The sequence below is a fragment of the Glycine max genome, chromosome 6, assembly GCF_000004515.6.
Source record: "Glycine max cultivar Williams 82 chromosome 6, Glycine_max_v4.0, whole genome shotgun sequence".
Taxonomy (NCBI): Eukaryota; Viridiplantae; Streptophyta; class Magnoliopsida; order Fabales; family Fabaceae; genus Glycine; species Glycine max.
In genome coordinates this window covers 45178254-45285002 of record NC_038242.2, presented here as the reverse complement: position 1 = coordinate 45285002, position 106749 = coordinate 45178254, and the positions used below count along the sequence as shown (strand labels likewise).

Sequence of the window (106749 nt, the reverse complement as noted above, 5' to 3'; positions counted from 1 at the left end):
TTTTTGTATCCTCACTCATTGTTAATGATAGTTTACATGACCGACCTTGTTGACATGAACAACATAAAATACACCACTGATTAAAAGACTCTAATTAAAGATTCAACATGAATAAACTATCTTTTCCCTTAACCAATTTAACACTTTCTTGGCATATAGCTACATACACCGAACAGATCATGCAAAATCCTTGTTGAGTTTAATTTCTATATACTATTGATGTAACCTTTCACTTTTCATAATCAATATGTATATGCCATGGATGATATATGATATATTGAAAGAAAAATATGAAAAATGAAGCATATACTAACCCCAAAACAGAAATTCTGGTAACTGGCATCAAAGACAGAAGAATTCTCTGCCTTCCCGAAATTCATCTCAGAGGAATTGCGTTTATTTGAACTAGAACTTTCACTATAAGTCATGTAAGCAGATGAAGTTGAGGAATCAGAAGAAGCAAGAGAAGGGCCTCCATCCAATCCAATATCCGCTTGAAACATGTCTTCAAAAAGCTGTTGCAACTCCTCAAAGCTCTCCTCTCCATTTTCCTGTTATTTTACACATAAATTTATCAATTGTCTATGCCCCCAATAAACTTTTTTAACAAACTGTTCAGCAAAATATCAGACCTAGGATGTTCCTTTCAAAACTAGCAAACTGTATGGAATTCTAAGACCTATAGTTACAAATATTCCTAGAAGAATATGTGAAGAGTTAATTTTAATCAACCAATATGGAAAGCACGTTGTTATTCAAAGTTTTTGTTGTTTTGGTATGGTATGGTTCAACAAGAAACTTCAATAATAGCCTTCCAACTTTTGTAGCATTTGGACCAACAACAAAATAGGTAATTCGGCCCCAAATCTAGAAAGAAAAAGGTGGATTCATGAGTCATGATCCTGGAATGGTCCATTCAGGACAACAGAAAAACTATAAACTATATACTACACACTTACATAGTATTTGACAAAAGTGGACACTATGTTATGTCTAGCATTATCCACTAAACTAAAATATATATAAAAAAACATTTTAATTGCATAGCTTTATCACCAAACACGCCTCTAACTAGATGACTCACATTTTTGGATCAAGAACACTCCTCCCTATGGTGGAAACAAGATCCAATTCCACCCCCCAACCAAACATGATTCCATGAATTATTCCCCTCTTTTTGAGTTCTTTAAGCAACATGCCCATGTAAATTTGTACACACAAATTGACTTGACTTATAAGAAAGCTTGTGCCTTTGTGGCAATCGCAATGAATAGAGCAAAGCATTTGTAGGACAGATCGGATTCTTATTAATCCCTAAGAAGATACCTCTTTTCACATGAACTAGGGAGAAAAAAAAAACATGGACAGTGCAGAAAACAGAAACGTGACAAGACTGCATGAAAAAAATACTACTTATCTTTAACTATTTAATCTGAAAAGATGGTATTTGTTCTGCAAAAATATTATTTGTTCTAAACATCATAGTGAAAACATACCAACTGAACTCTTGTTAAGAAATACATTTAACTGAAATTCAAATAGATAATAATTAGAGAAAAATCAAAATTGATATAGAACTCTCATTCTTCGCAATCAGTGAAGAGAAAGTGTGAAGATATAAGGTTGGTTGGGTGGTTAAGAAGGAAGGGAAGGAGGAAAAGGTCGCGGGTTCAATCCCTCCTGTTAACAAAAACTAGCTGCATCAAGAAGTATAATTGCCAACTGCATATTATTTGCAATTTAGCTGTCAGGGAGTATCATATAATGTGCATACCTGTCCCGTTGAAACAATGACAGGGTCGTTCATTAATTCTGTAGCTGCATCACTGCTGTTGTTGTAAACAGACAACATATCCTCATACAACCTGACAGCTGGTTCATCAACCCTCCCTTTAGCTCTTCTGAACTGGGCAAGAACCAACTCAACCTGAAATTTTGGGAGAATTAAACAAGATTGTGTAAATAGCAAAAGAATTAGAGATAAAGAAGTGCCACAGTGGTGGAGTATCCATTCTAATCCCATGGTAATTCAATGAAAATGGTAGAATAAATTAAATAAGGAGTTAACACTTAACTGCGAGCCTTGTCCAGAAATAACAATTTCAGTAATGGAATTGTTGATTACATGATCAGAAGTAATGGAATTATTAACCAAAAACTGCAGTCACAGATTTTTTAATTTATCCTCCTTGTCAAGTGTCTCTCTGCGCTTGTCCTTATCACCTCCCTACAAAGAAAAAATCCAAGTGAGGCTCACATTAAGTATTAGTACAACAAATTTAATAAGTAAAACTAAACTAGACTGAAAACATAGAGTCGTAAGGCTAACCAGCTTAATAAAGATGTCATCATTGTCTTTCTTGTTCGAGAGATGCTGCAAGGATTCGAAAACTTTAGTATCTACCTTTCTCTCCTCAGTCTTAAGTGCGTGGAAAGCCTTCCTTCTCTCTTCTAGTACTTTTTCATATTCCTCGAGAGTCATCTCCTATCTACCAGGAAAGAAATGCTATTAATTAAGCTATCAAATTTAAACAAACTAAAAGCATTAACTAAGAAATTCTACATACAACAATAGAAATAAAAGGCATGTTAAGAAATGCAAGAAGTATAAATACACCCAATATTGAGAAGGAAAATTGTCAAATTTTAATGATGGAAATGGAAATTAAGCCAACTGAGAATTTCTTCTGTGACTAACGATTGAATAATCACAGGAGTTCTCAAATTCACAGTTAAATTTCAAAAGTGCACAACATAAAAGTAGTACAAAAACAATAAAAAATAAAGATCCAAAGCAATGAGTGACAACTCATAGTAGAAAGGGCAAGCTAAACATTACCGGATTATCATTCATTCAACAGACTCCAGAATATTCCTGTAAATGTAAGTGACTTTACATCTGTGATCATATGCACAATTACAATTTCATAATGAGCTAGTTATAAGTGACAAATAAAAAATCTTCTGCTTGACTACTGGTAATGTTAACATTTTCAGAACCAGACAAAATCAGAACACTAGAAATAAACAAAGAACAATCACCTTATTCTCAGGCTCTTTTTGTTCAGCTTCATTAGTAGGATTTTCCTTGTTTCCATCTGCAGCAACATCATCCTCATCTGAAGGGTTTTGCTTTTCATCACCAAAATTCTTAGCAGTTTCATTCACTTCAGCAGTGGCCCCAAGTAAAATTGAAGAGAGAAAAGAAATACACAAGAATAAAATTTCATGGAAATAGTATAAAACAAAATACATGTGCAGACTAGAGGTGGAAATCAACATGTTTTTAACAAATATCTATTGTTATTGACACATAAAAGTCATTACAGCAGGTAAATTGTTTCTAACACTTAATCAAATACATGACAAACACGAAAGCGGTTGTTTGCATGTTAACTACAACTTTGTACATTGGATGCTTCTAAGTTTTACAAAATATTCTGCCCATTTTTTCGTAATGTTGTCATGATATTGATGTCTAGCGGCGTGCCATCACTGAACCACTACACAATATAAAATACAAGTAATTAGTTACACAGTGCTAAAAAATGAAGACAAAACTTACCAGTGTCCAATTAGTCTTCAATTGCCCGACGATTATGTTCCACATCCAATGCAAGACATAATAGCCACACTCATAGGCTCCGCTTTGAACGTGACTCCACATTGAATGGGAAAAATCATTCAACGTTACAATTAACATGTTTTCCAAATGGAAATCAATTGTATCCAAATTCAAAATGTACGACTAACCTTCACTTCAATCCACCGTGGTGTATTGTGACCAAATTTCCCATCACTCTTGGTTTCCAAAGTCTTAAATGCACTGTAAAGAAACATTAAAATTGTTAGCTAATGTGGGCAACACTATTACAGTACCGCGGGTTCTATAACCAAAATTCCACAACTTAAAATGAGTTACTTAACTTGTTAATTGCAGCTTTTATATGAACATCTGGCCTTCTACGCAAAGAACAAAACCATACGGCAGTATTTTTTTTAGGACACAAAACAATGAGCTGCCAATGTCCCCTACATTTGCGTGTACAACAATGATGTATCAATAACACAAACATCATTTAACTTATAACACAACATAGTCAACTTACTGATTCAAATAAGCGCCTAGATAGGCATCTCGGTTCGATTCCTTAAGCAATTTTTCAATGTATTCTTCACATTGTCCACGTCTATCATTTGCATTCAGTATAGCCTGCGGCTCAAGGAATCCATACACTGATCCTAGACCGTCGCTTTGACTGAATTGGTCCATATAACTATTTTTAACAGTTGAAAAATTCAGTTAACATCATGTATATAACGCAGTAGACATACATTATTAGTGAATGACATGAAATATATTTACATGGTCCACAATTGTAGTATAACTATGTTCAAACACTGTACGCCTGATATTATTTCATTCACATCAGCACAGGTTACGAACAATGATGCAACTGCATTTGGAATTCCAAATTTAGTTACATCCCACACTAACTCTACAGGCTTCTCATAAATGTCAACTAGGCTCTTAATCAACTCGCGCAAGGGGTCATCTACAACAACATCGTTGACCGCTTCAACAGCTTCAGTGTCTTTAGTTGGACTGCTGCCCTCATGCTAAATATTTAAGGAAACCAACAATTAAACTAATGTTAGGAAGTGTGTTATGATATAGGTACGTATGTATAGAATTGGAAAACATAAAAAGTAAAATACCTCAATAAAGATTTTTTTAACAAGTGGTGTTGTCCATGCAATGAATGTGTGAAGGGTCTGCCTGACACACTTAATCTCTGATGTTGGGAATGGGACCTCAACATCACTGTTAATAACTTGCTCAACACTAACCCTTACGACATCGTCTGTATAAGCCACATTGTGTATGGTCGAGCCTCCGTCATATGTTTTTCCCAAGGCCACTAACTCAATTGAATCTTGGCGCTGCACATACAACCCCATAGGGGGTTCGACAGGAGCAACATCATTAGGTAGACATGGGTTGACAACACTCTCTGCATTGCTCCCTTTTGTGCTCACTCGTGCTCCTAGCACATGTATATCTGGCTGAATATGTGTTGGGATCAACGATCCCCTCTACGACATCTCAAGTATGATTTGTTCCTTCAACTCATCTTTCAATACCTGTATTTCATTTTTCCACTGTTCCTGTAGGCCTCCAATTATTTCAGCCCATTGTACATGGCTGATCGACCCTGATGAGCAACTGGAGCCACGTGCTACCCTTCCAAAGTATTGACTTATTGTGACCCCAGACCCCACTGCCCGAACATGGCCTCCATGATCCGGTGGCCCGATGGCAGTGTTCAGTATGCCTTCACGACCATGGGGGACAAAGGTACCCTGTCTCGTTTGTTCTTCCAATGAGGCTTGCATCAAGCACATTATAAATGTACAATTAACTTACAATCTGAACAACCAAGTCATAAAATTATCAAAAACAAACAATTATTTCAAATTTCAGTAAATTGTATTAGAAATGGAACAAGCAACTCACAATTTTATCAGATATTTCTTGTGCCGAATGAGATGTCATCTGTCCATATTGCTTAGTGCGTGCCAACACCCACTTGGCATGTCTTTGAATGAGAGATGGGGGATCCCCAGAGTTTGGTGTATTCTCAGTTGTCATTGCGTCATGTTGTCTTTTCTTCATCTTCTCGTCCATCATCTTCTTTTCAAGCAAATCATACCCCCCACAAGAAAGTACATGGGGGTATTCATTGTATTTTTGAATCTCTTGCATTTTCTTCCTGATTCCCTGTGATATAGCAATTTATTTAATAATCATCAAAGATTAAGTTGGCTTTATATTCACCAATTTATTTTTTGAAACATTGAAAGATATTGACCTCTAACCTGCCAATTAGGAGTTTTGCGGCTTGCAGCAAATTGCTCCCAAGTTTCTTTATCTACGTCATATTTGACCGGAGGATCATGTTCATGTTGACCTTCAGAGTTACCATACACAAATCTAGTCATCAGGTTACATTTAAATTGCCTCCATCTACTGGCCACGGTGGACATGACCTTTTTCTTTGCATTCAATGCTTCTGGGATATCAAATTTTGCCTACATTACAAAGGGTTTTGTAAATGTTTGACAAATTGCATACCATTCAATTTTATGAGCAAATAAACCAACATGTACTCAATATTAAAATCACTTACCAAAATGTCATTCTATACTAGGTCCTTTAGCGTGTCTGGAACATCTTTCCAGCTATTATGTGCAATGGGAATTTTCTCTCTGGCCACGACCCCAAGATAATTGTGGAATTTCTCTTTGAATGGACCCGATCCTCGGCCAATTGCGGCATCCACGTAAACAGTTGGTTTTGGCTGATCCAATGCTCTTACAGTCAACCTCCGTAGCCGTGTTGATTTTCTAGTATTCCTAGACTTCGTTGGTGACTGAATATTTGACTTCGGAGGGGACGCTGGTGGGGTTGCCATGAACCTGTCAAAGAAAAAGAAGTATGTTATAAACAACAACGTACTAATTTTATAAACTTACTGAAAAGGAAATATATGAACATTAATATCATACAAAACACAAAAGGCATAAGGTTATTACATGTCATTGATAAGAATTAGTTATGTAACAATGTTCTCCCATAGTCCTTCATCATGATCATTACGATTTGTGTGTACATCGTCAACATAGTGTGAATCATTCATATTAGGCATAATTGTCGAAAAAGGTGGTGTCTCACAAATATCAAGCATCATTGGATCATGTGCGGCATTTAAACCACTAGATCTTCCTTGTAGAACCACTGAATATCTTGAATCGCAAGGGTCTTCGACATAAAATACTTGTCATGCTTGTTGTGCCATAATGAAAGGTTCGTCCATGTAACCCACCTTGTTGAAGTCCACTAAGGTAAATCCCATTTCATCTTGTCGGACACCGGTACGGGCATTGATCCACTTACACTTAAACACAGGCACTCTAAAACCAGTATAGTCAAGTTCCCAGATTTGTTCAATGACTCCAAAGTAATGCATAGATGCTCGAATAGGATTGTTGTCTGATGCACTGCAAAAGTGATCCGAATCAGCATCAACAGTCGCCCCACTATTTTGCATCGAGCTTTTCTCATCTTGGGACTTAGTATAGAAGGAATAATTGTTGATGTGATACCCTTGCCACGTCGAAACATTTAGATTTGGCCCAAGAGCTAACAATCGTAATGTTTTCGAAGTAGCCTCATCAGCAAATATTGTGTGTCTAAACCACTTCATGAAAGTTCTGTTGTGCTCTTGCAAAACCCTCATCATGTTGAATTTTGGGTTAAGTGCGGTGACTTCTTTTTTGTGGGCATCTATGTATGGAATGACCTCTGCTGCATTATTCAATATATATAGATGTGCTTGTGAGATCTCGTGGCGAGTCATTGTCACAACATTGTAGCCTTGTGTACCCTTGCCCCCTAGTGTCGCCACATGACGAGGTTTAGGTACCCCGACAGATTTAGCAGCTTCAATGTACTGCGAGCAATACTTAAGAGATTCTTCAGCAACATACCTTTCAACAATCGAAGCTTTTGGTCGGTGTTGATTCTTGGTATACCCCTTTAACACCTTCATGTACCGTTCAATTGGATACATCCACCATAAAAATACAGGACCACACAACCGGATCTCCCTGACTAGATGAACAATTAAGTGAACCATTATGTCGAAAAATGATGGAGGAAAGTACATCTCCATCTGACAAAGGACAATGGCAGCCTCGTTCTCCAATTCATCCAATCTTGCAGGGTCAATGAATTTGCTACATATAGCATTAAAAACAAAGCATAGACGAGTTATGGCAACCCGAACTTTGTCAGTCAAGATTCCCCGAATTGCTACAGGCAGTAGTTGTTGCATTAATACATGACAATCATGAGATTTCAAGCCAACCAATTTAAGATCATTAATGGATACAAGGCTGTTGATATTTGAAGAGTATCCTTCAGGGACTTTGACATTCCACAAACAATGAAAAAAACTCCTTTTTTCCTTTGTTGACATTGTGTGGCATGCTGGGGGTAGATATGTTCGCGAACCTTTTGCTATTGGATATGTAATTGCTCCCGTATACCCATGTCAACCAAGTCTTGACGATACTTCAAACCATCCTTTGTCTTGCCTTTAATGTTAAGAAGGGTTCCAATTAAACTATCACAGATATTTTTCTCCATATGCATGACGTCTATACAATGTCTAACATCAAGATCAGACCAATAAGGAAGCTCAAAGAAAATGGACCTTTTCTTCCAGATGTTTGTCTCACTACTGTTTTTTTTACGTCTTCCCAAAGATAGTTATGATGTCGTTCACACGATCATGTACTTCTTTACCTTGTAATGGTTTTGACACACTTTCATTTTCTTGAGATCCATTGAAAGCTTTCTTCAATCGTCGATATGGATGGAACTGGTTCAGAAATCTTCGATGTCTTGTGTATATTGTTTTCTTTCCATGTTTTAGTTGGACGAAACTTGTATTTTTCTCAGATATAGGACATGCATGATGGCCTTTCACACTGTAACCACTTAAATTTTCATATGCTGGAAAGTCATTTATGGTACAAAAAACCATTGCACGCAACCTAAAGGTCTCCTACAAATTCCCATCCCAAACACATACCCCGTGTTCCCACATTGTTCGTAGGTCTTCAATCAACGGAGTTAGATACACGTCAATATCATTACCGGGCTGTCTTGGTCCTGCTATCATCATACAAAGCATTATGTACTTCCGCTTCATGCACAACCAAGGAGGAAGGTTATAAATCATCAACAAAGTAGGCCATGAACTGTGACTGGTGCTTAAGTTACCAAAAGGGTTCATTCCATCAGAGGCAAGACCAAGCCTTAGATTTCTGGCCTCATTCCCAAAATCATGATACAAAGAATCGAATGCCTTCCATTGCGGACTATCAGCCGGATGTCGGAGCAATCCATCAATTTTTCTGCCTTCAACATGCCACATCAACTATTTTGTATCGTATCTATTAGCAAACAATCGCCTAAACCTTGGTATTATTGGAAGATACCAACAAACCTTTGCTGGATGACTGTTCTCTGCGGTTGCAACATCACTCTCTTCATGGTTGTTGACCTTGAAGTGGGATACACCACATGTTGGGCATGTGCGCATTTTTGCATACGCATTTCTATACAATATGCAATCATTTGGGCATGCATGGATTTTCTAGTACTCCATTCCCACTGGACATAAGATCTTCTTCGCCTCGTATTGACTTTTTGGCAATGTGTTATCTTCAGGAAGCAACTTTTTCAATAACACTAGCAATTCAGTAAAGCTCTTGTCACTCTAGCCAAATCGTGCCTTTAAGTTGACCAAAGCTAAGACCGCAGACAACCTTGTGAATGTTGTGCACCCAGAATACAAAGGAGTCTTTGAATCATTCTCTATTTTGTTATACAAAGGAGCATGTGCTTGCCGAAAACCATCCTGCCCTAGGTCGCGAATCATGTCTTCTATACGACAACCCGTATCTACATCGACTGCCTCGGTGTGAGACAATGTTGGATTGTCTGGCAATTCCCCATGCCATATCCAGTTTGTGTAATTTTGAATCATCCCGTGACATATTAGATGTGATCTTATTTCATTTAGCGTCTGGTGTCTACCATTTGCACATTTTACACATGGACAAAAATATTTGCCGCGTAAGGAGGGGGCATGCATTTCGGTAAATTGGAGAAACTGTTCCACCCCAGTCCCATACTCAGCAGTGATGCGTGATGCTCTCATCCAACTTCGATCCATGTTGTCTGTTTGCTGCACAACCTTATGAAGTTATGTAACATGCATGCGACATCTCACTTTTCTAAGTAAAGGTGTGGCCCTATCCCATTCAGGAAGTAATTTTTTTTATAGTAGATTGAATACTACAAGTTAATTGTCTTTTCTAAATTTGACAAAATTTTGGCAGCATTTCGCCTAAGTCCCCAAGTACACAAGATGAAAGCGGTGATGTATTGTTATCCACCACATTCAAGTATGCACTCAGAGAACAAAGGGAAATGAAGTATACCGAAATGTTGACAAATTTAAGAAAAGAAAATTAACCTATACATAATAATCTACTATAAAAAAGATTCTTCCCAAACTATCCAAACGGACAATTCAAGATTCAATACACCGATTAATACAAACTATCTGTATTAATCGATGTATAGAATCTCAAACGGGAAACTAAGGTTCACTCACAATGGTCATAATTTAGTTATATAATACATCACGCCATGTATAAAGAAGCATTCAATTATCATTGTTGTGAGTCAAAGAAATACAAACCTCAAAAATATGGTAAATAACAACTACGACTGTGACGACAGTAATGGCAAGGCAAAGACAGCAGTGTAGATTCAACTCCTCAGTACATGAGAAAATTCATTGGTTCTAGGTTATTTTTCAGAAGCAACTACCTACAAACAATAAACACATAATATCCAATATATCAGAGCTTATTTCTAGTTCTCAAGCACAAGGTATGAAGAATCGTGTAATTAAGGATGTAAATAGGAACTGTAACTGACTGACATAAAAGTTACAAATAAATTTGTATACTAAACTCCAACAAAATGTAATTAATAAAAATGAAGGTTGGTTAAACTTTCTTCTACCAATAGCATTTTGAATATGTATAAGAGTGTGAAACTAATAACTGTTAGAACAAAAATCAATTGTTCAGAATTTTCGTAATACAAATCCATAATAATTGACTGGCCTTTTACAAATATTAATGCTAACCTCGTCAGCAAGTACTCAACAAAAGAAAAAGGGTGCATAAGCATAAAGAAGGCTTTATTGTAAATGATACATCATGCGTGAAACTGTCTGTGGTTTTCATTTAGCTATTATGAAAAATTTGAGTTATTAAGTAGGCTATATATCAGGTCAAAGCTAAGGATCATTGTTTAGGTATGAGCAATATCAGTCACAAAATACCGGTATTTCTGGGGAGTATCAAGCTAACTGCATGCAGTTTCTGACATTCAAAGGCAAAATTGGATCATTTAGATCCAGCCAGATACATACTTAGCTTTCCAGTGAGCACATTCTTTATTCTCTAGTAGTTCAAGAAGTCCTTCCAGTATCTGCATATTTAATTTAAAGTAAATAATTAAGATATTTAATCAAACGATAAAAGGAAAAATGAAAGAAAAAAAAAAGTGTAGTGAGTTTCAATAAAGGAAACAGTCCAAACTTCATATGTTGAAAATAAAGGATTTCAAATATATACTGCCATAGTTTTCTGTCTAGGCTTTTAACTGTTTAGTGCAAGTTTGGGCACAACAGTGTATATTGGAATGCAAGAAGAGCTCATACCTGTCAATTAACCTCATATATTCTCAATTAAAAACAGTTATAGAAGAATAAAACATTTAAAATTAGTACCTCCAATCTTTCATAGCTGCAGCAGTGAGCTATATATTATCATATTCATGAGATGGACGATAATTTTACCAAAAAAGGGGTGGCGCCACCTATATCTGATCAAACCAGCAGCATTTATAGGAACCTGAAATTAAAACAAATACTCATTAGTGTTAATATCACCATCCTGAAATTAAAACTAGTGGTGCTGGTAACTTAGATACCAAGTCAACCAGAGGGTAAGGTAGCCACCTACTCAAGCCAAAAGGATATTGTTAATTGACCATTCCCAATTCCACATATTATATTTCTTTTAAAAATTTCCCAAGGTGCACAAATATCTTGCCAAAACTTGCTAAACTCTTGTGATTTGTCTAAAAGAAAGTTTATTCCCATAACCACATCTGTATTTCTCTCTAACATTTCTTGAACATAGGACATCTCATAAGAGGATAACTGCCAAATAGCCCTCATCATAAAGGCAAGATTAGCTTCCATCATCTTCCTCAATCCCAAACCTCCCTTACATTTTGGAGCACAAATAACAACCCAAGACATGTGATGGAGGACTATGAAGATAAAAAATGAGTTTAAAATGAAGTCAAATCTTAAAATAAGAATTTATGTAATTGGACTTAAGAATACAATTCATGCACACTAGCCACTAATAACACATGGTCCATGAGCCATCGAGAAGGTGAAAGTCAAATATTATCACATCTTTATATAAAAAGTAACTTAGGAATGGATAGGTAGACTTGTAAAACAATCTCTCTTTTTTTCTCCTTTTTTTATTTACTTTTCTTTTCTTGTTGTTGAGTTTAATCATTTGGTTTGGTTGTAGATTCTCCCCTTTAGAATTGGGTTTAGAACTTAGAAGAAGACAGAAATAAAAATATAAATATAAATTGCACTGTGTTTGTGATCAGTTCAAGAAAAAAGACAAAACTTAAATATAATTTTATATATATTTTTGGTGTTGTTTTTCCATCAAAATTGAAATTTCACCTCAATAATTCAAGTTAACATTTAATAGAAACTTAAACCTTTATTAAGCATATTATCAAAATCATACTTATATTAAATTCTGATTTAAAAAAAAAACACTAGAAATATTTGTGAAACTGCATCTTTATGTTGTCCAATAAATCTCAAGGCTTTTTTAAGTTTTATCATATATTCATTATATTTGTATCATTCACTACAAAAATTTCAATGTAGAAGTACAGTAAAGAATAAACTGCACAACTAGCTAGCAGCTATACTATAATATGATTAGGTTGAAAAGGTAGACAAGCACAACTAGGGTCCTGGTACTGATAGCAAGCACTATTCTTTTTACCTTTCAGGTGGGATAGTACTTCTGCAGAAGCTTTTAATTAAAAAACATAAGGGAGACAGTGAATAAACACGCATATACATGGATAAACAAACTGATGAAAACTACATTTTAACATTGAATCTCACCAACACAACCATATAATCAACTTTCAAATTAAACTCCAGGACAAAATGAACAACTGAAATCCTAAAGAGATATTTATGCTCACTCTTGAAGTAAGTCATATGCATACATATGGCTCCTCCGTAACGTCAAGAATTGAGTAAATATTAACTTTTAAAAACAATATTTACATAACTTTTTAAAAAATACACTATCAGTGCTATATTATTTATTTTTAAAATTACCTCTCCATGTTTCATTGAACATTATTAATTATTAATAATATAAACTTGTACTTTTATTCCTATATTAATGCGTATAGCATTGATATGTCGTCATGCTGATTGATTGTATAATTCATGTCAGTGGTATATATATTTATCCTTATGGATTTCGATTTTAATTATTACAGATAAAACTGTATACTTTTCAGCATTTTGTGTAGTGGGTGTGTGAGATTTTGCAATTTTGGTTCAGCTGGAAATGGATCTGATTGACTCTCAAGGAAGGGTTTTTTTTTTTTTTTTAATTTGGTTATACTTCATTCCACTCAAAAGTACTTCCTTCATTTGTTTATACTTCAAACTTCAAACCACAAGATCATAGGTGTAGCTACGTACCTAGCTAGGTTCTCTCTTTATTTTGAAGGATCTCTCTACACACACATGTCATGTGTGTGGTTGAGAACTTGAGATGTTTCCTTGCAAAGGTGAGGTTGAGAGGAATGTTGTCTGGCTCGAGGTCATGGAGGAGGAGAGTACTCAGATGAGTGAAAGTTTCCAATGGAAATTTACCCTCTTAACACCAAAAAAAAAAAAAAAATTGATTCTGGGACCAGGCTTCATTTCCCCCATCCAACTTTTGTTTTTTATTCCTTTCAGTTTCTTTCTCTCCATTTCATATCTTTCTTGCATGCCCTTATGGTAAGGCTTTCTCTTCCTTTCATCTTTCTCTTAATTTGCTGACACACACAATAACAGTTACTCACTTAGACCTGAAGGGATCAACTTTGTAACAAGAAATGAATCTTCTAGGCATCATGTAGGCAAAACTATCAAAGTTTAAGTGAAATCATGAAAAGAAACAATTTCTTTACAAAAATATAGGACCTCAAGAATAATTATAGTCCATTCAAACATTTATATCTACCATATTAAACTTCAGGATGAAGTTGAAGAATTGAATGAGGGTATAAAATAAACTAATAAATAAAACATATAAAAAAAAAAACACATACTCTTTGTTATCAAGCTTCACCTCAGTTCCCCCATATTCAGGCAAAAGAACAGTATCACCTTCCTTAACAGCCACAGGAATTAGCTTCCCATTCTTACTGTGAAAGCCAGGGCCAACAGCAATAACTTTTTCGGAATTTAGCTAAAGAAAAACATGTAAAAATACATCAACTCAGCAAATGCACTTCAACAAATCAAGAATTTAACACAATATGCATGATTTGCAATGATAAATTGTCAATTATCAGTCTAAAGAAACTGAAACATTAACTTGGTAAAGACTTTGACCATTTCAACCAACAAAACTCAAAATCATCAAATTTAATTGTTATTGGAAATACACTAAGACAACTACTCTACAATACAAAGAACCACAGGATCACAATCCAAAAGAAAAAAAATTGAACAGCAGGCATCGGCTTAATTAGTACCCACCTGGGTACGATATCATATCACAATATCACACACAGAAAATTGGAGAACTTAAATACCCCTAAAAAAAGGAGTGCAAATGGAATAAGTAAATTTGAACAAATCAAGCCAAGATGAAACTTTGAGATGAAAATCGAAGACCCAAAAGGAGGAATTCAAAAGGGTATGAATGAATTGGATTGGGAGAGTAAACCTTGGAGGATTTCTCGGGTAACAAAATGCCAGCGTTGGTCTTTGATGGAGGCACAATTTTCTCCACCAAAACCCGATTGAAAATTCTAGCTTTTTTTAAACAAACGGTTATCTTTTCAAAATGACTTCTAGCTTCTTTGTGTTTCCCTATTTTTGTCTCTCATACATTCACTCAACAGAGACAGAGAAGCATGTTCTCCGGCACAAAGCAAATCTGTCTAGTTTTCTGGTGTAGTATTAATTGAAGATTAAGATTTTAGGGAGATAAGATAGCTATGAAAATATATTAGTAACAAATAAGTTGGCTAATCACAGGCCCTCAGACCTGTGGGAATGTTTATTTCACGTGGACAAGAAAGCTGAATGAAAGCATCAATAGTGAAAACCTATCATATGTGAAATTCTTTTCTTTATCTACAACTAGCTGCTATGCCTCTTAGGTCTTTCTAACATCCCTCTTCTAAAGTCCATTCAGCTTTCAATAATGTTTCAGCTTTCTGTCAATTAACCTGTTTTCTACTTTAGTTTTGATTTCCATGAGAATATACTTAAACATCAGTTCAATTAAAAAGTTATGATCAACTAATGAAATGACAAGTAGTGCTAAAAAGGTGGGGTAACACCACCAGGCAATGACTTTGGTGTATATATGTAGCTTGATGTGTGTAATTGTTTATCACCTCAGAAGCAAATGATGAAAAGAACCATTCAGCAATAAAAGGTAGACATATATCATGAAGATGAGATAATCTTTTCTTTGTGGTGGGAAAGAAAAGAAGGTATAATTAATTGAATAGTGAATTGAGTATAAAAACAAATCCACTTCAATAAGAGCATAAACAGAATCTATGTGTAATATTCATGCACCCTGGACCAATTCTTTGTCATCCTCATTGTCGTCGGTGCCTTGTGAGGAACACTATTACTCAGCACCATGTGTTCTTTATTTCATCTTCTGTTATCACAATGAGGGGGATCTTGAAAAAGAAGGCATTGAAGGGAATCCAATCCGAATTTTAAAAGTAGCATATACAATGCATGAATTTAACTAAAAAACACTAGCTTTGTCCCTAGACAGGCTCTCATGTCTTGCTCATAATCTCTGGTGACACTTTGTCCTGGGGGAATGTATTGTACTTCATTCTATGCATGAGTGCCTCACATTAATATTGTTTCCTTATAACTACATAAATTATATATCAGCTTATCCTCATCCCTTTTGACTAATTTGGAAACTAATAAAATAATATATATATATATATATATATATATATATATATATATATATATATATATATATATATATATATATAGTTTGGGTAAATTATGTTTAGATTTTTTTAATTTCTGGTCAAAAAAAGATCCAGATCATACCTTTGGATGATTGCACAACTTTTTGAGAGCTGTTACGTAGGCCAAAATCTTTGATTGCTTCAGTTCTTCAGTAATTGCCCGCTTAACCTGTGATTGAGGACATGGATTTATCAATTCGGTTTTGATAATCTTGTTTCTATCAATTCCCAACAGAGTAAAACACCTTATATATGAAAAAAAAAATGGCTCAACAAAAAATGGACTTTACATTTTTGGATTGTATAAAATGTTTATATAGGTTTGACTGTAGTGGAGTCAACCTGCAGCAAACAACTTCAACTATCTGTGCCACAAAAGAAATAGGTCATGGATATAAGATTAAGAGCATAGATAATCAAACAATAAAGATACAGTCCATTCATCACTTATTTTTTTCCTATGAATAAATGAAAAGTGTTTTTTCCCTTGATGACATGAAAAATCAAGGCATGAAACCAGATTGAATTACTTTTATTGCAGCATTGTTAGCTCCTATTGCTTCTGTGGCATACTTTCTAAAACTTTGGAATATTTTAAAGTTGAGTTTTATAATTTGGAATGTTCACCCAAACAAATGTTTTAAGATATAAAAGCTCTGTTATGAATGACACCCAAACCAAGTTATATTATATAACCTTGATTTACTTACAAAGCCTTTTCAAAACACAGCAAACCTACAATTACTACCCCATATAGGTATATATACACTCAATTAACTATATGTTTGGTTATACAAGTAAAGCTACTAATTCGAGTCAACTTAAGCTAGCAACACAAAAACTACTATGTAGTTGGGCATATAACCAAAGAAGCTAAAAAATCTTGATAAAACTTACTTTAATTTTAAAAAGCATCATATTGAGATGCTTCAATCAAGATGGGCATATTATTATAGGAAAGACTGATGATGTCATATTATAATAGGAAAGGTCAAGGATCAAAAGAGAAGGAATGTTTGGGCAAAGAGGAGATGACAAAACAATGTTATTATGACGAAGATAAAGCTCCTGAAGATTAAAGGATTCTGATCCATTCAAATACAATATGATAAAAGCATGCCACACAATTTTATCCATGTCCAATTTCAAAAAGGGTGCATCCTTTATTCATAAAATTTCTCCCATTTCATCTTATATTTTCCATGATTTACCTAAGCTACACTATTAAGATGACAATTTTACGTGTGTCTAAGCTGAGTTTTTCGTTCAAGAATTCAATTGGACATACACAGCTTATACCAAAGACAACCTGAACTTTTTAAACCTATAAACATATTACAAACATGCAGAATAGGTATAATATCTGAAACCTAATAATCATGTGATTATTTATAAATAGAAAGTGGCTTCTGCAGAGTAAGCAGCCATATTTCTAAGCAAAGTACTATGCAATATATTGCTTATTGATTGGTGAATTATAAAGAATTCAAAAAACAAAAGTATAATTTAGGCCAAACAAAAAGAAAAGAATATTTTCCAAATGTTATTCTAAATTTGTTTTTCACTGTTATCTCAGCATTCATCGCTGCAGAAGAGAGGACTCGCTACAGGAACAAACTTAGAAAGGCAGAAATTCCAGCGCCGCCCTAATCTAACAACCTGCCTTCAAAGTTTAATTAACTAATAATCAGAATCCGAAAAACCACAAAAATGACAATAGAACCATCTTTACCCTAAATCCAGGATCAAATCCACAGAAATCCACCCTAGAGAAAGAGATGAAGAAACCAAAACCAGACCAGACCAGTCAAAGACATCTTTGGTGTGCTAACTGCTAAATCCATAAATCCTCATATGATAAAATTCACAAAAAAATTGAGACATTTGTTTTATCGTTTTTATTAATTTTTTTCTAAATAAAGAAAAGCAACAACAAACAGGAACAAGAGAAAGGAACTCTGTGGGATGATGCCCTATATCCTAGAGTACAGAGTAGCATACTGCAGCTCTTACACATATAGTACATTAGTAACTTTCATGCTAGATCCGTTTACTCTTTCTTGTGTGATTGGGTACTGAGATCCAAATTTTTTTATGCAGCAAATTAAAATAATATAAAAATCTCAAACCGAAAACAACCCCCAGATCTATATACCTATATCTGCAACTTCAGAAACTTATGAATGATGAAAATGTTATCTTCTTTACCAGAACACAGACATGGTGTCCACCTCCCAAAACTTGAAACCAGTTTTGGGCTTTAATTTCTATATATACTTTAGTTAGTTTTTATTTTTATCAGAAAGGAATAAATCTCATTGAAAGGGGGAATTACTAAGAGAAAAAGAACACATCATGACATAACCAAATTAAGGAAGAGGAAATATACCCGGATCCAGAAATCAGATATAATAGCAAATCCTAAAATATGCAGATATGGTTAGGCAGAAGATAGAGGTTGGATGTTCTGATAGAAATTGTGATAGAAGCCCTAGGTAGGTAAGGACGAAATTGAAGACATTGAGGCTTGAGAAACCCAAATGGCTATGGATAATGGAGCATAATCGCATGTCTTTGAATGATTACACAAAGGGAAAACACCAAACAAGGGCTCAAATAGAGCAACAGGCAGTGCCCGTCCTTGAGTGACAGAAAATGACATCTTCTTTTAGCCTTTATTTTTCTGCAGCTTATCTAACCCTCAATGTCTGTCATTTTATGGTTTGCACACTTCTCATTCAGAAGCTAAAACATAAGGTTCTACACATGCTCTTGTCCAAAAGCTAAAACTAACTTATGATAAAGCTAATAAGAAAGTAGAAAACGAAACACATAGAAAAATCAAAGAGAGGAAAAAAGAAACCTTACAAGATGAGAAGGCTAGGGTTCAGTTTGGCCTTCTTCGAGGATGATTATGGGGTTTATTGTAACTTCTCAAGCCTCTCACGAACAGCGGCCAAATACGTTTCACCTTTGAGTCACGGGGTGTGCTTGTCGGCGCGGAAGGGAGAGTACCGAAGAGGTGACTGAAGCAGTGATGAAAGTTGTGTAGGGCAATTGAGCGAAGAAGCTAGGTCATCGGTGAGGTCTGAAACGCGAGTGAGGTCCACAGTAACGCGAGTGAGGTCACTAAGTGTCACGTGACCATCTACATGTCGTGCACACCACATCGGTCTCCATGAAACAAACGTTGTGGAAGTTTCAGCTTTCTTATTCGAGTACGGGCATCTACAACACCGTTGTTGTTTTTTAACTGATAATTACGAAACTACCACCGCGTGTTATACTACAGCGGTTATTTTTGACCGATGTCGTTGCTGTGTTGTGAAAACTACTTTTTCTAGTAGTGGGATTAAATCTTTTTCCCTCTCGCACAATCGCACTATACCCTACCTCACTCATTTTGTGTCGTTTGTTTCTCGTCGGGAAGGCTTTCCAACGCTGTTGAGCTTGTCCTCGTGGAGGCTTTCTAGGTCGTCATGTGGATCCAGGTGGGAACTCTACTGCCTCGAACATGGCATCAAGCCCGACGACATGATGCCTTCTGACTCCACCTTCGATGTAGCCCACGACGCCTTCAAAACCTTCAGTGAAACTAGATCTGGCAAGCACGTCCCCCGTGCTGTCTTTGTCGACCTCGAACTCACCGTCATCGACGAGGTCCACTGCGGCACCTACCGTCAACTCTTCCACCCCGAAAAACTCATCTCCAGCAAGGAAGACGCCGCCAGCAACTTCGCCAGCGGCCACTACACCATTTCGTTCCTCCCTCCCTCAATTTCAATTTCAATTTCTCTAACCTAATTTTTATTTTCCCCTATTTCAGTTGGCAAAGAGATCATAGATCTGTGCTTGGATCACATCCGTAAGCTCGTCGACAACTGCACCGGCCTACAAGGCTTCCTCGTCTTCAACGCCGTCGATGGTGGCAAGTACCCTAGGATCCACTTCATGCTTTCATCCTATGCTCCGATTATCTCTGCCGCTAAGTTCTACCACGAGCAGTTGTGGGTGCCGAAGATCACCAATGCCGTGTTCAAGCCCGCCAGCATGATGGCCAAGTGTGATCCAAGGCACGGCAAGTACATGGCTTGCTGCTTGATGTACCGTGGTGATGTTGTCCCTAAGGATGTCAATACTGTTGTTGCCACCATCAAGACTAAGAGGACTGTCTAATTTGTTGATTGGTATAATTTTCTCTCATTCTCGTGTCAATTGTCATGTTTACTCACATTTACTAATATTCATCACTAGATTTGTGTTTGAAAACTTGTTTGAGTTGTGGAGGCTATAACCATCAGATTATCTGTGAACATGAACTAACATTTACTAATACTCACATTTGATCCCTACTCCTGCCTTTTTTATCAAATTGGAGTACCTGTCACTTGCCCCCATATTGGGAATCCTTGTGGAGTAAAATATGTTTTTGGCAATCAGGTTACTTTGACTAGAGACTTATTGTATATTGTTTGATCCAACCTGACTTAAAACTGATTTTAATGATCTGTCTTTTAGGCTGATCATATACTCAAAAAAGTATTGGACAGGACAATTTGCTACTCTGTGTTTGACGTCTATCAGATGTTTGATGTGTTGCATCAACTGAAAATTAATGTAAGATCCAGTTGTTTAATAATTTATCCTTATTGTAGAGGCCATTGGGTTGCCCTGTTTTTATCTAAGTCCAACTAGCTACACTGAATGGTGCAGAATTAGAGAGGCAAAACACTGGCAAATCCAAAGGCTATGGCTTTGTAAGTAATTAAATTAATTAATTCATGATTCATATATTGAAAGCTAGCTAGCTATAGTAATCATAAATGTTAATCAATTAATGTTGTAATCTTTGTGGTAAATATATATATAAAAGGTGACTTTCAAGGACGCTGAGGCTGTCAAGAAGGCTTGTGAGGATTCAACAACTCTCACTATCAATGGCCGTCGAGCGAATTGCAATCTTGCTTTCCTAGGTGCTCATCGCCCAAGGTCTTCTTCCAATGTTTCACCACCTCCACCGCAACCACAAGGTACACAAATTAATTCATCTTCGTTTTTAGCTACTTTAGTAGAAACTACATGTTTTCTTTTTTGTAAATTAAACCTCATGTCATTATATCTAAATCATTCTTACTATAAATCAATTGAGTAATGTATGTATATGGACTGTAACATTTTCAGTTTATGTGAAAAATCATTTTCAACTACACTACTTGAGTGATTAATTGAGTAGGCCTTTTTGGTGATTATGAACATCATGAAGGTCTAACATTGTGATGCTATCCGCAGGGAGATCCAATGGTGGAATAGTGAAGAATGTTAACAATGCATCAGGTCCACCACCAGCCATTAATCATGTGCAGCCATATCATTATCCAGTGAGGACAACTGCTCTGCCATTCCATAATCACACTCTTCCTTTCTATGGGTATGTCATGTGATGAATTCAAGCTGCTGTTTTTTGTTTACTCAATTATTAGACTAATAAAAGTAGCTTATATACTTCAATTTCTAATCTTTTTATTCAGGTATGCGCCTACCTACATTGTGACTGACGTAAACTTCAATTACAATCAGGTGAGGTAGTTTTAATTTGGCTGAATTGGTCTATTAGTTTATCATTTCTTTGATTCTATCATGTAACAAATTATTGGAACGAAGTATCATGAATTTTATTGATAATTAATTTTTGTTAAAAAATTTGAATGATTATTTTTAATAGGATTTTTTTAATTATTTTTTTTCCATTTACAAAATTTGAATTGAGATTTTATTAGCAGTTAATTTTGATTCAATCATTTGAGATTAAATTAAAAAATGTGTTTTTAGAAAGTAAATTATTACTATCTAAAACTAATAAAATACATGGTAATATATCCTTTTCTTTTTACTGTACACCAGTAACATAACACTGAAATTACAATCTAAGAACTTATATAAAATTAAATTAAGTTTAATTATTCTGCAAATTCATAATTTTTTTTAATTATTTTAACGAGTGATTTATCTTTTAAAGAAACAAATAAAATGAAAGAATAAGGTAAGATTCTATAATTCTTATTGAATAACACAACACTAAACAAGCATGTACTTTATTACTCATATATCATTTTATATTAATATACTTTTAACCATTTAGTTATATCTATTCTCATTTCAATTTTTCACTTGCAACTTGATTCTGCTGAATAATTCACACATAAGGTCATTTAATGTCATATGCTATTGGTTGGTACCTTCTCATCTGATCCTAGTTTGATTGCTTTTGCACAACTCTATTGTGACCCCTCTTGGTATAATGATGTTTTGGCATCCATGTTCTGTTTGATTATGTTTTTATTATTTCATTCTACTTTTTTGAGCAACCAAATATTATTTAATGATGTTGAAATAGATTCTTATTGCTTTGGAATTCTATTGTTAAACAATATTAAATATCAAACCAACCATTAAATAGATTTATATTTGGACTTTTGTGTTTGATTTTTGTATGTTTTGGGAAAAGCTACCTCTTTAACTCCTAATAAGACCCATCCTCAAGTGTTGTCTGTAGTAGCCTTTAGAAAGAGTGGGAGCACGAACACAGCACTGTCCGTGTCTGATATAAATGAGCATGCTGCAACCACCCTAGTTGCTGCCAACACCAAAAAGATACACACCTCAGAGCTTGTTTTGGTAGAGAGGGAGACACAGAATCTTGTAAGAAATTCCCAATCTTTACCTGCAACTTGCAAAGTTTTAACACAACGAGTACTAGTGTAGAATACAACAGAGGAAAAAATAAAAATAAAAAGTGCATGTCATTGTAAATTAGTATTTTTCTAAAAAAGTAATTTTTTCTTAAGAAAACACTAACAACTGGGCCTTCAATTAGTGCATGCTTAGCTTTCATTGTTTTTAAGGAGTTTAGAAAAAATATATTTTGATAAGCTTTTTCCTTTGTAATTTCTTTTAATAAAGTTTTAATTGTAAACTATTTTGGAAATGAAAAAAGTTGCAGGTGTAAACTGCAAAATTTCCAATTAATTTTAAAGATAAATGGTTATCAATTTTGATTATCTAAAACTATACTTACTAATATCATACTTGATTATTAAAAAAAAAATACCATACTTCTCTGATTTGATTGATGATGTTGGTTGTAGTTCTTTGGGACAAGGTCTTCTTACTAGCACTTTTGTTGGAGAAATAATGTTCGCCATTGTTGTTGCAACCCTTGGATTGGTTCTTTTCGGATTGCTGATTGGTAATATGCAGGTAAGTGCACTTAAATTTTCTCTCTTAATTAGCCTAGAGCTGCTTTGCATATGCCAGTTATTGACTTCTTTTATAATGTCTTTGAAAATTAGAAGATAATGCCTAAAGACAAGGACCACGATCTGCTTCCTATTTAGTCAAACTCATTGTTTATTGCTTGGAGGGTGTGACCAGGTTGTGCTTCATGCAGAAAATAGAAAAATTCTTTTTGCTCTCATTTGTTTCATTCAGAGAATTTTTATTTTAGAAAACTTTAATTTCTTAATTTCATGACTTAGTTCCAAGATAGCTTTGTCCTACAAGCTAGTACTACATGAAACATTTCGGTATACTTCATTTCTTAATTTCGGTATACTTCATTGTCTCAATTGAGCAAGTATATACTTAGTTTTATGAATGTTTATTTATATTTGTTGATTATTACTTAGATAATATTGTAATTATAAATACGCAACTTTTCATATTAAAATCAATATTTATAATTAGAAAACTATTTTATTTGTTACTAATAATCAATAAATATATTTATTGATTATTAGTAACATATAAAATAGTTTTCTAATTATAAATATTGATTTTAATATTATATAATAATACTTATTGATTATTAGCAATATTGATAATATCGTAATATTGATTTAATTTATCTAAAATTTATTTGCAGGTAATTCAACATTTAACATTGGTGCTGACGTCAGGAACGATGTACAAATATGGAGTTTCTAAGATGGTGCTGACGTTAGCACTGTCTTAGAAACTCCATATTTCTACATCATTTCTAACGTCAGCACCGATGTAGAAACAGACATATTCTACATCGTTTACCAAGGGACGACCGACTTAGAAGATGTAATTTCTACATCGGTGGCCTGGATAGCACCAATGTAAAAATACGACCTTCAACAACGTGCGCAAATTTGGCAACGATGTAGATTAAACACTTTCTAAGTCGTTTTGAATCCATCAACGTCTTCAATAAATACTTTTCAAAGACGGTGGTGGGCTTAGGACCGATGTAGAAAACGTAGTATTTCTACAACGGTGAATTTTGGAACGATGTTGAAAGATAACACTAAAAACGACATCGTATTCTACATTGGTTGACCACCGATGTAGAATGTCATTTTTGACCGATGTAAAAAGCACGCTTTGTAGTAGTGAGGAAGAAGGTGAAGAAAAAGCGGGTTCAACAGTATCTTCAAAGGTAGAACGGCTTTGTGCCTAAGGATGCAACCATTTATTATTTTTTCAAAAGGTTTCATGCAGTTTGTTCATGTGAAAGATTTAGACTGATTGATAATAATTTCAGAATTCATGAATGTATCAAAGAATTTCAATTTTTAAAGATGCGACTTGTTACGAGCATCTTTTGGAAATTAGAGGGAGTCAATCATACTGAAAACATTTATTGGCAAGAGACTGCATATCCTTGACTTCCTCATGTATTATGTATAAGCATGTTCCTAAATCAGTTTATGTCGTGTTCTTAATGCATTTGATTTAATAATATGTAGTGTACTTAACGTTGACAAGCTTATGAATTCCTTTATAACTAATTACAGGATCTGCATGAGGCTGGAAACACTCTATCATTTGCCAGGAGTAATATATAGTGGTTCAATCACCAAAGCAAAGGGACCTTCAAGTTCTTTTTGGTTTGGTACTAACTCCCCTGACAAAGTTCTTTTTCTTCTTATTGCACCTATGGATAATGGATCTGGATTTTTTTTTTCATCCCATGTTCATTAATGGCAATAAATGTTCCCTTGATTGTGTCATGTTCTTGATGGGATGGGATCATACGTATCTTCTAATCTACATGTGTATGAGGTGCTTTTTGAAAATGAATGGAACTATGTGGAAGTTACATGTGCAAGTTTAAATTGTGAATATACAGAAAATTTTCTTATTTGTTCTAATTAATTCATTTTAGGTTTGTTTTAGTAATTTAATGTCTACCCAGGAAATCGAACTCAATTGGTTGATACATCTTGTTCCTTTCGTCTGCTTCAATTCACTTATGTTCTCTTGTTCCTTTTCCTCACATACAAGACTAAGATAATGCTTAGCTTAACTTTTGATATCTTTGCATTTTTTTACCACATGGTTTTCTCAAATATTTAATTGATCAATAAGAAAAATGAGTTTTTTTTTTAATTGAGTATAATAATTGTTCAAAGAAGGTCGGTCCTATTAGTTATACATTCCATACACTTATGTTCAATGAATCTATAACTTATTCTAAGGACATTAGAATCTATAATTCCCTCATACAGTTTGAAAATAAGTAGAACTAACCTTGATCTATGAAATACATAAGTTTTTCAATCTTCTTTGTCCCAATCTATCTCTTTTCTTCTTTTACTTTTCTCTCACGTTCCTGATGATAATTAGAGGAAAACGCTTATGGCAGAGATAAAATCTTTTTCCTTTTATTAACCAACTTCCATCAAGTTAGTTATAAGAAGTTTATTAACTTCCCATAAGTTTATTAGAAGTTTTTAACTTCTCATATTTGCTAATAAGTCCCTTTATTTTATTAAATAAAGTTTAGGCCCTTAATTCACATGAATCACATTATTCTAACATTCTCTCACTTGACTCTTGTGATGCCATAACACTTCATGATTTAATAATTACATAAATCATAACGCACATTAAAATACTTTAAAAAAATTGGCTTCATCATTAATCATAATTAAAGATGAAAAATAATGAGTCATGGAGGTTACATGTCATTTAATCAACATATTATCTTCCCTGGACTACTATATTATCCTTCTCTTTAATATGACTGTAAAATCACAAGTTCATAATGGGTCCAAACAAAAGTCATTCTTTCATTAACAAAAACATAATATATTTTCTACATCATAATTTGCATGCATATACACATAAAGTAGAAAACATAAATTTCATAAACTTACACAATAATGAGCTCAAAGTGTCAAATAGACTTTATTAATAATAATAACATTCAACATTCACTAGCAGACATAATGTCTATATTTACTACATGGCCAGTAAATACTTTGGGCGGTATAAAGGGTCAGCAATCATTAGATTAGTGCTAATATGTTCTATTGACACTCTATGTTTCTAAAGTTCTTCTTTAACGACAAAGCATTTCAATTCCATATGCTTAGCACCTTTAGAATATCTGTCATTTTTTTTATAGAAAAGAAGACAACTACGGTATTATCAAAACAAATTTTCAGCGGCTTGGAAATACTATCAACTACTCCAAGTCTTGAAATAAAATTCCGCAACCAATTAGCATGAACTGTAGCCTTAAAGCATGCCACAAATTCAGCCTCCATGTTTGAATCTGTATATCCAATCACCTCAAGATGACTGAATCTCCTATAAGTAAGCATGATATCCTTTTTTCCTTGCAAGTACCTTAAGACTTTCTTTGCAGCTTTCCAATGATCCAATCCTGGATTACTTTGGTATCTACCAAGCATACCAACTACAAAGATAATATCTGGCCTTGTGCATGTTTGACCATATATCAGATTCCCAACAGCAAATGCATAAGGAATATTTTCCATCTATTTTCGTTCCATATCATTCTTTGGACATTGCATAAGACTAAATTTGTCTCCTTTCTGTGTTGGAATGGGAGATGCTGAACATTTATCCATTATGAATCTCTCTAAAACTTTATTAATATATGATTTCTGAGACAAGCCTAACAATTCTTGTGATCTATCATGGAATATTTCAATTCCTATCACATAGTCTGCCTCACCTATATCTTTCATTTCAAAGTTCTTAGAGAGAAACTTCTTAGTCTCACTTAATAGACCAAGATCATTAGTAGCAAGCAAGGTGTCATCAACATACAAAATAAGAAATATAAATTTGCTCCCACTGACCTTCAGATATATACACCGATCAACAGTGTTATCCTTAAATCCAAAGGACGTAATAGTATCATTGAAATTAAGATACCTGTTAGTCGCCATCTACGACTAACTTTTGTATAGAAAAGTTTTCCAAAATGTATATATTTTCCCCAATTTATGGTTCTTTTTGTAGGATTGTAAATATTTTCTTGTTTAGTTTAATCTTTGCTCGATAGATACTTTCCGCATGAAATTAATGTAAATCTCACTTCAATTTCAGATAAAAAGGAGAATAATGGGAAGGTGCAGCAGTTGTTGTCTCGCTAAGCCTAGACCATGCGCTTAGCGAGTATCATCTGCCACGCAAGCACGCGCTCAGCGCGTCATCGGCTCACCCAGCGAGTCATCTGTCTATTCTGGCGCTTAGAGCGCTTGGCTCACTGAGCCAAAATTCACTTACTCGCGCTAAGCGCCTTCGAGGTCAGAAAGTCCTTTTTAAGCCTGAAATGAGATCAGAGTGGAGAGCTTGGCGGATAGAGTGCGAAGAACAGAGAACAAAGGCGCAAAACAAAGCAAGGAAGCAAAAACCTTAGCTTTTGGGAGGATCTTAGGTTTAGGAGTGATTTCTAGGTTTCTAGAGGTGGAGGAGACATCCCCACCACCTCTGAAAACCCTCTTTCTGCTTGTGAAAGGTGATGCCTTGTGATGGAAGGCTAAACCCCTTTGTTGGGAAATTCTGCTGTGTATTTGATGTAAATTCTTACCCTATCTATTTGAAGTTGTTTTTATGTGTTCAATGTTTCTATTTGTTCTTAATCACTGCATGCTTGTGGCTTGATCACCCATTTGTATGTAAAGTTAGGAGCTTTAGCATTGGAAAATGTACTACATCCTTAGAAATGGATAGAACGGGCCAGGTTATCGTATGTCTGGACACGGAGTGCGGTGATTTAGTTTTATTATGTTGTGAGCCTAATGTTGTTCGGTTAAGCTAAGTTTGACGAGACATCCGAGAATGAGGATTAATTAGAATTAGTCCTTGCATGCGAGACATCGATGTTTGGGAGTGTTGTCCCCAGCATAGAACGCATGAACATCTTTAAATAGAGAAAAGCCCTTAATTGCATCAAGTAACTCAGTAGGAGGACCCAACGCTTTTAATTATCTATTTTAACACCCACTTGCTCATATTTGTTGTAATTAATCATTAGAATAGAATACACTCTTGCTTTGATTCATGATTATTGATTCTTTGTACAAATGCCTGTTTATTGAATGAAATTTCACCAAATGAAACTAATTCCCTGAGTTTGATACTCGATTCTTACCGTTTTATTATTACTTGCACGACTCGGTACACTTACCGGTTAGATTTCGCATCCAAAATAACAAGTAGTACAGGGATCCGAACAAGTTTTTGGTGCCATTGCCGGGGAGGTGAGGCCTCCGCAGCCCATGAGCCTCAGCCGGAGCCAAAGGCAGTTGCTCAGGAGGCTGATCCAGATGCTTATCCAGAGGCCACACCAGATATTCCAAAGGGTGATCCGGAGACCGATCTAGCTGCTCAGGAAAACACTATAGAGGCTACTCCAAAGATGACTCTACAGGCATCACCGGTGACTACACATGGGCTAGAGTTGTCTTCTCCGCAGGCATCACCGGTGGCTGCACATGTGCTGGAGCTGTCTGAGGAGGAGGATGAGGCCACATATATGGATTATGCAGCAGCCCAGGATGACCCCTCTCCAGGACCACAGGACCCATGACAGGACTTTTATTCTATTTTCCTATCTCTTGAACACTTTTATTATTATTCTGCTTTTAGCACATTTTATAATTTGGGTTTATATTTCTGTTTCAGTTTTTAATTTCCATTTTTAGTTTGCATGTTTAGCTTGTTTTAAAGCTTGTCGAACATTTTACATTTCCATATTTATGCAGTGGTTTGGTTATTTGATTTTAAAAATTCTGTGTTTGTTGAATGGTTTGAAATTATCAATTGCATGAATTGAGTGAAGTGTAATGCGTAGATCATATGCTTTGAATGAGCATGCAACGATTAGAAGAGAAAAAACATGGATTGGGATCATGACTAGAAATGTTAGTTAGTTTGACAGATTGATTGTGAAGGTGCTCATTAGCCATAACCCGGTGAGTGTGTGATCTTTAATTGTGAGGGAACGACTAGTATTGAGTAATGATTTTTGCATGAATATTTGATTATGGAATGAATGCATGAATGTGAAGAGGATGAAGGCCATGATTGATTGAAACTGCCACTTAGCCAAAAAGCTTACCTTGTGAATGAAATGATATATCCTTTGCACCCATGATTAAGCTAAAAATCTGATTGCTTGATTTGAACCTTGAGCCTATGAAATTATATCTCTACCTACCTTGTCTTAGGTTGTAGGAGAGCATTATGGTTCAAAGCAAATTTGTCTCAAATTTGGGGGAGTTTATTGGGTGACAACTTCTAATGGTAAGAAGATGACAACACACACAATAAAGTAAAAAGCTGCTGTTAAAAAAAACTGTAAGTATCAAAAATAAAACTGAGTGTGTGTTGTTATCTAATAAAGCTAAGTGCTGAAAGGCAAGTAATTGAAGCTGGAAATAATAATGAAAAGAGTTTATCTATGGATGAATGCTCTCCTATAACTTAAGCTTTTTCATCTTAGAAAAACCATAATTTGTTTGTAGCCCGACCTCATTACAAGCTTAGAAAAGTCCTTCAGATTCAGTTTGTGTGTTTATGACTGTATGGCAAGAGATGAATTGCAAAGATTGAGACTTGTGTTGGTTGTTGATTGATGAATAACCAAAACAGTTGTGCTTGAGTGAAACAGTGACCGTGAGACATTGGTTGATGATCCTTCCTTGATATCTGTCTTACTTATTAGCTTATTTTAGTTGTGTTGCTTAATAATCATGTTCATATCTTTTAAGAGCTGCATGCCTTGTGAGAAGCTGTTGATTGAAACATTGAATGCCACTCATGTCATGTGATTGAATTCTTTGAAACAAACACCTTTGTGAATAACCACTATGATTTAATCACTTGAGGACAAGTGAATTGTTCTTTCTTTGCTTGAGGACAAGCAAAACTGTAAATTTGGGAGAGTTTGTTAGTCGTCATCTACGACTAACTTTTGTATAGAAAAGTTTTCCAAAATGTATATACTTTTCCCAATTTATGGTTCTTTTTGTAGGACTGTAAATATTTTCTTGTTTAGTATAATTTTTGCTCAGTAGATACTTTCCGCAAGGAATTAATGTAAATCTCACTTCAATTTCAGGTAAAAAGGAGAATAATTAGAAGGTGCAACAAATGTTGTCTCGCTAAGCTTGGACCATGTGCTTAGCGAGTATCATCCGCTAAGCGATACATTAGCTTGCTTAGTGAGTAAGAGGAATCTTGAAGGGAATCTGCCATGCAAGCATGCGCTCAAAACGTCATCAGCTCGCCCAGCGAGTCATCTGTCTCTTCTGGCGCTTAGCGTGCCTGGCTCGCTGAGCCAAAATTCACTTACTTGCGCTAAGCGCAAAAATGGCGTTAAGCATGCCTTTGAGGTTAGAAAGCCCTTTTTAAGCCTGAAATGAGATCAGAGCTGAGAGCTTGGCGGATAGAGTGCAAAAAACAGAGAACAAAGGCGCAAAACAAAGCAAGGATGCAAAAACCTTAGCTTTTGGGAGAATCTTAGGTTTAGGAGTGATTTCTAGGTTTCTAGAGGTGGAGGAGACATCCCCACCACTGTGTAATATGTTATTTCCTCTGAAAACCCTCTTCCTGCTTGTGAAAGGTGTTGCCTTGTGATGGAAGGCTAAACCCCTTTGTTGGGGAATTCTGCTGGGTATTTGATGTAAATTCTTATCCTATCTATTTGAAGTTATTTTTATGTGTTCAATGTTTCTATCTGTGCTTAATTACTGCATGCTTGTGGCTTGATCACCCATTTGTATGTAAAGTTAGGATCTTTAACATTGAAAAATGTATTGCATCTTTAGAACTGGATAGAATGAGCTAGGTTATCATATGTCTGGACACGGAGTGCGGTAATTTAGTTTTATTATGTTGTGAGCCTAATGTTGTTCGGTTAAGCTAAGTTTGACGAGACATCCAAGAATGAGGATTAATTAGAATCAGTCCTTGCATGCGAGACATCGATGTTTGGGAGTGTTGTCCCCAGCATAGAACGCATGAACATCTTTAAATAAAGAAAAGCCCTTAATTGCATCAAGTAACTCAGTAGGAGGACCCAACGCTTTTAATTATCTATTTTAACACCCACTTGCTCATATTTGTTGTAATTAATCATTAGAATAGAATACACTCTTGCTTTGATTCATGATTATTGATTCTTTGTACAAATGCCTGTTTATTGAATGAAATTTCACCAAATGAAACTAATTCCCCGAGTTTGATACTCGATTCTTACCGTTTTATTATTACTTGCACGACTCGGTACACTTACCGGTTAGATTTCGCATCCAAAATAACAAGTAGTATAGGGATCCGAACAATACCATTGTCGGAAAGCCTGTTTAAGTCCATATATTGATTTCTTAAGTTTTGCTGCAATATTTGTCATCTCAATGACATGTTCATGTATAATACGACAACCATCAAACTTCATGATGGTTAAAGTACTCATTAATGTCTCAGCAACATACTTATTAGCAGTTTGGGAGCACTCTTCCATAGATTTCATAAATTCTTTTGCACTTTCAGTCTGGGGAAGAGCATACTTAATGTTATTAGCTATGTTCATGAGCATAAGCATCAAACAAATTTTGTTTGACTTTTCCCAGGCCTTATAATGGGTTTTCTCTTCATTGCTGCTAGCATCAGGTTTTTTCAACTTGAAGAGCCAAATCAAGATCCAACACACCTAAGTTAAATTGGACTTGTTTGCTTCAATCAAAGAAATTTAACCCATTAAAAACCGGAACAAACATACCAAGAGGATGCAAAGATACAGGAAGGGATATTGCAATTAACACATGCTTAACATTGATACTTTGAGTCATAAATACAATACAAATTCAAACAACAAACAAACATTCTATGTATACTAATGTTCTCATTTGGGTGATACACTAATACACACAAAAAAAAAAAACATACTGATGCTAATAATTTTAACATTATTTGGTAAGGCATATGCACTAATTAGAAATACTATTATCTTTGGATATATAAATAAAACTAATAATGCATACATACTACCAACAATCATATCCATAAATTATAAGAACAACTAATCAACCTTTGGGTGATCCATAAATGTCTTATAATAATGAACTTCAATTAACCCATAAACCAATAATGTATAATTTAGCATCCATTCTATGAGTAATTGAAATAAAATTTTCACTAATTTGGAATTAAACAAAACATAAAGATTTGACCACTTTGGTGATTGCATATCTATCATACATTTAATCCAAATTACTTGATCCAATTTTGAATTGAAATTAGCGTAAGAAAGAGATATTGAATTTCAATTCAAGACATTCAAAAATTGGATTCAGGGCATTTCAAACTCGAAAACAATTATAATATGCACAACGGAAAACAAAATGGTTTGAATAATTTTTGAATTGGAATCAGATTGATTCAGTGTGTGGAAGAAACATCATTCATGGAGAATCATAAATTCAATAACTTATGACTCTAATACCACATGTTAGTTATAGATTCCATACATTTATGTTCAATGAATCCATAACATATTGTAAGGATATTATAATCTATGATTCCCTCGTACAGTTTGAAAATAAGTAGAACTTACCTTGATCCATGAAAGACATAAGTCCTTCAATCTTCTTTGTCCCAATCTATCTCTTTCCTTCTTTTATTTTCCTCTCGTGTTCTTGATGATAATTAGAGGAAAACGCTTATGGCAGAGATGGAACCCTTTGTCTTTTATTAACCAAGTTCCATCAAGTTAGTTATTAGAAGTTTATTAACTTCGCATAAGTTTATTAGAAGTTTATTAACTTCCCGTATTTGCCAGTAAGTCCCTTTATTTTATTAAATCAAGTTTAGGTTCACATGAGTCATATTATTCTAACAGATCCATCATAGGGTTATGCATTTTCCCTGGTCTTATCGGGCATGGTTCTTGATCTCGAAACTCGTTCAACACAAAGAAATGTTGTGGAATCATGTATATGAGAGATGACTAGCAGAGAAAAACACTTATTTTTATTTTTTCAAAAATAAAATAAAATAAAATACTGCCATACCCCTAAATTGAATTAATTAAAACAAATGAGAAAGTTTGATGTAAAATCTGGAAGAAAAAAATCTTGAAGGAAAAATTGACATCTTTATTTCAAGTGTCAATTTTGGCTAAGTGCACGTTGGAGGCTTAGCACTCACTCTAGGCTTAACCTACACTCCAGGCTTAGCGCGTTACATGCTAAGCACGCATAAGGCCCACGAAAAAGCCCAAAGGCGCGTTTAGCGTGAATGCCTGCACTAAGTGCGAAGTAAGTAAGCTACCTATATAAGGAGGAGAGAGAAAACAGAAGGAAAATACACACCGTCTCACAACCCACACACGGGGTCTATCCCTTAGGAGAAACCCTCTCGCTTTCGACATTCTCCTTTTTTCTTGTTGTTAGTCATCCATGACGTGTAAAGCCTCTCATGGTTATGAGAGACTAAACCCCTTTTGTTGGGAGCTAGAAGCTTCAATGCAATTTTGTTTCAATTATTCTTTTCTATTAGTATGGTCTGATCACCCATATAATGTTTAGAGGGTAATGTATTGAAAAATGATTATTTTCTAAAGGATTGGCGAAGGGTATCTTAATAAATTCATTACTATACATAGATTGACATTTATTTTGCTAAAGAATTTTTGCATCTCTTATCTTAATGCGGTTTGTTATTTTATCTCTGCAAAGAAATTTGAGAGAAAAAGATAAATAAACTAGGCCCTTCATGCGGGAAACCAAATATAGGATGCCGGTGGAAACAAGGATTTCATAAAATAGAGAAAATCAATTATATTATATTATAAGTAGTTTTGATATATTAAGCCCCAACATAATTGCAATTTGATCCTATCTTCATCTTATCTTTTATTTTTTTTATTTTATATTTCTATATCTTCTATTTTCTTTTATTTTTATCATCTTTTAATTTAAATATTTTATCTTCTATTTTTATCTTTAAATATTTTATTTTTCTTTTAAATCTTTATCTTATCTCATATCTTTCTTTATCTATTATTTTATTTCCTTATCTCTTGCTTTTAAATTAGATTTGAATTAATCTATCACTGGACTTAACTTCTGATTACTTTACTACTTGTCATAAAATTGGTACATGTCAATCGGTTAACAATTAACACTAGTTTAAATAATTTACTTATTTACCCACGCATCATGTGGGATCCATACCTAGTTTTTTAATAATACCATGAGATCAAGCAGAAAATAGGTAGACAACCAAAGAAGGTACCTAATCTAGTGGCTGATGCCATGTACACAAGTGAAAAATCAGAATCTGACTCGCTAAAATTCAATAAACACAACCTCATTGACAAAGAAGATATTCTGTTAAGAAGGGATTATCTGATGATGATTATAACTTTGAAGAATTAGATAGTGAGACAGCAAATGATGAGCAAAGTCAGCAAACTCCTCTAGTGTCTGTTGTCTCTCCTTCCTAAGCCATTTACTGTAAGGTTCAAAATATCCACACAAACTATTGCTAATTATTCCATTGCAGCCAAAACTTGTCTGTTCTCTTTAACTAGAGATTTTTGTATTGCCAAATGTTATGACAATGGATTGAATAAATGCACGAACATTCATTCATTATTTTTATACAAATACAAGACTTCATGCAAAATGGATAAAATAATTAGGGATTTTAATTCTTTCTGCCATAGAATTCCAGTTACTTACCTTACATTTTTGCTTTACAATGCTCAGAAGAAATTAAGAAAAATAAAAGTTCACATGCAACTCACCAGCTTCTTGTGTCAATATTTTTCTAAATGGAAATATCAAATTCCTAATTTGTAGAAAAAGGAATATTGTCTGCCAACAAAAAACACAAACTAAATCAAGATTATTACAGAAAAATTAAAGCATTGTTTTCCTTTATTCGAAGTTGAAGCCACCAGAATTGTAGAAAGCAACCCCCTAGAAGACCTATTCAAACCAAAAAGGAATTATTCTCAAAACCAAGAGGAAAATATTAAACCATGGAAATCCCAGCACAAATTCTTCCCAAAAGTTCATTAGCGGCAACAACCAGCACTCAATATTTAAAGTTTATTCATAAAACCATGTTGAATCGTGAACTAAGGTTAAATTCTCACAATATTCAAATGAAAATTCCTTCAAATTTGAGAAACCTGATGCATCAGGTATCCAAAACCCTTAGATAGTTAGATTCATCAACTTCTGCAAAAAAAAAAGATGGAAAAATTAAAGAACTGAATGAATAATACTGCTGTGAATTTATTAATTTACAAGGAAAATGTATTCTTTAAACTTGCCTTCGATATGCCACCACACCCCAATGACGGGATGGAACTATTCCAACTCGCGTTTGGGAAGATTTGTTGTATCAAAATCAGATGGTAAACAATGGGAAGGATGTCTGTGCCATTCAAATATTCTCAAACTTTCTAGTGGATAATTGGGACCTTGGAATTAAATATCGTTTCTGATAATAAGTGCTTTAAGGTTTTCCATATCGTTGAAGGCATTCCATTCTATTGATGTTTCTTGTTTGTCAGATATGGGGAAATCCAGACGAATGATTTTAACTTCACTGGTTCCCTGTTAATGCAAAAGACACAAATCAACCACAATACAAGTTAAACGTTTGTAAGATATATCCATGATAAATCAAGATAAGAAGCTAAATCATTCATGAGTCTCACTCACCGGGTTGTCTTCTAAGACTTGAATTATATCTTCTAGTAACCATAATCTCCTCCGCTTGCCTATCTCTTTCGGTGATTTCTGCCTGTCAATCTCTTTACCCATGTTCTCAATCAGGTCATGGAATGTAACTCTATCGTTGTCACTAATCTGCATGAGAGACTTGTCAACAAGCACCTCAATATGGTATTTCATGCAGTTATCATAGAGACTGTGAAGTATATCTTCAATCTCTGTGCGTTTATGGCCTTTCACGCAACAAGTAATGTCAAGAAAAACACTTTTTTCTTCTTCCTCCAAAGCATCAAAGCTTACCTTAAGTATCTTGAAGATTTCCTGATTGGGAATTCTTTGATATTGTTTGATAGCTGATTCCCATACTTTAATACTTTTTCCAAACAGGTTCGAACCTATCACTTCCAAAGCCAATGGAAGGCCAGAAGTCCAAGTTACTACATCATTCAAGACCTGCTTGTAACTTTGATCAACTTCATCATATGTTTTAAAAGCTTTCCATTTAAGCAATTGAATAGCATCATCCGTATCCAATTCTTTCACCTCATGTGTTATTTTGACCCCATAAGATGTTAGGAGTTGTTTGTCCCGAGTGGTGATGATCAGAACCACTCTGGTGCCAGACTTAGACTCCCAATCAGAATTTCCAACAATTGCCTGTAATTGCTTGTGCTCATCAACATCATCTAGAACTAAGAGAACCTTCTTTCCTCTGAGCTTATTTTTTATCATCAAAGTTCCTTGTTGCTCACTTGCTAAGTTGATGTCCTTTTAAGTATTTGTGAAAGAAGGATGCTTTGTATGTGTTTTAACCCTCGTCTGTTTGATTCTTCTCTCACGTTTTGTATGAAACACGAATCATCAAAATCATCCGTATGCAAATTATAAACTGCTCCAGCAAGTGTTGATTTTCCTACCCCGCCCATTCCGTGGATCCCTATCATGGAGATAGCATTACTAGATTCAGCCTTCACAAACATCCTTATTGTTGGCACTTGTGAGTCTAATCCTACCGGGTGATCCGCGACATATCGAAGACTTTATTAACAATCTTCCCAATAAACATGTATTCGTATTCAGCTCTGTTTCAAACAAGAAATTATAGTTGTAGTGAAGTTAAACTAAAACTCTTGTATCCATATCTTGTCAAGGTTAATAAACATTTATTTTCTCTTTTAATTTTAACAAAATTATAAAGCAAAAGCTAGGTAAGGAGGGATACCCATCTTTGAAAGGAAACCCAGCCAAATATGTTACTTCGTGCAGAGCCGTCCTCCATTTCTCCATGTTAGGATGGAACTTTTCCAATTATTAAATACATATCATCCAAACAGTGATTACGCGGACATAACAAACCAACTTGCATAATAAAAAAATACAAAAAAATACCAACTTGATCAGCCTTATTATGCAAAAGGGGGAATATCTGGCTTTCTTTTAGTCAGCGGTCAAAGTCATTCACTGTATCACCGAGGTACAAAGTCTTCACAATTTCATTTGACATGTCTAAAATAATCGTAGTACTACTTTATAGCAATTCCATTTATATATCACAAAAGCAAGAAATTAAGATGTTATATAATAATCCGTTCACTTCATCTCACCAAAACACGTTTAACGTTACTTTCTCTCAGCTCTTGCATTGTATGGTATGGAAACTCTTAGATGCGGTGTGCACTATTTCCCTAATGCATGAATAATTTTTAAGCTAAAATATTTTTTTCTTTCATAAATATAAAAATATACAAAATTTATAGTATGTTTTTATTCTCACAAAGTTGTAATATATTGTTTTTTGGCTTAGACATTTAAACTTACGATAATGACTTTTTAATTGATGTAAATATAACATTTTTTATACCAGTTGTAAGGTTATCAAACTCGAGAGTTTATACGGACTCGTGAGAAATTCATAAACTCGACTAGTGAACTAGACTTGTAGGCTCAAAAGAGTCTACTTTAAATATAAAAAAATAACAAACTATTTATAAATAACATATCAATTAAATATTTTAACAATATAATAAAATAAAATAGTAAATCATAAATTTCGCAATACTTAAATAAACAAGTCAATGCATCACTATTAGATAATAACTTGCAGATGTTATAGTAGTGGTAGATCATTCTCATTAAGAGTTTGATGTTATTAAATGTGTTTTTTTTTATTTGAGAATAACACTAAATGAAATATGTTGAATATTAAACAGATAAAAAAAACCCAATATGACCTATATTTTAGTTTTTTTTTAACTTGCTGACTCGTTGACTCAATGGTAAATTCGAGAGTCTACAGATTTTACTTAAAGTTTATAGAATCTATCCAGAGTCAATTAAAAAAAGAGATTACTCACGAGTCAACTCACAGTGTAAGTGAACTCGTAAACTCAAAGATTAGCGAGTTAATTGAGAATTTGATAATCATAATCAATTGTGCTTATTACTAATATAAAATATGATGTTTTGTTTATATTAGTTGTATATATAATTGATGTAAGCAAATAATTCAAGCAGATTTGGATGTTCAAATCTTGCTCTAAGCAAAAAAAAATGACATTTTAATTTTAAAATAAAAAACATACTGAAAATTTTATTGGAACAAAATCAGAACATTTTATAACTTTTAAATATTATAAGAGTAATTATGGTGGGTTTTTAACAAAGTTAGTATGCATGAGTTTGAAACTCTTTTCGGGTGTTGTTTGTTAAGTACCGTGAAATGCTGTAAACAAAATGTATGGAAAAAGTTAAACCATATCTTGTTCAAGTATGTACAAGTATTTTCTCTTATTAATTGCAGCATCTGACTCCAATCCGTAAGACACACTAGGATGAATTTATTCTCTTTAGTGGAAAAACAGGGCAATGCAAAAACAAAAACAAAAACAAAAATGCGTTCGTGTTAGCTTTATAATAAAACTAGTATGCACGGGTCACTTGGTTAATAAAATTGCAATCATAGGAGTATAATTGAATATTAAATAGATATATAATTATAATGTTGATGAAATGGATATTGTTCAGAGAAAATAAACAAAACATAATTACATATAAAACAAAATATAATCACATATAAAGCGAAAATTATAGCCACTTCCTTTCTCTTCTGATGACTATTTCCCAAATTCTTTCATGTGGCCGGTAATAGAATGATACCTCGTCTCCGTGATGGAAATCATTTTCCCTGAGAAATTTGTACCATGGCCGGACGATACTTTTATCTTTAATGCCGCGGTCAAGTGTAACGACGTCCCATTGCAGAGGAGGTGCATTCTTCCTTATAATTGTCAAGTGATTCTCACATTGTTTCAGATATTTCCTTGCATGTGATGGGATTTCTTGCAGATCATTTATAGAGATTAATAATGTTATTGAAATTCTCATAATAATGCAAGTTAATGTGATTGTATATTACCAGTGGTTGGGGAGCACCCAGTATACATTAGGTAATTTCAGTTCTCTAAGCATGTACACGGGAATGAAGTATTGGTCTACCACATGTCTGTTGATTCAGGGGAGGTGTAAAATGTAGATCAAAGATGGTGTTATCATTGCAGGCAAAGAAGTTGATGATAATAGACTCATAGATTTTTAAATCTGCCCTGACGTCTGAGAGTCCGTCTGCAAAAAAATATCTGCCTCGGTGTTGTTGGACCCGTATTGGGTAGGTTGCTCCATTGTATTTGAACCGAACTTTGTCTGGGTAATTGGGTGCCCATTGTTCATGGTAAAATGGGGGTATCTCTATGAATGTCTGAATATAAAAAGCAAGAAAATGCATGAAAAGAAATAATATGTCAAAAGAGAAAATGAAAAAAGTTAAAGGAACTAAATGAAAATGATATAAACTTCCATGCGAAATCCACAGTCAAAGCAAAATGCTATATATTTACAGTAGAAATGTGGTGAATTGAAAAGCATGCAAATGCAATGGAAGCATGGAAGTCAGCAGAAATAGGCAAAAACAGAACACGCAAGGCAGGAAACAGGGAAAAAATATAACGAAGAGAAATGACATGATCAATCAAAAACCATGCAAATGGAATGTAAGCAATAACCAACAGATGCAAGGGAAGGAAAAAAAGCTTTTTGTATTTTAAACTATAACCTGGTCATTGTGGAAAGCTACTCTAAATTGCTTGATTGCAGGTGGTCTCACAATTGCATATCTGATCTGCATGAACAAAAGATTTGCTAATATCAAAAGTTTAAACCGAAAAAATAATGCATTAGAAGATATAAACTTTGTAAGAGCGGATCCTTACTCTGGTTGAAGCGGTGGAGGATGAGGTACTCATCTTGGGTTTTTCTGAAGTTAAAGTATGGTGATGTGATGTTAAGATGATGTTTGCAGAGGAACGGGTAATATGGGTTAATAGTTGAGTGCACTTGATTAATTGATTTATCTTTTCGATGACATAAGTGGTGGTAGGTTTATGTTGGAAATGATGTAAGTGAATAGTTGCTTCTTGAATGTGAAAGCGAGTGATGATATGAAGAGCCTGAACGTGAATAGTTGTGGAAGTAACCGAACGGTTTTTTTCTGAATGGTTTTAGAAGTGATTGGACTTTAGTGCTGTTTGTGGTGTGCATATAATAGTTGGGCCTTAAATTCGTTAATTTTTTCCATGAGGTTTTCGGCTTAATAGATTAATTAATAGATTAATAATGTAAAGTTCATCTAATCATTAAAGTATTTTACACGTTCTCGTGCTTGAAGTAATTGCAGTATCAACTCTGCCATCACCCATATCTTCTCAATTAATGCCCCTGTGAAACTGTTGTGTGTGCAGTTTCTAAAAAATCAGTAAAATGGAGGCACGTTAGAAAATAGAGAAGAATAGGCAAGATAGAGTAAAAAAACTAAAATTCAAACTGAAATAAATTAAAACAAAATGAAAAGGATTTTCTGTGAGGACTCTAATTTTGCCAGACAGATCAAGTTCCAAAGGATTGTAGTCCACTAACTACTACTACCGCTACTTAGTCAGCCTTATTTATCCTTAGTTTTTTATTTATAATGTGATTTAAAAGATAAGATGTTTAACTGATCTAGCATATTTTGGTATTAATAAAACCACGTGTGTGTTTGTGTATATATATATATATATATATATATGTATGTATATATATATATATATATATATATATATATATATATATGTATGTGTCTATGTGAAAGTGGTGATATGAATGGAATTGTCATTGTTATTTAAAAAATTATAGATTGGTTGTTGTTATTCTTGGTGGATTCTTAGTATTTAAAATCAATAGAATTGTTTGCAAGAAGTGATCACAAAAGAGTAGAATTGAAATTGATTGTCAATTCTCAATATTTAATATCAATTGAATTGTATTGAAGGTTGTAATAACTCAAATTATATAATGCAGTGATAATAGAATATTGAACAATTGATTATTAAAGAATAGAACTGTTTGAGAAAGCATGACAATAGAATTGAATCTGATATTAAACAATTGAAATTTAACTTTTAATGTTTCTGAACACTTCTTTGTATACTACATTGGTGGTGGAATTCATGCTTTTCTGCTCATCATCATGAATCAGAATTTTTAATCCTTTTGCTGAGTTGACCCTTGACAATGCAACATATAATTGGCATGAGTGAATACAGGTTTCGGCAAATAAAGTCCAACCATGAATAATGATTGTCCCTGTGACTTGTTTATTGTCATTGCATAAGATAGCATAATCGGAAATTGTCTTCTTAATAGTTTAAACGGCCAGGGTGATTGTGAAGGAGACATTGACATTCTTGGAATATAAATAGCGAGGCCAATGTTTTTACCTGAGATAATTTCAGCTGCAATTACATGTTCTGCCATCTTTGTCACCACTAATCTAGTACCGTTACATAGACCTTGATTTTGGTCGAGGTTTCTTAACAGCATTATAGGACTTCCAATTTTAAGTTTGATAGAATGAGTTGGCAAACCGGATGTTTTCAATGAATTAAGGAATTCAGTAGTAATTGATTGGAAATACGAATTCTCACTGGTTTCTGATTTATCAAGGGAATCAGAGCTTAGATATTCCATGTGGTCACCTATGATTTGCAAAATTACAATTTCAGTGGTTATATTTTTGTCTGAGCAAGTGACAATTAAATAAGTAATGATATAATTACCTGGAATGAAGGATAGCACATAATCATTGATTTGTTCTACCGTTTCATTTGTTGAAGCTAGTATTGCCTTTGATTTAAAGAATTCAGGATTATTGTGGTGCTGATCTAAGTCTGGGAATGTTGATTTGACTATAGCACTAATTGGATCATCATATTGAGTAATGAGTAGATGAGCAGGAATTTGAATTGTAGCATAACCATCATTTTCATCATCTATAATTCCATCTCCAACGTCTAGAATCCATTTAGCAAATGTGGCAGTTTCTTGTTCATCAACTGATTCTAGATTGTTGTGTAAGTGCATGTTTTTGGTCAAGGTCAATATTTCACACGAATCCCATAGATAGGATGAATTGATTGCTGCATTTACAATGTCTGAGCGCGTTCCTCTTGGGATGACTGGTAGTATTTGGCGAAAATCTCCACCAAATACTATAACTTTGCCTCCAAATATTTGACTTGACTTTGATTTATCTGTGATAATATCTCTTAAACTTTGATCAAGCGCTTCAAAACAGAATTTATGGGCCATTGGTGCTTCATCCCAAATTATTAGGCTTGTCTGGTTCAATAATTCTGCTAATTCGGTGCCTTGATGAATATTACATGTTGAGTCTTCAAAAATTGGTATAGGAATTTTAAATCTGGAATGTGCAGTTCTGCCTCCTGGTAATAATAGAGAGGCTATTCCGCTAGAAGCAACAATAATCACAATTTGATTTTCTGCTCTCAATGAATTTGCTAATGTTCTCCATATGAATGTTTTTCCTGTGCCTACAAATCCGTATAGAAAAAACATTCCACCTTCATTGTTGTTGACAACTTGGATAATTCTATGATAAATTGTTTTTTGTTCATCTGCATTGATAGGTAAGCTGATGTTATATTGAAATGAAGATTAATTTAGTCATTGATGGAAACAATTAAGTGAGGGTAGATTGCCTGTTATTAATAGAATATTAAAAGCATCAATATAATTTATAATTCCCAATGACCATTTTTTATAAGATGTTAACTGTCATTAATAGAATTTATAATATATGAATAGGTATATTGCCTGTCATGGATGCAAAAAGATGTTCAAATTCTGATCTCGTTTCATCATGGTTGTAGTCGAGTTCTGATAATACCAAGTTGTTTTGTAGGTAGGATGTGAGGTTAATATCCTGAGGATATGGCATTGTAGGATAGTCTTTTAGTGATCTTTGGTTTATGTGCAATAGTTTTTCAATTTCAATCAATGTCAAATTTCTAAGAGTATCATCATTGATCTGTAGTGAATGATTGTGACCATTGTTGTGGAACATAAAAACTATTACAGCCTACCTAAGTTGATTGTTGATTTAGTATATTGATATGCAATGTCATCAGCTAGCCAATGCCAACATTGATTCCAAACTTCTTCAGGTTTGCTCATGGCACCTGTTAACAGAATTAATACAAAACAATTTCCTTAGATAATTAGTTGTGCCCCAGTCCTTGGCCTCTTTGATTGCCTCAACATATTCTCTGTCATCTTGTAGAAAGCCCATTGCAAAACATGCTTCTCTATATGTTGGATATTGGATATTCGCAACAGTCCTGATATCCTCAAATGAAGTAGGTCCTTTGCAGCTGCCAAGCATCATTCTTAAATAAAACAATTCTCCTGTGGTTGGTGGTACCCATATGAGTTTTCCAATGATATATCCTTTTTTTCTGGGTTGCCATGATCTGTTTCTTTTATTATATACAAACTTTGACACAAATTGCGAATAAGTTAGATTCCTGGCCTCATCAAAATCTTTATTAGTGTTCATCCAAGCTAGGAATTTTGAATCTGAAATAGTTGGTTTCGATAGTACATCATCTATATCATTATGATCTTCATAAATAATGTTGTGTTGATCTGGAAGATGAAAATACAATCTCTCAACAACAGGCTTTCTACCATGGATTGGAAAAGCAAATATTCTCCAAGCAGCTTCACAGGGAGAAATGTATCTGTGATATAGGTTAGTTAGTAAAAATAATAGTGAGATAATAAATTATGCAGGTTAAGATGAAATTACTTGCAATCTAGATATTCTTTAAGTTCATCATTTTGAATATTTACATTTTGAGCTGCGTTATCGCTATCAGAAAGCATAACAGCAGTCACCCTGTCATAGCCTTTGTTTATGTATTTAAATAAATATTTGATTGAAGTACTTTGATTACACCATTCAATATTTATATGAGCCCGATATTTTTTCAGTAATTTTGGATTGTAAGGTACTACATATCTGTTATCAATGATAACACCATTCTTTGAAATTGAATGACCATTGTTTCTTCAACGATAGACTGGATAACCGTTTGAATCCAAAAGAGTATGAGGCTGAAATTGTTTAGGATAAAAATGACTGCATTTGCCTTCTTTCATACATGGAGAGTTGGGTTGTAAAATTCCGCATGGGCCATGTATCATATGGTTCTCCACCAATCTGTAGAGTTCTGGGTCATCTTGATGGGAAGGTATTTCAACTGATATTATCTAATCAATGTCAGTTGAAGATGGATATTTATTGTCTGGATGCAGAAATAGTAATAAATGCACGTGAGGGAGTCCTCGCTTTTGAAACTCTATAGTATGCATATTTGTGATCCACAAAAGATAAAGTTACGATGGTAAGTATAATTCTGTATTTCATATCTGTAAAAGTGTTGGTTAAATTGTAATATTTTAGCTATTAATATGTACGTTATAGAGCAAAGAAAAATCTCCAAATGACCAACTAATATTTGTATTTAATTTAAGTATAAAAACTGATGATCAACTAAACTCTATAAAATGCATATCTGTGATTCACAAAAGATAATGTTATGATGGTAAGTATAATTCTGTATTTCATATCTGTAAAAGCGTTGGTTAAATTGTAATATTTTAGCCATTAATATCTGCGTTATACAACAAACAAAAATGGCCAAACGACCAAGTTATATTTGTATTTAAGTATAAAAATGATGGTCAACTTACATGCAACCACTTTTCCCAGTAATTGACCCTTTGTTAAGTCTGACAGCATGTGTTCATATTTTAATCTGAAAATTTGTGATACAATATCTGGCCTGTCAGTCGGTTTGAGATTCAAAGGTGAAAGTAATCTACGAATTTCAGGCCCATTTGGATTACAGGTTAGAGTAATAAAAATATTTGGAAAACCAACATGACTGCATATTGCCATACCATCAAAGTAAAGTTGATCCATATAACGTGGGCTCCCAACAAACGTTGAGGGTAAGATGACTCTTTTTCCCTTGGTTAAGCCTTTAGCTGTTCCAGTATCCAATGAAGTTTGTAAGCTAAAATACTTATCAACTCTAAGCTTCTTTTGGTTGTTTATGATATAGCTAAGTCTTTCATATTCCACCATGGTATAACCTTCAACAATGAATTGTTGAAATAATTTTCAAGAATGCAATAAAGTCTGTGCTTCATTTGACCTAGACTGAAGTCTATAAGCAAACCACTCTCTCATTGTCAGACGGTTTCGCTTTCTTTTTTTGCTGGATGAAGTAGAACGATGAAGTATGTCAGCTCTATATCCGTCTTCTCCATAAGGAAAGAGTAGAGGATACTGTAGCGGTAGATAGCTAGGATGAAGTTCATGGATTCTTTGTAATTCTCCATTTTGAGTTTCAACAATAATGTCTCTTTTTGAGCCTGGATGAAAATCGCCAACAATAAGTGCAGCAATTTCCGGAACATTAGGCATATTATATACACGACCATCTTTTCCCCGAGCAGCTATGAGTTGCAATTTGATATTATTGGCTTGATCAGCTGCCAATCTATTTCTGGCCATTCTAAAACTTTTAGCATGAGAATTGTGTTGATCGAGCATTTGACTTAAAGCCGAAACAATATGATTCTGAATTCCGAAATATTGACTGAAAAAACAATATTTAAAAATATTCATAACTACACAAACTATTGTAAGTGAATGAATAATTTTCTCACTGACAGAAATAAAAAAACTTCTACCTCATGACATTAATTCTATTTTGCACTTCATTTTCTGTGTCAAAGATATATAGCTGTGCAAATTTGGGTTTGTTCCCAGGCATTGGTAATAGACTGCCTATTCTATGGCATGGTTGCCCCTGTATTCTGATCGTAGGAGGTCCTCTTGAATTATTAATTGTTTTATCTAGCTTAATTCCAGCAGAAGTAAAGGCAAACATTATGTTGTATGCTCGCAAATTATGTTGATAATTTTTACTATCAATTGTATCATCATGAAATAGAAGTTGTTGCAGATATTGGGGTGGATTTTGTAATAATGGCAATTCAACTTTGCCATCTCCCCAACATAAACTGAACCTTGGATTCTGACAATTCTTATTTTTTGCTATTCTTTCATCATACCACATTTGTGCATTACAATATCTACATTGGATGAGTTGATCACCAAGATCAGAATATCCTGAAATTGTTCAATATCATACTACAATATCATGATCAGAATTTTGAATATTAATTTAAGAACATGTACAGTAGCATATGAAACTGGAAATCAGAATTATAGTCATTACCTTCAGTGTTGATTACAGGCTGATTAGTTGGAGATTGACAATCCTCGAAGGGAGTCATAAAATTAGAGCCTGAACCTGCATAAATTAGAAATATATATATAATAGCAATATTTGAAACATAGCAAAAAAGTGCAGGAAACATTTTTTTTCAGTACCTTGTGTGGATTCAGAATTTTCACTTTCTGATGAATCAGAAACAATCACTACAAAATAAAGAGGAAACAAAAGAAAATGTGATTAAGGCAGCTAAGTAAATTCATTTCTTCCAGAACATGGTATATCAGATGTCTCACTATTATATTCTAAAGTGCAATTAACTGTTGGTTGTGAAGATGACTGAGCATGACCATGTCACTTCTGCTGCATAACACGTTTTCTGTTGGTCTTCGCTTTTGCAGAATCACATCTCTTTGCATGTTGATAGTTCTGCATGTTGAAAATAACTAAAGGCAGAATTGAGTTAATTGTGAACTAAACAATAGATTCACATGCAAACGAAGATCCAAATACTTGTTTTAAATGTGCAGAAACTACAATAAAATTAGAAGATGAAAAAAATCCAGAATGAAGCATTTCATTGTTTCTTGATTATAGTCTGACTATTAGTGGTGACATAAATTAGAAATACATATAATAGCAATGTGTAAACCATAGCAAAAAAGAGGATGAAACATTTTTTTTCAGTACCTTGTGTGGATTCAGAATCTTCACTTTTTGATGAATCAGACGCAATCACTAAAAAAATAGAGAAAAAACAAAAGAAAATGTGATTAAGGCAGCTAAGTAAATTGATTTCTTGCAGAACATGCTATATGAGATGTCTCACTATTATATTCTGAAGTGCAGTTAAGTGTTGGTTGTGAAGATGACTGAGCATGACCATGTCGCTTCTATTGCATAATACGTTTTCTGTTGATCCTGGCTTTTGCAGAATCAGATCTCTTTGCATGTTGATAGTTCTGCATGTTGAAAATGACTAAAGGCAGAATTGGGTGAATTATAAACTAAACAATAGATTTATGTTGAAACGAAGAACCAAACGCTTATTTCAAATCTGCAGAAACTACGATAAAATTAGAAGATGGAATAAATTGGAGATGGGAGACTTCATTCGTTATGGATTATAGGCTGACTATTAGTGGTGGAATTTCCTGGATTAGATATGTTTGCATGTTGCCAATTCTATATATTGAAAAGGGTAATGATAGAATTGCCAGAATTGTAAGGTAAAGAGATGAGACCAAAGGTAGATGACATAGCAAAACTATGATGCAACATCAACAGCTAGCAAAATTGGTAATATAGAAATCATGACACTTGGTTTCGGCAAAAATTGGGTTTTGGGACTGTTTCTAAGCTTGGAATGAAAGATATTGTCTATTTAGGACTCTGGTGGCAATCTAAACACACAAACCAAGGCCATGATGGAAAATAGGTAAGGTAGAAATGATCATAGTTATTGGCGGAAACATTGACTTCTGTAACTGCTACTAAGCTTGCAATGGAAGACATTGTATATATGTTGATGAATTTTCCATTCACTAACACAAATTTGTTTAATTTGTACGCTCAAATCTATTAGCTCATGTGTTCAATTTGAAATATGAAATTTCTATTTTACATCTTTTATTTGGCATTATGTAACACTGTCCAGCGCATCACAAATTTTTCTTTGATTTCTCTTCCCCATAGATTTGACCTGTTTTATATAGTTCTACTTTGCTGTAGTTAAAATCAAGATTAAAGTTGCGTAAGCCATCAATGAAGTTAAAAATTGCAACTAAAATATCGAACACATGATTTTAGCAAAGCAGTGATAACTACAAAAATGGAATGATAACATTCATGGCAAACACATTCCAAATATGGAAATATGATGTCAGGATAGAAACTTTGATTAATTTAAAGAGCAGCTCGATTGAGAAGGAAAACTAAAACTAAAAATTTAGCACAATCCTCTGCATGTTATTTTTTTCTTAATCTGATTTTTTTCCTGTTATTTTCACGGAATTGAGATGGGAATGGAATTCATTAAGCAGTTAATCAAGAAACAGATTAAAAACGTGAGAATATCGAGTAGCAACATGATCGCCAACGTAGCTATAAATTTTCCTCCTTGGTTGTTTTTTAATATTTGATGTTATTTGAACACCAATTTATCTCCTTCACTGTTTTTTTTTATTTAGGCTAACTCCGCCATTAATTTGTTAGAACCATATAGACCATCAAAGGTATGATAAACAACAATTCAATTGTATCGAGGACAACTAAACAAAGAATACTGGGAAAATCAATTGTTTTCAATGCCATATTTAATATAAGAAAACTTGCAATACTACAGCAGGAACACAATACAGACAGATCTCAATTTAGAACGTCTAAAAGCATGAATCCAAAAAAACCGATTTTCAAATGTGCAAATGCAGTGATAACAAAAACTACATAATTGTTTGTTCAATATGCCAATATTTTAATAGCAGTGTGAAAACACAACAATAAGAATCTGGAATCAGCTAAATTAGCTTTTATGAGAATGTCTTGTTAATTTGTTAGACGATAGTTGGGCTGGCGAAATTTGAGAGCTCCCTAACTCATCATCGGCTTCATTAGATGGAATCCGCTTTTTGGGTGTTAAAGGCAATCCCGCAACCAGATCATGGTCAGCTGTGACAGACAGAGATTGCTGCATAAAGAATAAACTGGTAAATTAAAAAAATATAAGATATCAATGTTCATGACAGCAACATTAACTCACACATTCAGCATGCGTAGCATCATTGCAATCAGCATTGGAAGGATCTATTTTGGAACATGCCTGCACCATATATAAGTTGATGATAGTCAAACTCATGAATCATATCATCATGACAACAATGTCTAAAATAGATATCAGAAAAGAACACCTCACTATCAGGCAGCATCTCGAGAACAACATTGATCAAATCTAGGTCTTTTGAGTATCTAAGTACAACTGCATTTTTGAATTTTGATTGAATCCTGACCTTAAAAGCAAGCATATGACCCAACAATTTGTCAAGTGCTTGAGGGGAAGCATCCAAATCAAGATCACCATCCTGCCAGAAACAGCAGAAATTCACCAGCTGCCAGTTACAACTCGAAGAACAAAATATAATACATAAAATGAGAAGCAGCATATGATAAAGCATGAACATACTTCAATCTTGACCCTATTCACATCATCAGCTGTTTCACCAATCAATTCAGCACATTCATGGTCCCAGAGCAAAAATGTGCTGCTCTCATTGTTTTGGGTAACCATGACTTCAACTTTATACCTACCAATTTAGTTGCCAGTCAAAAACAAAATACTGAATAAAACATGTTAATGGACTAAAACTCAAATTACCTCAGAACAGGCTGATCATTATCCTTGCCACATCCACATGTGAATGGTCCTGTTTGGATGTCAGTTTTCCTATGACATTGAGCACAGGCTGGATAAGACCATGAATGGTTATCCATGACTATTTTGCTAATAGTCCCCACCGTAACACAAACAACGTCCTTTTAAAAAACCATAACAATCAAATTGCCAACAATAAAATGCCGTTGTTAGACACATTAGCTATAATATATGGATGTGAACAAATCTAGCCAAATTCGACTTCCAACTGCAATGAATATAAAATAAACACAGATAACAGGTCCACCTCAGAAATGGCATCGATTTCTAAAATAGTTTTGGCTTCAGCCTTTGAAAGAAACGAATCCTTTGATGATAGCTGACTTCCCCCTGAAACTTGTGAGGTTGCTTGATCGCCAGGTAGCAAAACTCGACTCACCTCAACACCTAAATCTAAAAGCCTAAGCCAATCGAATAAATAGAATAAAGCAACAGAAAACAATCAAGACGATTGTCACACAAATTTAACAACCACAGAGCAAAGATGATAAGCAAAATACCTCTCTTTAAATTCCTGAATTTCCAATATAGGATCATTAATCAATAGTTTTGACGCCTTGAAGGAATTGCTCACTGAAGCTGGATAACTTCCTGTAAATGCCAACAACAACAACAACAAAACTCAGCTATTGAGTATCCAAATCAGCAAATAAAATATCATACTTACCCTGTGCATCTTTTATTCTGGCATGTGTCAATATAATAACCATCGGCCCATCATCCCCACGTTCATTCAAATAGGATAGGAACTGAGTACAGTAATTCTCCCAAAGTGTGCAAGACAAAATTTCACCACTACAGCAAAGAAACAACATTACATCCATCACCTCATAAGGATAAGATAGACATAAGCACCATGCAAAATGAAAAATAAAATTCTCGACAATATAAACTCTAAATAACCAAATATACACAGGAGATAGCAAAAACTGTAATTAACCGTGACCTCAAATCCTTCATTCTAAAAACAACCCTGGTATTTTTCGATGAAACATGCCGAAAGACCACCTGATCAACAACCCCATAATATCTTAAACCACCAGAAATGAAAATAGGTCATCGAAAAAAACCCAAAGAAGTTATGATCAAAATGAAAGCACAAATTGCGATTGTACTCACCAACCAACAGGCCAGACACAAAATTGCCAGCAACAACATTTGCAAATTCAACAAATCTAAATTCCTTAAAAGGCAGTTCATGCAAATTAGCTTCTCTAACAACCGTCACTCCAATAAAAAATAACTTGTACTCATGTTCGCACACTCTAAATTGACCATCATTCTTAACAACTTTGAAATTATGCATAACATAAGTGCAATTCTCTTTCAAATCAGCTTTCCAAGACTTGAGGTGGTCCGATTTACAAATAGCATGAATTTGATCACCCTGAAATATGCAAACTATATAATCAATAAATGACATGAACAAAAATCCAACAATCAAATAGAGAGCACAAAATATACCTCAGAATCAACAAAAACCATTTCCGATTGCTCAGACTTGTTAGGAGTCCCAACAAACCAAAGATCGATGATCCTAACAGCAAGCTTAAGCGCTTCTTTTGATCCATCAATAGACCTAATCTTGTCAGGAATCCTCGCCATAAAATTACATAGGCCTGCCAATTCTAAATGAAAAATGTAATAAATCCAAAACCATGCAAATGCTATGTAAAGAATGATTGTCAATTTAGAATAGAAAATAATGCTAACAAAAAATAGAATAGCAACACAGACTCAAATGACACATGCAATAACATTTCAATGAATGACAAAATACCATAAAAACTATGATACTATTCGTTGAACTACTAAGCCAATACATGCAACAACCTAAACCAAAAAAGAAAAGCCAAGTCAGCAAATAGCAGAGAAGCAAAAACAAAAATTATATCTCTGAACAAATAATATTGCAACCATCAACAAACAAATAGAAAGGCCTAAAACAAACACAACAAAGTTCAGCTTTTGGAAAACAAAATACCAACCCATCCTTAAACCACACATGCAATAAGATTTCCATCAATGCCAACATACTACAAAAAGTATTACACTATCAATCAATCCAACGAACAATAACAGACAAATGGAAGCCAACAAAAAGAAAACTAAGAATTTGTAAATAATAAAAAACAGAACAGAACACGTGCCAGAGCAACATAAACATGCAGAAACCAAAATCACCAAACAACAAAAACCTGACAAAATCACACATGCACAACACACAAACAATAATATGGTTAATAAAAAAACACACATGCACAACAGACGAACAATAATATGATTAACCAAGAACCATGTAAATACAATCCAACCATTGAAGCCAGTGATAAGAGACAAAAAACAAAAATGCCAACTCAGCAAAAAAGCAAAAAAACAGAACCAAACAATTATAGCTCTAAAGGAATAATACGATCAATCCAAAACCATGTAAATGCAATCCAAAGAACAACTGACAAATGCAGGACAACGAAAAGAAAAACAAGAATTTGTGAACAATAAAGAATAGAACAGAACACGTGCTAAAAGAACATAAACATGCACTCGAACCTTCAACCATAGAAGAACGGAAATCACGAACTAGAAACCACAGCCTCATGCCAAAATCCTAAACAACAGAACAACTATATTTAAGACGGAAGCCAACTAAAAACAAATGAAAAAAGTGAAACAAATGCAATCAGTAGCTTGCAACTTGCTAGTGAAAGAAGTAAAAAACGCTACAAAGAAGCCACGTACACCACCAACCACCAAAACTACAAACGGCAATCTAATCACTCAACAACACACCAAGCTACGTGCCATAAAACCATAATCATAGAACCATAAAATAACACATGGAAGCAAGGTGGCAGAAAAAATAAATGACCAAAAACCAGAAAACTTGAACAGGTGTCAAGCTCTCAGCTATGGGTATTTTGACCAAAAAACCAAAATTTTGGACAGCTGTCAACCTCTCAGCCATGGGTATTTTAGTATTTTCCACATACTTCAATTTTAGTATATAGATATTGATGGAATACTGAACCCAATTTCACATTACTGGAAGCAACACGAACCCAATTTCATCCGAAGAAGGACTGAATTAGATTCTTCGAGAGTTAGAGGCAATTATGAAAAGCCTTATTCGGAGAAGCTCCCAAGAAAAAATGCGTAAACCATAGTTAGTGGCTTTTATTTAATTATTATCCGTGTTGAAACTTGAAAGTGCAAAAATAAAATGGGGTCATGTATTTCATCACCTAGCACCAATGTCACTACCCACACTTTGTATATCCTGAAACACTTGTCCTTGATTTAATGACACCTTAGCAGTAATACTAATAAACATGATTCTCATCATCCTCTTATGCAAAATTGCAATTGCTTCTTGTTAGATATGAAGAAGGGAAACTTAATAATAATATATAATAATAATCAACTTACATTTTCAATAATTCTTTTAGAGTTATATTTTCTATTTTTATGATTTATTTTTTTGAAATCTAATATTATAATAGATCATTAATCTTGTTGGTTAAATTTTGTAAAAAAAATGATAAAAATGAAAAGTAGATGTAATAGATTAATTATTGTTGTAAGTTGACTCTTCCCCATATATAATCTTCATTGTAATATAATTTTTTTTAAAAGCATGTATTTTCTTCTTGTATCAATTGAATTAAAATCAATTTTAATTTTCATGTAAATTAATAAATAATTTTACAAAATTTATTATTTATTAAATGTTAATATTTATTTTTCAGAAGTTAGAAATTTAAATAATTAAAGTACAAAAAGAAAATCAACCACCTTTGATAATTTTCTACATCCACTCTTGTACTTATTCAATAGTCAACTCATTAATTGTCATCTCTACACCACTACTCAAGGTTACAACTTTTTATTTTGTTTCAAAATAATAGTATTAATAAAGTTTTAAATATTAAAAAATGATTTTAAACAATGCTATAAATCTAATAAGCTTTATTTAATTTAATTCTACTTTTTCCAAAAATAATATGAATATTTTGATGTTAAATGATATAAGTAAAATTTCTCAATCTTTACAATTTTCTTATAATACAAAATTTTCAAAAATTATTATCTGACTTTTTAGATGATAAATTATTAGAAATAAATTCAAATGATAAAAATATTAAATATGTTATTTTATGTAATTTGACATTTATCAACTAGTTTTTTAGTTAATCTTACCAAACTCTTTCAACTCGCTTCTAGTTTTTCAACTCCAAACTTGTAGCTTAATTATAATCTTCCCGTTACTTTGTGAGCTTTCATCTATTGTATATGCTAGTTTTACAAAACATAGTTTAAATTGGTGTACTTTCTACACATTTATGGATTAAATCATAATTTTTGTTTTCAAGGATTAAACTATCACCAATATACACATTGAAGGACCAAAATAACATTTACCTATTTTTTGTACATAGCTCAAGACCTTCTAGAATAGGTGAAATTACTTAGAAAGATTCATAGAAGACAGAGAGAAGATGAAGGAAGGGCATACATGGGACACATTGAAGGGCTTAACTTTTGATATCTTTGCATTTTCTACCACATGGCTTTCTCAAATAATTAATTGATCGATAAGAAAAATGAGTTTTTTTAATCAACTATAATAGTTGTCCAAAGAAGGTCAATCCGTCACAGGATTATGCATTTTCCATGATCTTATAGGGCATGGTTCTCGATCTTGGAACTGGTTCAACGACAAAGAAATGTTGTGGACAAAATTGGTTTAATCATGTATATTAATATTTGTTCCATTCCAATATAAACTCCAAATCATTCATTTTAATCTCGCGGTATCAATGGTAGTGGCTGTTGGTGACATTGTCCATGGTGGTGTAAAAGAAAAGACGAAAACGTGTTCGTGAAAATGTTGCAACTAAAATTGGTAGTTGCTGAATAAGAAGATTAATGGATTTGGAAATATGGGGATAGAAGAGATGACTAGCAGAGAAAAACACTTATTTTTATTTTTTCAAAAAAATAGTAAAATACGGCTATACCCCTAAAATGAATTAACTAAAACAAATTAGAAAGTTGGATTATGTCTTAATATATATATATATATATATATATATATATATATATATATATATATATATATATATATATATATATATATATATATATATATATATGCATATTATCTTTTGTTAAAATTATATACATGTTTCTTTAAAGAAAGCTATTGATAGATATAAAAAATACTTATTCCAAGATTATTTCATCTTTCTCTTAAATTATTTTCCTTTTTTGTTGTGTTTAATCGTAAATATTTTTAATTTCTTCATAGAGAGTTTACTACATAAATAAGAAGAAGTTCAACCTAAATATGTGATTTACCTTATGGAAAGCTTAATGTCAGATACTATAACTATAAAGAAGACAAATTAGACAATTTTAAACATTTTGGTTCATTTCAATTTAGTTTGTATTTAAAAACACAAACTAAATCAAGATTATTGTAGAAAAATTAAAGCATCGTTTCCCTTCATTCGAAGTGGAACCCACCAGAATTGAAGAAAGCAACCCCCTAGAAGACCTATTCAAACCAAAAAGGAATTATTCTCAAAACCAAGAGGAAAATATTAAACCATGGAAATCCCATTACAAATTCTTCCCAAAATTTCGTTTGCATGCAGCATTGTATTTGTATAAAAAGATGTTGAGTCACAGTTGTTTCATTCATTCAATCCATCACTTGATGGGTGGAAAATTCCTATGTTTGCGGCAACAACCAGCACTCAATATTTAAAGTTTATTCAGAAAACCAATTGACTCGTGAACTATAATTAAATTCTCACAATATTCAAATGAAAATTCCTTCAAATTTGAGAGACCAGATGCATCAGGTATCCAAAACCCTTAGATAGTTAGATACATCAACTTCTGCAAAAAGAAAATGATAGAAAAATTAAAACAGAGCTGGATGAATAATACTGCAGAGAATTTATTAATTTACAAGGAAAATGTATTCTTTAAACTTGCCTTCGATATGCCACTACACCCCAATGATGGGATGGAACTATTCCAACTCGCGTATGGCGAGATTCGTTGTATCAAAATCAGATGGTAAACAATGGGAAGGATGTCTGTGCCATTCCAATATTGTCAAACTTTCTGGTAGATAATGGGGACCTTGGGATAAAATACTGTTTCTGATAACAAGTGCTTTAAGGTTTGTTAGTGCTTAGCACTACTGAGTTTAAAAAGGTTGGCTAAGATTTTGTTAAAACATAAGCACTTAGACAATGAAGGAAAGCTGGAGTTGCTGCACATGATGTCCAACGTTATGTCAAGGAATAAGATCGGGCTGCATAATGCACAAGGCAAGATAAAGTGTCAAGTGATGAATTGAAGTTGAAGGATCCACGATGTCGGATACAATGTCCTGACATCCTGCTCGAGAATACTGGAAGTGCTGTACAATGCAAGATAAAAGTCAAGTGAAGCATTGAAGCTGCAGGATCCAAGATGTCGGATACGATGTCCTGACATCTGGCCCGATAATACTGGACATATAAATCTGTTATATCTTTAACAGATTATTGTGCAGTTAGCAAGAGATTAGAAGATCTATCTTTAGGAACGAATTAAAAGATCATTAAAGTTCGAATTTCAAAGTAGAAGAGTTCGTTCAGGGATTAAAGATTAAAGATTAAAGATTCAAACTAAAAGATCAAAAGTTATCTTTTAGTTCTTTAACTGCAGATTTTTCAGAAGAAGATAGATCTCCTCCAGCATCAAGAACTTGCAGCCCAGAATCGTACACGGCTATATAATCATGGAGGCTGCACGAGTTCTGTACCGAGTCCGGGATTAAAGAGTTATTTTGTGAGTTTCGCCCTCTTGAGTGTTTTGTGAGCCACCTTGGTGTTATCCTAACATCAAGTGTTGGACCTTGTGTCTAGAGTTGATCTCTATTGTGTAGGGTTGATCCCTTTTGTACAGAGTTGATCTCTGATGTGTCTTTGAATTAATTGTAAACACGAGAGTGTGAGTGAGAGGGAGTGAGCAGAGGTTCTCATATCTAAGATTGGGTCTTAGGTAGAGATCGCACGGGTAGTGGTTAGGTGAGAAGGTTGTAAAACAGGGGTTGTTAGACCTTGAACTAACACTATTGAGAGTGGATTTCCTCCTTGGCTTGTTAGCCCCCAGATGTAGCTGAGGTTGCACCGAACTGGGTAAACAATTCTCTTGTGTTATTTACTTGTTTAATCTGTTCATACGGACACACATAAACTGCATGTTCTGAAGCGTGATGTCGTGACATCCTGTACGACATCTGTCCCCTGGTATCAGAATTTCAAGGTTTTTCATCTCCTTGAAGGCATTTCCATTCCATTCTATTGTTTCTTGTTTGTCAGATATGGGGAAATCCAGACAAATGATTTTAACTTCACCGGTCCCCTGTTAATGCAAAAGACACAAATCAACCCCAATACAAGTTATATGCTTGTAAGATATATCTATGATGAATCAAGAAAAAAAGCTAAATCATTCATGAGTCTCACCCCCCGAGTTTTCTTTGAAGACTTAAATTATATCTTTTAGTAACCATAATCTCCTCCGCTTGCGTGTCTCTTTCGGTGATTTCTATCTATTAATTTCTTTACCCATGTTCTCAATCAAGTCATGCAATGTAACTCTATCGTCACTAATCTCACTACTAGAATTTATACATTTAACATCGCACGGTTAACATTGGTTATTGAAAAAACCGATGTTAACAAAAGCACGGTGGTATTTTCGTAAATAATTTGAGTTAAGTAACATCGGTTTTGAAAAAATCAATGTTAATCAATTGACGTTAACATCGGTTTTTGGATAAACCGATGTTAACATAAGATCATTAACATCGGTTATTAAAAAACAGATGTTAACGTCAACTGATTAACATCGGTTATTTCAAAATCAATGTTAATGAAACTAGTTAATATCAGTTTTAAAAAACCGATGTTTATATACATAAATTAAAACCAAAAACTCTTTTTCCCCTCGCGCACTTAGTATCACAAACACAACCTTCCTCTTCTCCCTTTCACCCACAAGACCTGTGACCGCCATTTATGACTTGTGATCACCATCTCCTCCTTACCATCGTCACCGTTTGCGACTGCCGTTGGGGTTTGTGACTGCCGCGAAGTGGAGCATCCTTCGTTGGAGTTCGACATCAACACAAGGTACGTGTTTTGTTTCTTTTCTCTTTTTTGTGAGCTTTTGCAAACCCTTTTCACCTGAGTGCTCTGTCTCAACTCTGCCGTCCGCAGGTGGCACCATGATAGGGACTATTGTTCGTGTTCCACAAACCCTTTTCACCTGAGTGCTCGTGGCCAGTCTCTCTCCCACACACAACCAGCCTCGCTCTAGGTAACCATTCTCGAAAGGTTAGTGTGCGTTTTCGATTTGGATGCATGTTTTGTTCATTGTGGTGTTCTTTTCTTTTTCCACCTTTTTTTGGTTGTTTTCTATCTACAATTTTCCTTGGAATATGGATACATAGGGAGAAAATGGTAGTGAACCTTTTTGTGTGACACCCTCTACCCCGACATATATATAAATAAATAAAATATATTGGTAAACAAAAATCAAATGGGTAAAAGGTTCACATTCATTTCAATTACCAAATAAACTCATTAAAAATATATTCGGCTCAAAATAAGGCCGTCAAATTTACAAAAATATTTTGTTAAATCAATGAGGTGAAATAAAATAGACTAACATCATAAAATTAACATAAAAACTTATATCCCAATGTCACATCTTATCAGAGCGTTGTGTCCCGACGTCCTTCAGCACAATATTCCTTAAAGTAGTTCACCTAGTCATCTGCTCCCCCGAACACAAAGTTCCAGATCATCACAGGATCCAAACACAAACAACAAACTGGAAGTGAGTTATCACATTCCTAACTAATAGAGAAACAATACAACTAGATATACATATCATATAAACCAAATAAAACTTACTTACATGTAATTCACGTAATTCCACCACTTTGTCATTCAAAGTTCACTTTTCATCCATCAATTACACTTTTCAATCATCAATCACATTACACAAGAATCACACGCTCTGATCAAGACATAATAACACCTCAATTTCATAATAAACAATTAGCAAACACATGAGACAATTATGCTAAGACTCAAGCCTACATGCAATGTGGTACCATGTCAGTGAAAAACCACCCTGGGGCGCTTAGGAGTACATAACAAGACACACCATACAATGGGTTTGCCAGGTCACTCTCACTAAGTAAAATCATAGGGAGACCAGTCAGGATCACGATGTTTTGCGAGAATGCTCCAACCATATGGGATCAGCATAGGCTTAAAGGAGCACTCAAACCCGATGACCCCCAAGGCCTACACTCCGAAGAGTCCGTCAGGGCCTCTCCCTCCTGATTCAGGTCCAACCCCTAAAATCATTTTAGCACACAGACACTGCTAGTGAATTATACAATATCCACGACCTCACACTCGTGTCTTAAACACGTACAACATATTGCGCTACAATTTAACACTGGTTCCTAAATAGGAACCTACACTTTCTCTTTAACACTGGTTCCTAAATAGGAAACCTACACTTTCTCTTTAACACTGCGCATTTACACTTTTCTCAAGATAACACTGGTCGGGTTATTGTACAATTCACAGCTTACAACACAAATAATGTCACATCAAGAATTAATCACACATTTATTCACAACCAAAACTTATTCACAATTTCACATCTCATAATGTCACAATCCACCATCACATGTTTTCACGTATCTCACAATTCAACACCTGCTCTACTTTACATTTTTACTCAATCTCAATAACAATATTATAATCTCAAGACAACATATTATTCCACAATTCATCACATATTTCATTTATAAGCACTGCTCATGAACTATATAATACCACGACCTCACACTCATGTTTCAAACATGTTTAACACAATTGCACTACAATTTAACACTGGTTCCTAACTAGGAACCTACACTTTCTCTTTAACACTGCGCATAAACACTGGTCGGGTTATTGTATAATTCATAGCTCACGATATAATTAATGTAACATCAAGTGTTAAACACATTCACTTATTTACAATCAAATATCATGTCCACACTTTAACATCTCATAACATCACATCAACCATCTCATAACATTCCTAATGATATTCATAAGGTACAACATACACATGTTCATCAAATTTAACCATAATATTCTCAAACTCCAACACTTAATAATTTTTGGAATCATACTATAACACTCTACAATATTATTTACATAAATTATTAATATAAATAACAACCTCTATATATATAAGCTAGCATACATCATATTGAATCACAAATTACAAAGTAAGATTTCAATGCACAAATTCTAAATAATTATATGAACACTTTGGTCAATTTCAATTATGATATTAACTTTTTAAATTATATATAGAAACCTAAACAACAAGAAAAAGAGAAAATACAAAATCAATATCTCTCTCTAAATTTCTCCTTTATTTCATCAATTCATATTAATTAGAAAAGTACTCGATTTATAGGGTTCACGCTCAACACAATAGCATATCAATTCCACAACAATTGGTCTGTCAAACATATATAATTCACTGTAATAATTATAAGGATAAAATGAAAATTGCAAAAACACCCCAAAACTCATTCCAATTGATATCTTTAAGGATCCCTACACATGTTCTCACTAATTCCCAATTGTGAATAACTCATCCCTTACCTCTGATGAGGACATGACCAAGAGCAAGGGCAAGGATCCACTTGAAGGACTTGGAGGACCTATGACAAGGGCTAGAGCAAGGAAAGCCAAGGAAGCTCTTCAACAAGTGTTGTCCATACTATTTGAATACAAGCCCAAGTTTCAAGGAGAACAGTCCAAGGTTGTGAGTTGTATCATGGCCCAAATGGAGGAGGACTAAATGACACCACTTTGTTTCAATTTTAGAGTGTTTAGTTTGTCTAAATAATGGCCCAATCCTTGTAAAGTTGGCTGACCAAAAATATGTTTTGGGTTAATCAACTAAAAGGGCTTTAGTTAGGTTTAGTTCAAGTTGTAATAAGGGCCCAATTGGCAACCTAGGCATCAGCCTTTTGGGAGACCAAATGGTGGCTGACTTGTTGGCTGTTGGGGGTGACTTTTGGTTGCCACAATTTCATTTACACTCAGCCATTAAGTTTTTTTTAATTCCCTAGGTTAATGGAAATAAGTTATTTTAATTCTAGGTTAGTGGGTCATTACTAAAATCTGCTGTAAAGCTTCTATATAAGCTGAACCATTTTATCAATAAACACAAGTTGAGTTTTATTCAGAAAATTAGAGTTTATCTCTTTTATCTTAGTGAGAGTGATTCTCCTAAATTCTTGAGTGATTCAAGAACACCCTGGCTGTATCAAAGGACTTTCACAACCTTTGTGTGTTGCCCTCGCTTGAAAGAGTGATTATTTCCTTCCTATCATCTCCACCCTTGTTCTTTCAAACCATAATTCCAGAAAATCCACCTCTGCCCAAAATTATCTCGTGACCATAACTCCCATTTTACACACTCAAATTAAGTGATTCTTGAGCCTAAATTGAATTTCAAAACGAGACATTTCACCTCGTTTTGGAATCACCTCAGTTGGAGCCCTATAGCTTCCGTTATTGCCATTTCTATATTTCTGTCCAGCCACCACTTAACCTACGTTTTACCATCTCATTCATCCATTTTATGCCAGAAACCACCTTATTAAGACCCACGAAATTAACCACCTTATTTTCCATCCTTTCCTTAATCAATTTCCGCATTTTCCATCAAGGTTTAATCCTAGACGATCCTAAGTCAGCCCTTGTGCCATGAGGGTTCATATCAACCTCTAAGCAGACTCACGTGTCTCCAGCCAGCGATAGCAGCATCTCTAGCGGTTCTCTGAGATTCCTCCAATTTTTTTCCTCTAACTGCTCCGATAGAATTCCTAAACGTCAAAGAGACAGAGAAGGGATTGAAGCCTCCACTTATACTGTCACCATGCGATTTATTTTTCTCCCTCCACAAATATTATCTCGTAAATCCCAACGGTGAGAGCGTGCGAAATTGAATTTCGAACAATGTATCCAAATTTCATAAACATCCAACGGTTAACGAAATCGGGATCATAGTTTTACTGAGACAGCTCTGGGTTTCTGCGGGAAAGGAAAATGCTACAATGCGAGGGGTATTTCTCTTAGCTCAGACATAATATCGAAATTCTCAACGGTGAGAATGCTCGTAATTGGGTTGCTAATGTGGTGCTCAAATTGCACGATGATCCAACGGTGAACGAGTCCGAGATCGTTGTTTTTCTGAGACAGGTTAGATGGCCTGCGGGAAAGAGAGAGGGTTTTGGGAGAAGAGAGAAGAAACAACATTGTGAGGCAGAGGAGGCTGAGGAGTCAGTCTGAAAATTGACCTAGCATGTTGTTATTTATAGCTAGGGGCATTTACGACCTATTGTTTACTCTATTTATTTATTTATTATTTTATAAAAACAAACTTTATTTTATTCTCTATCAAACAATTAAATAAAATATCCTTTTTATTTTCTCTCAAATCATTATTTTAATTAATAATTATATCTCCTTATTTATTTATTTATAAAATCTCATCATTTTTTTTAAACTCTATTTATTTATAAATAACAATCCTTTTTAATCTAGTTTACGAAAATTGGGATGTTACATTTTGACTTTTGATCATGAAAAAGCAGAGGCACCACTTGCAAAACTGATTCTAGAAAACCTCTTTTGTGTTCTTTCACCACCACCACCACTCTTGCATGAAAAACTCAGCAAGGAGTTGATGTTCTCTTTGGGTTCACAAGTCACCCAACGAAGAACACCAGACATCTCAAGAACAAGGTAATTTCCACTGTTGTTGGTGCAGCTAGCTCCACAAGTGAAAGTGCACAGCAATGAAAAGAGATGGAAAAAAAGGATGAAAATTAAAGCTTATGAGAATGACTAAACTTGTGTTAGCAAAACTATGATGAGGTCTAATTTTGTTTCTGAGGCTGTCACAAACTTTAGAACTTGTCCAAAGATTTAGAGGAAATTGTGAATGTAATCCTATAGCCAACACATGTCAAAATGTATGGACAGTGGCCTTGTAATCCTTAACGTGATCAACATGGGATCAACATGTTTGTCTCTATTGCACGACCCACTTAAGTCTCGGCCACTATTTTATTTTTAGGCAAAATTTTGTGTTTTTTTATAGTGGCCCCAGAAAAAGGGCAACCTTACGTTACATTTTACGTATTTGGTCCTATCTTTTGCTTTTGCTTGCGTAGTTGTAGAATGGATGGCTTAAATGTCTTTGAAATTGTTTTTGTAAGCATTACTTGTATAGTTGTAGAATTGTTTGATTTATACCAGCAGGCTAATAGAGAGCACAAGCCAGACTGCAACAGCATATATTCACTAAAATACTCATACCAACACATAACATGAATGTCAACTTGATCTCTCAAGATACATAAAAATTGGCCATTAGAACTGAGAAACTAAAGCCTGCTTTTATTAATAGCTACTAATAACCTACTACAATTCTTCAATCCTGTAGAGAAAAAGATAATAGACACTAGTTTCTCCAAACCAAATACAACTTATACAACAAGATAAAGAAAATAGATTGACCTACTCAATCATATTACTAACAGTTAGAGCACCATTGCTAGTTTTAACATGTTGATAGTCTTTTGAGGTTTCCTTGCATTGCCCAGTGAGGCGATGAGCAGCAGTAACAACAGCTTCAACAACTGCTATTGAGGCAATGCCCACTGTTAAAGCATGCTTGCTCTGTTGTTGCTCTGCCTCACTTAGTGTTGTTCCTTTTGAGGGCAGGGGAGCTTTAATTGAAGGCAATCTCTTGCTCTTTATCCTTCCAAATATCCATTTCATTCTTTTCTCCGCATAATTGGTAGAACAACATGTGTAAGTTAAAAAGTAAACACTACAATTTAAAAAATTCCAAAACTGCTCCCATGTTAATATGTTATCCTTTATATTTCACAAACCACTAAGATTTTCTCTATATATCATCTACAAAAAAAATATGAAGTTCAATACCACATGGATTTTGCAGTAAAAAAAGAATGGGCCACTCGAGGTAATGACTATTATGGACTAGAAGCCAATCTAGAAAAAAGCCACAGGTACATGTCTATAAGATTCATACAAGTAGAAATGGACTGATTATGTGGTAGAATCTAGCAGGCCCAAAAGGAATGTGGTAGCACCATAGAAATGGACTGATTATGTGTCTTACAAGTAGATATATTATTGAGTTGGTTCTAGAAAGAATTGACTAGAATTCTAATAGGAAGGATCTATTATGTATAGACAACATGGGCAGATGGTTGTATATTCTTGTAAATGCATTTTATCAATTTATGAGAATTAAGTCCATTTCTATCTAATCACTCTTTCTTCTTTAGAAGGCCTATTCTGTCCTCAAATTCAAAATCCATTACGCATCATGGTGTTCACCCAAAATATCCATAACAGGAAGCTGATGTTGTCTTTCAATTTGCATAATCAACAGTGTTGCTTCTACTCAACCTAGATGTTATGATCTGCTTGAGTATAAGTAGATCACTAAAGAAAGGGGGGGGGGGGGGGGAGGTCCTAAGCTTCTAGCATTTTATTTTCTAGGAAATGACAAAGAAGAAAAATTTTATTTTCAAGTACTAAAGATGATACAATGTAAGCTGGCTTTTTGCCACTACTTGCCTTTTGCCATTGTCTATTTGGCAACTGCGTAGAGTGTTGTGTGTCTTGTTTTTTGTGTGTTGTTATTACAGTACATATCATATTTGTTAATAGGACTTTTATAGAAGTCAGTGTGTCAAATAATCAATTTCTTTGGAATAGTAAGTCTCTTTCCAATCCTGAATGAGAATCGACAACACATTTTCAGTCACTTTGAAGTTTCTTATTATATGTGAAAACTGGGAACTGATAGCTGCATGATTAAGAAAATTGTATAATTCTGCTTAGCAAATTTGCTTCTGAAATGTTTTATCATGAAACTTCTAATAACTAATGCAACTACTTTATAATTGTAATTGTAATGAAAATAATTTACTACCTGTTGAACATTTAAGATGCTCAGCTCGGATTAACTAGTCTATTAATTTACCTTTATATTATTTTTGTATGCCTTGGCCGATATCATATATTTTGCAGTGACGCTCCTCATTTTGTTTTAGTGTCCACTGTAGTTGAATACTTGATGAGGTTGTTTGTATTATTAATGGCTTAGGCTGCTTGGCTATATATATTTATCGTTCCGTAATAGTTTTGAAGATATGCTATTTTCTATATCCTATTTATCCTTCTTATTGGTTTATTCTTTTTCTCCAGGAAATTAAAGTTCTTAGCAATCTAAAACATTCAAACATTGTACAGTATTTTGTCAGTGAAATAGTAAGCAATCTCCTACTTCATAATTAACTGCTCAAGATTAATAATCATTATTCTGTAACAGCTTTAAAACCTTAACATATGTGCTTGTAGGTTGATGACCGGTTTTATATTTATCTGGAATATGTTCATCTTGGTTCAATTAATAAATATATTTGTGATCATTGTGGTGCCATAACAGAATCTGTCATTCGGAATTTCACTTGCCATATTCTCTTAGGGTTAGCTTATTTACATAGCCAAAAAAAAAATTCATAGGTACATTGACAAGCTTGAAGTGCTTTACACTAAGTTGAACTTAAAACCTTTAGAATGATACATATGTAACTACTTCATTTTTGTTGGAAAAATGATTATGTTTTCTAGAATTTTTAATTCATTTTAGATTTGGAACATTTTGTCATATGTTTAATTCATTACTAGATCCAGTGATTGTACCGATTTGGTTTACATGTGAATTATTGTGAACTGAGCTTTGTTGTTGCAACAATGTCATAAAAGCTTTATATTGTTGAGAACTCAATCTCATTTCAGCATTATGTGTATCTTGACTTTGTTATAGAACAACACTATCTCCTTCTTCTGTCGACACATTCATGTTCTTGATGCTTGAGCCTTGAGGCTTATAGAGCTTATGTCTAGGAGGGTAACCATGTCTAGCAATGATTTGAGAGTGAGGGTTTGCCCTTGGTCAAATTTTAATTATTCTATAAGGTTAAGCCCAATGATGTAGGCCTAAAACAAGCATTTATAGAAAGGCTAAACATTCAAACCTTTGCTTTGTTGAATTGATTATTTTTAACCTTGGTTTGGTGCTGTGAGAGGTACACTTGACACTGTAAAACCGTTTTACCAATCCTAAACCTTGGAACTACTGTGAAAGCAACTTGTGGATCTGGTTCCACGTATGAATAGAGGAAGATTTCATCATTCACACTTCCATGTACACATCAGAGAATATGCACCATTTCCCTACTTGGAAGATTGAAGCCTGAGGCTCATAGGAGAAGGCCAAGCAGTGTAGAAGCCACACCCTCTTCGCCATCTTGGTGAAACACTTGTGATCTTCTGCCATATAAACTACATTCTGCTCGATGGCATCAACCGTGGCATCAATGTCCCAACCTGCATATCTCATGTCATCAACAATGAGCCTCACAAAGTTGATAATGGACCGGACCGTGTGGCGAAGAACCGTGATGAAATGGCTAGGACTTAATCCTGTTATGTGAAGATTATCAAGAACAGATAGTTGGCCAATTTGATTCAATCTATTCTCGATTGCCTTGTTTTGCCTATTAGCTTCCTCCAACTTCTCCCTAAGAAAAATTATCTCGGAATCCTTGAGCCTCACCTATGACTCCAACTTCATCCCCATGATCTCTTAGGTTTTGATCACACCTTGAAATTCCTTGGATTTGGCCTCAAGTATTGCAGTCTTGCGTGAAGGATCAGACACTAGCAATTGATCAGCGACTTCAATGCCATCAGGGTCAAAAGGTAACTAAGCATACTGTAACTCAGCATATACAGCTTTAACAGTTGAAATACTAGCAAAAAGCTTTGCCAAAAGAGCTTAATTGGCCTCTGTCTCTTGAAGGTCTTCATCATCATCTTCATTGAATGACTCAGACCAATTCAGTGTAGTCTTACTCTTACCAATGTTCCCTTCATCCTTGAGATTTGCATCATATATAATCTCAACCATTGTGATTATCAGTATTAGTATAAAGTACACTCCATTCACTTAAGAGAGTCAAATCCAATGGACAGGTAAAGCGACATGGCTACGATCCTTGGCCACTAGACCACCTGGAGCAGAGAGACCAGTGGTCAATGTCGATCCTGCGACTGGCAAGGCCGACGGTCCCCACAAGAAGAAATTAAGAACATATTTGGGGATTATCGCTCGTGATAAGGTCGACGTGACATACGAGACCTGGAAGGAAATCTCTGCTGCTTAGAAGGATTTGATATGGGAGGATATTCAGGTATTTTAGTTTTCTTCTTTGATTTTCTTTAGTAGCCAAAATTTATAATTTACTACCAATAAAACCTAATTTATTGTTTGTCAGGCGGAATTTGAAATCCTTGAAGCTTCTGATAGTAGGACAAAGAAGAAAGTTCTTCAGACTGTCGGCTAGCGGTGGAGGCAGTTTAAATCTGATTTGACTAGGAAATGGGCACTTGCAACTGACGAGGACGGTGTGGAGGACACTATCTGTAAAAAATATGGCATTAGCAAGGAGAACTGATGTTAATATAGACAAACCAATGTTAATGCTTTAGATATTAACATTGATTTTTTACGAAAACCGATGTTAATAAAAAAAACCGATGTTAACATACAACTTAACATCGATTCTTCAAAAAACCGATGTTGTTCGTGTATATTAACATCAGTTTTCGTAAAAAACCGATGTTAATATCCAAAATGTTAACATAGGTATCTGTAAAAAAAACCGATGTTAACTTATACATTAACATCAGTTTTTGTTTAAAAACCAATGTTAACCTAACAACATTTAACATTGGTTTTTTACTGAAACCAATATTAACGTTTCTAACTTTAACATCGGTTTTTATAGAAAACCGATGTTAATCTATAAGTTAACATCGGTTTTGCTAGATAACCGATGTCAACTGTCAATATTCATACATTTTTTTGGTGTAATTCTTATTATATAACATCGGTTATTTAGATAACCGATGTTGTAAATTTGCGTTAACATCGGCTTTAAAAACCCAATGTTAACCATAATACTTGCAACATCGGTACTTTCAACATCGATTAAAAATCAATATAGAAAGTCATAAATAACCGATGTAGAAAGCATATTTGTTAATAGAGTCTGTATGAGACTTGTCAACAAGCACCCCAATATGGTATTTCATGCAGTTATCATAAAGACTGTGAAGTATATCTTCAATCTCTCTGCGTTTATAGCCTTTGAAGCAACAATTAATGTCAAGAAAAACACTTTTGTCTTCTTTCTCCAAAGCATCAAAGCTTACTTTGAGTATTTTCAAGATTTCCTTATTAGGAATTCTTTGATATTGTTTGATAGTTGATTCCCATTCTTTAATACTTTTTCCAAACAGGTTCGAACCTATCACTTCCAAAGCTAATGGAAGGCAAGAAGTTCAAGTTACTACATCATTGAAGACCTGATTGTAACTTTGATAAACTTCATCATATGTTTTAAAAGCTTTCCATTAAAGCAATTGAATATCATCATTCTTACTCAATTCTTTCACCTCATTTGTTCTTTTGACCCCATAAGATGTTAGGAGTTGTTTGTCCCGAATGGTGATGATCAAAATCACTCTGGTGCCAAACTCAGACTCAGACTTAGACCAAACAAATTTTCCAACAATTGCTTGTAATTGCTTATGCTCATCAACATCATCTAGAACTAAGAGAACCTTCCTTCCCTTGAGCTTATTTTTTTATCATCGAAGTTCCATGTTGCTCACTTCCTAAGTTGATTTCCTGCTTAAGTATTTGTGAAAGAAGGATGCTTTATAGGAGTTTTAACCCGTGTCTATTGGATTCTTCTCTCACGTTTTGTAGGAAACACGAATCATCAAAATGATCAGTATGCAAATTATAAACTGCTCGTGCAAGTGTTGATTTTCCTACTCCGCCCATTCCGTGGATCCCTATCATGGAGATAGCATCACTAGATCCAGCCTCCAAAAGTTTCCTTATTTTTTCCACTTGTAAGTCTATTCCAACTAGGTGATTCACAACATATATACTTGTGATAGACCTTCTTGTGTGAAACTGGCTTCGAGGGTTAGAACCTCCAGAATTGCAAGGAAGAAGAAGAAGGATAAAGGTAATTTGTGAATTTTCATTGATCTTGCTTGTTATTTATAAAGTGTATTTATAGAGTTCCTAGTAACATAATTGTGCTTATATGATTCTAGGCATATTACAATAACCAAAAATTTTAGGCTTGTCTCCTATGAGTAGCATCAAGTATGATTGCATTATGATTTTAGGAAGATTGCCTTGCCAGTGCTATCCATTTTCCCTCAAACATAGTCATTGAGGTAAGATGGTTTCAAAGTCTTCCTTTTGGGTTTTTCTTCTTTTTGCACCCTACTTTTCGACTCTGTAGCTATTACACCTAATGCTGCTTCTGGTTTCCCATCATCCTTCGGCCCTTGTAAGATCACCTTGTCCTCAAGGTGATAATCCTGGCATAATTGGGACCAATCTTCCTAGGAAATTTCATCTGGAGATAGGCCTTACCATTGCACTAACACTTCCCTGGAAGCATCAGCTGACGATGTTCTGTAATAATACAGAATGGCCAAAGTGTTGGATCAAGTGGTCTTAGAATAATTAAGAAGGGGGGGGGGGTCGAATTAACTATTAAAGTGTCTTGACTAATTAAAAATTAATCCTTCTTAATGTTACTAGATTCAACTAGGCTTTTACTACTAAGTTAAGAAAGTAAAGAACAAAAACAATAACTTAACCAAAAGTAAAAGCGTCAATTAAAAGTACACAGCGGAAATTAAATAGTGTAGGGAAGAAGAAGACAAACACAAGATTTATACTGGTTCGACCACAACCCGTGCCTACATCCAGTCCCCAAGCAACCAACGGTTCTTGAGATTTCTTTCAACCTTGTAAAATCCTTTACAAGCCAAAGATCCACAAGGGATGTACCCTCCCTTGTTCTCTTTGAACAACCAAGTGGATGTACCCTCCACTTGAACTGATCCACAACAGATGTACCCTTTCTTGTTCTCAGTATAACAACCCAAGTAGATCTACCCTCTACTTGTGCCACAAAGGATGTACCCTCCAATGTGTTAAGACAAAGAATTCTCAGGCGGTTAGTCCTTTGAATCTTTGTAAGGGGAAACAAAAGATATCTCAGGCGGTTAGTCCTTTGAAATCTTTTGTTTAAGGGGAAGGGAAGAATCAAAAGAATTCTCAGGCGGTTAGTCCTTTGAATTCTCTTGGAAAGAGAAAAGAGAGACACAAAAGAATTCAGGCGGTTAGTCCTTCTATTCTTTTGGCAAAGGGAGAAGTGAATGAAGAAGAAGAATAACACAAGTTTTTGAACAATGAACTTTTCTTGGAAGAGAAAGTTTTGAACAAAAACTCTTAGAAAGAAGTTGAGAAATGAATCAGAGATTTTTGTAAAAAACATGTTGAAAGATGAAGAGAAATGAGTTAGAAAGTTCTATAAAAACTTGTTGTGAAATTCATGCCATGGTCACATATTTATAATCATTTGATGACTCAAGTTAAAGTTTGTGACTCTTGGCAATTTCTTTAAAACTAGTAACCTTTTAAAAATTGTGACTCTTTTGAAAACTAGTCACTTAAAAAGTTGTGACTTTTGAAAAAATCTTCAGAAACAAATCACTTTAAGAGTTATGACTTTTGGAAATTTATTTTTCGAAATCAGTCACTGGTAATTGATTATCATCAAGGTGTAATCGATTACACATTAACAGATGTGACTCTTCAAGTTTAAATTTTGAAAATCAAAACATTTAGAAACTCTGGTAATCGATTATAAGTATTTTGTAATCGATAAGTTTAAAATGATTTGAAAATGTTTTATCACTAGTTGTGACTCTTGAAATTTGAAATCAAACGTTTTAAAACATTGGTAATCGATTACATGTTCATGGTAATCGATTACAGCTTTGTAAATCAGTTTTGAAAACAATGTTGGCTACTGGTAATCGATTACCAGAGAGTAACTCTTCGGTAAAATATTTTGTGAAAAATTCTTGTGCTACTCAATTTTTTGAAAAACTTTTTTAGTACTTATCTTGATTGAGTCTTCTCTTGATTCTTGAATCTTGATCTTGATTGTTCTTGAATCTTGATTCTTGAAACATGATTCTTGAATCTTTGGAATTTGCTTAACTCTTGATTCATTGGGACTTGCTTAACTCTTGATTCTTTGGCATCATCAAAATAATCTTGGAAGGCATTGCTTCCACAATCTCCCCCTTTTTGATGATGACAATCCTGAAATCAAGAGAGTACATACAAGTTTTGTTCTACCGTTCACTCATCCCTTTCTCCCCCTTTCTTTTTGAATTTATGCTTAATTTTAAAGCTTTGAAAAAAATATAATGTCTTGATTTCTAAAATACCCATTTTCTTGATTTCTAAAATACCCATTTTCTCTCCCCCTTTGGCAACATCAAAAAAGGCCAAAGTGCATAAAACATAAATAATTTAAAACATACACAAGGCATAATTTGTAAAACAAGCATTAAAGATTCTAAACCATACATAAAGAAAAATATTAATAACACAAAATTTAAATGCAAACCACTTAGTCATATAACACAAACCATAAACAACCAAAAGCAAGTAAATATAATCATCATGTTCAGTCATACTAAGCAAATAATAAAAGAAATACCAAGTGTTCAAATGTCATAATAATATAGCCAAATACACGGCTAGAAATCAAAGTAATAATAATAATAATAATAATAATGTCTAAACTGATGGTGGTGGAGGTAAATCAAGGCAGTCGCGAATGATGGTGACATCTTCTTCAACCTTTGTGATCCTTGAGTCCATTTTGTCGAATCGCGTGTCCACTTGTCGTTCCAAAGCATCAAATCTCTCACCAACATAGGTTTGAAGTTCATCAAACCTTTCAAGAATGTTGTGCATAAGAGATGAAGAGTCATCTCTATGAGAATGTGGTGATGGACAGCGGTCTTCAGCGGCCTGTACTGGAGCATCCTTCTTTACCCAAGAGCCATCCTTCTCTTTGCGGTAACCGAAGGAAGACACTACATTTGCACCTATAGAGAAGGATCTCTTGACATTGACAAAGGGATCAGAGTCAAGAGGGACATTAAAATGTTGTAGAAACAAAGTAATCAGATGGGGATATGGGAGTGGAGCATTTGATCGCAATGCCTTATGCATGCGATATCTCACAAGAAGGGCCCAGTTGATTTGACGACCAGTTAAGAAAACCCACATGATTATCAAATCTTCCTCAGAAACCTGTGCAAGGTTGGAAGATCTAGGGAGTAGGATATGCACAATCAAGTAGTGCATGATGCGGCATTCGAATGCCAATGAATCAGCAAGAAGCCTTCCAGTCATATCCGCTTGGTTGGTGCAAACCATCCGGCAGGCATCAGACACAGAAAAATCAAACTTCAACTCATCATCAAGTGAACCCTCAAATGGTACACTGTCACTTGATAATTGAGTGAGATCAAAGAAGAGGGACTGGTCTATGACCATCTTAATCCCATACACTTCGGAAATCAAGGAATCTTCTTGAATTTCTAGGTTTGAATAAAAAGCTTTAACCAATTTAGGGTAAAAAGGAAGTTTCATGGAGATAAACTGAATTAAACCAGAATTTTGAAATGCTTGAAAGCAATCAAACACTTCATCATTAGAGAAAGCTAAGTCTACGAACTTAGGGTCGATAATGGAACGAGAAGAGAAAAGAGAATTGTACCGGATACGTTGTTCTTCCGAGGAAAACAACGTAGGAGATGATATGGAGGGAAGAATTTGAGATGTCTGCGCCTTGGATGTTCCGTGGCTTCGTGTTCCAGTAACTGCGAATGAAGTCACAATCCCCTTTTTCTTCTTCGATGGTTCCGCCATTTGAGAGACTTATTTGAAATTTCAATCGGTTGAAATGAAAGAGGATGAAAAAAGATGAATTTTGGGCTTTGTGGGACATGATTTGGTTGAGAATTGAGGGAGAAATCAAGTTTTGAAGATTTAGGGATTTTGGGTTCGAAATTTCGAATTTATAGACACAGACGCTCTATAATCGATTACAGGAATGTTGTAATCAATTATGTAATCAATTAGATGAATGTTGTAATCAATTACACTTAGTCTAACTGCCTGTAATCGATTACATGAGAATGTAATCGATTACTAGACACTTCTTCTAAAACATCAATAAAAAATCAACACTTACTAAGATGAACATAGAAAGTTTTTATATATCAAGAAATAATTTTATATAATATAATGGTTTTGAAAAAACATGAGCAATCAATCAAGTACTTCTAAACATATCATACAAGTAATCATACAACAATTGAAAGATATAGACCATGGCATCATCAACCATTTAGATTTATTTTAATGATAAGTTTCATATTTTGAGAAAGGAAGATAATTCAACTAAACATTTGAGCACAAACTCATTTAGAAATCAAACAAGACAAACAAATAAAATTTTGTTAGTCATCATATAAACAAGTTAAATAAAAGAGAAATTTCAACCAAATTAATTTTAAAAGATAATGGTTTTGATGTTACCTTTTTCATGATTCAAGTGCTTAGATCTTTAAAGATGGAAGTCAAAATTTTGTTTTTCTTACTTAAACTTCTTGAGAGATGTTCTCATCACTTTCATAGTCCTTGGATAGAAGGTTAATCTCCTTCTTCGAACAATCAGATGAGTCATTGTCATCCCAAGCAATATACGCCTTCTTGGATCTTCTTTCTTTATAGCTTTTCTTCTCATTCTTCTCGGGCCATGACTCATTTGAGGGGCAATTTGCCTTTATGTGACCGGGTTGATTACACTTATAGCATTTAAGTGTAGGAGAAACTTCTTGGGATCTCTTCCCATTGTTGAAGTTATGGCGTCTTTCCATTCTTCTATTTTTGACGAATTTATGAAACTTCTTCACAAAGAGTGAGAAATCCTCTTCATCATCAGATTCTTCTTCTTCTTCTTCTTCTTCTTCTTGCATTGAGGAGGAGGCTTTGAGTGCTATGCTTCTTTTCCTTTTGTCAGTCTCTTCATTTTGGTTGAGATGTTGAAGTTCCATTTCATGTTCCTGCAATTTTCCAAAAAGAGTGGCAAGAGACATAGAGGAAAGATCTTTACTTTTAGAAATGGCAGTTACCTTGGGCTGCCATTCCCTACTTAAGCATCTTAAAACTTTATTAATTAAATCTTCATTAGGGAAGGTTTTTCCTAAGGTGGCAAGATGATTGACTATGTGTGTGAATATTTTATGCACACTTTGGATGTTCTCATTAGGATTCATCCTAAATAATTCATATTCATGTGTAAAGGTATTGACTCTAGATCTTTTCACATCAGTGGTGCCTTCATGTGTAAGTTGGAGAGTATCCCACATCTCCTTTGCATTAGAACATTTAGACACTCTAAAATATTCATCTACTCCTAGGGCAGAAGCGATGATGTTTTTGGCTTTTAGATTATACTGGATTCTTCTTCTATCCTCTTCACTCCATTTATCTCTAGGTTTTTGTGTTGTTGTGCTAGTGCTTTCATCGACTATGGTGGGTATGTAAGGTCCTATTTCTATTGCTTCCCAAATGTTTAAATCTATGGCTTCAATAAAGATTTGCATTTGGGTTTACCAATAGTGGTAACCCTCACCATTAAAGATAGGTGGCCTATGGATAGAGTTTCCTTCAGGAAATAGAGAATTTGATGAGGCCATGAATCTTGAAGTTGTGAAACTTTTCTCAAGAAACCTGCTCTGATACCACTTGTTGAATCAAGTGGCCTCAGAATAATTAAGAAGGGGGGGATTGAATTAATTATTAAAGTGTATTGACTAATTAAAAATTAATCCTTCTTAATGTTACTAGATTCAACTAGGCTTTTACTACTAAGTTAAGAAAGTAAAGAACAGAAACAATAACTTAACCAAAAGTAAAAGCGACAATTAAAAGTACACAGCAGAAATTAAAAAGTGTAGGGAAAAAGAAGACATACACAAGATTTATACTAGTTCGGCCACAACCCGTGCCTACGTCCAGTCCCCAAGCAACCAACGGTTCTGAGATTTCTTTCAACCTTGTAAAATCCTTTACAAGCCAAAGATCCACAAGGGATGTACCTTCCCTTGTTCTCTTTGAACAACCAAGTGGATGTACCCTCCACTTGAACTTATCCACAACAGATGTACCCTCTCTTGTTCTCAGTATAACAACCTAAGTAGATCTACCCTCTACTTGTGCCACAAAGGATGTACCCTCCAATGTGTTAAGACAAATAATTCTCAGGCGGTTAGTCCTTTGAATCTTTGTAAGGGGAAACAAAAGATATCTCAGGCGGTTAGTCCTTTGAAATCTTTTGTTTAAGGGGAAGGGAAGAATCAAAAGAATTCTCATGCGGTTAGTCCTTTGAATTCTCTTGGAAAGAGAGAAGATAGACACAAAAGAATTAAGGCGGTTAGTCCTTCTATTCTTTTGACAAAGGGAGAAGTGAATGAAGAAGAAGAATAACACAAGTTTTTGAACAATGAACTTTTCTTGGAAGAGAAAGTTTTGAACAAAAACTCTTAGAAAGAAGTTGAGAAATGAATCAGAGATTTCTGTAAAAAAAACTTGTTGAAAGATGAAGAGAAATGAGTTAGAAAGTTCTATAAAAACTTGTTGTGAAATTCATGCCATGGTCACATATTTATAATCATTTGATGACTCAAGTTAAAGTTTGTGACTCTTGGCAATTTCTTTAAAACTAGTCACCTTTTAAAAATTGTGACTCTTTTGAAAACTAGTCACTTAAAAAGTTGTGACTGTTGAAAAAATCTTCAGAAACAAATCACTTTAAGAATTATGACTTTTGGAAATTTATTTTTCGAAATCAGTCACTAGTAATCAATTACCATCAAGGTGTAATCGATTACACATCAACAAATGTGACTCTTCAAGTTTAAATTTTGAAAATCAAAACATTTATAAACTCTGGTAATCGAATACAAGTATTGTGTAATCGATTAAACAAGTTTAAAATGATTTGAAAATGTTTTATCACTAGTTGTGACTCTTGAAATTTGAAATCAAACGTTTTAAATCATTGGTAATCGATTACATGCTCATGGTAATCGATTACAGCTTTGTAAATCAGTTTTGAAAACAATGTTGGCTACTGGTAATCGATTACTACCTTCTGGTAATCGATTACCAGAGAGTAAAACTCTTTGGTAAAAGATTTTGTGAAAAATTCTTGTGCTACTCAATTTTTTGAAAAACTTTTTTAGTACTTATCTTGATTGGGTCTTCTCTTGATTCTTGAATCTTGAGTCTAGAATCTTGATCTTGATTGTTCTTGAATCTTGATTCTTGAAACTTGAATCTTGATTCTTGAATCTTTGGAATTTGCTTAACTCTTGATTCTTTAGGACTTTCTTAACTCTTGATTCTTTGGCATCATCAAAATAATCTTGGAAGGCATTGCTTCCACACAAAGGAAACATGAGAGGTTGATCACTGATTAATTTTGGTGGCAATGCAATTCCTTCCTTGTGCTCTAGTGATCCCTTAAATGGTTTGAGCACGGAACAATGAAAAATAGGGTGTATCTTAGCTTCTTCTGGTAATTGTAACCTATAGGGCATTGTGCTAAAACGTTCTATGATCTGGAAGGGTCAATAGAACCTCTTGGCTAACTTGCCTAAGGATTTTTGGCAGATGTCTGCCGGTGAGGGCGAAGCTTGAGCAAGACCCAGTCTCCTACTTGATAATTTAACTCTCAGCGTTTACTGTCAGCATGTTTCTTCATGGTATCTTGAGCTTTCATAAGCTTCTTGCGAATAGCTTGGAAGGTCTCTTCTCTATCGATCAACATATCTTCAAAAACATTGATATTAGAGGACCCAACGATGTACTCTAGAAAAATAAAGGGTTTACAACCAAAGGTTATCTCATATGGAGTGGTTCCTGTTCCCACATTCCACGAGGTGTTGTGGGACCATTCTACCCAAGGAAGAAGCTTCCCCCATGTGTTCGACCAGCGATGAACAAAAGTGTGCAAGTATTGTTCAATGATGCAATTCAAGACCTCAGTTTGTCCATCACTCTATGAATGGTATGCAGAACTATCCGCAGCTTGTCCCACTTGACCAAAAATATTCTTGCCAGAAACGACTGATGAATAATAGGTCTCTATTGGAGACCAAACTTTGGGGAATCCCATGGATTTTGACCATGATTTCCATGAATAAGGAAGCCACCATATGAGTAGTGTGAGCAGAGGGTAACATTCCCAGATGAATACCCTTCAAGAAATGATCAACGACCACAAGTATGGTTGTATTTCCATGGTATGATGGGAGTCCGGCAATAAGGTCCAACGAGAGATCCTCCCAAGGTCGGTATGGAACCGGAAGGGGGCATAATAATCCTGCTACTTAACATCCTCTCGGAGTCCGAGCCAGTAGAAGTTTTCTGATATATGGCCACCTGTGGGTGTAGCATGATACTCCGTGAGCAAGGTGGAGATTATCAGAAGTCCCCAAGGTATTGTGGGTGTTTGGCTGGATTATTGAGAACATCTTGACAGTGACGAGTGTATTCTGGATGATTGTCAAGCTGGCGGCGAAGTTCTTCCAAAAAGGTTAAGGATGGCACAAACAGGATCATGGACAAGGATGGGTCTTGTTTTGGAAATCTTGATAGAGCATTAGCAGCTTGGTTATGTATGCCAGAACGATACTGGATTTGACAGTCATACCCCATTAATCGTGCCAAATACGTGTGTTGTTCCGATGTTTGAATTACTTGGGTTAGTAATTCCTTGAGGCTCAGGTGGTTGGTAATAATGGCGAAGCGGTGGCCAAGAAGGTACTGGCTCCATTTATTTACCTTCGTCGTGATCGCAAACAGTCCTCATACATACATCAAGGCACGAAGGAGCTTCGGGATGAAGGGTTTGCGGAAAAAGGAAAGGGGGTGTCCCTGTTGAGATAGGACCGCGCCCATTCCTACCCTGAAATCATCCATTTCGATAATGAAGGGCAGTTGGAAATTAGGTAAGGCCAGAACTGGTGCTGTCGATAGGGCCTGTTTAAGCTATTTGAAAGCTATCTAAGCTTGAGTCGTCCACCAGAATGGCTCAACGGGGGTGACCTTGACCAAGGGAGCTACTGTGGTCGCATAGCTTCTAATGAACCTGCGATAGAATCCAGTGAGGCCCAAGAAGCTCCACACTGCTCTGGTCGAACGAGGGACTGGCCATTGATGAATGGCGGCCACCTTCGAAGCTACTAGTTCCACTTCCTTCTGAGAGACAAGATGCCCAAGGTACTCCACCTGAGACTGAGCAATGAAACACTTAGACAATTTTAAAACAAAGTGATTGTCAAGTAGCACCTAGAATGTGGTTTCTAGATTATGTAAGTGAGCCTCAAAGGAGCCGCTATATATGAGGATGTCATCGAAGAAGACGATGATGAAGTGACGGAGGTATGGCCAGAAAATCATTTTCATGGTGGCCTGGAATGATGATGGAGCATTACACAAACCAAATGACATTACTTTGAACTCATAATGACCATGGTGTGTTCGGAAGGTTGTTTTAGGAATATCGGCAACATGCATTGTAATTTGATGGTACCGCTACAACAGGTTCAGCTTCGAAAAGCATCAAGGGCCTCCTAATTCATCCAAAAGCTCATCAATCGTGGGAATGGGGAACCTATCCCGGACTATGACAACATTCAAGGCTCGATGGTCCATATAGAATTGCCAGGAACCATCTTATTTCTTCACGAGCAATACCGACAACGAGAACGGACTCGTACTGGGTTGAATAAGGCCTTTCTATAGCATATATTCAACCTGAAGCTCAATATCATGCTTCTGATAGTGAGGATAAAGGTAAGGGCGCACGTTGAACGGAGCTGAATTTGGAACCAGGTGAATGTGGTGGACGGTGTCCCTGGCCAAAGGTAAAGCCTATGGATTTTGAAACAATGAGCCAAACTTAGTGAATAAGGCTTGGATTTCCAGGGGAGGGTCTTTGGTGGCTGAAGAGGTATTTGAGTATGAAAACACTGCAATGTGGAAGTATAAAGCATCGTTCTGTTTGTGACATAAATGGCAAAACTGTTGTGGTGTAAAGAGTCCTAGGTTGGCCTCGTTTTCTCCCCTTAATTCAACTAAATGCCCCTCATTAAAGAATTGCATGAACTAAGTATTATAATTGGTTAGAACTGGGCCTAATGATTTAAGCCATTGGACACCCAAAACAACATTGGCGCCCGATATCGGCAGGACATAAAGATCCACTATGAAGGTAGTGTTTTGAATGTGAATGGGGACTGTTTCACATATGCTATTGCACTCCAGGTGTTGGCCATTACCCACCATCACTCGTAATGGTGCCGTTTCCCGACAAGGTAAGCCCAATTGAGGACGAGTTGTTGTTTAATGAAATTATGGGTGCTCCCACCGTCGGCCAGAAGAATCAGATGGTGCCCGATGTCAATTGGGTTGCTAGGTACATGTCAGGGTTTCCAGGCGGGTCAATTGGGTCTATATTAGATTACGAAGGATCTTCCTCTTTCGTGATGAGGAGAAAAACCCTATAGGCACAACGGTGACCTTTATGGTACTTCTCATCGCAATTGAAGCATAACCCATGCTCACAGCGTGAGGTTATCTTGTCTGGTGTCAGGCGCTTCAATGTTGGTGGTGGCGGTCGAGGAGACGAAGATAAGAGTGTCGATAATGGTGTGGTGCGAAGTGGAGTTGGAGGGGGTTGCAAAGTGCGTGATAGCGGCGTCTATCGATGGTCCAAAGTCAAAGGCTAGTGAGCCTGCACTTCCCGACGGATCTCCGACGTAAGACCCAAGATGAAGCAGCTTAGGAGGAAAGGCGATGAAAGGTCGATGATTTGATTAGCCAGATCCTCGAACTCCAACAGGTATTGTCCCACTGTTCCCCTATGAGTGAGCTTAAATAGGGTACCGGTAGGCTCTTCGTATTGGGATGGGGCAAAGCGGGTTTGCAGGGCTTGGAGGAAAACAGGTCAGGAGGTAAATTGATAATTGCTTGTCATCCTTTGAAACCAAGCAAGGGCCCTACCCTCCATGTAGAACGAGGCAATGGTGAGACGGTCTTGCTTCGGAGTGCCATGGTACTCAAAAAATTGGTTGATCTTGAAGATCCAACCAAGTGGTTCAATGCCATCAAACTGAGGCACATCTAATTTCATTTTGTGTGTGGTTGCAGGTACAGGGTGAGAGGGAGGTAACAGGGGTGGTGTTGCCGTAGAAGACGAAAGCAACAGAGAAACACGATGAAGGAGCTCATCAATCTTCAAAGTCATGGAATGCATGGATTTGCTGAGGTATAGTTGTTGGTTGGTAAGATGGATAAAATCATCCTTGAGTCGATTTGAGGATTCCCGCAATTTTGCTAGGATCAGTCATGAGGACAACGAGAGCATCACTGATAGACCCTCTTATGTGAAACTGGCTTCGAGGGCCAGAACCTCCAGAATTTCAAGGAAGAAGAAGAAAGATAAAGGTAATTTGTGAATTTTCATTGATCTTGCTATTTATTTACACAGTGTATTTATAGAGTTCCTAGTAACAGAATTGTGTTGATATGATTCTTGGAATATTAAAATAACTGAATTTGTTAGGCTTGTCTCCTATAAGCAGACAAGCATCAAGCAAGATTGCTCTATGATTCTAGGAAGATTGCTCTACCCCATTTCCCCTCAAACATAGTGGTTGAGGTAAGATGGTTTCGAAGTCTTCCTTTTGGGCTTTTCTTCTTTTTGCACCCTCCTTTTTGGCTGTGTAGCTATTGCACTTGATGCTGCTTCTGGTTTCCTATCAACTTGCTTCAGCTTTATAAATCTTGTCGAAGACATCATCAACAATCTTCCCAATAAACTTGTATTCATATTCAGCTTTGTTTCAAACAAGAAATTATAGTTGTAGTGAAGTTAAACTAAAACCCTTGTATACATATCTTGTCAAGGTTAACAAACATTTATTTTCTCTTTCAATTTTAACAAAAATTATAAAGCAAAAGCTTGGTAAGGAGGGATACCCATCTTTGAAATGATGCCCAGCCAATTCTACTACTTTCTGCAGAGCCTTCTTCCATTCCTCCATGTTAGGATGGAACCTTTCCTCAAGCCTAGCCAATCCTTCTGCATAACTTCCTTGCAGGTGTCTTACATTAAAAGGATCCATATTATAAAAGACAGGAATAATGAGTTTTCTTGCGGTAGCAGCCAAAGATGGTTACAAGTTCATCTAAGCAAAATGAGGAAGAAGCATAGTCTTTAGAGAACACAGTGATGGCAATCCTCGATCCTTTAATTGCCTCCTCAAGTGTTGTTGTTATTTCGTCTCCTCTTTCAAGGTCATCTTCATCAATGAAAGCACGGATTCCCTTGTTACAATGAGCTTTGTGGAGATGCCCAGTAAATTCATAACGTGTGTCTTCCCCTCTGAAGTTAATGAACACATCGTATCTGGATGCACCGGAACATGTTTTCACTACTACAAAAGTGTGATTCAACATCGTTGAATCTAAGTCAGTTATAAAATAACCGTTGTAATAAAGCTTGTGGTGGCATTTTTGAAATTAATACCAACTTTTTATAAAGCTTAATGACGGGTTGTATAAACCGTTTTTGATAAAATGTTATGAAGGCGGTTTTTATAAAACCGCCTTTGTTTGTAAGCCTATTACTACGGTTTTTTATAAAAACTGCCTTTGTCTCATTTGTAGTTATTTTATTAATTATTTATGCTTTAGTCTTTGGAACGCGCATGCCTTTCCATCTCCCTTTCGCCCTTCACCCTGCTGTGACCTTCGTACATCTCACTCTCGCCCTTCACCCTGCCCTGACCTCCACAAGCTCATCGTGAACATTCCCCAACTTGTGCTCCGTCCTGTCTCCGGCGAAGGGTAGGGTTTTTGTGAGAACGGAAACACCTAACCCTAATATTGCTACCACTCCAAGAGGTAAGGGTTAAGTTCAGATGCCTATACCCACAATGTTCAACATCCTTAGTTTTTCTCTTTTTTCCATTTTCTACTGGAAAAATCCGATTTTGTTGTGTTAGAATAGTAGAGATTGTGAATTTGAGGATTTTGTGATATGGGTTTTAATTTTGATTTTTGTTTGATTGTAGTGGTGGGATTCGAAAAGAAGCGTGGACCAAACTCTATGTGTAGTGGTGGGATTCTATTTTGCTCATCTCTTACACTAGCAACACATTTCCCACGGTACGAAAACACATGATGTTTTAGTTGTTTGAATGTGTTAAGTTTTAGTTTGTGTTTAACTTGCTCTTGTTGGAAAAAAAATAGGACTATGTGCCTACAGTTTTTGACAACTTCAATGCAAATGTGGTGATTGATGGAAGCACAGTTAATCTAGGATTATGGGACACTGCTGGTAAGTACTTTCTGAAGGTGATTAAGAAAAAAAGTTTCCTCTAGCCACCTAAGTCACTTTTCCTTGTTTTCCTTGTTTTCTTCTTCCACATCAAGTTGATAACATGGGTTTTGTGGAACTGCATTTTGCAATGCTTCCATTCTTCTCTGGCTGTTACGATGCGTCTATCAAACATGAAAAATGAGATTGTGTCAAGACAGGTCTCTACATTAGAAGATGTTCCACATCATCTGATGATAAGTCATTTACCATGCTGTCACATGCATTGGGAATAAATCTTTTTAAATTTTGCTTCTGAACTTCTGGGTGAATGGTTGACCAATAATTTGTCATTACCCAGTATACCTTTATATCGCTTAGAACTTAGAACTCATTGTTCATGCTGCTTACTTATTGTCTCATTCTCTCTCTCACCCATTGTTGTTTTCTTTGATTTTTAGATGTTTCCATCAATGTCATTGAAACATGATCCTAATCCTTCTGGGGAGCTGCTACTAATGCAGAAACTAGAGGAAGTTGGAAGCTCTATCAAGGTAGGAAGTAAACATGAGATATAGTATAGTTATTTGCTAGGAGAAACATGATATTTAATTGCCCTGAGATATAGTATTGTTATTTAAATGCAATAAAAAGAGAGGAAAGGGGAAAAGGAAAATTATTTAGATGTATGTTTCTGGAGTTGGTTATATTCTTTTGGCTAAATACCAGGGTATGTTGTTTACTGCAGAGAATTCAATCTTTATTTGAGGAGCAACAATCTAACATAACAGAGTCCATAGATTGAGGTTTGTGAATTTGATGTAAAAATCAAATCCCTATAGATGGTTTTTTCTGCAGCTTGTCAAGTTGCTTTTTTTTATCAAGCATTGTTGTTTGTGTTTTCTCATAAATACTTCATTGGATTATTCAGTACAGTTGTGCTTTTGCTTATGTATTATATGCGACTATTTACTAACTACGCAACAATGAATTGGTTTGTTGACACCATCATTACATAATGGGTTAGCTCTTGCATTCTTCATGTTCTTGGCATTTGATTCTGTCTTGGGTGCATGTGAACATTCAGCTTTGCATTCAAGGGCCAGTGTACTTTCATACATGAGACAATATGAAAGTGACTCAGGTGGCTAGAGGAAAATTCAGAGCGAATTGACAAGTCAGGTAAGTACATTGATTTAATAAAATGAATTTTGTGATCTCTCCATATTCATCTGTTTTTAGTGGCTTTAAATCATAAGAGGCTTTACTTTCAGGAAACAATCCATATTTCTCTCCCATATTTTTCCTTTACATTTTATACATCTTGATATACAAATGCTTTGAGGCAACATGAAACCTTTCAAATTGCTGATTGATATAATTCAAACTTCCATGCTCAAGGTAAATATTGATTATCTAAGATGGAAAGCTATTCAGTTCTGGTTCTGCTATTTTCTTGTTTTATTGTTATAAAAATGACAAAAGGTTATCGGGGTTGAATGCTTGAAATTTGGAAAGCAAAATAGCAAATATGAAATCTTGTCAAAGTAAAACTTGAATGGCATACTTGTGAATTTTGTAGCAAGCTACAGTAAAATAAAACGAGGGCAGAGTAGAGAGGGGAGGCAAGGAAGTAGTGACCAAGGAGTGCATAGGAGAGATGAAGGTGTATCTCAAACACCCTATGCTACTGTATCTTTTTTCCTTCTGTTTAGTCTTGTAATCCATTGTAGATCTATCTGTGTTTCTGCTAATATGACACTGGCACCAGGGATTATAATGAGATGTTACAGTACATACCTTTTTTCTGTGTGATCCGATCCAGTTTATATATCACAAGTATTTTAGATTGGATAATGTGACTCTCCTGGTCCCAAGAATGGGGTTCGGTGGCATGGTTATTAATTGATCAACCTGTGCACTTTAAACCTCTTCGGTATTATGTATGTAAATTTTGTAGGGAGTTGATAGTCAGCCAAATTATATGCTACTATGCCTGAAGTTTTGTTCAATTTAACTTAAGGTGTATTTAATATCAACTTTGTATTGTTGAAAATTACTTGGTTTATTCATATATGATGCAATGCTTGATAAATGAAAAGCTTGCGTATGTGTAAGTGAGATTTGCCTTTGCTTATAATCTGCCACTCCCTCAAACACAAAAATCACATTCCTATGTTATGAAAAAAATCAAATCTTTGTATGAATTATTTATTGTCCTTGGGTTTCAAGGAATTTGCGAAGCACTTAATAGATCATGCGGGTGCTGCGGAAGCATTTTGGAAGATGAGGTGCAGCGTGAACATTGTGAAGTTATCCCTCTAGCCTTCTTCTTGTTATTATTTTATTTCAACCTCTCATGTGAATTACACTGATACAAAAAAATTGCACTACCTACATATGCAACAAATCCAACTTTAAAAAATAAAAAAATGCAGACAGATAGGCTCATCAGTGTCTGTCTTTCCGGTAGTTATAGGTAACAAGAAAAACCAGAGACACCTTGCCTAAATGTTAGCTTTTAATATTTTATTTTTCTTTGATTTATATGTTGGAAAATCCTGCTATGGTAGTTGTTGGATTGGCTTTTTGGCAAGGGGCATACTGCACTTTTAGGATGAGCAGAGCTGAAGACTTTAGTCCATTTACATGCTAATGAGGTTAGTTGATTTTATTGGTTCAAGAATTTAAGTAACATTTTATTATGATATGCTCAAGTTCATTATCAGGCAGGGAAAGGTGTTTTATAAAACATTTTATTAAACGTGCCGCATCAACAATTGGTGAGTTAACACATTATTCCTAACGGTTAATGCTATTTAACCCATCATCAAATTTCTAAATTTTTCAAACAAGAGGGATTAAATGTCTCAGTTAGAAACCAGAAAATTAAAATCATGATTTTGTTAAAATGAGAGAATCAAAATTACAGTTTAATCTATAAATTTTTTAAAATATATTAAAATATAAATTATTTGATTAAAATATAATTTTAGTATACACACCATTATATATTTGAGAGGATTATAATTAGGGATCGAACAAAATAGAAAGAATATTAAGTCTTTTATATATATCATTGTTAAGAATCCAATTGAAATATTTTTTATAACTCCAATTTTTATGTAAAGAAGGTACTGCTATGAAGACATTTATCATTGTTATAGGTCAAGTTTGTAGATATTAGTGGGAAATTGTCCTATTCCCTGATGGAATCTGAAACCAAATGATAAGTTTCCTGATCCAGTTACTGCTACTTACCCTCACAAGGTTTTGGGCTTGGGTCCTTAAGCAACTTTATTAGAATTGCTACTTACCATTTGTAATTGTTAATTAAATAAAAAACATCTTATTACATACAATGCACAAGTAACAAGTTAACTAGTTATGAAAATATGTTAATTTAGTTTTTAAAATTATGAAAATTTATTTCTATATTATAAATTTGAGTACTAGAAGAAAATATTTGAGGAAATTATTCTAATCACTCTTAAAAATACCCACCTTGGTACAAAACATTCTCTATTTTTTCTTATTACACCAATCATCTTTAATTTCTTAGTACAAAATATTTGAGGAATTCTCTCCCTTTGTAATATTTCTTTTTTTCCTTTTTCTTTTTTGCTTCTCTTTTTATATAGGAACCCAATACTGCTGATAACAGTGGAATCCAAAAAGTGAGAATCTTTGGTCAAATTTTGGATATATTTTATTCCTGATTTATAGGAAGTAGCTTTGGTTTTACTTATTTTTTTTTCTTCCTCCAGAATGAATGACTAAAAGGCTAATAGTGAAGAACTGAATATGTGATGCGATGCAACCAAACCACGCACAAAGGATAATGAAGTTGGAGAAAAAGTGTACTAGGCTGAGATGTTTCTTTCAATAAAAGTCATGTTAATTTTTTTTAACACTAGTCTTAATATGATTTTTTTAAAATTCTTACTAATACCTAGTTTACATGCATGCGGTAGAATGAGCGATGTATTTATTTTAGAAACGATGGGAGCTTATGACTTATATACTATAAGAGTCGTGGGAGTTACGATAGCATACTAGTGTCAATATATATAATTACCACACAGTGTACGTGTTAGGTGTGTATGAGAAGGGAAGAGAGAGAAAGCCTTGGTTCGAGGAAGGCACCTCCTGAATATTATTCTCAATCAAGATTCTACACATGCTTTATTCATAGGTTCCAGTATCTTATATACACGTTCCTTGCTTAACGAACTCTAACGGTCTTAACCGTTCTAACTAATCTGGAACTAACTATTTTATGCACGTGCCTTATTGACTTATTTACGCATGCAATGTACAACAACTATGTTACGTAATCGTTCAAGTATGTAGGCTTATGGGCTATCCTCGCGGGTCTTGCTGGTTCAGGTTCGTCCCTATTCATCTGTGGGCTAGGCTCGTGTGAGTCGCTGTTGCTATCCTCTCCTCGAGGGTCTCTGCTACTATCAATACCCCCTCCTCCAGAAACCACCTTGTCCTCAAGGTGGTATGTCTCCTGGAGGTCCAGCCATGGCTCCCACGTGGTATCCTCCGGTGGTTGGCCGACCCACTGTGTGAGAACGAGTTGAGTTGGAGGTGACGTGGAAGTATCAAGTTTGGAGTCCAGGATGCAAAGTGGTCGTGGGACCGGGCATTGGCTCACAACTTGAAGAGGCCATGGTGTCGAAACGGACGGTGGTGGACCGTGATGAGGTCGTAATAGGGAGTAGTGGAAGACCGGATGGATACGAGAGTCCTCCAAGAGCTGTAGTTTGTAAGCTACTTCACCAATGCGAGCTGTGACCTGGAATGGTCCGAAGTATCGTTTGGACAGCTTCGAGTGGTTCGTGCCGGTGATGGAATGTTGCCGGAAGGGTTTAAGTTTAACGTAAACCCATTGTCTTGGGGTAAATGTGATGTCCTCGCGTTTAGTATCGACGTAGCGCTTCATTGCCTCTTGTGCCTTTAGTAGTCTGTGTTGTAGCTTAGTATGGATGCGTTGTCTCGTTTGAACCAGGGAGTCAACTGCTTTGTTCGTCGTCATGCCTGGAATGTAATGAGGTATGGCCGGAGGAGATTTGCCATATATCACTTCGAATGGTGTGAGGCCGGAGTTGGAGTGGAGAGACGTATTGTATGACCATTCTGCAAGTGCCAGGTAACGATACCAACTGGTTTGCTGGGAGTGAATGAATGACCGCAAGTATTGCTCTAATACACAGTTCATGACCTCGGTTTGGCCATCGGTTTGCGGATAGTACACCGTGCTCATGCGCAACCGTGTGCCGGGGAGACGAAAGAGTTCTTTCCAGAAGGAACTCAAGAACACTGGGTCTCGGTCAGAGACAATGCTGCGAGGAAACCTGTGGTGTTTGCAGACGAGCTCGAGGAAAAGAAACGTGACTTTAAACGCCGAGAAGCCTGTTGGTAACGCGCCGAGATGGACCCCCTTCGAGTAACGGTCCACGATGACGAGGATTACCGTGAATCCGTGAGATGATGGGAGGTGGGTGATGAAATCCATCGAAAGGTCCTCCCATATACCTGCCGGAATTGGTAGAGGTTGCAGGAGGCCTGCCAGACGGCGTGTAGTTGATTTTGTTTGTTGGCATATCTTACATTCCTTAACAAAGCGCTTGGTATCTTGTCGGAGTCCTGACCAAAAGAAGTTGGATTCCAAACGGTGAGTGGTCTTGGCAACCCCTAAATGGCCACCCAAGGGCGTGGCATGGTTTTCGAGTAGGATAGCGGGAATGTAAGGGTTGCCGCGGTTCAACCAGATACGGCCTTGGAAGAAAAGCAAGTTGTTATGGACTCAATAATCTGGGTGTGTTGTGGGTTCTTCTCGGACCTTGGTGAGAAGACCTTGGAATTCTGGGCTTTGCTGAAGTGTTTGTCGAAGCTCATCAATGAAGTCGAGGTGGGGAATGGATAATATCATCAGTTGGCCCGTAGTAGATGGAATCTGTGAGAGGGCATCAGCAACTTTATTGGTAGCTCCTGCCTTATACTGGATGTTATAATCGAAGCCTAGTAGCTTGGAAAGGTAGTAATGCTGTTCTGGTGTCTGTATTATTTGAGTCATGAGTTCTCTTAGACTCTTGTGGTTCGTTAAGATGGTGAAGGATCTTCCTAGAAGATATTGTCGCCATTTTCTAACTGCAGCAACGATGGCGTGAAGCTCCCTGATATATGTGGAAGCATGGGTCATGCGTGGACCAAAAAGCTTACTGAAAAAAGCTAGTGGGTGGCCTCGTTGTGTTAGGACTGCTCCCATGGCGATGCCGGAAGCATCTGTCTCTACGACAAAGGGCTCCGCGAAGTTAGGTAAGGCTAGGACTGGTGTTGTGGTCACAGCTGATTTGAGTGCGTCGAAAGCAGCTTGAGATGTGAGGGACCATTCAAAGGCATCTTTGCAAAGCAAGGTGGTAAGGGGTGCTGCGATGGCAGCGTAATTTCTTATGAACTTCCGGTAAAAACCCATAAGCCCTAAGAATGCATGAAGATCCTTGACAGTTGTTGGTTTGGGCCAGTCTAGTATATCACGTACCTTAGAAGGCTCAGGTTCGACCCCTTTGCCGGAAACTATATGCCCTAAGTATTTCAATTGTTCCTACGCGAATAAACATTTGGCCTGCTTCAAGTAATATTGCCCTTGAAGTAATGTCTGAAGAATGGCTTCGAGGTGTAGGATGTGAGAGGGCAACGAGTCACTATAGACTAGTATGTCATCAAAGAAGACGGTGGCAAATCGGCAAAGGAAAGGTGTGAGCAGGCTGTTCATGGCTGCTTGGAACGTCGAGGGGGCGTTGCACAACCCGAAGGGCATCACGAGGTACTCGTAGTGCCCGTGATGAGCGCAGAACACAGTCTTCTCTATGTCAAGCTCGTGCATAAGGATCTGGTGGAATCCTTGACGCAAGTCTAACTTAGAGAACCATGAAGCTTGACCAAGCTCATCTAGTAATTCATCGATGGTGGGTATCGGAAAACGGTCACGTACCGTGACTGCGTTTAGGGATCGAAAGTCCACACAAAGTCTCCATGTACCATCCTTCTTCTTAACAAGCAATACTGGTGATGAGTATGGGCTTGTACTTGGGCGTATGAGTCCTGCGGAGAGGAGGTTTGACACTTGCTTTTCAATTTCTGTTTTCTGAAAGTGTGGGTACCGGTACGGTCGTACGTTCACCGGAGCTGTGGCTGGGTGGATGTTGATACAGTGGACTACATCTCGTGGTGGTGGAAGGTGGTTTGGGGTCTGAAATAATTTCTGGTAACGGCTAAGCAAGGTGTTGATGGCGGAAATGGGGTGAAGAAGATGAGTTGTGGGAGGTTTGGTTTGATGGGTGGGTAATATTCGTAAGTGGAGTAGGGCCGAGGTGGAGCCTGTCCGGATAAGGCGTTTTACTTGGGTCGTTGATGCGGCTTCTGGCCCAATAGCAATATCAGCATGTAATTCTACTGCTTGGCCCAAATGGTTGAAGCGCATGACGAAGGAGGTGTAGTCAGTAATTATAGGCCCAAGTTGTTTCAGCCATGCAATACCCAAGACCGCGTCTGCACCGCTTATCAGAAGCAAGTGAAATGTGACGTCGAAGGAGTTGCCTTGTATGGATAGTTGGGTGTTAGGGCAAACCTGATTGCAATCAAGCACTGAGCCATTTCCTACGTGTACTTGGAGAGGACTTGTTTTCTGGGTAGGCAAGTGGAGAAACTGAGCTATCCTGGGTTGTAGGAAGTTATGCGTACTTCCACTGTCAATAAGGACTGTGATACGCGCATGTTTGATGATCCCGGATAAGCGAAAGGTGTCTGAGGAAGGAAGTCCCGATAGGGCATGGAGGCTGATGTGAGGGTGAGGATCATCCGATATTAGCTGTGACTGGTCTAGTAGGACCTCTTCGCTAGTGGTCATGGAGTCAAGGCTTGCTTCATGAGTTTCTTCCTCCGTTACGGGGTTGTCGGTGATAAGCAACAAAATTCCTCCCTTGCAGCGATGACCCGGATTCCATTTGTCATCACAATTGTAGCATAAGCCTTTCTCTCGTCGGAAGGCCATTTCTTCAGGTGTACTTTGAACAAAGGGTGGTTTGGACCTCTGGTGTGAAGATGATGGTGGGAAGGACGATGACTGCGCGAGACTGTTGGAGCGAGAAGTAGAAGATGATGGCGGAAGGTTGGGATGTGTGGCCACGCTTCGATCTCTAAGCTTATCTTCTTGTAATTTGGCAAGTGCAATTGCTTGTGGGAGTGAGATAGGTTGAAGCGCGAGTACCTCCCATCGTATCTCCGGCATAAGTCCTGAAATGAAACAACTTAGCAAGAAGGGGGGTGGAAGTCCAATTACCTGGTTAGCTAAGCGCTCAAATTCGGTTAGATACTCATTGACATTGCCACGCTGAGTAAGCTTGAATAAGGCTCCTTTCGGGTCATCATAAAACGTTGGTGCAAACCTGGATTCCAGTGCTTGCAAGAACCCAGACCATGACATGATAAATCCGTTACGAAACATCCATTGATACCAGCTTAGAGCGACGCCGTCGAGGTAGAACGAGGCGACCGTTATGCGCTCCTCTTCTGGTGTGTTTTGATACTTGAATAGCTGAGATATCTTGAAAATCCAGCCTAACGGGTCGCGGCCGTCGTATCTTGGGATATCTAGCTTGACAGGGTTACGCTGGTTGAACTGTGAGTTGGGCGGAGGTGGGTTCTGGGTAGTCTCTTTCAGACGAAGGTGATCAAGGATTGTATCAACCTTGTCGGAAAGCTCCACGTACTTGTCGGTGAGAGTGGATTGGCAGGTGGATAAACGCGTGATGGCTTCTTCTAATTTGTCGGTAGTGGTTTTGCGGGTGGTGTGATCCGCCATGGCAATGGCGGCGCCGGCAGGTCGGACCAGTGTTAGGTGTGTAAGAGAAGGGAAGAGAGAGAAAGCCTTGGTTCGAGGAAAGCACCTCCTGAATATTATTCTCAATCAAGATTCTACACATGCTTTAATCATAGGTTCCAGTATCTTATATACACGTTCCTAGCTTAACAAACTCTAACGGTCTTAACCGTTCTAACTAATCTGGAACTAACTATTTTATGCACGTGCCTTATTGACTTATTTACGCATGCAGTGTACAACAACTATGTTACGTAATCGTTCAAGTATGTAGGCTTATGGGCTATCCTTGCGGGTCTTGCTGGTTCAGGTTCGTCCCTATTCATCTGTGGGTTGGGCTCGTGTGAGTCGCTGCTGCTATCCTCTCCTCGAGGGTCTCTGCTGCTATCAGTACGGGTGGGAATTATATTTATAATTAGATTAGTCTATTTTGGAGTTAAAAAACAGTGCCCCTGATAGATCAATGATGCCATAATTGCTAGTCATTTGTGAAAATTGAAATGAATTAATAATATATTAAACTAATTGATTGTAGCAGCTTCTCACACCTGGCATCTTCTTTGTATGTGGCTGACAGGCTGTTGATTTGTTTGAGTTTTGTTAACTTCTGAATATCAGTTTATGCTAATTAGCAGGGTCTATTAGGCATGCATGAGCTTGATTTTTCTCTTTATCACTGAATTCAAAGTTTGTTATGTTTTATGTCAAATGTAGTCGATGTCATAACAATTTCTATTTTGTCCAGGATGCATGTCAAATATAGGTATAGAAATTTTTCCGCATATGTCATACCTATATAAGCGTGATCTCATTGGAATTTATATAGGCAGAGTTGAAAATGAATTTTTCATTTATAATTTTCTACTTGTGATTATAAGTCTTCCTATAAAGTAGAAATAACATAATGGACACAACTTTGACATAGTTCTTTTCAAAACATTTCAGCGTGTCCCGGTTTGAGAAGCGGCAGTTCTATCACTCTCACAAATACCAGGTGATGAGTGACAGCCATTTACTAATTTATGTTTTTGTACTTTTATTCTATTTGCATGTAAATAGGAATTGTGTTGAAGAAACCATGAACTTTATAAGTTCGATTCACAGGCCTAAACTCAATGCTTTTGATATAAATGTGTGGAGATTCTTTGGTTCTCTTAACATTAGTTGTGAATATAAATAGGTTTGATTGATTCCTCTGTGGTGTTTATGATAAATATGAATTTGTTGCCATTGTGATTCCTCTTTGGTTCTGTTTTTTTCAGTGCCCCCGTGACCTTCTTTTTAGTGGGATGCCCTTATAATAATGTAGTAATAAATTCTAACAGCATTTCTCTAGAACATATATGAAACAAAAAAAGCACATCCTGTTTTGAGTAGTTCACAAACATCACAATGTTTTCCCGCTCGTATTTGGTTATTAGTTGATCTCTATGACATGAAGTTCACGTAACATGACATTGGAACTGCGTTACTGTCCTAATAGTTTTCACAGGGTCTATTAGGATTTGAGCTATTTAGCAAATACCATATATTCCCTACAAGCATGACCAAGCCCCACAAATGGGATGGATGGTCTTAGAAAATGTAAGGTAAAGATTTACACATCCTCATCATCAGTTTCACTAGCACTTGAATCATCCACGTTAACGGCAGCTACTTTGGAAACACTGATTTTAAAATGTGTATCAGTAACTTGTGTGATACTTTACACTAGCTAGTAATCTAGTATTTAGGTTTCTTATCACGGTAGATTTTCTTTCCCCTATTTTCTGTCTCTCCTATTCCTTAATTGATTGATTGTATGTAGGAAGCCTGAAATAGGGCGTATGACTATGATATGTGAATCATGTATAAAGGAATTGGGGACATCAAGTTAGTGAGCGTTCTTTGTTAGTCAAATTTCATGTCCTGGCAATAACCAAAAGATGCCTAAATGCGATTACCTACCTGTGACACGTTAAAAGGCTTGGGAAGGACACAAGAAAAAAAAATGCTATTTGAAAAAGTGAATACAAAACAGTAACATAACATACCAAATTTTATGGTAATCATAATTAAACAGTTTATGGTAATTAGCAGGGTCTATTAGGCATGCATGAGCTTGATCTTTCAGCATCCTCTGACATTGGTTGGAGAGACCATCCACACATCATATATACACAACTGCTTCCCTGTGAAATGCTTGGCCTGATGGGCTCTCATTTCTTTCATCCTTTGAGCCTTATTTCCACTATTTTTTAGTAGATCTGGAGCTTATTTCAGAACTTTTTGAACCCCCATTCCATCACCCACATCTTTTAGTCTGTTTCCTTTTCTATACCCACCACAAATCTCACTAAGTTTCTCTTTACCTTGATCTCTTTCACATGCTTCATTTTCCCCCTTCTCAAAAGTCACTTTAGTTATTTTGTCATTCATTTCCAGTTCAAAGTGTTGTTTAAGTCCCTTTCCATTATCTTCATGCTCAAGAGCATTGTTTAAGCCTTCATTTTCTTCCAATTTAAAATCTCAACTTCATTTTTACACGCTTCTTTCAATTCCTTCTTGTTCTGAATCTGTTTAGCTTCAAGGACAATCTAATTTTCACTTTTGCAAGTCAAATTGTCCTTATACCTATCCAGATTAAAGGTCTCATCTTATCTTTCAAATATTTCTGGCTTCAAAGAACCTTTCATCCCTTCCTCACTCTGTGCAGCTCCAACAGCAAAAGCTTCTATGTGAAATTTTCCATTCTCTTCCATTTTCTGAGACTGCTTGAGCCTTTTCATACTCAGTTGTTTCTGTTCATCCTCTTTTAGTTTTTTCTCATGTTCCATATGCTTCTGTTCATCCACTGAACTTCACTTAGCTTTTGTCTATCATCAATCTCTTTTGATTTCTGGCTCTCTACTCGTTTATGCTCCTTGCATTGTTTCTCAGACACTTCTTTCAAGCTTCCTGATTGGTCAGCCTTAGGTACTTTTTTTTTCAGTTTTTCCATGCGAGTGGACCATTCTTGCCTTCTCACTCTTTTCAAGCTCAAAGATTTCGGCAGGGACATTTGCCAATAAAAAACAAACTTCCTCCGGCAGGGACTCACTCTCCCAAACAGAGGGATGCAACAATAAGCTTTTCAATTCCTTCCTCTTCTCCTTTGATGGCCAACTCTTGATAACATTTCTTTCAGCTTTTGTTTGGTTGACAGCAGCAGCCATATGATAGTTATTTTTCATTTTATCCTGCAAAAACAATAACTTCCAACACTGTTAAATAAAGCCAGGCTTTCCACGAGTCTTAAAAAAATGCATGGCACTCGGCTTATAACTGTTCATTGGATAGTTTTAATTATCATTCAATAATGACTGTTGATATACTTTCCATTCTGATTGGTTCAGTGTCTCCTGTGACAGCAACAGGATCACTACAAAGTAGATATTGTCTTACTCGATTTCCTACAATTCATGTATATAAATGAATTTAGCATTATAGTTATTTGATAAGCACATAAGTAAATCTAGTGCAAACAACCTCAGTGGCTTGGCTTACTTGATAACATTCTGTGTATTGGAGTTAGGCCTTACAACCTTCGGACAAAGGCAAAACACCAAGTAGTACATGTCATGATAACATATCTTTTTTTCAAAAGTAACAAAAGATGCAGCTAGTAGTTATATCATATATGCCTGAGATTTAAACTTTATCTATACCAAATTTCAAAAGCCACAAGAGTAAAATATGTGTCAGATAAAAAGCACTCTAGCTTTGCGCCTAACACCTAATCCTTTGAAATAGTTGGTCCAGAACCTTCTCAACCTAGCAAGAGTTCAACCCTTTCTCCCCTTGTTAATTTTTTAATTAAATTAAATTTAAGTCAATACAATGTATTGGTGGCATGTGCCAGTTGTCCAGAATTCAAGTCCAAATGAGATGGCATATCAGAGACAAGAATACTTTAAGGTAACGTTTGGCCCAACAAACTTTGGTTTTTAACCGTGCCGAACGGCATCATATAATATCTATGTAGCCAACCTCACCTAGGGGGATGAGGCTTTTTTGTTGTTGTTGTTGTCGTCTTCTCCTTAAAAGGAGAAGTTGGGCCAAATACAATCCTTGTAAAGCTCTTAAAAATAAATGTATCATTTTTTTAATGAACAAGACCCATAAGAGAAAACTTCTATAGAAACTAATTAGAGTAGTTTCTTCCTATACAAACACTATCTTAGGTTTATGTTTGGCACTTGGCAGCTTAATTCTGAAGGCACATTCACCCCCAATGAATACAGTTACCAAAAACAAGGGTCTATTAGTGACATTACCCCCATTCCATTATGCAAGTGTATACAAATAATGAACTAACCAGTAGTAGTTCCTGATCATTCCATGGGGAGGGGACTTTTAAGGTTGTTAATGCTACTAGCAGTCAATGACAGACTATTGTCCAAGACAGAATCATAGCAAACATACAACATAAGCAAAAGTGTAACAAACATACTTACTAGATTTAGATTACAACCCTCAGAGTTTAATTTAATTCTTTCAATCTCAATAGAAGCCCTTCAAATTTCTTTATATTCAGCCACTGACCATATCCTGATATACAATTGGGGTTAGCATTCCTTGTATATGATAATGATTATCTCATTCAAGACCTATTTTAATAAATACTAATAGAGTAGAAATTGGACAAAAAAAAGGGCCTATACCTTCAAATTCTGATAATAAAAGCAAGATTGTGAGCATTTAATTTATAAACCTAAGTGGATATTTGTTAGCAAACAAGCAAGGCCAAAATCAAGGGAGATGAACAACTGTCAAGAAATTGAGGATTGCAGGTCATGCATATGAAAAGAAGCATTCATTTAATTAACCTCGCTCCAATGTCTTCATTCAATTAAAACTTTATGATTTTCAGCAACTACATATGAAGAGAGAGGGCAGGGGGAATAAAATAGACTTGCCTTTTCATTTTATTAGTTTAGATTTGATTTTTTTGGATATTATTTGATTTGTTGATCTATGTATCATAAACCTCTACCAGCTTTGGTTATTGAATGATATTTGATGTTTCCATATGTAGAGTGTATCTGAAATTGGGTTCAAGAAGCACTCAGCCCTAGAGGAGTACTCTTGGGTTAGCAGGAGAACACTATTGGATTTGTTTTCCATTCTATTCCATTTCAACAATCATCTATATTGTTAAAAGCATCTATCTAGGTATGTCACCTAATCCAACTTATATTTGGATTGTAACTATGTTGTTCATATATTAATATTACAGTCCATTTCAAATATGTCCATCATATCCCATTCTGTTACTGGCTAAATTTCGCCAAAATAAAAGAAAAAAACCTCATTCTACATCGGTTGACTAACAAATGATGTAGAACCCTCACCATTCTACATTGGTTGACTGATAACCGATGTAGAAACCTGACCATTCTACATCGGTTGGGCCTTCCGAACCGATGTAGATCCTCACCATTCTACATCGGTTGTACAGTCAGAACCGATATAGATCCTCACCCTTCTACATCGGTTGCACCGTCAGAACCAATGTACAACCCTCCTGATTCTAAGATGAGTCTGGGACGATGCCCATCTTCATACCCATGCCCTTCTAAGACGGTCATTGAATCGATGTTGTAGGGCCTAGGGTTTTCAAAGACTCCCGCTATCACCACGCGTCAAAACCGATGTAGAAAGGCCCTCAAAACTGATGTAGAAGGCCTATTTTCTAGTAGTGTTTAGCCATTAGAAGAAAAAAGTTTAGTATTATTATGCTGGAATGTAGGTTGGTAAGTTGGAATATAGAATCAAACTTCATACACAAACTAATTAAAGTGGTAAGTATAGTACCATGATAATTTTTTCCTAAGTCAGATGTCAAGGTCAAGGAGTGTCTCTTAAGTTAATGGGTTAGACATCAATCTCATTCGTGATTCATAATCATCAATGTGCCAATAAAATTTTATATATGATGGAAATCAAATTCGAATTATGTTGTTGAATAAAAATTAGTATCACTTAATCCCAACACTCTTTTCATGACATTAATTTTACGTGGGACATATATAGACCAATTATTAAATACATATCATCCAAACAGTGATTACGTGGACATAACAAACCAACTTGCATAATAAAAAAAATACTAACTTCATCAGCCTTATTATGCAAAAGGGGAAATATCTGGCTTTCTTTTGGTCAGCGGTCAAAGTCATTCACTATATCACCGAGGTACAAAGTCTTCACAATTTCATTTGACATGTCTAAAATAATCGTAGTACAACTTTATAGCAATTCCATTTATATATCACAAAAGGAAGAAATTAAGATGTTATATAGTAATCCGTTCACTTCATCTCACCAAAACACGCTTAACGTTACTTTCTCTCAGCTCTTGCATTGTATGTGATGGAAACTCTTAGATGTGGTGTGCACTATTTCCCTAATGCATGAATAATTTTTAAGCTAAAATATTTTTTTCTTTCATAAATATAAAAATGTACAAAATTTATTATGTAAAATTTTTAGTATGTTTTTATTCTCACAAAGTTGTAATATATTGTTTTTGGTCTTAGATATTTAAACTTACGATAATGACTTTTTAATCGATGCAAATATATAATTTTTTATACTAGTTGCAAGGTTATCAATCTCAAGAGTTTACACGGACTCTTGAGAGTTTCATAAACTCGACTAGTGAACTTGACTCGTAGGCTCCTAAGAGTCTACTTTAAATAAAAATAATAACAAACTATTTATAAATAACATATCAATTAAATATTTCAATAATATAATAAAACAAAATAGTAAATCATAAATTTCACAATACTTAAATAAACAAGTCAATGCATCACTATTAGATAATAACTTGCAAATGTTATAGTAGTGATAGATAATTCTCATCAAGGGTTTGATGTTATTAAATGTGGTTTATTTTATTTGAGAATAACACTAAATGAAATATGTTGAATACTAAACAAATAAAAAAACCCAACATGACTTATATTTTGATTTTTTTTAACTTGCTGACTCATTGACTTGATGATAAACTCGAGATTCTACGGATTTTACTTAAAGTTTATAGAATCTATCCAGAGTCAGTTAAAAAAAGAGTTTACTTACAAGTCAACTCACAGAGTATAAGTGGACTCGTAAACTCAAACATTAGCGAGTTAACTTGAGAGTTTGATAACCATAATCAGTTGTACTTATTACTAATATAAAATATGATGTTTTGTTTATATTAGTTGTATATATAATTAATATAAGCAAATAATTCAAGTAGATTTGGATGTCCAAATCTTGCTCTAAGCAAAAAAAAATGACATTTCAATTTTAAAATAAAAAACATACTGAAAATTTTATTGGAACAAAATCAGAACATTTTATAACTTTTAAATATTATAAGAGTAATTATGGTGGGTTTTTAACTAAGTTAGTATGCATGAGTTTAAAACTCTTTGTGGGTGTTGTTTGTTAAGTACCATGAAATGTTGTAAACAAAATGTATGGAAAAAGTTAAACCATATCTTGTTCAAGTATGTACACTTGAGTTACAAGTGTGAGGTAAAGTCCTACATTGGGTAGAAGTGGAAAGGTTGAGCACCATATAAGTGAGGAGAAGACCCATAAACCTGAGCCTTAAAGTTTTGGGTTAGAGTATGGTGTGTGGTGGCTCTGCTAGGATGAATTTATTCTCTTTAGTGAAAAAACAAGGCAATGCAAAAACAAAATATCAAATGAGCACCATAACACATTATTGAACCCAACTTCACATTGTTGGGAATTTTCAATAAACCTTATATAGCTTTATAATAAAATGAAATACTCAACCCAACTTCACATTGTTGGGAATTTTCAATAAACCTTATAAAATATCAAATGAGCACCATAACACATTATTGATTTGGTGTATTGGGGACCATAACCATGCCTTAGGTTTTAACCTATTAAGGTTCTCATTATCCCCTAATGGGTCAAACTGGTTTTCGTTCATTAAGCCCATATCAATTTTTTGTTGGCAGTCTAATGGGCTCACTGAATTAGATCACTTTATATTGAACACATCTAAATGTAAATAACTAATACAAATGTTATAATATAATATGTAGCCCATATTAATTAATTCAATTTAACGTGACTAAGCCACAATGATCACCATTGTTACTCATACTCGATGACATAGATCAAATATGGATAAGCGACATGGAAATTACATACAATGTGATCTTAATCATGTCTATTTCCAACTAGTCCAAACTTTATTCTTTATATAGATCAATCCAAAATGCGATACAAATATTGCACACAAAACAAACTCATAATAGAATGATAAACATCAACTTTATTTCTGCAGAAAATCCAAACAACAAAATGTTTGTAAATCGTAAGATATAGAACATGAGTAAGACTCCCACCCAACTAAGGTACTATCAGGAATTACACCCATATGAGCAGTGTGCTCGTGAAAAACTTTAGTGTCATACCTTTAGTAAGTGGATCAGCTAGCATGGAATGAGTTCCTATATGTTCTATACAAATTTATATTTTCTGGATTCTTTATTTAACAACCTAATACTTTATGTCAACAAACTTTTACTTGGTTGAATCCTTAATAATACCGCTAAGATATTGTCCCGATAAACGCCCGATGGCTACTTAATGTTGGAGACAATAGGAAAATCGGTTACAATAATTTAGCAATCATAAATTCTAGTATGATGTCTCATAGCAAAATATTAACTCCACCAACATGGTTAAATGTGGATCCTTATGTGAAGTGATTGCTATTAAGACATTATGAAAAAATCGAAGTCGGAATACCCAATGATCTCTAAACTTTTAGACTTTCGATATGAAAACATGTAGTTTCTTGTTCTCTTCAATTAACACATAATGCGTTTTACTACTTCTAGTGTTGCATACCAAGATTACTCATATATCACCTTAAGACTCCCTTTTCAAACTCTAAATTTTACACATGCAGATTTGGGATTCACATAATATGAGTAATTTAAACCATAGTAGTAACAACAACAATAATTAAAGAAGATAACAACAAACATGCAATGCACAAATAATCTTTATGGTAAATTTCAAGACCCAAACAAGATACCTAGCGCATCATTAATCCTCAATCTTTGGATTGAAAAAGACTAAATGCAAGTGATACTCTCAATGCATTGATCAAACATTGGTGATAAGTCCTATCAAACAAAGGTTGTCTTTGGAAACTTCATTGCTCACATGAAAAACTTATATGATGATTATTCCGATCTAATAATGATTGTCTTTGAATATTTCATTATTCACATGGAAAATCACACTATTTATAATCACCACATGTTTACCATTAAAAGCATGTAATTATTCTGTCAAATTGTGTCTTCCTTTGGGCCGAGCACAATTCACATGAATAATTTCATGCAACATCCATGTAAATTCAATCAAATCAACTTATGCAACAGAGGTTACTTTGGCAACATGTTGTTTCTATCAATTTAACTAAAAATACAAGACAATTTAATACAATAAATGGGACGTCTTAAAATTACACAAATTTTCTTAAAATTACACAATTTAACCAAAAGAATCCTTTAAAGATACTGGAGAAAAGGTTTCTTTATAGTCAATGTCTTTCTTCTGAGTAAAGCCTTTAGCAACTAGACGAGCCTTATATCTCTCAATATTACCCTTTGAATCCTTCTTGGTTTTAAATATCCATTTACAACCAATAGGTTTCACACCTTCAAGCAATTCGACTAGATCTCAAATTTCATTGTCATTCATAGACTTCATCTCATCCTTTATGGCGTCAATCCATTTTTGAGAGTTAGAACTGCGCATAGCTTGACAGAAGTTGATTGGATCATCCTCTGTTAAACCAATGCCATCCTCATGTTCTTGGAGAAATTTAATATAATCATTTGAGATTGCACTTCTCCTCTCTCTAATGGATCTCCTTAATGGCACTTCTTGAGGTTGTTGAGGTTGCTCTAAAGGTATTTGAGGGAGAACCTCATTGTTGTCTTGTTATGGAATAATGTCAATATTTTGAACATTGTCTTCTATTACTAGAGTTGTGTATTGAACAGTAATAGGTACGAGGACTTGATCCCTGTAAATAACAGGTTCTTCCTCAAAGACAACATTCCTTATATTCTCTTCCTTCCCAAACTCAACTTCCTCAAGAAATCTCGAAAAAGGATCTTAAGGTAGGATTGTAAAATTTATAGTCTCGAGAGTGTTCAACATAGTCAACAAAATAGCAACTAATTGTTCTTGAGTCCAACTTTCTTTCATGTGGCCTATAAGGTTGTGCCTCAGCCAGACAACCCCAAATGTGCAAATGTTTAATGCTTGGCCTTTTACCAGTCCAAAGTTCATAAGGGGTTTTGTTAACTGCTTTACTTGGCACCCCATTAAGGATGTAAACTGTGGTCTTTAAGGCTTCTCCCCAAAGTGACTTTGGCAAAAAGGAATTACTAATCATACTTCTCACCATATCCTTAAGAGTTCGATTTCTTCGTTCTGCTACACAATTCATGCTAGGTTTGCCTGACATAGTGTATTGCGGAACAATTTCGCACTCTTTGAGGAATAGCGCAAAAGGTCTTGGACGTTGTTCTCCTGATCCATCATATCTACCATAGTACTCACCACCACGGTCAGATTTGACAGCCTTGATTTTCTTTCCAAGTTGAAGTTCAACCTCAACCTTGAAAGTCTTAAAAACGTCTAGGGATTGGGATTTCTCATGAATCAAATATAGGTAACCGTATCTAGAGTAGTCATCTATGAACGTAATAAATATTGTTGTCAATTCCAAGAAGTTGTCAATTCCAAATATAGGTAACTGTATGCACAAGTTCTAAGACGTCTTTAGCTTTTTCGGCACCTAATTTCCTTATGTTTGTTCATTTTCCCTTTATGCATTCAACACAGACCTCAAAGTCTGATAAATCCAAAGGGTCAAGAATTTCATCCAACGCAAGTCTCTGAATTCTTTGTCTAGAGATATGGCCTAAACGCTTTTGCCATAAGGTGGCTGAATTCTCATTCAATTTTCCTTTTGTACCATTTGAACTTATTTGCAGTATTTCATTATAGGAACTAACAACACCAAGCATGTAAAGATTATCAATTAAAGAACCAGAATCAACCATATTTGAATTTTGATAGAGACTAACTTTATTATTTCCAAATGAACAAGAAAATCCAATTTTGTCCAAACTAGAAATAGAAATCAAATTCTGTCTAAAAGACGGTACACCAAAAGTCTCAAATAAATCCAAATAAAATCCAGTTTTTTTTAACTGTAATGTAAAAGTTCCAACAACTTCCACTACAACCTTCTTGCTATCACCCACAAAGATGAATCTTTCATCATCATTTGGCAGTTGACTCCATAGGCAACCCTGCATAGTTATACTTATGTGAGTAATAGCACCGGAATCTATCCACACAGTATCTTTAGGTACAAAAGTCAAATTAACTTCAGAACAAACTAGAGTAAGAAATTTACCTTTCTTCACACACCATACGACATACTTGGGACACTCTTTCTTCATGTGTCCAGACTTCTTATAGAAGTAACAAGTAAATTCTTCATCCTTCTTTTGTTTCTTTTGCTGAGAAGTCCCTTCTGCAACACCCTTAGTCTTCTTCCTTTTCTTATTCTAACAGGTCGAAGTCAAGTGAGCACTTTTAATCCTATCTCTTTGTAGTCTTTCCTCCTCTTGCACACAATGAGATATAAGCTCATTAAGGGACCATTTGTCCTTCTGAGCGTTATAGCTCACTTTGAATTGCCCAAAATGTGCAAGAAGCGAGATCAAAACCAAGTGCACGAGCAGGTCTTCACCAAGCTCTAACTTAAGTGACTTGAGTTTTCATGCGAGATTGGACATCTCCATAATGTACTCCCTTATGTTCCCTTTGTCTTTATACTTCATGGAGATGAGTTTAGCCAAAAGGTTACTCGTCTCCCCTTTTTCATTTTTGGCAAAGTATTGCTCAATTTCCTCAAGAAATTCCTTTGCACTTTGACCCTCAGAAATAGAGCCCCGAAACGCCATTAGAATAGAGCACTTCATGATCATAAGGCACATTCGGTTGGACTGATCCCACTTCTCAATTTTTACCTCATTAGAGGTTTCCGGAGTGGAAATGGTTCGTTCCATCCTCAATGCCAACTTCAAATCCATACAACCAAGAACAATTTCTACAACTTCCTTTCAGACCTTAAAATTCGTCCCATTCAGCATTGGGATAGAATTCACTTGGGCAGTAACATTTGCAGCACTAGTAATATTAACTAAATAGAGAACAAAAATAACATGTTCACAAATAATCAAGCAAGTCATATAAAGTATAAATAACAAGACATGCAAATATTTCCCATAATAGATCTATCACAAGATACCCAACACAACATTAATTCTAGTCTTTGGACAAAGAAATTAATTTTTAATTGGTACTCTCAACGCAATGATCAAATATTGACAATTAGTTCTGTCAAATAATAGTCTTTCTTTGGACCGACTATTATTCACATGAAAAAAAAACTTTATAATTATCACATATTTATCATCGCAGGTATGTTATTATTTGGCCAAATTGTGTCTTCCTTTGGGCCGAGCACAATTCGCATAAATAATTTCATACTAACATCCATGCAATTTAATTAAATCAATTTACACAATAGAAGTTACTTTGGCAACATAATGATTCAATCAATTTAATTAAAATTACCGGACATGCAATTAAATGGAAAGAATCTATAATGGTTAAATTTGCACCCAATTATGATAGCAATTAATATTTGAAAACAATATCATGGTAAACTAATTATGCATACAAAACGAACATACCATGGTACTATCACAAATTTATACTAATCACATGAATATCATAAACTATTAGCTTATCACTTATTCATGAAGAAAAAATAGTTGGCCAAAAAATAATAAATTATTCATATAAGACAAAAGATCATTGCCTTATTACTGATTCATATAAACAAAAAAAATATCTACATATGAAATTGTGCCACGTACTAGATGCCAACACCAGATACATAGAACCTTTATCCCTAATAGAATAATATGCCAACAAACGTGACACAAACAAAAAAATTGTACAATTCCGTAAATCAAATGCAAAGACCTTTTATTAATTCTAAAGAAGAGAAAAACTTTATGGCCATAACACATAAATTTAGGGGTTTTACAATTTTACTGATTGAAATAGTTTCTCCCCCAAATTAAAAAAAGGTTCATAAAACTAAGACAATCCAGATATAATACATATCAAACAACTTTAAATCTCAATAATCTAACAATAATGGTGACTCTAATACCACTTGTTGGGAATTTTCAATAAACCTTATCAAATATCAAATGAGCACCATAACACATTACATTAGATTATCAAGAGAGAGGTTATGAGGAATACCTGGATCCATAGAGTTTGATTAACACGCAGCGGAATCTTACAGCGGTCACGAACAATTGGTATAATGACCTTCCTCAATCAAATCACCTTCTTCCTTATGGGACCTTCGTTTTCTCTTCAGATGGGGAGAGGAAAACTGTTTATTGATTTGGTGTATTGGAGACCATAACCATGCCTTAGGTTTTAACCTATTAGGGTTCTCATTATCCCCTAATGGGTCAAATTGGTTTCCGCTCATTAAACTCATATCAATTTTCTGTTGACAGCCTAATGGGCTCACTGAATTAGATCACTTTATATTAAACCCATATAAATGTAAATAATTAATATAAATATTATAATATAATATGTAGCCCATATTAATTAATTAGGAATTATAAAATTCCTAACACACATTACTAGAAGCAACACGAACCCAATTTCATCCGAAGGAGGACTGAAGATTCTTCGCTAGTTAGAGGAAATTATGAAAAACCTTATTGGGAGAAGCTCCCAAGAAAAAATGCTTAAACCATGATTACTGGCTTTTATTTAATTATTATCCGTTTGAAACTTGAAAGTGGAAAAAAATGGGGTATGTATTTCATCACCCAGCACCAATGTCACTACCCACACTTTGTATATCCCGAAACACTTGTCCTTGATTTAATTACACCTTAGCAGTAATACTAATAAACATGATTCTCATCATCCTCTTATGAAAAATTGCAATTTCTTCTTGTTAGATATGAAGAAGGGAAACTTAATAATAATAATAATCAACTTACATTTATAATAATTATTTTAGAGTTATATTTTCTATTTTTATGATTTATTTTTTGAAATCTAATATTATAATAGATCATTAATCTTATTGGTTAAATTTTTAAAAAATGATAAGAATGAAAAGTAGTTGTAATAGATTAATTCTTGTTGTAAGTTGACTCTTCCCATATATAATCTTCATTGTAATATAATTTTTTTAAAAGCATGTATTTTCTTCTTGTATCAATTGAAATACAATCATTTTTAATTTTACATTAAATTAATAAATAATTTACAAAATTTATTATTTATTATTTATTAAATGTTAACATTTATTTTTCAAAAGTTAGATATTTAAATAATTAAAGTACAAAAAGAAAATCAACCACCTTTGATAGTTTTCTAAATCCACCCTTGTATTTATTCATTCTAAATCCACCCTTGTACTTATTCAATGGTCAACTCATCAATTGTCATCTCTACACCACTACTTTAAGGTTACAACTTTTTATTTTGTTTCAAAATAGTAGTATTAATAAAGTATTTAAATGTTAAAAATGATTTTAAACAATGCTATAAATCTAATAAGGTTTATTTAATTTAATTCTACTTTTTCCAAAAAAATAATATGAAAATTTTGATTTTAAATGATGTAAGTAAAATCTCTAAATCTTTACAATTTCCTTATAATACAAAATTTTAAGAAATTATTATCTGACTTTTTTAGATGATAAGTTATTAGAAATAAATTCAAATGATAAAAATATTAAATATGTTATTTCATGTAATTTGACATTTATCGACTAGTTTTTTGGTTAGTCTTACCAAACTCTTTCAGCTAGCCTCCAGT

At 35.1% G+C, this 106749-nt stretch overlaps 4 protein-coding genes, 1 non-coding gene and 2 pseudogenes across 5 annotated transcripts; 2 read left to right on the top strand and 5 right to left on the bottom strand.

The window, feature by feature from the left end:
* Nucleotides 1-6697: 6697 nt before the first annotated feature.
* On the bottom strand, nt 6698-19188 carry LOC100784785 (10 kDa chaperonin, mitochondrial). The gene is made up of 4 exons (XM_041016177.1): nt 19034-19188; nt 14728-14812; nt 14105-14244; nt 6698-6731 (listed from the first exon to the last, which is right to left on the bottom strand). The coding sequence occupies exons 1-4, from the start codon at nt 19186-19188 to the stop codon at nt 6698-6700; spliced, it is 414 nt and encodes a 137-aa protein (XP_040872111.1).
* Nucleotides 13564-13742, top strand: MIR166L (microRNA MIR166l). Its single transcript, NR_126688.1, has one exon. It is a non-coding gene; the product is annotated as a microRNA MIR166l (primary transcript).
* A 138-nt stretch (nt 19189-19326) lies between the features above and the next one.
* On the top strand, nt 19327-20194 carry LOC100784253 (tubulin alpha-5 chain). The gene is made up of 3 exons (XM_026128765.1): nt 19327-19337; nt 19510-19795; nt 19880-20194. The coding sequence occupies exons 1-3, from the start codon at nt 19327-19329 to the stop codon at nt 20192-20194; spliced, it is 612 nt and encodes a 203-aa protein (XP_025984550.1).
* A 12743-nt stretch (nt 20195-32937) lies between these two features.
* On the bottom strand, nt 32938-37405 carry LOC100783190 (putative disease resistance protein At4g11170). The gene is made up of 3 exons (XM_014776758.2): nt 37280-37405; nt 36046-37139; nt 32938-35937 (listed from the first exon to the last, which is right to left on the bottom strand). Exons 2-3 carry the CDS (start codon nt 36787-36789, stop codon nt 35809-35811), a joined length of 873 nt encoding a protein of 290 aa, XP_014632244.1. The 5' UTR covers nt 36790-37139; nt 37280-37405; the 3' UTR covers nt 32938-35808.
* A 4137-nt stretch (nt 37406-41542) lies between these two features.
* LOC106799110 (uncharacterized) lies at nt 41543-51094 on the bottom strand (annotated as a pseudogene).
* Nucleotides 51095-66591: 15497 nt separating this feature from the next.
* On the bottom strand, nt 66592-67368 carry LOC113001895 (uncharacterized; annotated as a pseudogene).
* Nucleotides 67369-89438: 22070 nt separating this feature from the next.
* On the bottom strand, nt 89439-91697 carry LOC102661323 (uncharacterized). Its single transcript, XM_006582685.1, has one exon. It carries the CDS (start codon nt 91695-91697, stop codon nt 89439-89441), a length of 2259 nt encoding a protein of 752 aa, XP_006582748.1.
* Nucleotides 91698-106749: the final 15052 nt, after the last annotated feature.

Excerpts from the sequence above, each read along its gene's own strand:
- LOC102661323 (XM_006582685.1), bottom strand. The coding sequence starts at position 91,697 with ATGGCGGATCACACCACCCGCAAAACCACTACCGACAAATTAGAAGAA.
- LOC100783190 (XM_014776758.2), bottom strand. The coding sequence starts at position 36,789 with ATGATAAAAAATAAGCTCAGAGGAAAGAAGGTTCTCTTAGTTCTAGAT. Across the intron at positions 35,938-36,045 it reads AAGTCTTAGAAGACAACCCG|GGAACCAGTGAAGTTAAAAT; the intron begins GTGAGTGAGACT and ends TTGCATTAACAG.
- LOC100784785 (XM_041016177.1), bottom strand. The coding sequence starts at position 19,188 with ATGTGGTGTGCACGACATGTAGATGGTCACGTGACACTTAGTGACCTC. Across the intron at positions 14,813-19,033 it reads CTGCTTCAGTCACCTCTTCG|AATTTTCAATCGGGTTTTGG; the intron begins GTACTCTCCCTT and ends AAAAAAAGCTAG. Across the intron at positions 6,732-14,104 it reads GTGAAGCTTGATAACAAAGA|ACACCACCTTTTTCGACAAT; the intron begins GTATGTGTTTTT and ends GATATTTGTGAG.
- LOC100784253 (XM_026128765.1), top strand. Across the intron at positions 19,796-19,879 it reads TTTCGTTCCTCCCTCCCTCA|ATCCGTAAGCTCGTCGACAA; the intron begins ATTTCAATTTCA and ends TGCTTGGATCAC.